Below are 139,883 nucleotides of genomic sequence, written 5' to 3'. Positions count from 1 at the left end.
TAAAGCACAACTCTGTCTCAAACAGACTGATGGGTGGGCAAACAGACAGACAAATAGAATGAAAAACTGTATTTTGAGGCCAGTTCTTCCTCATTTGCTAAGTGGCCCAGCCTAGGCGTAAACTGGGGATCCTCCTGCTTCAGCCTCGCAGAGCGTGGCGAGTAGCAGAGTGTGCCATCATTCCTGGCTCCTTCCAGGCACATCTTGGCAAAGCAGGACTCAGATAAAGAGCAAGCAGCAGCGCCTTGCACCTGCGCATGCGCACACATACGCACAGGCAACCAGCAATCCAGGGGCCGATGCTGAGCTAGGGGGAGCCCCCCACCTCAGCTGCTCAGCCTCCAGTCTTGGCTCTCTTCTACCCGGCTTCCACCCTGTGCCTCATGGAGCTGCCTCTGCCTCTTCCTCCTCTCCTGCAATTCTGTTTCCAGAAGGAGGGTCCAGGTGGCAAGGCAGTAGCTGGGTGTGGCAGCCAGAGCCTGCAGTCCCAGCACTTGGAAGCCTGTGGCAAGAGCATCCCGGAGACCTAGAAGCCAGTCTGGGTTACACATGGACATTTTTACTCTGCTGCTCTCTCCGTTGCAGGACTCCTCCTGCAATGGTACACAGAAATACTGAAATGATACCAAGACTTTGGACACTGGGAATCAATTATTCCTGCAGTGTCAGGCCCCGATACTTCCATAAGTTATGTGAATTCAATGCAATTCCAGACAATTTTCTAATAGCATATCTCAAATAATTAGAGGAAGCAATCCTAAAATTCATCTGGAACGGGAATAGACCTAGAATACCAAAGGTGATCCTGAACAGCATAGACCAGACAGGGGGCATTATAATCCCTGATTTGAGATTATACTATAAAGCTACTGTGATTAAAAAGAAACAGGGTGGTAGTTAAAAAAAAAAAAACAACCAACCAAAAAAAAAAAAAATAAAAAAAATAAACCAAGCAAACTAAACCAGAAAAAAAGGAAGAAAGGAAGAAAGATAAATAGACAGGTAGACACAAACGTGCCGAGACAAAGATGGGAGTGAATTAGACCATTTATTTCTTGAATTGTCTCTCAGGACTGCAGATTGAGGGCAGAGCCCAGGCACAGATGGACATCCCCAATACAGTGTTATTCCATTTCCTGGTTCTAACTTGCAGGTTACATAATCTGCAATGCCAACACACGGTGAGGACCCTCACTGGCAGGTCTTGGTACACATAGAGAACCCCTCAAACATCTTCACCGCTCCACCCCACTGCAGTAAACACTTGGCTCAGTGTGGGGACCAGGTCCCCTGGGCCCTCAGGCAGGCCTCCAGCTTGCTTTAGGGCTCAGGCCGCACCTCAGGGCTCCCAGGCCACAGTCAGTAGCTGGTGTCATGGCGGGCAGCAGGAGGTTCTCCTGCGGGCAGACGTCTCTTAGCACAGTCGGGCCCACAGGTGTGAGGCGGAGGATCTGGGCCCATGCCGCATGGCCAGCTCCCACTGGGTGCCTGTGTCTCGCGGGGCGCCCAGTGGACCCCAGGGCAGTCGGGCCCTGCTCACAGGCGCAAGGAGCCCCAGAAGGCAGAGAGGCTGATCCACAGGAGGGGGAAGAGCACGGGCAGCCTCAGGCTGCAGGGCACCCTGAGGACGATGGGCAGGGCCAGGTGGGCGTGCAGGGGCTGCTCCCAGGCTGCAGCAGTCAGGTCGCCTGGGTGGAGCGGGCGGCTGCGCACCAGCTGCAGCGTGGCAAGGCCGCGGGTTCGGGCCCCCGGCTCCCCGCTGCCCAGGCTGCGCACCAACTCCAGCAGCCAGCGCCGCGCCCCCGCCGGCCCCACCACGCTCACGCGGGTGTGGCCCTCTGGCATGGCCCAGGCCTCCAGCTGGATCAGCGTGTGGCTGTGCTCCTCCAGGCGCCGAAGCTGGCCCTCCCCGTGCGCATCCCTTGGGCCGAACACGAGCTCCTCCTGCTCCACGTCCACGTAGAAGACCAGCGGCTTGCGGAAGTGCTCGGGCCGTGTCCACCAGGCGCGTCCACCTTCGCCCAGGCCAGCGCTGCTCGCCATGGTTTAGCTGGGGAGACAGAGAGCCCGAGGAGGGAGGGCGGCCGGTCAGACAGGCTCAGCCCTCAGGACACTTGAGGGACCAGACAACAAGGCACCCAACTCTGGCTGCTGCTTCTCTCCCTGGGGATCTGCCTCCCCTTCCCATCCCTCCTCCCCCAGCGCCGCTCCCTGTCATTTCCCTGAGCCCAGAGCGGACCCACCTGCCACCCAACTCGACACCTCTACTCACCTCTCAGTTTTGCACTAGGAAATGTCCTTGGACAAGGGGGCTTTGGGCGACCCACTCTTAGGTTCCCTCTCTTTTCTCAAGAGCTCGATCTCTCTTGTCTCCGTCTGTCTGTCTGTCTGTCTGTCTGTCTGTCTCTCTCTCAATACATTTCTCTCACTTTTCACCTCCCTTGTTCCTTAGGATTCCTTTGTCAATTTGAGGGCTCACCTCTGACTACTAGTGGCTTGGTCGCTCTGTTTTGTCCTCTCTAGCACCTAGAACCGCGCCAGAGGGCTCACGGCTCTAGATCCTCCTGCCTCAGCCTTCTGCTCACTGGGCAACACCACCACAGCTTCAGCTCCTTTTGAATGGTTGGCACTGTTGGGCGTGCTGGCTCACGCCTTTTTAATCCCAACAAACTGAGGGGACAGGATTACTGAACTGCACTGCAGCCTCAGCTACGCGCCTTTAATCCCAACACACCGAGGGGACAGGATTCCTGAACTGCACTGCAGCCTGGGCTACAGAGGACCTTCAGGCTGAGCCTGATGTGTAAAGCACAACTCTGTCTCAAACAGACTGATGGGTGGGCAAACAGACAGACAAATAGAATGAAAAACTGTATTTTGAGGCCAGTTCTTCCTCATTTGCTAAGTGGCCCAGCCTAGGCGTAAACTGGGGATCCTCCTGCTTCAGCCTCGCAGAGCGTGGCGAGTAGCAGAGTGTGCCATCATTCCTGGCTCCTTCCAGGCACATCTTGGCAAAGCAGGACTCAGATAAAGAGCAAGCAGCAGCGCCTTGCACCTGCGCATGCGCACACATACGCACAGGCAACCAGCAATCCAGGGGCCGATGCTGAGCTAGGGGGAGCCCCCCACCTCAGCTGCTCAGCCTCCAGTCTTGGCTCTCTTCTACCCGGCTTCCACCCTGTGCCTCATGGAGCTGCCTCTGCCTCTTCCTCCTCTCCTGCAATTCTGTTTCCAGAAGGAGGGTCCAGGTGGCAAGGCAGTAGCTGGGTGTGGCAGCCAGAGCCTGCAGTCCCAGCACTTGGAAGCCTGTGGCAAGAGCATCCCGGAGACCTAGAAGCCAGTCTGGGTTACACATGGACATTTTTACTCTGCTGCTCTCTCCGTTGCAGGACTCCTCCTGCAATGGTACACAGAAATACTGAAATGATACCAAGACTTTGGACACTGGGAATCAATTATTCCTGCAGTGTCAGGCCCCGATACTTCCATAAGTTATGTGAATTCAATGCAATTCCAGACAATTTTCTAATAGCATATCTCAAATAATTAGAGGAAGCAATCCTAAAATTCATCTGGAACGGGAATAGACCTAGAATACCAAAGGTGATCCTGAACAGCATAGACCAGACAGGGGGCATTATAATCCCTGATTTGAGATTATACTATAAAGCTACTGTGATTAAAAAGAAACAGGGTGGTAGTTAAAAAAAAAAAAACAACCAACCAAAAAAAAAAAAAAAAAAAAAAATAAACCAAGCAAACTAAACCAGAAAAAAAGGAAGAAAGGAAGAAAGATAAATAGACAGGTAGACACAAACGTGCCGAGACAAAGATGGGAGTGAATTAGACCATTTATTTCTTGAATTGTCTCTCAGGACTGCAGATTGAGGGCAGAGCCCAGGCACAGATGGACATCCCCAATACAGTGTTATTCCATTTCCTGGTTCTAACTTGCAGGTTACATAATCTGCAATGCCAACACACGGTGAGGACCCTCACTGGCAGGTCTTGGTACACATAGAGAACCCCTCAAACATCTTCACCGCTCCACCCCACTGCAGTAAACACTTGGCTCAGTGTGGGGACCAGGTCCCCTGGGCCCTCAGGCAGGCCTCCAGCTTGCTTTAGGGCTCAGGCCGCACCTCAGGGCTCCCAGGCCACAGTCAGTAGCTGGTGTCATGGCGGGCAGCAGGAGGTTCTCCTGCGGGCAGACGTCTCTTAGCACAGTCGGGCCCACAGGTGTGAGGCGGAGGATCTGGGCCCATGCCGCATGGCCAGCTCCCACTGGGTGCCTGTGTCTCGCGGGGCGCCCAGTGGACCCCAGGGCAGTCGGGCCCTGCTCACAGGCGCAAGGAGCCCCAGAAGGCAGAGAGGCTGATCCACAGGAGGGGGAAGAGCACGGGCAGCCTCAGGCTGCAGGGCACCCTGAGGACGATGGGCAGGGCCAGGTGGGCGTGCAGGGGCTGCTCCCAGGCTGCAGCAGTCAGGTCGCCTGGGTGGAGCGGGCGGCTGCGCACCAGCTGCAGCGTGGCAAGGCCGCGGGTTCGGGCCCCCGGCTCCCCGCTGCCCAGGCTGCGCACCAACTCCAGCAGCCAGCGCCGCGCCCCCGCCGGCCCCACCACGCTCACGCGGGTGTGGCCCTCTGGCATGGCCCAGGCCTCCAGCTGGATCAGCGTGTGGCTGTGCTCCTCCAGGCGCCGAAGCTGGCCCTCCCCGTGCGCATCCCTTGGGCCGAACACGAGCTCCTCCTGCTCCACGTCCACGTAGAAGACCAGCGGCTTGCGGAAGTGCTCGGGCCGTGTCCACCAGGCGCGTCCACCTTCGCCCAGGCCAGCGCTGCTCGCCATGGTTTAGCTGGGGAGACAGAGAGCCCGAGGAGGGAGGGCGGCCGGTCAGACAGGCTCAGCCCTCAGGACACTTGAGGGACCAGACAACAAGGCACCCAACTCTGGCTGCTGCTTCTCTCCCTGGGGATCTGCCTCCCCTTCCCATCCCTCCTCCCCCAGCGCCGCTCCCTGTCATTTCCCTGAGCCCAGAGCGGACCCACCTGCCACCCAACTCGACACCTCTACTCACCTCTCAGTTTTGCACTAGGAAATGTCCTTGGACAAGGGGGCTTTGGGCGACCCACTCTTAGGTTCCCTCTCTTTTCTCAAGAGCTCGATCTCTCTTGTCTCCGTCTGTCTGTCTGTCTGTCTGTCTGTCTGTCTCTCTCTCAATACATTTCTCTCACTTTTCACCTCCCTTGTTCCTTAGGATTCCTTTGTCAATTTGAGGGCTCACCTCTGACTACTAGTGGCTTGGTCGCTCTGTTTTGTCCTCTCTAGCACCTAGAACCGCGCCAGAGGGCTCACGGCTCTAGATCCTCCTGGCTCAGCCTTCTGCTCACTGGGCAACACCACCACAGCTTCAGCTCCTTTTGAATGGTTGGCACTGTTGGGCGTGCTGGCTCACGCCTTTTTAATCCCAACAAACTGAGGGGACAGGATTACTGAACTGCACTGCAGCCTCAGCTACGCGCCTTTAATCCCAACACACCGAGGGGACAGGATTCCTGAACTGCACTGCAGCCTGGGCTACAGAGGACCTTCAGGCTGAGCCTGATGTGTAAAGCACAACTCTGTCTCAAACAGACTGATGGGTGGGCAAACAGACAGACAAATAGAATGAAAAACTGTATTTTGAGGCCAGTTCTTCCTCATTTGCTAAGTGGCCCAGCCTAGGCGTAAACTGGGGATCCTCCTGCTTCAGCCTCGCAGAGCGTGGCGAGTAGCAGAGTGTGCCATCATTCCTGGCTCCTTCCAGGCACATCTTGGCAAAGCAGGACTCAGATAAAGAGCAAGCAGCAGCGCCTTGCACCTGCGCATGCGCACACATACGCACAGGCAACCAGCAATCCAGGGGCCGATGCTGAGCTAGGGGGAGCCCCCCACCTCAGCTGCTCAGCCTCCAGTCTTGGCTCTCTTCTACCCGGCTTCCACCCTGTGCCTCATGGAGCTGCCTCTGCCTCTTCCTCCTCTCCTGCAATTCTGTTTCCAGAAGGAGGGTCCAGGTGGCAAGGCAGTAGCTGGGTGTGGCAGCCAGAGCCTGCAGTCCCAGCACTTGGAAGCCTGTGGCAAGAGCATCCCGGAGACCTAGAAGCCAGTCTGGGTTACACATGGACATTTTTACTCTGCTGCTCTCTCCGTTGCAGGACTCCTCCTGCAATGGTACACAGAAATACTGAAATGATACCAAGACTTTGGACACTGGGAATCAATTATTCCTGCAGTGTCAGGCCCCGATACTTCCATAAGTTATGTGAATTCAATGCAATTCCAGACAATTTTCTAATAGCATATCTCAAATAATTAGAGGAAGCAATCCTAAAATTCATCTGGAACGGGAATAGACCTAGAATACCAAAGGTGATCCTGAACAGCATAGACCAGACAGGGGGCATTATAATCCCTGATTTGAGATTATACTATAAAGCTACTGTGATTAAAAAGAAACAGGGTGGTAGTTAAAAAAAAAAAAACAACCAACCAAAAAAAAAAAAAAAAAAAAAAAATAAACCAAGCAAACTAAACCAGAAAAAAAGGAAGAAAGGAAGAAAGATAAATAGACAGGTAGACACAAACGTGCCGAGACAAAGATGGGAGTGAATTAGACCATTTATTTCTTGAATTGTCTCTCAGGACTGCAGATTGAGGGCAGAGCCCAGGCACAGATGGACATCCCCAATACAGTGTTATTCCATTTCCTGGTTCTAACTTGCAGGTTACATAATCTGCAATGCCAACACACGGTGAGGACCCTCACTGGCAGGTCTTGGTACACATAGAGAACCCCTCAAACATCTTCACCGCTCCACCCCACTGCAGTAAACACTTGGCTCAGTGTGGGGACCAGGTCCCCTGGGCCCTCAGGCAGGCCTCCAGCTTGCTTTAGGGCTCAGGCCGCACCTCAGGGCTCCCAGGCCACAGTCAGTAGCTGGTGTCATGGCGGGCAGCAGGAGGTTCTCCTGCGGGCAGACGTCTCTTAGCACAGTCGGGCCCACAGGTGTGAGGCGGAGGATCTGGGCCCATGCCGCATGGCCAGCTCCCACTGGGTGCCTGTGTCTCGCGGGGCGCCCAGTGGACCCCAGGGCAGTCGGGCCCTGCTCACAGGCGCAAGGAGCCCCAGAAGGCAGAGAGGCTGATCCACAGGAGGGGGAAGAGCACGGGCAGCCTCAGGCTGCAGGGCACCCTGAGGACGATGGGCAGGGCCAGGTGGGCGTGCAGGGGCTGCTCCCAGGCTGCAGCAGTCAGGTCGCCTGGGTGGAGCGGGCGGCTGCGCACCAGCTGCAGCGTGGCAAGGCCGCGGGTTCGGGCCCCCGGCTCCCCGCTGCCCAGGCTGCGCACCAACTCCAGCAGCCAGCGCCGCGCCCCCGCCGGCCCCACCACGCTCACGCGGGTGTGGCCCTCTGGCATGGCCCAGGCCTCCAGCTGGATCAGCGTGTGGCTGTGCTCCTCCAGGCGCCGAAGCTGGCCCTCCCCGTGCGCATCCCTTGGGCCGAACACGAGCTCCTCCTGCTCCACGTCCACGTAGAAGACCAGCGGCTTGCGGAAGTGCTCGGGCCGTGTCCACCAGGCGCGTCCACCTTCGCCCAGGCCAGCGCTGCTCGCCATGGTTTAGCTGGGGAGACAGAGAGCCCGAGGAGGGAGGGCGGCCGGTCAGACAGGCTCAGCCCTCAGGACACTTGAGGGACCAGACAACAAGGCACCCAACTCTGGCTGCTGCTTCTCTCCCTGGGGATCTGCCTCCCCTTCCCATCCCTCCTCCCCCAGCGCCGCTCCCTGTCATTTCCCTGAGCCCAGAGCGGACCCACCTGCCACCCAACTCGACACCTCTACTCACCTCTCAGTTTTGCACTAGGAAATGTCCTTGGACAAGGGGGCTTTGGGCGACCCACTCTTAGGTTCCCTCTCTTTTCTCAAGAGCTCGATCTCTCTTGTCTCCGTCTGTCTGTCTGTCTGTCTGTCTGTCTGTCTCTCTCTCAATACATTTCTCTCACTTTTCACCTCCCTTGTTCCTTAGGATTCCTTTGTCAATTTGAGGGCTCACCTCTGACTACTAGTGGCTTGGTCGCTCTGTTTTGTCCTCTCTAGCACCTAGAACCGCGCCAGAGGGCTCACGGCTCTAGATCCTCCTGCCTCAGCCTTCTGCTCACTGGGCAACACCACCACAGCTTCAGCTCCTTTTGAATGGTTGGCACTGTTGGGCGTGCTGGCTCACGCCTTTTTAATCCCAACAAACTGAGGGGACAGGATTACTGAACTGCACTGCAGCCTCAGCTACGCGCCTTTAATCCCAACACACCGAGGGGACAGGATTCCTGAACTGCACTGCAGCCTGGGCTACAGAGGACCTTCAGGCTGAGCCTGATGTGTAAAGCACAACTCTGTCTCAAACAGACTGATGGGTGGGCAAACAGACAGACAAATAGAATGAAAAACTGTATTTTGAGGCCAGTTCTTCCTCATTTGCTAAGTGGCCCAGCCTAGGCGTAAACTGGGGATCCTCCTGCTTCAGCCTCGCAGAGCGTGGCGAGTAGCAGAGTGTGCCATCATTCCTGGCTCCTTCCAGGCACATCTTGGCAAAGCAGGACTCAGATAAAGAGCAAGCAGCAGCGCCTTGCACCTGCGCATGCGCACACATACGCACAGGCAACCAGCAATCCAGGGGCCGATGCTGAGCTAGGGGGAGCCCCCCACCTCAGCTGCTCAGCCTCCAGTCTTGGCTCTCTTCTACCCGGCTTCCACCCTGTGCCTCATGGAGCTGCCTCTGCCTCTTCCTCCTCTCCTGCAATTCTGTTTCCAGAAGGAGGGTCCAGGTGGCAAGGCAGTAGCTGGGTGTGGCAGCCAGAGCCTGCAGTCCCAGCACTTGGAAGCCTGTGGCAAGAGCATCCCGGAGACCTAGAAGCCAGTCTGGGTTACACATGGACATTTTTACTCTGCTGCTCTCTCCGTTGCAGGACTCCTCCTGCAATGGTACACAGAAATACTGAAATGATACCAAGACTTTGGACACTGGGAATCAATTATTCCTGCAGTGTCAGGCCCCGATACTTCCATAAGTTATGTGAATTCAATGCAATTCCAGACAATTTTCTAATAGCATATCTCAAATAATTAGAGGAAGCAATCCTAAAATTCATCTGGAACGGGAATAGACCTAGAATACCAAAGGTGATCCTGAACAGCATAGACCAGACAGGGGGCATTATAATCCCTGATTTGAGATTATACTATAAAGCTACTGTGATTAAAAAGAAACAGGGTGGTAGTTAAAAAAAAAAAAACAACCAACCAAAAAAAAAAAAAAAAAAAAAAAATAAACCAAGCAAACTAAACCAGAAAAAAAGGAAGAAAGGAAGAAAGATAAATAGACAGGTAGACACAAACGTGCCGAGACAAAGATGGGAGTGAATTAGACCATTTATTTCTTGAATTGTCTCTCAGGACTGCAGATTGAGGGCAGAGCCCAGGCACAGATGGACATCCCCAATACAGTGTTATTCCATTTCCTGGTTCTAACTTGCAGGTTACATAATCTGCAATGCCAACACACGGTGAGGACCCTCACTGGCAGGTCTTGGTACACATAGAGAACCCCTCAAACATCTTCACCGCTCCACCCCACTGCAGTAAACACTTGGCTCAGTGTGGGGACCAGGTCCCCTGGGCCCTCAGGCAGGCCTCCAGCTTGCTTTAGGGCTCAGGCCGCACCTCAGGGCTCCCAGGCCACAGTCAGTAGCTGGTGTCATGGCGGGCAGCAGGAGGTTCTCCTGCGGGCAGACGTCTCTTAGCACAGTCGGGCCCACAGGTGTGAGGCGGAGGATCTGGGCCCATGCCGCATGGCCAGCTCCCACTGGGTGCCTGTGTCTCGCGGGGCGCCCAGTGGACCCCAGGGCAGTCGGGCCCTGCTCACAGGCGCAAGGAGCCCCAGAAGGCAGAGAGGCTGATCCACAGGAGGGGGAAGAGCACGGGCAGCCTCAGGCTGCAGGGCACCCTGAGGACGATGGGCAGGGCCAGGTGGGCGTGCAGGGGCTGCTCCCAGGCTGCAGCAGTCAGGTCGCCTGGGTGGAGCGGGCGGCTGCGCACCAGCTGCAGCGTGGCAAGGCCGCGGGTTCGGGCCCCCGGCTCCCCGCTGCCCAGGCTGCGCACCAACTCCAGCAGCCAGCGCCGCGCCCCCGCCGGCCCCACCACGCTCACGCGGGTGTGGCCCTCTGGCATGGCCCAGGCCTCCAGCTGGATCAGCGTGTGGCTGTGCTCCTCCAGGCGCCGAAGCTGGCCCTCCCCGTGCGCATCCCTTGGGCCGAACACGAGCTCCTCCTGCTCCACGTCCACGTAGAAGACCAGCGGCTTGCGGAAGTGCTCGGGCCGTGTCCACCAGGCGCGTCCACCTTCGCCCAGGCCAGCGCTGCTCGCCATGGTTTAGCTGGGGAGACAGAGAGCCCGAGGAGGGAGGGCGGCCGGTCAGACAGGCTCAGCCCTCAGGACACTTGAGGGACCAGACAACAAGGCACCCAACTCTGGCTGCTGCTTCTCTCCCTGGGGATCTGCCTCCCCTTCCCATCCCTCCTCCCCCAGCGCCGCTCCCTGTCATTTCCCTGAGCCCAGAGCGGACCCACCTGCCACCCAACTCGACACCTCTACTCACCTCTCAGTTTTGCACTAGGAAATGTCCTTGGACAAGGGGGCTTTGGGCGACCCACTCTTAGGTTCCCTCTCTTTTCTCAAGAGCTCGATCTCTCTTGTCTCCGTCTGTCTGTCTGTCTGTCTGTCTGTCTGTCTCTCTCTCAATACATTTCTCTCACTTTTCACCTCCCTTGTTCCTTAGGATTCCTTTGTCAATTTGAGGGCTCACCTCTGACTACTAGTGGCTTGGTCGCTCTGTTTTGTCCTCTCTAGCACCTAGAACCGCGCCAGAGGGCTCACGGCTCTAGATCCTCCTGCCTCAGCCTTCTGCTCACTGGGCAACACCACCACAGCTTCAGCTCCTTTTGAATGGTTGGCACTGTTGGGCGTGCTGGCTCACGCCTTTTTAATCCCAACAAACTGAGGGGACAGGATTACTGAACTGCACTGCAGCCTCAGCTACGCGCCTTTAATCCCAACACACCGAGGGGACAGGATTCCTGAACTGCACTGCAGCCTGGGCTACAGAGGACCTTCAGGCTGAGCCTGATGTGTAAAGCACAACTCTGTCTCAAACAGACTGATGGGTGGGCAAACAGACAGACAAATAGAATGAAAAACTGTATTTTGAGGCCAGTTCTTCCTCATTTGCTAAGTGGCCCAGCCTAGGCGTAAACTGGGGATCCTCCTGCTTCAGCCTCGCAGAGCGTGGCGAGTAGCAGAGTGTGCCATCATTCCTGGCTCCTTCCAGGCACATCTTGGCAAAGCAGGACTCAGATAAAGAGCAAGCAGCAGCGCCTTGCACCTGCGCATGCGCACACATACGCACAGGCAACCAGCAATCCAGGGGCCGATGCTGAGCTAGGGGGAGCCCCCCACCTCAGCTGCTCAGCCTCCAGTCTTGGCTCTCTTCTACCCGGCTTCCACCCTGTGCCTCATGGAGCTGCCTCTGCCTCTTCCTCCTCTCCTGCAATTCTGTTTCCAGAAGGAGGGTCCAGGTGGCAAGGCAGTAGCTGGGTGTGGCAGCCAGAGCCTGCAGTCCCAGCACTTGGAAGCCTGTGGCAAGAGCATCCCGGAGACCTAGAAGCCAGTCTGGGTTACACATGGACATTTTTACTCTGCTGCTCTCTCCGTTGCAGGACTCCTCCTGCAATGGTACACAGAAATACTGAAATGATACCAAGACTTTGGACACTGGGAATCAATTATTCCTGCAGTGTCAGGCCCCGATACTTCCATAAGTTATGTGAATTCAATGCAATTCCAGACAATTTTCTAATAGCATATCTCAAATAATTAGAGGAAGCAATCCTAAAATTCATCTGGAACGGGAATAGACCTAGAATACCAAAGGTGATCCTGAACAGCATAGACCAGACAGGGGGCATTATAATCCCTGATTTGAGATTATACTATAAAGCTACTGTGATTAAAAAGAAACAGGGTGGTAGTTAAAAAAAAAAAAACAACCAACCAAAAAAAAAAAAAATAAAAAAAATAAACCAAGCAAACTAAACCAGAAAAAAAGGAAGAAAGGAAGAAAGATAAATAGACAGGTAGACACAAACGTGCCGAGACAAAGATGGGAGTGAATTAGACCATTTATTTCTTGAATTGTCTCTCAGGACTGCAGATTGAGGGCAGAGCCCAGGCACAGATGGACATCCCCAATACAGTGTTATTCCATTTCCTGGTTCTAACTTGCAGGTTACATAATCTGCAATGCCAACACACGGTGAGGACCCTCACTGGCAGGTATTGGTACACATAGAGAACCCCTCAAACATCTTCACCGCTCCACCCCACTGCAGTAAACACTTGGCTCAGTGTGGGGACCAGGTCCCCTGGGCCCTCAGGCAGGCCTCCAGCTTGCTTTAGGGCTCAGGCCGCACCTCAGGGCTCCCAGGCCACAGTCAGTAGCTGGTGTCATGGCGGGCAGCAGGAGGTTCTCCTGCGGGCAGACGTCTCTTAGCACAGTCGGGCCCACAGGTGTGAGGCGGAGGATCTGGGCCCATGCCGCATGGCCAGCTCCCACTGGGTGCCTGTGTCTCGCGGGGCGCCCAGTGGACCCCAGGGCAGTCGGGCCCTGCTCACAGGCGCAAGGAGCCCCAGAAGGCAGAGAGGCTGATCCACAGGAGGGGGAAGAGCACGGGCAGCCTCAGGCTGCAGGGCACCCTGAGGACGATGGGCAGGGCCAGGTGGGCGTGCAGGGGCTGCTCCCAGGCTGCAGCAGTCAGGTCGCCTGGGTGGAGCGGGCGGCTGCGCACCAGCTGCAGCGTGGCAAGGCCGCGGGTTCGGGCCCCCGGCTCCCCGCTGCCCAGGCTGCGCACCAACTCCAGCAGCCAGCGCCGCGCCCCCGCCGGCCCCACCACGCTCACGCGGGTGTGGCCCTCTGGCATGGCCCAGGCCTCCAGCTGGATCAGCGTGTGGCTGTGCTCCTCCAGGCGCCGAAGCTGGCCCTCCCCGTGCGCATCCCTTGGGCCGAACACGAGCTCCTCCTGCTCCACGTCCACGTAGAAGACCAGCGGCTTGCGGAAGTGCTCGGGCCGTGTCCACCAGGCGCGTCCACCTTCGCCCAGGCCAGCGCTGCTCGCCATGGTTTAGCTGGGGAGACAGAGAGCCCGAGGAGGGAGGGCGGCCGGTCAGACAGGCTCAGCCCTCAGGACACTTGAGGGACCAGACAACAAGGCACCCAACTCTGGCTGCTGCTTCTCTCCCTGGGGATCTGCCTCCCCTTCCCATCCCTCCTCCCCCAGCGCCGCTCCCTGTCATTTCCCTGAGCCCAGAGCGGACCCACCTGCCACCCAACTCGACACCTCTACTCACCTCTCAGTTTTGCACTAGGAAATGTCCTTGGACAAGGGGGCTTTGGGCGACCCACTCTTAGGTTCCCTCTCTTTTCTCAAGAGCTCGATCTCTCTTGTCTCCGTCTGTCTGTCTGTCTGTCTGTCTGTCTGTCTCTCTCTCAATACATTTCTCTCACTTTTCACCTCCCTTGTTCCTTAGGATTCCTTTGTCAATTTGAGGGCTCACCTCTGACTACTAGTGGCTTGGTCGCTCTGTTTTGTCCTCTCTAGCACCTAGAACCGCGCCAGAGGGCTCACGGCTCTAGATCCTCCTGCCTCAGCCTTCTGCTCACTGGGCAACACCACCACAGCTTCAGCTCCTTTTGAATGGTTGGCACTGTTGGGCGTGCTGGCTCACGCCTTTTTAATCCCAACAAACTGAGGGGACAGGATTACTGAACTGCACTGCAGCCTCAGCTACGCGCCTTTAATCCCAACACACCGAGGGGACAGGATTCCTGAACTGCACTGCAGCCTGGGCTACAGAGGACCTTCAGGCTGAGCCTGATGTGTAAAGCACAACTCTGTCTCAAACAGACTGATGGGTGGGCAAACAGACAGACAAATAGAATGAAAAACTGTATTTTGAGGCCAGTTCTTCCTCATTTGCTAAGTGGCCCAGCCTAGGCGTAAACTGGGGATCCTCCTGCTTCAGCCTCGCAGAGCGTGGCGAGTAGCAGAGTGTGCCATCATTCCTGGCTCCTTCCAGGCACATCTTGGCAAAGCAGGACTCAGATAAAGAGCAAGCAGCAGCGCCTTGCACCTGCGCATGCGCACACATACGCACAGGCAACCAGCAATCCAGGGGCCGATGCTGAGCTAGGGGGAGCCCCCCACCTCAGCTGCTCAGCCTCCAGTCTTGGCTCTCTTCTACCCGGCTTCCACCCTGTGCCTCATGGAGCTGCCTCTGCCTCTTCCTCCTCTCCTGCAATTCTGTTTCCAGAAGGAGGGTCCAGGTGGCAAGGCAGTAGCTGGGTGTGGCAGCCAGAGCCTGCAGTCCCAGCACTTGGAAGCCTGTGGCAAGAGCATCCCGGAGACCTAGAAGCCAGTCTGGGTTACACATGGACATTTTTACTCTGCTGCTCTCTCCGTTGCAGGACTCCTCCTGCAATGGTACACAGAAATACTGAAATGATACCAAGACTTTGGACACTGGGAATCAATTATTCCTGCAGTGTCAGGCCCCGATACTTCCATAAGTTATGTGAATTCAATGCAATTCCAGACAATTTTCTAATAGCATATCTCAAATAATTAGAGGAAGCAATCCTAAAATTCATCTGGAACGGGAATAGACCTAGAATACCAAAGGTGATCCTGAACAGCATAGACCAGACAGGGGGCATTATAATCCCTGATTTGAGATTATACTATAAAGCTACTGTGATTAAAAAGAAACAGGGTGGTAGTTAAAAAAAAAAAAACAACCAACCAAAAAAAAAAAAAAAAAAAAAATAAACCAAGCAAACTAAACCAGAAAAAAAGGAAGAAAGGAAGAAAGATAAATAGACAGGTAGACACAAACGTGCCGAGACAAAGATGGGAGTGAATTAGACCATTTATTTCTTGAATTGTCTCTCAGGACTGCAGATTGAGGGCAGAGCCCAGGCACAGATGGACATCCCCAATACAGTGTTATTCCATTTCCTGGTTCTAACTTGCAGGTTACATAATCTGCAATGCCAACACACGGTGAGGACCCTCACTGGCAGGTCTTGGTACACATAGAGAACCCCTCAAACATCTTCACCGCTCCACCCCACTGCAGTAAACACTTGGCTCAGTGTGGGGACCAGGTCCCCTGGGCCCTCAGGCAGGCCTCCAGCTTGCTTTAGGGCTCAGGCCGCACCTCAGGGCTCCCAGGCCACAGTCAGTAGCTGGTGTCATGGCGGGCAGCAGGAGGTTCTCCTGCGGGCAGACGTCTCTTAGCACAGTCGGGCCCACAGGTGTGAGGCGGAGGATCTGGGCCCATGCCGCATGGCCAGCTCCCACTGGGTGCCTGTGTCTCGCGGGGCGCCCAGTGGACCCCAGGGCAGTCGGGCCCTGCTCACAGGCGCAAGGAGCCCCAGAAGGCAGAGAGGCTGATCCACAGGAGGGGGAAGAGCACGGGCAGCCTCAGGCTGCAGGGCACCCTGAGGACGATGGGCAGGGCCAGGTGGGCGTGCAGGGGCTGCTCCCAGGCTGCAGCAGTCAGGTCGCCTGGGTGGAGCGGGCGGCTGCGCACCAGCTGCAGCGTGGCAAGGCCGCGGGTTCGGGCCCCCGGCTCCCCGCTGCCCAGGCTGCGCACCAACTCCAGCAGCCAGCGCCGCGCCCCCGCCGGCCCCACCACGCTCACGCGGGTGTGGCCCTCTGGCATGGCCCAGGCCTCCAGCTGGATCAGCGTGTGGCTGTGCTCCTCCAGGCGCCGAAGCTGGCCCTCCCCGTGCGCATCCCTTGGGCCGAACACGAGCTCCTCCTGCTCCACGTCCACGTAGAAGACCAGCGGCTTGCGGAAGTGCTCGGGCCGTGTCCACCAGGCGCGTCCACCTTCGCCCAGGCCAGCGCTGCTCGCCATGGTTTAGCTGGGGAGACAGAGAGCCCGAGGAGGGAGGGCGGCCGGTCAGACAGGCTCAGCCCTCAGGACACTTGAGGGACCAGACAACAAGGCACCCAACTCTGGCTGCTGCTTCTCTCCCTGGGGATCTGCCTCCCCTTCCCATCCCTCCTCCCCCAGCGCCGCTCCCTGTCATTTCCCTGAGCCCAGAGCGGACCCACCTGCCACCCAACTCGACACCTCTACTCACCTCTCAGTTTTGCACTAGGAAATGTCCTTGGACAAGGGGGCTTTGGGCGACCCACTCTTAGGTTCCCTCTCTTTTCTCAAGAGCTCGATCTCTCTTGTCTCCGTCTGTCTGTCTGTCTGTCTGTCTGTCTGTCTGTCTCTCTCTCAATACATTTCTCTCACTTTTCACCTCCCTTGTTCCTTAGGATTCCTTTGTCAATTTGAGGGCTCACCTCTGACTACTAGTGGCTTGGTCGCTCTGTTTTGTCCTCTCTAGCACCTAGAACCGCGCCAGAGGGCTCACGGCTCTAGATCCTCCTGCCTCAGCCTTCTGCTCACTGGGCAACACCACCACAGCTTCAGCTCCTTTTGAATGGTTGGCACTGTTGGGCGTGCTGGCTCACGCCTTTTTAATCCCAACAAACTGAGGGGACAGGATTACTGAACTGCACTGCAGCCTCAGCTACGCGCCTTTAATCCCAACACACCGAGGGGACAGGATTCCTGAACTGCACTGCAGCCTGGGCTACAGAGGACCTTCAGGCTGAGCCTGATGTGTAAAGCACAACTCTGTCTCAAACAGACTGATGGGTGGGCAAACAGACAGACAAATAGAATGAAAAACTGTATTTTGAGGCCAGTTCTTCCTCATTTGCTAAGTGGCCCAGCCTAGGCGTAAACTGGGGATCCTCCTGCTTCAGCCTCGCAGAGCGTGGCGAGTAGCAGAGTGTGCCATCATTCCTGGCTCCTTCCAGGCACATCTTGGCAAAGCAGGACTCAGATAAAGAGCAAGCAGCAGCGCCTTGCACCTGCGCATGCGCACACATACGCACAGGCAACCAGCAATCCAGGGGCCGATGCTGAGCTAGGGGGAGCCCCCCACCTCAGCTGCTCAGCCTCCAGTCTTGGCTCTCTTCTACCCGGCTTCCACCCTGTGCCTCATGGAGCTGCCTCTGCCTCTTCCTCCTCTCCTGCAATTCTGTTTCCAGAAGGAGGGTCCAGGTGGCAAGGCAGTAGCTGGGTGTGGCAGCCAGAGCCTGCAGTCCCAGCACTTGGAAGCCTGTGGCAAGAGCATCCCGGAGACCTAGAAGCCAGTCTGGGTTACACATGGACATTTTTACTCTGCTGCTCTCTCCGTTGCAGGACTCCTCCTGCAATGGTACACAGAAATACTGAAATGATACCAAGACTTTGGACACTGGGAATCAATTATTCCTGCAGTGTCAGGCCCCGATACTTCCATAAGTTATGTGAATTCAATGCAATTCCAGACAATTTTCTAATAGCATATCTCAAATAATTAGAGGAAGCAATCCTAAAATTCATCTGGAACGGGAATAGACCTAGAATACCAAAGGTGATCCTGAACAGCATAGACCAGACAGGGGGCATTATAATCCCTGATTTGAGATTATACTATAAAGCTACTGTGATTAAAAAGAAACAGGGTGGTAGTTAAAAAAAAAAAAACAACCAACCAAAAAAAAAAAAAAAAAAATAAACCAAGCAAACTAAACCAGAAAAAAAGGAAGAAAGGAAGAAAGATAAATAGACAGGTAGACACAAACGTGCCGAGACAAAGATGGGAGTGAATTAGACCATTTATTTCTTGAATTGTCTCTCAGGACTGCAGATTGAGGGCAGAGCCCAGGCACAGATGGACATCCCCAATACAGTGTTATTCCATTTCCTGGTTCTAACTTGCAGGTTACATAATCTGCAATGCCAACACACGGTGAGGACCCTCACTGGCAGGTCTTGGTACACATAGAGAACCCCTCAAACATCTTCACCGCTCCACCCCACTGCAGTAAACACTTGGCTCAGTGTGGGGACCAGGTCCCCTGGGCCCTCAGGCAGGCCTCCAGCTTGCTTTAGGGCTCAGGCCGCACCTCAGGGCTCCCAGGCCACAGTCAGTAGCTGGTGTCATGGCGGGCAGCAGGAGGTTCTCCTGCGGGCAGACGTCTCTTAGCACAGTCGGGCCCACAGGTGTGAGGCGGAGGATCTGGGCCCATGCCGCATGGCCAGCTCCCACTGGGTGCCTGTGTCTCGCGGGGCGCCCAGTGGACCCCAGGGCAGTCGGGCCCTGCTCACAGGCGCAAGGAGCCCCAGAAGGCAGAGAGGCTGATCCACAGGAGGGGGAAGAGCACGGGCAGCCTCAGGCTGCAGGGCACCCTGAGGACGATGGGCAGGGCCAGGTGGGCGTGCAGGGGCTGCTCCCAGGCTGCAGCAGTCAGGTCGCCTGGGTGGAGCGGGCGGCTGCGCACCAGCTGCAGCGTGGCAAGGCCGCGGGTTCGGGCCCCCGGCTCCCCGCTGCCCAGGCTGCGCACCAACTCCAGCAGCCAGCGCCGCGCCCCCGCCGGCCCCACCACGCTCACGCGGGTGTGGCCCTCTGGCATGGCCCAGGCCTCCAGCTGGATCAGCGTGTGGCTGTGCTCCTCCAGGCGCCGAAGCTGGCCCTCCCCGTGCGCATCCCTTGGGCCGAACACGAGCTCCTCCTGCTCCACGTCCACGTAGAAGACCAGCGGCTTGTGGAAGTGCTCGGGCCGTGTCCACCAGGCGCGTCCACCTTCGCCCAGGCCAGCGCTGCTCGCCATGGTTTAGCTGGGGAGACAGAGAGCCCGAGGAGGGAGGGCGGCCGGTCAGACAGGCTCAGCCCTCAGGACACTTGAGGGACCAGACAACAAGGCACCCAACTCTGGCTGCTGCTTCTCTCCCTGGGGATCTGCCTCCCCTTCCCATCCCTCCTCCCCCAGCGCCGCTCCCTGTCATTTCCCTGAGCCCAGAGCGGACCCACCTGCCACCCAACTCGACACCTCTACTCACCTCTCAGTTTTGCACTAGGAAATGTCCTTGGACAAGGGGGCTTTGGGCGACCCACTCTTAGGTTCCCTCTCTTTTCTCAAGAGCTCGATCTCTCTTGTCTCTGTCTGTCTGTCTCTCTCTCTCAATACATTTCTCTAACTTTTCACCTCCCTTGTTCCTTAGGATTCCTTTGTCAATTTGAGGGCTCACCTCTGACTACTAGTGGCTTGGTCGCTCTGTTTTGTCCTCTCTAGCACCTAGAACCGCGCCAGAGGGCTCACGGCTCTAGATCCTCCTGGCTCAGCCTTCTGCTCACTGGGCAACACCACCACAGCTTCAGCTCCTTTTGAATGGTTGGCACTGTTGGGCGTGCTGGCTCACGCCTTTTTAATCCCAACAAACTGAGGGGACAAGATTACTGAACTGCACTGCAGCCTCAGCTACACGCCTTTAATCCCAACACACCGAGGGGACAGGATTCCTGAACTGCACTGCAGCCTGGGCTACAGAGGACCTTCAGGCTGAGCCTGATGTGTAAAGCACAACTCTGTCTCAAACAGACTGATGGGTGGGCAAACAGACAGACAAATAGAATGAAAAACTGTATTTTGAGGCCAATTCTTCCTCATTTGCTAAGTTGCCCAGCCTAGGCGTAAACTGGGGATCCTCCTGCTTCAGCCTCGCAGAGCGAGGCGAGTACAGAGTGTGCCATCATTCCTGGCTCCTTCCAGGCACATCTTGGCAAAGCAGGACTCAGATAAAGAGCAAGCAGCAGCGCCTTGCACCTGCGCATGCGCACACATGTGCGCAGGCAACCAGCAATCCAGGGGCCAATGCTGAGCTTGGGGGAGCCCCCCACCTCAGCTGCTCAGCCTCCAGTCTTGGCTCTCTTCTACCGGGCTTCCACCCTGTGCCTCATGCAGCTGCCTCTGCCTCTTCCTCCTCTCCTGCAATTCTGTTTCCAGAAGGAGGGTCCAGGTGGCAAGGCAGTAGCTGGGTGTGGCAGCCAGAGCCTGCAGTCCCAGCACTTGGAAGCCTGTGGCAAGAGCATCCCGGAGACCTAGAAGCCAGTCTGGGTTACACATGGACATTTTTACTCTGCTGCTCTCTCCGTTGCAGGACTCCTCCTGCAATGGTACACAGAAATACTGAAATGATACCAAGACTTTGGACACTGGGAATCAATTATTCCTGCAGTGTCAGGCCCCGATACTTCCATAAGTTATGTGAATTCAATGCAATTCCAGTCAATTTTCTAATAGCATATCTCAAATAATTAGAGGAAGCAATCCTAAAATTCATGTGGAACGGGAAGAGACCTAGAATACCAAAGGTGATCCTGAACAGCATAGACCAGACAGGGGGCATTATAATCCCTGATTTGAGATTATACTATAAAGCTACTGTGATTAAAAAGAAACAGGGTGGTAGTTAAAAAAAACACCAACCAAACAAAAAAAAATAAATAAAAAACCAAGCAAACTAGACAGGTAGACACAAACGTGCCGAGACAAAGATGGGAGTGAATTAGACCATTTATTTCTTGAATTGTCTCTCAGGACTGCAGATTGAGGGCAGAGCCCAGGCACAGATGGACATCCCCAATACAGTGTTATTCCATTTCCTGGTTCTAACTTGCAGGTTACATAATCTGCAATGCCAACACACGGTGAGGACCCTCACTGGCAGGTCTTGGTACACATAGAGAACCCCTCAAACATCTTCACCGCTCCACCCCACTGCAGTAAACACTTGGCTCAGTGTGGGGACCAGGTCCCCTGGGCCCTCAGGCAGGCCTCCAGCTTGCTTTAGGGCTCAGGCCGCACCTCAGGGCTCCCAGGCCACAGTCAGTAGCTGGTGTCATGGCGGGCAGCAGGAGGTTCTCCTGCGGGCAGACGTCTCTTAGCACAGTCGGGCCCACAGGTGTGAGGCGGAGGATCTGGGCCCATGCCGCATGGCCAGCTCCCACTGGGTGCCTGTGTCTCGCGGGGCGCCCAGTGGACCCCAGGGCAGTCGGGCCCTGCTCACAGGCGCAAGGAGCCCCAGAAGGCAGAGAGGCTGATCCACAGGAGGGGGAAGAGCACGGGCAGCCTCAGGCTGCAGGGCACCCTGAGGACGATGGGCAGGGCCAGGTGGGCGTGCAGGGGCTGCTCCCAGGCTGCAGCAGTCAGGTCGCCTGGGTGGAGCGGGCGGCTGCGCACCAGCTGCAGCGTGGCAAGGCCGCGGGTTCGGGCCCCCGGCTCCCCGCTGCCCAGGCTGCGCACCAACTCCAGCAGCCAGCGCCGCGCCCCCGCCGGCCCCACCACGCTCACGCGGGTGTGGCCCTCTGGCATGGCCCAGGCCTCCAGCTGGATCAGCGTGTGGCTGTGCTCCTCCAGGCGCCGAAGCTGGCCCTCCCCGTGCGCATCCCTTGGGCCGAACACGAGCTCCTCCTGCTCCACGTCCACGTAGAAGACCAGCGGCTTGCGGAAGTGCTCGGGCCGTGTCCACCAGGCGCGTCCACCTTCGCCCAGGCCAGCGCTGCTCGCCATGGTTTAGCTGGGGAGACAGAGAGCCCGAGGAGGGAGGGCGGCCGGTCAGACAGGCTCAGCCCTCAGGACACTTGAGGGACCAGACAACAAGGCACCCAACTCTGGCTGCTGCTTCTCTCCCTGGGGATCTGCCTCCCCTTCCCATCCCTCCTCCCCCAGCGCCGCTCCCTGTCATTTCCCTGAGCCCAGAGCGGACCCACCTGCCACCCAACTCGACACCTCTACTCACCTCTCAGTTTTGCACTAGGAAATGTCCTTGGACAAGGGGGCTTTGGGCGACCCACTCTTAGGTTCCCTCTCTTTTCTCAAGAGCTCGATCTCTCTTGTCTCCGTCTGTCTGTCTGTCTGTCTGTCTGTCTGTCTGTCTCTCTCTCAATACATTTCTCTCACTTTTCACCTCCCTTGTTCCTTAGGATTCCTTTGTCAATTTGAGGGCTCACCTCTGACTACTAGTGGCTTGGTCGCTCTGTTTTGTCCTCTCTAGCACCTAGAACCGCGCCAGAGGGCTCACGGCTCTAGATCCTCCTGCCTCAGCCTTCTGCTCACTGGGCAACACCACCACAGCTTCAGCTCCTTTTGAATGGTTGGCACTGTTGGGCGTGCTGGCTCACGCCTTTTTAATCCCAACAAACTGAGGGGACAGGATTACTGAACTGCACTGCAGCCTCAGCTACGCGCCTTTAATCCCAACACACCGAGGGGACAGGATTCCTGAACTGCACTGCAGCCTGGGCTACAGAGGACCTTCAGGCTGAGCCTGATGTGTAAAGCACAACTCTGTCTCAAACAGACTGATGGGTGGGCAAACAGACAGACAAATAGAATGAAAAACTGTATTTTGAGGCCAGTTCTTCCTCATTTGCTAAGTGGCCCAGCCTAGGCGTAAACTGGGGATCCTCCTGCTTCAGCCTCGCAGAGCGTGGCGAGTAGCAGAGTGTGCCATCATTCCTGGCTCCTTCCAGGCACATCTTGGCAAAGCAGGACTCAGATAAAGAGCAAGCAGCAGCGCCTTGCACCTGCGCATGCGCACACATACGCACAGGCAACCAGCAATCCAGGGGCCGATGCTGAGCTAGGGGGAGCCCCCCACCTCAGCTGCTCAGCCTCCAGTCTTGGCTCTCTTCTACCCGGCTTCCACCCTGTGCCTCATGGAGCTGCCTCTGCCTCTTCCTCCTCTCCTGCAATTCTGTTTCCAGAAGGAGGGTCCAGGTGGCAAGGCAGTAGCTGGGTGTGGCAGCCAGAGCCTGCAGTCCCAGCACTTGGAAGCCTGTGGCAAGAGCATCCCGGAGACCTAGAAGCCAGTCTGGGTTACACATGGACATTTTTACTCTGCTGCTCTCTCCGTTGCAGGACTCCTCCTGCAATGGTACACAGAAATACTGAAATGATACCAAGACTTTGGACACTGGGAATCAATTATTCCTGCAGTGTCAGGCCCCGATACTTCCATAAGTTATGTGAATTCAATGCAATTCCAGACAATTTTCTAATAGCATATCTCAAATAATTAGAGGAAGCAATCCTAAAATTCATCTGGAACGGGAATAGACCTAGAATACCAAAGGTGATCCTGAACAGCATAGACCAGACAGGGGGCATTATAATCCCTGATTTGAGATTATACTATAAAGCTACTGTGATTAAAAAGAAACAGGGTGGTAGTTAAAAAAAAAAAAACAACCAACCAAAAAAAAAAAAAAAAAAAAAATAAACCAAGCAAACTAAACCAGAAAAAAAGGAAGAAAGGAAGAAAGATAAATAGACAGGTAGACACAAACGTGCCGAGACAAAGATGGGAGTGAATTAGACCATTTATTTCTTGAATTGTCTCTCAGGACTGCAGATTGAGGGCAGAGCCCAGGCACAGATGGACATCCCCAATACAGTGTTATTCCATTTCCTGGTTCTAACTTGCAGGTTACATAATCTGCAATGCCAACACACGGTGAGGACCCTCACTGGCAGGTCTTGGTACACATAGAGAACCCCTCAAACATCTTCACCGCTCCACCCCACTGCAGTAAACACTTGGCTCAGTGTGGGGACCAGGTCCCCTGGGCCCTCAGGCAGGCCTCCAGCTTGCTTTAGGGCTCAGGCCGCACCTCAGGGCTCCCAGGCCACAGTCAGTAGCTGGTGTCATGGCGGGCAGCAGGAGGTTCTCCTGCGGGCAGACGTCTCTTAGCACAGTCGGGCCCACAGGTGTGAGGCGGAGGATCTGGGCCCATGCCGCATGGCCAGCTCCCACTGGGTGCCTGTGTCTCGCGGGGCGCCCAGTGGACCCCAGGGCAGTCGGGCCCTGCTCACAGGCGCAAGGAGCCCCAGAAGGCAGAGAGGCTGATCCACAGGAGGGGGAAGAGCACGGGCAGCCTCAGGCTGCAGGGCACCCTGAGGACGATGGGCAGGGCCAGGTGGGCGTGCAGGGGCTGCTCCCAGGCTGCAGCAGTCAGGTCGCCTGGGTGGAGCGGGCGGCTGCGCACCAGCTGCAGCGTGGCAAGGCCGCGGGTTCGGGCCCCCGGCTCCCCGCTGCCCAGGCTGCGCACCAACTCCAGCAGCCAGCGCCGCGCCCCCGCCGGCCCCACCACGCTCACGCGGGTGTGGCCCTCTGGCATGGCCCAGGCCTCCAGCTGGATCAGCGTGTGGCTGTGCTCCTCCAGGCGCCGAAGCTGGCCCTCCCCGTGCGCATCCCTTGGGCCGAACACGAGCTCCTCCTGCTCCACGTCCACGTAGAAGACCAGCGGCTTGCGGAAGTGCTCGGGCCGTGTCCACCAGGCGCGTCCACCTTCGCCCAGGCCAGCGCTGCTCGCCATGGTTTAGCTGGGGAGACAGAGAGCCCGAGGAGGGAGGGCGGCCGGTCAGACAGGCTCAGCCCTCAGGACACTTGAGGGACCAGACAACAAGGCACCCAACTCTGGCTGCTGCTTCTCTCCCTGGGGATCTGCCTCCCCTTCCCATCCCTCCTCCCCCAGCGCCGCTCCCTGTCATTTCCCTGAGCCCAGAGCGGACCCACCTGCCACCCAACTCGACACCTCTACTCACCTCTCAGTTTTGCACTAGGAAATGTCCTTGGACAAGGGGGCTTTGGGCGACCCACTCTTAGGTTCCCTCTCTTTTCTCAAGAGCTCGATCTCTCTTGTCTCCGTCTGTCTGTCTGTCTGTCTGTCTGTCTCTCTCTCAATACATTTCTCTCACTTTTCACCTCCCTTGTTCCTTAGGATTCCTTTGTCAATTTGAGGGCTCACCTCTGACTACTAGTGGCTTGGTCGCTCTGTTTTGTCCTCTCTAGCACCTAGAACCGCGCCAGAGGGCTCACGGCTCTAGATCCTCCTGCCTCAGCCTTCTGCTCACTGGGCAACACCACCACAGCTTCAGCTCCTTTTGAATGGTTGGCACTGTTGGGCGTGCTGGCTCACGCCTTTTTAATCCCAACAAACTGAGGGGACAGGATTACTGAACTGCACTGCAGCCTCAGCTACGCGCCTTTAATCCCAACACACCGAGGGGACAGGATTCCTGAACTGCACTGCAGCCTGGGCTACAGAGGACCTTCAGGCTGAGCCTGATGTGTAAAGCACAACTCTGTCTCAAACAGACTGATGGGTGGGCAAACAGACAGACAAATAGAATGAAAAACTGTATTTTGAGGCCAGTTCTTCCTCATTTGCTAAGTGGCCCAGCCTAGGCGTAAACTGGGGATCCTCCTGCTTCAGCCTCGCAGAGCGTGGCGAGTAGCAGAGTGTGCCATCATTCCTGGCTCCTTCCAGGCACATCTTGGCAAAGCAGGACTCAGATAAAGAGCAAGCAGCAGCGCCTTGCACCTGCGCATGCGCACACATACGCACAGGCAACCAGCAATCCAGGGGCCGATGCTGAGCTAGGGGGAGCCCCCCACCTCAGCTGCTCAGCCTCCAGTCTTGGCTCTCTTCTACCCGGCTTCCACCCTGTGCCTCATGGAGCTGCCTCTGCCTCTTCCTCCTCTCCTGCAATTCTGTTTCCAGAAGGAGGGTCCAGGTGGCAAGGCAGTAGCTGGGTGTGGCAGCCAGAGCCTGCAGTCCCAGCACTTGGAAGCCTGTGGCAAGAGCATCCCGGAGACCTAGAAGCCAGTCTGGGTTACACATGGACATTTTTACTCTGCTGCTCTCTCCGTTGCAGGACTCCTCCTGCAATGGTACACAGAAATACTGAAATGATACCAAGACTTTGGACACTGGGAATCAATTATTCCTGCAGTGTCAGGCCCCGATACTTCCATAAGTTATGTGAATTCAATGCAATTCCAGACAATTTTCTAATAGCATATCTCAAATAATTAGAGGAAGCAATCCTAAAATTCATCTGGAACGGGAATAGACCTAGAATACCAAAGGTGATCCTGAACAGCATAGACCAGACAGGGGGCATTATAATCCCTGATTTGAGATTATACTATAAAGCTACTGTGATTAAAAAGAAACAGGGTGGTAGTTAAAAAAAAAAAAACAACCAACCAAAAAAAAAAAAAAAAAAAAAAAATAAACCAAGCAAACTAAACCAGAAAAAAAGGAAGAAAGGAAGAAAGATAAATAGACAGGTAGACACAAACGTGCCGAGACAAAGATGGGAGTGAATTAGACCATTTATTTCTTGAATTGTCTCTCAGGACTGCAGATTGAGGGCAGAGCCCAGGCACAGATGGACATCCCCAATACAGTGTTATTCCATTTCCTGGTTCTAACTTGCAGGTTACATAATCTGCAATGCCAACACACGGTGAGGACCCTCACTGGCAGGTCTTGGTACACATAGAGAACCCCTCAAACATCTTCACCGCTCCACCCCACTGCAGTAAACACTTGGCTCAGTGTGGGGACCAGGTCCCCTGGGCCCTCAGGCAGGCCTCCAGCTTGCTTTAGGGCTCAGGCCGCACCTCAGGGCTCCCAGGCCACAGTCAGTAGCTGGTGTCATGGCGGGCAGCAGGAGGTTCTCCTGCGGGCAGACGTCTCTTAGCACAGTCGGGCCCACAGGTGTGAGGCGGAGGATCTGGGCCCATGCCGCATGGCCAGCTCCCACTGGGTGCCTGTGTCTCGCGGGGCGCCCAGTGGACCCCAGGGCAGTCGGGCCCTGCTCACAGGCGCAAGGAGCCCCAGAAGGCAGAGAGGCTGATCCACAGGAGGGGGAAGAGCACGGGCAGCCTCAGGCTGCAGGGCACCCTGAGGACGATGGGCAGGGCCAGGTGGGCGTGCAGGGGCTGCTCCCAGGCTGCAGCAGTCAGGTCGCCTGGGTGGAGCGGGCGGCTGCGCACCAGCTGCAGCGTGGCAAGGCCGCGGGTTCGGGCCCCCGGCTCCCCGCTGCCCAGGCTGCGCACCAACTCCAGCAGCCAGCGCCGCGCCCCCGCCGGCCCCACCACGCTCACGCGGGTGTGGCCCTCTGGCATGGCCCAGGCCTCCAGCTGGATCAGCGTGTGGCTGTGCTCCTCCAGGCGCCGAAGCTGGCCCTCCCCGTGCGCATCCCTTGGGCCGAACACGAGCTCCTCCTGCTCCACGTCCACGTAGAAGACCAGCGGCTTGCGGAAGTGCTCGGGCCGTGTCCACCAGGCGCGTCCACCTTCGCCCAGGCCAGCGCTGCTCGCCATGGTTTAGCTGGGGAGACAGAGAGCCCGAGGAGGGAGGGCGGCCGGTCAGACAGGCTCAGCCCTCAGGACACTTGAGGGACCAGACAACAAGGCACCCAACTCTGGCTGCTGCTTCTCTCCCTGGGGATCTGCCTCCCCTTCCCATCCCTCCTCCCCCAGCGCCGCTCCCTGTCATTTCCCTGAGCCCAGAGCGGACCCACCTGCCACCCAACTCGACACCTCTACTCACCTCTCAGTTTTGCACTAGGAAATGTCCTTGGACAAGGGGGCTTTGGGCGACCCACTCTTAGGTTCCCTCTCTTTTCTCAAGAGCTCGATCTCTCTTGTCTCCGTCTGTCTGTCTGTCTGTCTGTCTGTCTGTCTCTCTCTCAATACATTTCTCTCACTTTTCACCTCCCTTGTTCCTTAGGATTCCTTTGTCAATTTGAGGGCTCACCTCTGACTACTAGTGGCTTGGTCGCTCTGTTTTGTCCTCTCTAGCACCTAGAACCGCGCCAGAGGGCTCACGGCTCTAGATCCTCCTGCCTCAGCCTTCTGCTCACTGGGCAACACCACCACAGCTTCAGCTCCTTTTGAATGGTTGGCACTGTTGGGCGTGCTGGCTCACGCCTTTTTAATCCCAACAAACTGAGGGGACAGGATTACTGAACTGCACTGCAGCCTCAGCTACGCGCCTTTAATCCCAACACACCGAGGGGACAGGATTCCTGAACTGCACTGCAGCCTGGGCTACAGAGGACCTTCAGGCTGAGCCTGATGTGTAAAGCACAACTCTGTCTCAAACAGACTGATGGGTGGGCAAACAGACAGACAAATAGAATGAAAAACTGTATTTTGAGGCCAGTTCTTCCTCATTTGCTAAGTGGCCCAGCCTAGGCGTAAACTGGGGATCCTCCTGCTTCAGCCTCGCAGAGCGTGGCGAGTAGCAGAGTGTGCCATCATTCCTGGCTCCTTCCAGGCACATCTTGGCAAAGCAGGACTCAGATAAAGAGCAAGCAGCAGCGCCTTGCACCTGCGCATGCGCACACATACGCACAGGCAACCAGCAATCCAGGGGCCGATGCTGAGCTAGGGGGAGCCCCCCACCTCAGCTGCTCAGCCTCCAGTCTTGGCTCTCTTCTACCCGGCTTCCACCCTGTGCCTCATGGAGCTGCCTCTGCCTCTTCCTCCTCTCCTGCAATTCTGTTTCCAGAAGGAGGGTCCAGGTGGCAAGGCAGTAGCTGGGTGTGGCAGCCAGAGCCTGCAGTCCCAGCACTTGGAAGCCTGTGGCAAGAGCATCCCGGAGACCTAGAAGCCAGTCTGGGTTACACATGGACATTTTTACTCTGCTGCTCTCTCCGTTGCAGGACTCCTCCTGCAATGGTACACAGAAATACTGAAATGATACCAAGACTTTGGACACTGGGAATCAATTATTCCTGCAGTGTCAGGCCCCGATACTTCCATAAGTTATGTGAATTCAATGCAATTCCAGACAATTTTCTAATAGCATATCTCAAATAATTAGAGGAAGCAATCCTAAAATTCATCTGGAACGGGAATAGACCTAGAATACCAAAGGTGATCCTGAACAGCATAGACCAGACAGGGGGCATTATAATCCCTGATTTGAGATTATACTATAAAGCTACTGTGATTAAAAAGAAACAGGGTGGTAGTTAAAAAAAAAAAAACAACCAACCAAAAAAAAAAAAAAAAAAAAAAAATAAACCAAGCAAACTAAACCAGAAAAAAAGGAAGAAAGGAAGAAAGATAAATAGACAGGTAGACACAAACGTGCCGAGACAAAGATGGGAGTGAATTAGACCATTTATTTCTTGAATTGTCTCTCAGGACTGCAGATTGAGGGCAGAGCCCAGGCACAGATGGACATCCCCAATACAGTGTTATTCCATTTCCTGGTTCTAACTTGCAGGTTACATAATCTGCAATGCCAACACACGGTGAGGACCCTCACTGGCAGGTCTTGGTACACATAGAGAACCCCTCAAACATCTTCACCGCTCCACCCCACTGCAGTAAACACTTGGCTCAGTGTGGGGACCAGGTCCCCTGGGCCCTCAGGCAGGCCTCCAGCTTGCTTTAGGGCTCAGGCCGCACCTCAGGGCTCCCAGGCCACAGTCAGTAGCTGGTGTCATGGCGGGCAGCAGGAGGTTCTCCTGCGGGCAGACGTCTCTTAGCACAGTCGGGCCCACAGGTGTGAGGCGGAGGATCTGGGCCCATGCCGCATGGCCAGCTCCCACTGGGTGCCTGTGTCTCGCGGGGCGCCCAGTGGACCCCAGGGCAGTCGGGCCCTGCTCACAGGCGCAAGGAGCCCCAGAAGGCAGAGAGGCTGATCCACAGGAGGGGGAAGAGCACGGGCAGCCTCAGGCTGCAGGGCACCCTGAGGACGATGGGCAGGGCCAGGTGGGCGTGCAGGGGCTGCTCCCAGGCTGCAGCAGTCAGGTCGCCTGGGTGGAGCGGGCGGCTGCGCACCAGCTGCAGCGTGGCAAGGCCGCGGGTTCGGGCCCCCGGCTCCCCGCTGCCCAGGCTGCGCACCAACTCCAGCAGCCAGCGCCGCGCCCCCGCCGGCCCCACCACGCTCACGCGGGTGTGGCCCTCTGGCATGGCCCAGGCCTCCAGCTGGATCAGCGTGTGGCTGTGCTCCTCCAGGCGCCGAAGCTGGCCCTCCCCGTGCGCATCCCTTGGGCCGAACACGAGCTCCTCCTGCTCCACGTCCACGTAGAAGACCAGCGGCTTGCGGAAGTGCTCGGGCCGTGTCCACCAGGCGCGTCCACCTTCGCCCAGGCCAGCGCTGCTCGCCATGGTTTAGCTGGGGAGACAGAGAGCCCGAGGAGGGAGGGCGGCCGGTCAGACAGGCTCAGCCCTCAGGACACTTGAGGGACCAGACAACAAGGCACCCAACTCTGGCTGCTGCTTCTCTCCCTGGGGATCTGCCTCCCCTTCCCATCCCTCCTCCCCCAGCGCCGCTCCCTGTCATTTCCCTGAGCCCAGAGCGGACCCACCTGCCACCCAACTCGACACCTCTACTCACCTCTCAGTTTTGCACTAGGAAATGTCCTTGGACAAGGGGGCTTTGGGCGACCCACTCTTAGGTTCCCTCTCTTTTCTCAAGAGCTCGATCTCTCTTGTCTCCGTCTGTCTGTCTGTCTGTCTGTCTGTCTGTCTGTCTCTCTCTCAATACATTTCTCTCACTTTTCACCTCCCTTGTTCCTTAGGATTCCTTTGTCAATTTGAGGGCTCACCTCTGACTACTAGTGGCTTGGTCGCTCTGTTTTGTCCTCTCTAGCACCTAGAACCGCGCCAGAGGGCTCACGGCTCTAGATCCTCCTGCCTCAGCCTTCTGCTCACTGGGCAACACCACCACAGCTTCAGCTCCTTTTGAATGGTTGGCACTGTTGGGCGTGCTGGCTCACGCCTTTTTAATCCCAACAAACTGAGGGGACAGGATTACTGAACTGCACTGCAGCCTCAGCTACGCGCCTTTAATCCCAACACACCGAGGGGACAGGATTCCTGAACTGCACTGCAGCCTGGGCTACAGAGGACCTTCAGGCTGAGCCTGATGTGTAAAGCACAACTCTGTCTCAAACAGACTGATGGGTGGGCAAACAGACAGACAAATAGAATGAAAAACTGTATTTTGAGGCCAGTTCTTCCTCATTTGCTAAGTGGCCCAGCCTAGGCGTAAACTGGGGATCCTCCTGCTTCAGCCTCGCAGAGCGTGGCGAGTAGCAGAGTGTGCCATCATTCCTGGCTCCTTCCAGGCACATCTTGGCAAAGCAGGACTCAGATAAAGAGCAAGCAGCAGCGCCTTGCACCTGCGCATGCGCACACATACGCACAGGCAACCAGCAATCCAGGGGCCGATGCTGAGCTAGGGGGAGCCCCCCACCTCAGCTGCTCAGCCTCCAGTCTTGGCTCTCTTCTACCCGGCTTCCACCCTGTGCCTCATGGAGCTGCCTCTGCCTCTTCCTCCTCTCCTGCAATTCTGTTTCCAGAAGGAGGGTCCAGGTGGCAAGGCAGTAGCTGGGTGTGGCAGCCAGAGCCTGCAGTCCCAGCACTTGGAAGCCTGTGGCAAGAGCATCCCGGAGACCTAGAAGCCAGTCTGGGTTACACATGGACATTTTTACTCTGCTGCTCTCTCCGTTGCAGGACTCCTCCTGCAATGGTACACAGAAATACTGAAATGATACCAAGACTTTGGACACTGGGAATCAATTATTCCTGCAGTGTCAGGCCCCGATACTTCCATAAGTTATGTGAATTCAATGCAATTCCAGACAATTTTCTAATAGCATATCTCAAATAATTAGAGGAAGCAATCCTAAAATTCATCTGGAACGGGAATAGACCTAGAATACCAAAGGTGATCCTGAACAGCATAGACCAGACAGGGGGCATTATAATCCCTGATTTGAGATTATACTATAAAGCTACTGTGATTAAAAAGAAACAGGGTGGTAGTTAAAAAAAAAAAAACAACCAACCAAAAAAAAAAAAAAAAAAAAAAAATAAACCAAGCAAACTAAACCAGAAAAAAAGGAAGAAAGGAAGAAAGATAAATAGACAGGTAGACACAAACGTGCCGAGACAAAGATGGGAGTGAATTAGACCATTTATTTCTTGAATTGTCTCTCAGGACTGCAGATTGAGGGCAGAGCCCAGGCACAGATGGACATCCCCAATACAGTGTTATTCCATTTCCTGGTTCTAACTTGCAGGTTACATAATCTGCAATGCCAACACACGGTGAGGACCCTCACTGGCAGGTCTTGGTACACATAGAGAACCCCTCAAACATCTTCACCGCTCCACCCCACTGCAGTAAACACTTGGCTCAGTGTGGGGACCAGGTCCCCTGGGCCCTCAGGCAGGCCTCCAGCTTGCTTTAGGGCTCAGGCCGCACCTCAGGGCTCCCAGGCCACAGTCAGTAGCTGGTGTCATGGCGGGCAGCAGGAGGTTCTCCTGCGGGCAGACGTCTCTTAGCACAGTCGGGCCCACAGGTGTGAGGCGGAGGATCTGGGCCCATGCCGCATGGCCAGCTCCCACTGGGTGCCTGTGTCTCGCGGGGCGCCCAGTGGACCCCAGGGCAGTCGGGCCCTGCTCACAGGCGCAAGGAGCCCCAGAAGGCAGAGAGGCTGATCCACAGGAGGGGGAAGAGCACGGGCAGCCTCAGGCTGCAGGGCACCCTGAGGACGATGGGCAGGGCCAGGTGGGCGTGCAGGGGCTGCTCCCAGGCTGCAGCAGTCAGGTCGCCTGGGTGGAGCGGGCGGCTGCGCACCAGCTGCAGCGTGGCAAGGCCGCGGGTTCGGGCCCCCGGCTCCCCGCTGCCCAGGCTGCGCACCAACTCCAGCAGCCAGCGCCGCGCCCCCGCCGGCCCCACCACGCTCACGCGGGTGTGGCCCTCTGGCATGGCCCAGGCCTCCAGCTGGATCAGCGTGTGGCTGTGCTCCTCCAGGCGCCGAAGCTGGCCCTCCCCGTGCGCATCCCTTGGGCCGAACACGAGCTCCTCCTGCTCCACGTCCACGTAGAAGACCAGCGGCTTGCGGAAGTGCTCGGGCCGTGTCCACCAGGCGCGTCCACCTTCGCCCAGGCCAGCGCTGCTCGCCATGGTTTAGCTGGGGAGACAGAGAGCCCGAGGAGGGAGGGCGGCCGGTCAGACAGGCTCAGCCCTCAGGACACTTGAGGGACCAGACAACAAGGCACCCAACTCTGGCTGCTGCTTCTCTCCCTGGGGATCTGCCTCCCCTTCCCATCCCTCCTCCCCCAGCGCCGCTCCCTGTCATTTCCCTGAGCCCAGAGCGGACCCACCTGCCACCCAACTCGACACCTCTACTCACCTCTCAGTTTTGCACTAGGAAATGTCCTTGGACAAGGGGGCTTTGGGCGACCCACTCTTAGGTTCCCTCTCTTTTCTCAAGAGCTCGATCTCTCTTGTCTCCGTCTGTCTGTCTGTCTGTCTGTCTGTCTGTCTGTCTCTCTCTCAATACATTTCTCTCACTTTTCACCTCCCTTGTTCCTTAGGATTCCTTTGTCAATTTGAGGGCTCACCTCTGACTACTAGTGGCTTGGTCGCTCTGTTTTGTCCTCTCTAGCACCTAGAACCGCGCCAGAGGGCTCACGGCTCTAGATCCTCCTGCCTCAGCCTTCTGCTCACTGGGCAACACCACCACAGCTTCAGCTCCTTTTGAATGGTTGGCACTGTTGGGCGTGCTGGCTCACGCCTTTTTAATCCCAACAAACTGAGGGGACAGGATTACTGAACTGCACTGCAGCCTCAGCTACGCGCCTTTAATCCCAACACACCGAGGGGACAGGATTCCTGAACTGCACTGCAGCCTGGGCTACAGAGGACCTTCAGGCTGAGCCTGATGTGTAAAGCACAACTCTGTCTCAAACAGACTGATGGGTGGGCAAACAGACAGACAAATAGAATGAAAAACTGTATTTTGAGGCCAGTTCTTCCTCATTTGCTAAGTGGCCCAGCCTAGGCGTAAACTGGGGATCCTCCTGCTTCAGCCTCGCAGAGCGTGGCGAGTAGCAGAGTGTGCCATCATTCCTGGCTCCTTCCAGGCACATCTTGGCAAAGCAGGACTCAGATAAAGAGCAAGCAGCAGCGCCTTGCACCTGCGCATGCGCACACATACGCACAGGCAACCAGCAATCCAGGGGCCGATGCTGAGCTAGGGGGAGCCCCCCACCTCAGCTGCTCAGCCTCCAGTCTTGGCTCTCTTCTACCCGGCTTCCACCCTGTGCCTCATGGAGCTGCCTCTGCCTCTTCCTCCTCTCCTGCAATTCTGTTTCCAGAAGGAGGGTCCAGGTGGCAAGGCAGTAGCTGGGTGTGGCAGCCAGAGCCTGCAGTCCCAGCACTTGGAAGCCTGTGGCAAGAGCATCCCGGAGACCTAGAAGCCAGTCTGGGTTACACATGGACATTTTTACTCTGCTGCTCTCTCCGTTGCAGGACTCCTCCTGCAATGGTACACAGAAATACTGAAATGATACCAAGACTTTGGACACTGGGAATCAATTATTCCTGCAGTGTCAGGCCCCGATACTTCCATAAGTTATGTGAATTCAATGCAATTCCAGACAATTTTCTAATAGCATATCTCAAATAATTAGAGGAAGCAATCCTAAAATTCATCTGGAACGGGAATAGACCTAGAATACCAAAGGTGATCCTGAACAGCATAGACCAGACAGGGGGCATTATAATCCCTGATTTGAGATTATACTATAAAGCTACTGTGATTAAAAAGAAACAGGGTGGTAGTTAAAAAAAAAAAAACAACCAACCAAAAAAAAAAAAAAAAAAAAAAATAAACCAAGCAAACTAAACCAGAAAAAAAGGAAGAAAGGAAGAAAGATAAATAGACAGGTAGACACAAACGTGCCGAGACAAAGATGGGAGTGAATTAGACCATTTATTTCTTGAATTGTCTCTCAGGACTGCAGATTGAGGGCAGAGCCCAGGCACAGATGGACATCCCCAATACAGTGTTATTCCATTTCCTGGTTCTAACTTGCAGGTTACATAATCTGCAATGCCAACACACGGTGAGGACCCTCACTGGCAGGTCTTGGTACACATAGAGAACCCCTCAAACATCTTCACCGCTCCACCCCACTGCAGTAAACACTTGGCTCAGTGTGGGGACCAGGTCCCCTGGGCCCTCAGGCAGGCCTCCAGCTTGCTTTAGGGCTCAGGCCGCACCTCAGGGCTCCCAGGCCACAGTCAGTAGCTGGTGTCATGGCGGGCAGCAGGAGGTTCTCCTGCGGGCAGACGTCTCTTAGCACAGTCGGGCCCACAGGTGTGAGGCGGAGGATCTGGGCCCATGCCGCATGGCCAGCTCCCACTGGGTGCCTGTGTCTCGCGGGGCGCCCAGTGGACCCCAGGGCAGTCGGGCCCTGCTCACAGGCGCAAGGAGCCCCAGAAGGCAGAGAGGCTGATCCACAGGAGGGGGAAGAGCACGGGCAGCCTCAGGCTGCAGGGCACCCTGAGGACGATGGGCAGGGCCAGGTGGGCGTGCAGGGGCTGCTCCCAGGCTGCAGCAGTCAGGTCGCCTGGGTGGAGCGGGCGGCTGCGCACCAGCTGCAGCGTGGCAAGGCCGCGGGTTCGGGCCCCCGGCTCCCCGCTGCCCAGGCTGCGCACCAACTCCAGCAGCCAGCGCCGCGCCCCCGCCGGCCCCACCACGCTCACGCGGGTGTGGCCCTCTGGCATGGCCCAGGCCTCCAGCTGGATCAGCGTGTGGCTGTGCTCCTCCAGGCGCCGAAGCTGGCCCTCCCCGTGCGCATCCCTTGGGCCGAACACGAGCTCCTCCTGCTCCACGTCCACGTAGAAGACCAGCGGCTTGCGGAAGTGCTCGGGCCGTGTCCACCAGGCGCGTCCACCTTCGCCCAGGCCAGCGCTGCTCGCCATGGTTTAGCTGGGGAGACAGAGAGCCCGAGGAGGGAGGGCGGCCGGTCAGACAGGCTCAGCCCTCAGGACACTTGAGGGACCAGACAACAAGGCACCCAACTCTGGCTGCTGCTTCTCTCCCTGGGGATCTGCCTCCCCTTCCCATCCCTCCTCCCCCAGCGCCGCTCCCTGTCATTTCCCTGAGCCCAGAGCGGACCCACCTGCCACCCAACTCGACACCTCTACTCACCTCTCAGTTTTGCACTAGGAAATGTCCTTGGACAAGGGGGCTTTGGGCGACCCACTCTTAGGTTCCCTCTCTTTTCTCAAGAGCTCGATCTCTCTTGTCTCCGTCTGTCTGTCTGTCTGTCTGTCTGTCTGTCTGTCTCTCTCTCAATACATTTCTCTCACTTTTCACCTCCCTTGTTCCTTAGGATTCCTTTGTCAATTTGAGGGCTCACCTCTGACTACTAGTGGCTTGGTCGCTCTGTTTTGTCCTCTCTAGCACCTAGAACCGCGCCAGAGGGCTCACGGCTCTAGATCCTCCTGCCTCAGCCTTCTGCTCACTGGGCAACACCACCACAGCTTCAGCTCCTTTTGAATGGTTGGCACTGTTGGGCGTGCTGGCTCACGCCTTTTTAATCCCAACAAACTGAGGGGACAGGATTACTGAACTGCACTGCAGCCTCAGCTACGCGCCTTTAATCCCAACACACCGAGGGGACAGGATTCCTGAACTGCACTGCAGCCTGGGCTACAGAGGACCTTCAGGCTGAGCCTGATGTGTAAAGCACAACTCTGTCTCAAACAGACTGATGGGTGGGCAAACAGACAGACAAATAGAATGAAAAACTGTATTTTGAGGCCAGTTCTTCCTCATTTGCTAAGTGGCCCAGCCTAGGCGTAAACTGGGGATCCTCCTGCTTCAGCCTCGCAGAGCGTGGCGAGTACAGAGTGTGCCATCATTCCTGGCTCCTTCCAGGCACCTCTTGGCAAAGCAGGACTCAGATAAAGAGCAAGCAGCAGCGCCTTGCACCTGCGCATGCGCACACATGCGCGCAGGCAACCAGCAATCCAGGGGCCGATGCTGAGCTAGGGGGAGCCCCCCACCTCAGCTGCTCAGCCTCCAGTCTTGGCTCTCTTCTACCCGGCTTCCACCCTGTGCCTCATGGAGCTGCCTCTGCCTCTTCCTCCTCTCCTGCAATTCTGTTTCCAGAAGGTGGCAAGGCAGTAGCTGGGTGTGGCAGCCAGAGCCTGCAGTCCCAGCACTTGGAAGCCTGTGGCAAGAGCATCCCGGAGACCTAGAAGCCAGTCTGGGTTACACATGGACATTTTTACTCTGCTGCTCTCTCCGTTGCAGGACTCCTCCTGCAATGGTACACAGAAATACTGAAATGATACCCTGGTTTTGGACACAGTTGTACTTACCTTTAGATGAGCTCTGACTGGGAATCAATTATTCCTTTCAGTGTTAGGCCCTGATACTTCCAAAAGTTATGTAAATTCAATGGAATTCCAGTCAATATTCTAATAGCATATCTCAAATAATTAGTGGAAGCAATCCTAAAATTCATCTGGAAGCGGAAGAGACCTGGAATATCAAAGGTGATCCTGAACAGCATAGACCAGACAGGGGGCATTATAATCCCTGATTTGAGATTATACTATAAAGCTACTGCGATTAAAAAAACAACAGGGTGGTAGTTAAAAAAAACCAAACAAACAATTAAAAAAAAAATCCAAGCAAACAAAACCAGACAAACAAAAACAGACCCAAATGTCAATGGACCAGATTTCAAGATACAGAAAGAACTTCAGACACACATTCCAACCTTATGTTTAACAAAGGTGCGAAATACAGTCACTGGAAGAAAGACAGCCTCTTTAATAAATGGTGCTGGAAAAACTGGCTCTACACATGCCAGAGATTAAAACAGGCCACATATCTTTCATCGTGCGCTAAGCTAAAATAGGAATAGTTCACAGATCTTCATAGTAAAACAGAAACATGAGATTTGCTGAAAGATAGAGTAGGTAAAACTCTTAAAAACATTCATGTAGGCAAAGACTTTTTGAACAAATCCCCAATTGCACGGGAACTATCATAAGGAATCAACAACTGGAATCTCATCCTGTTGAAAAGCTTTCCTACAGCAAGAGAAACGGCCAACAGAGTGAAGGGGCAGCACACAATGTGGGAGAAAATATTTGCAGCCATACATCAGACAGAGGCTTACTATTGAGAACATACAAAGAACTAAAAAGAAAAGAAAAAAGTCCTCCCAGATTAAAAAACCCAAGACCCCAAAATGGGCATCTGAGATAAATACACCCTTTTCAGGTAAAGAAATAGAAACAGCAAGTAAATACGTGAAAAAATGTTCAGCATCACTGGTTGCTCGACAGATCCAAATTAAAACAACACTGAAATTGTATTTCACCCTGGTAAGAGTGATTATTACCAAGAAATCAACCAGTAACAAATGCTGGAGGTGCTGTGGGGAAGAGGAGTCCTTCTCCAATGTTGGTGGGAGTGTAGACTGGTATAGCCACTATGGAAATCAGTGTGGAAATTCCTCAGAAAATTAGGACTAGAGATTCCATTGGACCCAGCTATTCCCCTTCTGAATATGTTCCCAAAAGAATTAAAAACATTATACCACAGTGATATATGTTCACCCATGTTTATAGAGCAGAGTTTATAATAGCCAGGTCTTGGAAACAACCTAAATGCCCATCAACTGAGGGATGGATAAAAAAAGATGCAGTACTTTTATACAATTTAGTACTATACAGCCATAAAGAATGATAAACTGGACTACTTTTATAGGTGAATGTATGCACCTTGGAAATGTGCGCATTAGTGAAATAAATAAGACGTGTGTAAACACCATGTTGTTTCATTAGTGTGACAAGCTGAAAGAAAAACATATGTATGTATGTATACATATATAAAAATAGTTAAAATAGGTATACTATGGATTTCTCTGAGTTCACTGATGAGAAAGATCTGCACTGGTATTGTTTGGACAATTGAAGACAGATGTCTTGTGCTCTGGGTGAATGATTGGGGATGACAGTGCACAATTTATGTTCCAGTGTTACCCCTGACTGATGTACTTTAAAATTTTGTTGTAGTTTTTCTCTTCTTTTTATCCAGGAATAAAGTGCTTTCTAAAAAAATCACACAGAAAAATTCTACATTTGTAAAAACTTATTGTAATTCAACTAGGCTAAAAATGTATTTGAGTGCACTCCGATTTTGTAAGATGCTGTCTGCTTGTGTCTGGGGTCCATGTGTCCAATCTGTTAAGCTGTTGTTGGGAGCTGGCTGAACTAGTGATCATTCATCCGCGCAGAGCTGAAAGTACAAGTGCCTGTACAGGAGTGCCCAGTGGCACGGGGCATCTGCGAAATGCCCTGAAGGCATGGGGTGCTGGAGGAAAGCAGGTTCTAGCCTCAAGAACACCGGACATAAAACTGAGCTATTTTGGCAAAGGGGCATGATACAAGGGATACATAGCTCCTGGGAACTTAAAGAGTTCTGTAGACCCTGACAAGCTTTGTGCTTGTTTCTATGTCTGCTCAAATCTCTACAGATTGTCCATGTTTGTTCATTTATCTGTTCTTGAATAGCTGTTACAGGCAGAGGTCTTCTATTTGAGCTCAATAATTTTTTCTCTTTTCTTTCTTTTGCATTTTTCGATCATTTAATCAAAGTTTAATTTGGGTCACAGATTTTTTAAAAAAAATATGCTTTCACTTGGGTTGCCAGATAGTCAAAATGATGATAAAAGTGGTTGTGTAAATGTAATGTATATTGTTTATTATAACTTGAGAGTGTCTCATTGTTCAAAATAATGTTACATGTCGCGACTGGGTTTTTGTAAGTCATCAAAAAATTAATATGTTAAAAATCCCTGGGAGTTGGGAGAGATTCTTGGATAGGATTTCTATCAATAAATAACAAAATGAGCCGAGTGTGGTGGCTCACGCCTGTAATCCCAGCACTCGGGAGGCTGAGGCAGGAGGATCCTTGCCAGTTCGAGACCAGCCTGGGCTATAAAGTGAGTTCAAGGTCAGCCTGAACTCAATAAAAACCCTGTCTCAAAGACAAAAAAAAAAAAAAAAAGAACTCCTGGTAACATTTAAATTTAACCAGTTCTTGTTCATTAATGACAAGCCCCAGTGATCTCCATAGCCTTCTGGGAGACATCCCAACTAAAGTTATGAAAATGTATTGTTGTAATTGTTATATTAAGATGCTAAAAATTAAAATAATTGATCAAAAGATAATTAACAAAATAGTTACTTAAAAAATAGTTATTAGTAATATTGTCATTCTGTACTGAGCTCATTACCCTAGTAACTAAGCACCAACCACAGTTATAAATTAACTGACCGCATCGTTCTGCTGTTCTGTAATGTGTCATCCCCCCCACCTTAGGGAACTGTGTGCTATGTCAACTTTTGTTCCCCTTGTAAGAGACAAATGATGCTGTGTCAACCATTGTTCCCTTCACGAGAGACAAATGTTCCTGGAATTGGCAGACCAAGGGCTATGAATCGGCTAACCATCTACTGTGAAATGCCTCTGACCTCAAGCAAAGGGGAACAAAGGCCCACCTTATTTCTGTTTCTCATCAATATGTACTTAATGATCAATGAGCTAATCATAAATGAACTATAAAAATCAGTCAAAACTCTAACTCAGTTGCACAGCTTTGCAAATTCCATCTGCACTGTGTTGCTGGGCCAGCTAAAATAAAAGCGCTTCTTTTTAAAAAAGACGTCTTGCCCCGTTTTTCATCATGGGGCCCTGTTTTTTGAGTATAGTACAACATTTGGGGCTCTCCGGGATTACATGGGGACCCCTCCCCACATTTTTTAACCGATCGATTGGCTTGAAACATCTGTAAGTATTTGTATCTTCTGTTCTTTGTAATTTGAGTGTGCACCTTTGAAGTTTCAGAGGAGCTTGGCTGGCTCCTTCTGCACCGGAGCGGGACGCCCTCTGGGACAGGGCTTCTAGCCCATTTGTGATTTGGGATTTTTTTATCCATTTGGTTTTGTGCTTGGTATATTTTTACAGTGAAGCCGTTTGTTCATTTGAATCTGTTACCTCAGTACTAACATTTAGATTTCTTTTTTCTCTTAAACTACTGTTGCAGGTTCCATGCGGCTTATTGAACTTAAGGGTCATAATGAAAATTTATTTCCCTTTAGGTCGCCGAACCATAGACAGAAAATCCTTTGTTTGTGTCTTTAATGTTGGTCTTGTCTTTTGTGGTGCCTTGTTTAATGTTTTAGTCCTCAACTGATTATGTACAACCTTGGCATGCCTTTAAAAGTATTTTTCTGGTTAAAATGTAAATATATAACAATACATATATATTTACACACACACACACACACTATATATATATATATATATATATATATATATATATATGTATATATATTTACGGTTTTTAAAATCATGTTGGCTTTACCAAATAAAGCCAGGTCATACTGTTATTGAGCCTGTTTAAAAAGTTGCAGTTTTTAAAGTGTAATATTTTAAGGTGGTAAAAAGACATAAAATAATTTAATATATTTTAGACTACTAAGAAAGTCACTTCAAGGATTTTGTTAAAAGTTTTAATGTTGTCTAAAAAGCTAGAAAAAAGGTAATTCACAGGTAATAAACAGAAACAGAAAAACAGAAAAACAAATGTGTTCAGAATTTGACAATATTGGATCAGTAAACTTTTACTACAAAATGTTTCCATTAAAATAAGATTATATTCTAAAAAGGGGAAGACAAACTGGAGCCCTTTGTCATCCTAAGTTTATATAATGATAAAAAGTCAGTGTTGACCATATATAAAATATATTTGCCTATGAAAATAAAAATTAAAAGGACTGTAATTCTCAGTCCCATCTGGACTAGAAGCCATCAGCGTTCAGAATTGCTGGACTCCTCTTCCTCACCCCCCTTTTTTCTAAGGACCCTCAGGGCCTTATTTCTCTTTTGGAATTTGTCTTCTCCATTCATTACCCCACTTGTGATGACTGCCAGCAGATTTTGCAAGTTTTGTTTACAGTAAAAGAGAAAAAAAAAACCATTCATGTTGTGGGATAAAAAACAGTGTACATTCCAAATAAAAACCTGTCCTCTGATCCCGAATGCCAGAACCATGTTTTCCCTTTGTCCCACCCCGATCAGACAACCAGAGGTAAGAAGGCTCTGGTTCAGTATCGCCATTTGTTCTCAGAAGCCTTTAAGGGCTGCCAGAAAACCCACCAATTTGTCCAAGGTAACAAAGGTGAGACAACTGGGTGATGAGTCTCCCTCGGGGTTTCTGGAGAGATTGCTAGAGGCCTATTACATTTGTACACCTGTAGATCTGGTAACACCTAAAAAGGCAAGGGCCATTAATAATACCTTTGTAACTGTCGACACCTGATATTAAGCAAAAATTGCAAAGGCTTGAGAGATTTTAAAAAATGTGCCTCAGTTAGTTATTGCAGTTTGCTTAGAACTGACTCTTTCCTCCAAGCTGGTGCAAGCCATTCAACAGATTCCAGTTCCTGTGACTAAAAAACAAATATGAGAATTTCTAGGAGCCATAAGATATTGCCTGCTTTAGATTACAGACTCACGAGACCAGGCTTTTCAGCAATTGAAATCAGCCATAACAGAAGCTCCAGTTCTGGCTCTGTCAAAGTTGCAAAAACCTCTTTCCCTCTATGTTGATAAAAAACAAGAGATAGCAAAAGGAGTACTGACCCAGAGTTTAGGACCATGGCAAAGGCCTATTGCCTATCTTTCCAAGAGACTTGATAATGTGGCAGCCCAATGGCTGCCTTGCCTGTAGATGATTGCCTCGGTGGCCCTCCTGGTGAAAATGGCCCAAAAGGTGACATTTGGACAAAAACTTTTAATTATCTCCTCTCATTCACTGGAGACTCTCATCAAAGCTTCACCGGATGGATGGCTGCCTATCAGGCATTACTTCTGGATCTGACTACCATCAGTTTCAAGGGGACAGTGTCTTTAAGCCCAGATACTCAGCTGCCTGACGATGACCTCTCCTTGCCCCTCTGATCATTTCATGGGGCTTCGACCAGACTTGACAGATGAGCCACGGTCCGGAGTTCCATCATATTTCTCTGATGGAAGCAGTCACATCTATCAAGGTAAGGAGGTCATGGGAGCCGCTGTCACAGACTCTCAGATTCTATGGGAACAAACCTTGGAGCCAAAAACATCAGCCCAATGGGCTGAACTCATTGCCCTCACTGAGGCCCTCAAGTTGTCAGACTGATAGCAGATATGCATTTGCTACTGCCCGTGTTCATGGGGCCATTTATCAGGAATGAGGTTCATTGACTTGAGGGGGCCAAAAGATAAAAATGCTCCCCAAGTTTTGGATTTGTTAGCTGCCATTTGGATGCCAAGGAATATGGCTATTAAATAATCTAACAAACGCAGCTATCCAAAAAGCAGCCACAAAATCAGTGGGGATTGAGACAATCCTGGCATTGCTAACTGATTCCACCCACTCTGTTAGAGCCCTTTTGCACTCAAAAAGACTTACATTTGGCAGCTCAACTCCAAGCAAAGTCTGATATCCCTGGGGGCTGGTACCAACTGCCTGATAATTGAGTCCTCTTCTGTTAGGCCTTGAGATGAAAACTCATCAAACAAGCTCATCAGTCCACTCACATGGGAGGATCAAATCTCGCTGCTCTTTCTGAGATCATTTCTTTATCCCTCAGTTATCAAAGCTTACTCAGTCTGTGAGCCTTAGAAGACCTCAGTGCCAGCTGGTAAACCCTAAGCAACCACAACAAATGGAAACCACTTGGTATCATGGGACTGATTTTCGTGCCTGAAAAACATTGAGAAATAGAGTTCACAAAAATAAAAAAGCCTGGACTTTAAGGGAATGAGTACTGGTAGATAGCTTTTCCTACTAAGTCTTGAGTCAGCCCTGATAGCAGTTTCCCCAATTTGGCCTCCCTTTATCCATGGGGTCTGACAATGGCCCGGCTTTTATAGCCTAGATAACTCAAAAAACTAACCCAATCTTTGCAGATTGACTGTAAATTCCATTGTGCTTACCGGCCTTAAAGTTCAGGACAAATAAAAAGGATAAACCAGACTTTAAAAATGGTAATAACTAAGATGACATTAAAAACTGGCGAGAACTGGGTGAGTCTCCTTCCTTTTGCCCTCTTGCGTGCACAATGTACCCCATATGTTACAGTTGTTTCCCCTTTAATGTTCTATGTGGGAGACCTCCTCTTCTTATTCCTAAGATTTCTGAAAAAAAAAATTAGCTCATCTGGCTAATCAAGATCTTGTTAAGTTCCTCCAGGCCCTTCAGCTAGCTCTGACTTCCATCCACCAGTTATTCCGAGAAAAACAAACTCTGCTGCAACTCATCCTGAGGATGAACGTCCTTCAGTGAAACCTAGGACACTACTCATCAAGAGACATCACCGTGAGTCTCTCAAACCGTGGTGAGAAGACCCTTGCACCGTGGTCCTCAGCACTCTGACTGACGTGAAAGTCACAAAAAAGCCTGCCTCGATTCATCATTGCCACCTCAAGCCAGTTCTGGCCTCTGTCAGCAATCAACCTACAGATAAGTGGACTGTTGTTCCCTCCAAGGATTCTTTAAAGCTTAAGATTGCCAAATGTATCTGATAACCTTGTTCTTAAGTGTTATTCTTTGTGGAGATCCCAAGGAGATACCTTGTAACCCACTGTTTAAAACTTAAAATTACTGACTATTTCACTGGTAAATTATTGGTAGCCAATGCTACTATCTATGAGATAATTAAGATAGATTTATGTTCCCTATTAGATAACATCCCAGCAAAAGTTAGACGAAAAAATGCTGTTGGGTTTGCATGTCATGCTGCCTGATTGGTTGCTGATAGAGACTTACAGGGACCTATGTATTCAAAAGAAATTACAGTCCACTGGCTGGTATCTTTGCCCCCAAAACCAACAGCCAGCCTCTGATCATAAGTGTTCACAATCTGTAGAGACGAAATATTTTTGTAGACATTGGGGTTGTAAATTTGTATCTCCTTGACAGAAAAATAAAAGGGGTTGTTACCTTTTTCCTCACTCTGAAGACTCCATCTTCTGTTCTCCTCCACTAGACTTCCTGCTCCTGAGACCTTTTTGCCCTCTGCAATTTCTGTGTCATCTCTAGCCCCTTTTTGCCTCTGGACATTGCTTATGGCAAATCAACTTTTAAATTCCTGTACAGACGACACCTTTTGTTGGTGGGATGCTAAGCTCCTGCTCATACTGGACAATGTACAGTGTGCTCCAGAAACCTGTGTTTACTCTGCCTCCTACTCCTTACACATTTCCCCTTATGCTGCACTCTGTAATCCTACCTCTCCAGCTTTGATTTATACTTTTTCCTATCCTGCTAATCAACACCTTGTTGCTCCCAATGGAGCCTGGTTTGCCTGTACTTCTAATATAACTCCTTGTTCCATGCATCACGTGTTCACCCAGTGCCCTGAGCTTTACATATTAGTCCATATCTTTTCCCAACTATATTGGTACTCTAGAGATAATGGTAAGAGTCACTTGTTTCCTAGCTTTGACTTAAAGAGTCCAGTAAGAACAAAAAAAATCCTGTATTATTACATGTATTACTAAAAATTGAGATAACAAGGTCAATAGGTTTAAGAGTGTCCTGCCTAATAGTCAAAAGACCAAAATTATAGACACTTACATGCACTCATTGACCAAGATTTACCAGCCCTTAGTGACTCTGTCTCCAAATTAGACGATTCTTTAAGTTCACTGACTGAGATGGTTTTACAAAATCAGTGGGGTCTAGATCTCCTGTTCCTAAAGGAAGGAGGCGTTTGTCTGGCATTAGGAAAAAATTGTTGTTTGTATGCCAATCATTCTGGGGTTATCAGACAAAGTATGGCCAGCCTTAAAAGGTGGCTACAGGATAAAAAACAAGCCAGACAAGCTAAACAGAATTGGTTTGAGCGATGGTTTTCTCTATCTCCCTGGTTGGCAACGTTAATCATAGCAGCCTCCAGACCTCTGTTAATCTTACTTACTTGTTAACAATTGGAACTTACATTATAAACAGATTAGTAAATTATGTCAAAGACCAGGTTCAAACAATAAAACTCATGGTTTTGAAGGACACAAGTTTATAAACAAATACCACTGCTTGAAAATTCCATGAGCCAATGATTTGGTTCACTGACAAAAAACAGTGGGGAATGTTATATTAAGATGCTAAAAATTAAAATAATTGATTAAAAGATAATTAACAAAAATAGTTACTTAAAAAATAGTTATTAGTAATATTGTCATTCTGTAGAGCTCATTACCCCAGTAACCAAGCACCAACCACAGTTATAAATTAACTGACCGCATCGTTCTGCTGTTCTGTAATGCGTCACCTCCCCCACCTTAGTGACCTGTATGCTATGTCAACTTTTGTTCCCCTTGTGAGAGACAAATGATGCTGTGTCAACCATTGTTCCCTTCACGAGAGACAAATGTACCTGGAATTGGCAGACCAAGGGCTATGCATTGGCTAACCACCCGCTGTGAAATGACTCTTACCTCAAGCAAAGGGGAACAAAGGCCCACCTTATTTCTGTTTCTCATCAATATGTACTTAATGATCAATGAGCTAATCATAAATGAACTATAAAAATCAGTCAAAACTCTAACTCAGTTGCACAGCTTTGCAAATTCCATCTGCACTGTGTTGCTGGTCCAGCTAAAATAAAAGCACTTCTTTTAAAAAAGATGTCTTGCCCCGTTTGTCATCTTGGGGTCTTGCCCTGTTTTTCATCATGGGGCCCTGTTTTTTGAGTAGAGTACAACAGTAATATGTGTCAAAAGAAATAATACAGTGAGGTTTTTGATTTAAAGATGCTTTAATTCAAGGCTTTCATATGGCTACAGCAAATGATTATGTTAACCCCATGGTGTGTTACATGTATGCTTCCAGATGTACAGGTTTTCTAAAATGTAAAACAGGGATTGTTTATGGTGACCGAATTTTGTTTCAGATTTAGATCTCTGCCTGTAACAAAAACTTAGGAGATGTATGTTCCACTAAGGACCAGCACCTTACGCAAATGCTTTTTATGTATCCCAGTGAGATGTTTGACTATATGGGGATATTTCATCAAAAATGAAAAATCAGATGTGTTACAAAATGTTATCACGATTTTCATGCTATATAATGTTGTATATACTTTTGATTTCTAATTTTCTATGTAAAATATGTAACTATTTGTTAAAACTCTATAGGTGTTCAAATGTTAAAACAGTCATGGTTGCTGAAAAATAATGGCTCTATTTTATGTTCTAAGGTGTCTGATATTTAGATAAGATAGTAATGTTAAGCTTACTGGCTCTACTACACTGTACTGTTACCAGTCTTTTCTTCTGGTTGGTCCACAACGGAGGTTTAGAGACCAAAAGTGAGAGAGATAGACGGGCTAAGAGGATATATAATATTGGCCTTAGCCCTCTGAGATCAATGTGGATATAAGAGAATCTCTGCTATATCATCCAAAGCTCAGTGAATCCCCGGTCTTCTGAGCAAGAAGTCTCACAGGAGACTGATCATTGATGTGTGGTGTGCCTCAGGAAAGTCACCAGGAGAAAAAGTCTCCCAAGCTTTCGTAGAAAGCAGCTTTGTCAGCCAACGGCCATGATGCATCCAGTGTCAGATGGCTGACACTGACAGAAGAGCTAAGAGGTGCTACGCATGGTTGCAAGGCATTTCGTGAGGAAACTTAACTGACCTTGATAGATCACAAAAACTGACTATATTTAGTACAGGTCTCACTTTAACTTGGTCTTGAACATCCTGCAGAAAAGTACAAAGAGGGATAAACAATGTGTGGTAAAATGTTAGTTATAAACTAAACTCAAATCAATAACACCTTCTAACAACTGCTGTCTACTCTGATAGCTGATAGCTGTATACTATTATAGATTAATGAACTGTACAGGGTTAAAATACTGAATGCAGGATAAATTAAATTAAATTAAATTAAATTAAATTAAATTAAATTAAAATTCTTGGAATGCACTTAAAATGAACAGCGTTCAAGAATGCAAAAGTCTTCCACATAGTTCTTCATCCTCCAAGCTTCAACTGACCACCTATCCTGTGTACAATTAAACAAAAAAGAGGGATATGTAGGGAGCTGTTGAAGCTGGAGATTGATCACATGTGTGGGGCTAAAGCAAGGTCAGCTCTGAAAACAGAGAGAGCCCAAAGCAAGTCACATAAACAAGCTGTTCCAGCTCCATAAAGGCAAGTGTGTCAGGCCAGCCACACAAACAAGCAGCCAGACAGTGGGGTTGGAATTGACATCATCCTTCTGAGTAGATAAGTAAAGATATTATAGTGATTTAGCAGCCCCCTTCTCTCCTGTCAGAAGAATGGGCTCCTCCTGACTTAACTCTTATCTTTTTTCTTTATTTTTTCATCCTCTTGCTGGCCTTCCCCCCAGGAACATCTAGAGTTGCAGCTGGTTGCAACAGGTAACCAAAGAGGTCAGCACAGCTGGTCTTCTCAGCCAATGCGCCAGATGCAACAGCAAGCAGAAGCACTGACATGACACCCATGAGTTATAGGCTGATTCATTTAACTTCAGATGGGCATAGACAGGGAGTCAGTTGTCTCTTTAAATGTCAGGTCCCAAAGGCTAAGGGAGGCAAGTGTTTATGGGATTGTAAGCAAGAAGCAGAGTACTTGACTGTCTTTGATTTTTACAATGTGCATCACAGGGACAACCTGTGCATCACAGTGACCAGCTGTTTCTAGGATACAGTGGTAACAAGAACTGGAACGGAAACTTCTACCTGAGCAGCTAACAGACTGGCTGGGGGGTGTTTTCTGCTACACTCAGATCTCATCCACTGAGGACTGCCCTGAACACCAGCTAAACCAGCTCACACATCGATCACACTCGTCATTTTCCCCGTGTGGGGAGTGAAGCCAGGGCTGTCACACCAGACCCCACACCCTCAGCTTTTTTTACTTTTAATTTTGACAGGGGTTCCTGCTAAGTCACTAAGGGACCAGGTTGGGCTTGAATTTTCCATCTTCCTATCATAGGCTGGGTGTGAGAGTACCCAAAGCTGAAATAAGCACCTTAGCCCACCCCTTTCCAAATAAATACGGATTGTTATAGAGGAAAAAGAATTTTCAGGATGTGTCCCCAAAAAAAGAGACAGAGAAGGACTCATTAGAGGGGGATCCCAGGCACACACAAGAGTAAGGTGTGGGTGTTCAAGGAAGCAGGCAGGCTACCGTTGGGAACTGGGAATCCGTTATGGGTTTGGAGAGGTGGATACCTGTAGAAAACCAGTGATCTAGAGTCTGTCTCACTCTCAGTCGTGGAGAGTGAGAGAGGGTGGCCTGACCTGGGTGAGGGATCCCTAGGGCAAATGCCAAAAGCACAGTCCCCTCCTCAGTGGAAGAGGCCCCAGGGGAGAGTTAAAGGGAGCTGGCAGACCCCTTGTGTGCTGAAAGGGAGTTGCCCAGGTTTGCTGTCTGGGGAGAAGTCAGTCTTTCTTGAAAACAGGTTTTGACCTGCTTTCCCTCTGGTCTCATCTCCACCTCTCCTTTTATTTCCCATCCTGCCTCTCCTACCTCAGCCTCCCAGTGTGCCAGTAAGCCCAATGCACACGACCCTCCTGCCTGGCTTCATTTGCTTTATAGACCTCTCCCCTAGTGAGTCCTTAGATGCCCACTGTGTGCTCCCTGCAGAACACAGGCCCCAGGTGGGGCTGTGGACCCTGCGTGCCAACCCCACAAGGCTCAGAGTTATTCCTCAAGGCCCAGTAGCTGAAGGTTGGAGTCAACAGTGGTGTTTCCCAAGCAGAGGCAGGCAGACTCCCAGCAGGGCCCACAGAGGTGCGGGAGTGGGGTGGGGTGGGAGGGAGCAGCTGGTCCAGAAACAGCAGGTGGCAGGGGCCTTGCTGGGGGGAGCCACCTGCATGGTTCCACTTTTACGTGGGTCAAGGGGGCAAAAGTAGCAGCAGGGGAAGGAAGGGAACACCCCTAGAAAGGGGAGAACCAAAGTACAGAGGAGGTTGGGTGTGGAGTGCAGGCCTGCAATCCCAGCCCTAAGAAGCAGAGGCCGGAAGATCACAATTTCCAGGTCAGCGTAAGTACATGGTAATACCCTGTCTCAAAAGAAAGAGCCAGTGACGTGGTGACGCTGACCTGTACTCCCAGCACTCTGGAGGGTTTTGACAAGTCTGAGGCCAGCCTGGTTTACACAGTGAGTTCAGCACCAATCTGAATTATAGAGAAAGACCCTCTCTCAAAAAACGAACAACAAAAAAGATATCTGCAAGAGTGAAGAGAGCACCGGGCGTGGTGGTGCACGCCTATAATCCCAGTACTCAGGAGGGTGAGGCAGGAAGATCATTGAATTTGACGCCAGCCTGGGCTGCATAGCAAGACCCTATCTCAAAAAGACAAAAAAGAGTGAAGAGAGGACTGTGTCTTAATTGGCATTTATTTAATTCACTCCTAATACTGGAGATTGAATACAGAGCCTTGATGGGAACCAACATAGCCAATAGTTTACTACATTTTTTTTGTTTATAAATTCCATATTGGGCTGGGGATGGAGAGGTCGAGTTAAATTCCCAGTATGAAAGAAAATGAATTCTATGTTCAATAATCAGTGAAGCCAACACATGATGATTACCCTCATTGGAGAACGGGAACATGTACTTAACACCCTAACCATGTTCAGCACCCAAATATGTCCCGCACTGAACAGGTCCGGTGCTCAAGCTGGCCTCCAGCTCACTCTAGGGACCCGGCCACAACTCACAGCTTCCAGACCTCAGTCAATAGCTGGTGTCCTCGGTGGTGTTGTTGCAGGGAGCAGGCAGTTCCCCCGCGGACAGTCTCCCCACACACGTGGGCCTGCAGCTGCAAGACGGAGGATCCCGGTCCACTCCGTCCCTGGCTCCCACTCTGTGCCTCTCACTGGGCGCCCACTAGGACTTGGGGGAGTCGGGCCCTGTGCCCAGATGGACACGAAGCTCCCCCAGCAGGCACAGCAGCAAATCCATAAGACCAGGAGAACTGGAGGCAGCTGCAGGGCGATCACTGTGCTCAGGCTGCCCGGGCCAGGTCCCCTGGGGGTGGCTCCCCGCGTCCTGCCGCATCCAGATCTGCCAAGCTCAGCGGGCGGCTGCGCACACGCTGCAGCATCAGGAGGCCCCGGGCCAGGCTGCCTGGCTCCCGGCTGCCCAGGCTGCGCACCAGCTCCTGCAGCCAGCGCTGCGCCCCCAGGGGCCCCACCACGGTCACGCGGGTGTGGCCGTCCGCCGTGGCCCAGGCCTCCAACTGGATCAGCGTGTGGCTGTGCTCCTCCAGGAGCCGAAGGTCGCTGTCCCTGCCGCCAAACAGGCGCTCCTCCAGCTCTGCGTCCATGTAGAAGACCAGCGGTCTGCGGAAGTGCTCGGGCTGGGTCCACCAGGCGGGTCCATGGCCTCCAGCAATTCCCTCCATGATTTCTGGGACTGGAAGAAATGTTCTGCAGCTCTGGAGCCTCCTGCCTCAGCCTTCTGCTCCTTGGCCCACACCCCCACTGCCTCGACTCCTTTTTAAAGGTTGGCACTGCCGGGTGTGGTGGTTCACGCCTTTAATCCCAGCACTCTGGAGACTGAGGGGACAGGATTACTGAGTTGCAGGGCAGCCCGGGCCACAGAGGAGATTCAGGGCTGACCTGAACTACAAAACAAAACACTTCTCAGGGAAACAGACTGATAGACAGATACACATTTTGAGGGGATTCTCCCCATGTTGCCAGATTGCCTACCCTACTTGTGAACTTTCATCTTCCTGCTTCAGCCCCCCACAAGTGTGACTGGATGATGCGGCATCCGCAGAGGCGCCTTCTGCTGCCCCGGACTGACTGGGGTGGAGTGACAGGTGCGAAGCAGATGTGGACTTTAATGTTGGCTGAGTGAGTCCTGAGTCTCTGGACCCCCGCCGGAGTGATCTGCAGAACCGTGGCAGAGCTTACCTGGCTCCAGGCTGTGGCAGCTCTCTGGTTGCTCCAGAAACGTGTCTGTGGTGATCGGGCAGGGGTCCAGCTCACTCATCTCCTGCTGGGTGGCTCCCCAGGTGGCAGATGCTGTAGTCTGTGGTGAGCTCACAGTGGGACAGGCTCAATATCCGAAGTCCAGGACACTATGTGGACAGCTGGAGTAATGTGCCACCATTTATCTGAGTGCAAGTTCATGGCAATTCCCTACCAAACTGATGAGTGAAACCCAAACTTGTCACCTGAGCACATCTTGCAACTTCTAATATTCTAAGCCCAGTACAGTCCTGATCTAGGGCATTCAGGATGGCATCTGTGACACTGAGCACTCAGAGGCACAGAGGGATTGCAGCGACTGGCACCCTCGGCGTGTAGCAGTGAGACCCTCATCTGAGCAAGTCTGCAAGTTCAGAGCCACCACTCAGGACAAGGTGCATGTATGTACTGAGAGCTTCGTCTTCTAGCCATGTGCGGCCTTTTAGGAATATGACCTTGAGCCCCTGCAACCTCTCACTAGTGCTTGAATGCCACCCTTTATTCGTTGGTCACCCTAAGAATTGTTTCGTTGCTGGAGCCATGGACCCCCCTCACTCAGAGATCTGAGAGACATGTTTGTTATCCATGTACAGGAAGCCAAGTCAGATGCTTGAGTTTGGAATGGAATTTACCAAGGCTAGGACACTTTGCATCTCTTCTGTGCATTCCCATTTAGATTCTGTTCCTCAGGGTCTCTACAGTTTTGCGCAAAGGTCCTTAATTCATCATCTCTTACTCCAAAACACCCATGAAAAGTTCCCTTTCATAAAAACTCTCTTCCGCATTGTTTTAAAATATGCTGTACTACCTGGCCCTCAGCAAACCTCTAGACATCAGCTGGGTCAATTTGCTGTCATCCAGAGCAAGGACATTCCAGGCCCTTGAAACCTGAGCACAGCGATACAAGGCAAGGTGATCAAGAAAAGAAAATATCCATAATAGGAGTTCTTTGGGAAGTTTTTTTTTAATTGATTCTAGCTGCCTTGCTATTTGCAAACATGGTCTAATTAAACCCGGAGTGCAGCCGGTGGTCCCTGTTCTGAGCTTTTCCTCCTCTTTCTGGGTGTCTCTGCATGGGAACAGTGCTGCCGCTGACTCTGCCTCTGCCCCTGTGGATTGCATTAAGGGCACTGCAGGGAGGGCTGGGGGCTGCCATGGGGCAGGTGTCTGCATATACATGGCTCAGTGCGTGGAGGGCGCTCCCAGAGCCCAGCCATCTGTGCCCAAACTGGGGCACCCTTCCTGTGGCCCCAGGAATATCTTGTAAAAGTAGAACTCAGATAATGGGCAGCCAGTCACTCACCCCCAAACCAAATGGAATGGGCCAATCAGGACTGCAGTGAATCCCAAATCCCTATAAGATCTTCTACTAGAGTTGTGTCTCTGTTTTCTCCTACTTCCTGCCTCTGCCTGATGCATCTGCTCACGGGTGTCACTGAGGTATCCTGATATGCTTAGTCTATGATTAGGGTCCAAATCCTTTTCAGGAGCCAGGCATAGTGGCTCATGCGGGAACCCCAGCATCAGAGACTGAGGCTGGAGGACTGCTTGGAGCTCAAGTCCAGGCTGGGATACACAGTGAGTTCCAGGCCCGCCTGAACTGCACAGTGAGATGCTATCCCCTTAAAAAGAAAAACCAAACCAACCAAACAATAACAATAACAATAAAACAGGATTCTAGCCTGAGATGTCTAATCATCAATGCCTCAAAATCTCATTTGGGAGAAATAATCTCTTAAAGCTTTGAGGTGTGACTCCATGTTCCTAAGGAAATTCAGGCCCTGCAAGCAATCAAGTTCTTTCCCAGGGGTGCTGGGTGGGACAGGCTGAGGACAGGCTCTGCTGCTACTCCTATAAGATCATTGCCCCAAAATACAATCATAGAAAAGTTCTTTGAGGCGGGTGTGGTGGCTCACTCCTGTAATCCCAGCACTCGGGAGGCTGAGCAGGAGATCTTGCGAGTTGGAGGCCAGACTGGGCTACAAAGTGAGCTCAAGGTCAGCCTGAACTGCAAAGTGAGACCCTGTCTCAAAAAAAAAAAAAAAAAAAGAAAAGAAAAGAAAAGAAAAAAGAAAAAAAGAGTTCTTTGAGTTACATCTTCACAGCCAAGGAATTCAATTAACTGATATCGACCAAGGAATCTTTGGGCAATGAAATTCATGTAGGACTAAGAACATTAACATGGGGCATCACATTAAATTCTAGAAAGGGCATGTAACTTCCATGTTAATTTTTAGGAATATTTCTTTTGGCAAATTAATTTTAATTTTATGAGTCTTAAAACAATTTTATGAATCTTAAACACTATGCACTTAACAGGAAAGTCAGATATGAATATAATAAAATATTACATTTTTACTATGTAATATGTATGTAGAATAAACATCAACATTTTCTGTTCCTCACTTTTTTTTGGTACTGGGAATTGAAGTCAGGACATTGTACTTCCCAGGCAGGTCACCTCTCTTCCTGTTCTGTCTACATCAACTGTTTGTTTGCTTAGTAAGTCTAAAAAATAACAACAGACATATATTCCGACGTGAGCTACAATGAGCATACAAATAAATTTCTACCATAAAAGCCATCTTTCCCTCAGTTAACACAGCTATGATAGTTTCACACAGGAGAACAGCGTGTTCCGCACACAACTGCCGCTTGCACTGATAGCAAGCCACTCATGTGGTTTGTTTTCTTTCTTCTTTGGAGGGACATACTTGACATCTTGCTGGTCTTCCTGTTTTTTTCAGAGGTTCTTGTGATGTTTCATGTATGTTTTCACCACTCTGCACTAGAATTTGCTGAGTTCTTTGGGCAGATACATACTGTTTTTCTGTTATAATTGATCATTTATCAGTTGCAGTCCCATTCCTCTAAGAAAATTTCTTCATGATATTTTGTGGGGTTTTTTTTTGTAAATTATGAAACTATCTATGCCTGACATTTTTAAGATTGAGTAAAACCCAATCATTGGGCAATGCTTTGTGTTTCGAGAGACATCATAGTTGCTGCAACATCTACTTTGCCTTTTGTTTAGTTGTAAAATGTGACCATCTCTGACTTACCATTTGAGTATTCACTAACAATCTTTTTTTCATTTGTCTGTTACTTTGTGACAAGATTTTCCTAGGTAGTCTGGGTTAATCTTGAACTCACTAGGTAGCATTGGCTCACCTTGAACTCCTGGATTCTCCTGTCTCAGCCCTGTGGGTGCTGGGATAACAGGCGTGCACCACCAACAGGCTTTACTATCAGTATTATCATCATGGTGAAATGTTGAAGGCATAAATATTATTTTGTGGTGGTTTATGCCCATAATCCCAGCATGGGAGACACTGAAGAAGGAGGATCACTGTGAGTTCTAGGCCACCCTGGACTTCATGGTGGGTTCAAGGCTGGCCTGAAATGCATGTCAAGTCCTTGTCTCAAGAAAAAAAGTACGACTTTACTTTACTTTGCTATAATGTGTTCCAGGCTAGCTTGGAACTCACTGTGTAGCACAGGCTGACCTTGCACTCACAGGATCCTCCTGCCTCAGTCTCCTAAGTGCTGTGATTTCAGGGACGCGCCACCACACCCAGCTCACTGTCAGTCTTATCACCATGGTGTAAAATTGACAGTATCCATACTGTGGTATTTTTCACCATACTGGAGTCTTTCTGAAATCCAAAGATTGTACTATACATTTCTCTATGGTGAATTTGAAACCTTTTTCCAGAAATCTCTTTGTTCTTGTGAATAGCTCCTGTGTTGGTCAACTGCTGTATTTTAGCAAATGTAACATCAATGAGTAACTCAGAACCAATTCTCAAATGTGACATTTGGGTTACTTTTTAAAATAGATGCAACAAGTTGGCTCACAACGTCACAGGTTATTACTGAATGAATAAAGACCTGGTACCTGAGTTCCAGGATAAACTTCTAAAGTCAACCTGTAAAATGCCTTCACATCAGCCAGGGCATATGGTTTTTATTTTTTCTCTCTTTGAGACAGGGTCTCACTATGCAATTCAGGCTGGCCTTGAGCTCACTTTATGTCCCAAGCTAGTCTCAAACTCCCAATACTCCTGCCTCAGCCTCTCAACTGCTGGGATTACAGGCATTTGCCACCCTGCCGGGTTTAGGGCACATATTTTTATAAGGAAGGTTTATTTGGCATACATTGCAGAAACCTTCAACAACCAAGGAATCATGCAAGTTATTTTGTCAACTGTCATGTATTCAGAAGGTGCGTATAAACTGCTTGACAGTTCAAAACAAAGCTTTCAAAAAATAAGTGAATAGCCAGCCACGGTTGTGCATGCATGTAATTCTAGCACTCATGAGGCTGAGGCAGGAGGATCACAGTAAATTTCAGGCCAGGCTGGGCTGCTTGGTGAGTTCAAGGCCAGCCTGAATGACATAGTGATACCCTGTCTCAAAAAAAAAAAAAAAATCTAAGTGAGGAAAACAAAAAGCATCCGTATTTGTTTCCCCAGCTGTGCTCTCTGTAGTTTTATACTTCGGTGCTGTAAACAGGAGTCCCATCTGTTGGGCTGGGCAGTTTCTGTTTCGCTTCTTGTCTGTTTCTCGTGACTCATGAATGAGGAACAGTATTTCATTCTGGGTTTAGGTCTCCTCAAGGAAGATGTTTTTGAACAAACTCTAACGTGGCAAGGGGGCTGGGGATTTAGCTCAGCGGCATAAGCGCATACCTTGCAAGCAGGCAGTCGTGGGTTCGATCCCCCGGTACCAATGAAAGGAAAAAGAAAAAAAAAAAAAAAAAAAGTTCTAACAGTGGCAAGTGGGGACATGTGTTTGTCAGCTGTCTGGATGGCAACCAGAGAGTAATCAGCAGCGCTGGGCACCACCACCCACCTGCAGGAACCAGCAGCTTCTAGGAAAAGGAAAGAAGCAAGGAGTGGTAACTCCCTGCCTGAGGCAGGCCAGTGGCTGGAGGCCGGAAATCCACACTAAACCTGGTGGGGGGCTGCACAGCCCTGGTAATCCTAGCTCTTGGGAGGCAGAGGCAGGAGAGTTATCCTGAGTTCAAATCTAGCTACAGTGTCAGCACACAAGCCCAGCTTATTTGTCTATTTTCTCTCTTTTCCTGGAACACAATAAGCCTCGGTGGTTCCCTTCCACCTGGAAATGAGTCCTGGCAGTCTCTTTTGGATTGCAAACAGTCCACCCTCTCCTGTGAACAGACCGCTTATCCCATTAGACCACCATTGAAACCATCCAGATGATCTCATGTTACCGGGTTTTGGGGTGCAAAGGTCTCCTTCTGGATGTGATTTCTAGGCTCTTTTGGTCCTGAGCAAAGACTTGGTCAAGACAATCGTAAAGGGCAGCAAAATTGTATTAGAGATAGGAAAAGAAACGGGCTCTGCACAACAAGTTTGGGCCAAAGGAAAAAAGCACACCCTACAGAGTGAAGGTGGGCCACCAGGTAAGAGGGAGCACGCGGCCAAACCTTAGCCTGGACCGTCCTTCCTCTGTCACCCACTCTTCAGGCTGAGGTCAGAATTCCACTCTCTTATAGAGAACCTGCTGGAGTTCTCGCGAGACTTCCATGGTGCAGGTCTTGGGAACTGCTACATGCGCATGTGCTGGGATCTTGTCCCGCCTCCTTTCCTAGATCGCTTTAGCCACGCCCTACTTTCCTGCTTTATTACTAAAGGCCAATACTACAGAGTATTAGATTCCAAGATTACCACTGCCCAAAACACGAAAACATTACCAATTCCAAACTGCAATGCCTCTCCTTTCACTTGGTGTCTACATTTCACTCTTGAGTGCTGCCTACCTCGCTGCCTAGTAAATCCCTTGCTTCTCACTGACAGGTCCCAGTGGGAGTCAGTGAACCTAGAACTACTACAAAAGGGTGGGTTAAAGTTTCAGCATCAGGACCCTCTCAGATTGGGCCCAGTAACAGGTCACATGAACCCGGCAGATTTAAGAAGTAGGGGAAAACAGGTTCTGAGCTCATGGTTCTGTAAACATCAAGAAATTAAATTGAGAACCAAAAGAGGATAGGAGATCTTATCAGAAATAAACAATAGCTCCTAGGGGCCTGGGAGCAGGGCTGAGTGGTGACTCACAAATCAGCAGATCACAGGAATTACTTGGTCTTTTAGTGGCCACCTGGCACAGGGTGCTGTGTGGATTTACAATGGCCAATTACAGCTCAGGCTTCGAACCCAGTTCTTCAACACAGGGTTAAAGGAAACTGGGATTTCACTTATTTATTTACTTTGCGTCTTCTTGAGATAGTCTTGCTATGGTAGTTCTGGTTGGTCTTGAGCTCACTTCATAGCTCAGGCTGGTCTCAAATTACAGTGATCCCCTTGCCTCAGCAGCCCCAAGGGCACCACCACAGAAACTGGGATTTTCAAAAAGAAGGATTAAAAAGCCAAAACATTATTTTTTCATTTTAAATGGCTCAGAACTCAGGAGTTTAGCAAGGGCAGGCTGCATCTCTGATTAGTGAGGAGTGGGCTTCATTCCCTGCTACCCCAGGCAGTTCACTCTTTAACCAAAGTCCTAGTTTACTGTAAATTCTTATTTTAATTCTTACCAACAGGGCTGCTCACCCACTCTTTCTCAAGCCCTTGATTTAGCTACTGTAGCTGCCTTACTCATGAGCTTAACCGAGGAAACAATTTTTTACAAAAGGACTCCAGTTTGAGGAGCTGGGTTATGGGGCTCTAATTCAGACTGGCCCACTGGATTTCCTGGGTGGGTGAGAGGCTGGTGACTGGGTGATTCTGGGAGGGGCAGGTACCCTGGCACAGGCCTATAATCCTAGGGCTCTGGAGGCTGAGGGGGAGAATCACAAGACAAATTCCCATCTAGACAGGGCAAGCAAGGTTGGTAGGGAGACTTTGTCTTAAAAGTTATTTATTTTGAAACAAAGCTTTGGTTTGTAGTTCACGCTAGACTGGAACTCAGTGTGTAGCCCAGGCTGGCCTGCAACTCAAGGGTCCTCTCCCCTCAGTTTCCAGAGTGCTGGGATTGAAGGCATGAGCCACCACACCCAGCTGTCAATCCTTAAAAAGGAGCTGATGCAGTAGTGCTGGTGCTAGGACACTTGAAGGCTGAGGCTGAAGGCTCCAGAGCTCTGGGCCATTTCCCCCAGTCCCAGTGATACAGGGCAAAGCAGAACACCCTGCTAGAAGACAGATAGGTGGAGTTTCTAGTTTCAAAAAACTGAAGACTGAACTCCAAGGAACAACGGAGGTGAAGAGTAGGAACGTTTGATTGAGATCAAACTCCTGAGGACAGGAGGGGACCCAAAAGTGCAGTGCAAAGAGTCCACTTGTCAAAGGAAATTTTATAGAGCAAGATCTAGAGGTGAGTACAGAATCAAGAGGTGGGTACAGTGTGGGGCGAAACTATGGTCAACCAATAAGATCCCAGGTATAGTTTCTTAGGTATTATTGATCCAGTGGCAAAGCAGGACACAAGCAAGGGGTTGGGTTATGCATTTCAGTGACTGATGTTTATCTAGACTTCATGGGACCAGGTGATACCAATTTTAGTATTCTCCTCCATTTACTGTTTTTCTTTGGGGAAGACAGGTAGGCCCAGTCTAGCTGCTATTGAACTGCATGTTCTTCCTCAGTCCCTACTGCCTGCAGGATGAAACCTGTCTGACTGCCTACCCAGCTTCTCTCCCCAGCTCAGCTGTCCGTGACCCCGGCAGCCATGGCTAGCAGCGATGGCCTGGGCAAAGACGGACTCGCTTGGTGGACACGGCCGGAGCACTTCTGCAAGCAGCTGGTCTTCTACGTGGACGTGGAGCAGAGATGTGGAGCGCGTGTTAGGCGCAAGGGACGCGCACGGGGACGGCCAGCTTCGGCGCCTGGAGCAGGACAGCCACACGCTGATCCAGCTGGAGGCCTGGGCCACCTCGGATGGCTACACCAGAGTGAGTATGGTGGGGCCGGCGGGGGCGCGGCGCTGGCTGCTGGAGTTGGTGCGCAGCCTGGGCAGCGGGGAGCCGGGGGCCCGAACCCGCGGCCTGACCATACTGCGGCATGTGCGCAGCAGTCCGCTCCACCCAGGCGACCTGACTGCTGCAGGCTGGGCGCCTCCCCTGCACACCCACCTGGCCCTGCCCATCGTCCTCAGGGTGCCCTGCAGCCTGTGGCTGCCCAACCTCTTCCCCCACCTGTGGATCAGCCGCTCTGCCTTCTGGGGCTCCTTGCGCCTGTAAGTAGGGCCCGACTGCCCTGGGGTCCACTGGGCGCCCCGCGAGACACAGGCACCCAATGGGAGCCGGACAGACACGCAACCTGCACCACCATCTTCCTTCTCGCAGCTGCTGGCCCAGCTGTGCTTAAAGATGTCTGCCCGCCAGGCAAACCCCTGCTTTTTGCGCCAGGGCACCCAGGAATGCCAGCTACTGAGAGGACACCAACTACTGCCCGAGGCCTGGGAACCATGAGGTGTGACCTGGGTCCCAGAGCGAGCTGGAGGCCAGCCTGTGTGCCTGGGAAACCATGTCCCACACTGAGCAAGTGTTCAGTGCTGGATGGCATGGGGTTGGGTGGGGCGGTGAAGATGCTTGAGGGCTTCTATACCTGTACAGAAGTCCTGCCAGGGAGGGTCGTCATCATGTGTTGGGCACTGTTCACTAATCAAAATAAAATTTATAAAAAGGGAAAAAGGTGTTGGCTATGTAGATCCATGCCAAGGTGCTGTGTTCAATCTGCTTAGAGGACAACCCTGGGTCCCCCTACTCCTCTCACACCCCGATGTCACTGCTTTACCCACTGCAATTGGATATTTCTTTTTCTTTTTTGCTTTTTGAGGCAGAGTCTTGCTATGTAGTTCAGGCTGGCTTTGAACTATGTAGCCCGGTTTGTCTTTAAGCTTGTGTTGATTCCCCTGTCTCAGCTTCCCAAGTGCTGGCATTACAGATGGGAGCCGCCCCACCCATTTGAGGATTGGTTTTGCTGGCAGTTTACAGCTCTTTATCCCCCCAGAGCTATTCCTAAATCACACTTCTCTAGGTGGAGTTCTCTGAGGCTTAGCTATTTAATTTAGTGATTTCTCAGATATTGGTGTCTTTAGAATCACCCGGATATTTTAAAATAAAGAGTCTTGGTCTCTGCAAGTTTATAGAATCAACAGATCTTGGGTGGGGTTTGAGAATTCATGCTTCTGGCACGATCTCCTGTGTGACTGCTGCTGGTGGTTAGCAGATCCCACTTAGAGAATACATGGACCAGGAGCACATCTTAGGGGACATCAGCAAACAGGTCCTGGGACTTCCATGTGTCAGTATGGGCATCCTCTGAGGTCTGCAGCAGGTGAAGAAGAGTCTGGCACCCAGGCTTTCTTCCTGGGGTCCCCTCCTCACAGGCTAATGCCCTGAACCCCTTCGGTGCAAGAAACTTCACTCCTGTTTCCCCTTCCTGGTTTGTGCTTCTGCCTCCCTCCCTCTGTGGGCGTGGCTGTCCCCTAACCTGAAGGTGCACAAGTTCTCCAAACTCCAGAGCTCTGCTGTCTCTGCTCCACTTTTCACAGTCTAGAATCCACCCTGCTAAAAATAGCACAGCTGTGGGTTCCTCTTTCTGTGTGTCTCTGTCCTCAGGAACTCACCAGCCTTTGCACACATCTCCAGGACGCTGCTTTTGGTGGCAACCAGCAAGAAAACCCATTTGACCATAGGAGGAAATGGTTTCATTTCCCATCTGTCTCACTGCAGGGTGGTTTGTGGACTGTGGCTGATTATGCAGCAAATGTATTAATTTTGCCCCTGCATCTGCAACGTATGCAGGGCTGGCGGGGACAGCTCACTTCCCCCTTTGCTGTGGGGACTCGAGACTGTGGCTGGAGTTGCCGGGGCCTCTGAGGGGCTGATTATTCTCCCTGCAGCAGGTGGGTTTTCTCTGAGACTCCTCAAGGACGAGTAGCCCAGTGGGACCAGGAGGCAGCTGACATCCCATTAGGATGGCCCTTGGAGGCCCTCTGTGTCACATCAGCTACTTTCTCTTTATTAGAAGCAGCAAACTAGGACCAGCTCATATTCAGAGGCAAATTTAAAGCTGGGGTGGGGTGGGGTGCATGCCTGTAATACCAGAATTTGGGATGCTGAGGCAAGAGCATCTCTGTGAGCTTGAGACTAACCTTGGTTATACAGTGAATTCAAGGTCAACCTACATTACATAGAGAGACCTTTTCTCAAAAACCAAAAACAAAGCAAAACAAAACAAAAACCCAAAACTAAAAGTAAAATATAATAATTTCAGAATGGACAATTTACCTAAACTGCTTTCAATTTTTTTTTTTTGAGACTAATTCTAACTATGTAGACCAGGCTGGCCTCAAACTGCAGTGATTCTCCTGCCTCAGCCTTCCCAGTGCTGGGATTACAGGTGTGTGCTATCATGTCTGGTTAAAATTCTTTATTTATTTGATTTTTTAAATTTTATTTTATTTTGTCTTTTTTGAGATAGGCTTTCCCTAGCAGGTTAGGCTGGCGTTGAACTGAGTTTGCAAGCCGGGTTGACCTGCAACTCATGGTGATCCTTCTGCCTCAGCCTCCTGAGACATGTGCCACCACAACTGGATTTTATTTGATTTCTTGAGACAGGGTTTTGCTCTTGTTGTACCCCAAAAAGGCCTCCAAGATGAAAAACAGTGCGAGACGATGTCTTTTTTAAAAGAAGCACTTTTATTTTAGCTGGCACCAGCGACACAGTGCTGATGGAATTTGCAAAGCTGTACAACTGAGTCAGAATTTTGACAGATTTTTATAGCACATTACCCGAGTGATATGACAGAGCAGGACTTAGGAAGGCCTTTGTTTCCCTTTGCTTGAGGTCAGAGATGTTTTGCAGTTGGTGGTTAGCCCTTCTTTTTTTTCTTAAGTTACAGCCCTTGGTCTGCTAATTCCAGGAACATTTATTTTTCACAAAGTGAACAAAGGTTAGCACAGCATCATTTGTCTCTCACAAAGGGAACCATGGTTGACACAGCAAACAGGTTACTAGGGTGATGACGCATACAGAACAGTATGGTGACACCTCAGTTAGTTTATAACTAATTTATAACAATGTGGTCGGTGCTCCAGGTAGATGGTTATTAGAGCAGTAATATAGAGCATAACAGTTCCGTGGTCTAAACTGGCCTTGAACTCATGGTGATCCTCTTGCCTCTGCCTCCCAAGTGCTAAAATTACAGACCTGTGCTATCAAGTCCAGCTTCTTTTTTTAAATGATTTTTCATTTTTATTTATTGAGGCAGGGCCTCACTATGCAGGCCAGTCTGGCCTTGAGTTTACAGTCATCTTCCAGCCTGGTCATTTTGAGGGCTAGGATTACAGCTGTTCACCACCACGCCTGGCTTTAAGAAACTAATGTTTTTTTAACTGGAAAAAAAAGTCAACTTTTAATAACCCATCAGACTTCATCTAGGAATGCCTGAACAACTGAGGCAAAAAACACAATAAAATTCTCCTACTGAAGAAACCAAGAGTTCTCACAGGTCCCCGTGCTGCTGGGGCAGAGGCCAGGGGCAGGAGGCTCCCAGGGTCAGCTCGGATTCCCTCTCGTCCCTCACCATCCCAAGGAGGCCTGCAGAGGCGACAGCATCAGTGAGGGACCTGCCCCTCCTCCTGTCCCACTGGCCCCTTAGGAAGTCACCGCTTGGGGAACCCCTCCAGCCCCGCTTCCCATCCTAAAGTAAACACAGATCTTCTGGTCAGGGGGAACTGCACCCCGCATCCCCCTGGCCTTCGGCCGAGGTGCTGCTCGTCTGCTCCACTGGCTGCTTCTGGTGCCCAGGCAAGGGGTTAAACAAAACATGGAAAAGAACTGAAATGCCATGAGGCCTCCGCAACGCAGGTCCCACAGCAGAAGAGAAAGTAAAAGGGCACCCCAGGACTGGCGGCCCGGCCATCAGAACACTCGCTGGAACTCTGTCTGGTTGGTGGTGGCCAAGTTGCGGCTCTGGTCTGTGTGATCTAGCTGCCCTTCCAGCATGGCGGTGCCAGGTACTCAAACATGGACGTCAGGTGGGTGGACAGCATGCCCTTGAGGTCCGAGGGCACGGGGTCAGATCAGAAGAAGTCATGGTTGAGGGCGTCGTTGCTATCTATGCACTGTGCAGGATCCAGGACCAGCAGCTTGTCAATGAGGTCCAGCGCGTAGGGGTCACGCATGGAGGCCTTCAGCCTGTCCTTCACCATGCACTTCTGGCCCTTGACCAGCTCCAGCTTCTCAAACAGCTCGTACTTGTCCACATTCGGCCACACCTCCGGCGTGATGGAGCCACAGAGCTGGCTGATGAGGGCGAGCTGGTGCTGCTCCGTGTTGCCCAGCATGATAGGACTGTGGGTTCACATCTTGGCCATGATGCACTCTGCACTCCATAGGTCAATGGGTGGACTGTAGTTCTGCTGCCCGAGCAGCAGCTCTGGGGGCCAGTACCAGAACGTCACCACACGGTTGGTGTAGCCGTTGGGCTGGCTGCTTTTGGCCAGGCTGAAGGCCGGGGCCAGCCCGAAGTCTGCCAGCTTCGGGACCCCATCCTGATGAGCAGCCTTCATGTCCCTGCGCAGAATCTTGTTCCTGTGGATGTAGTAGAGGCCGTTGAGCAGCATCTGCATCACCCTCTTGATCTCAGACAGCGTGAACTTGACTAGGACGTTGCTCAGCAGCCCCGCAAGGTCATGCTCGCAGAAGTTGAACACCAAATATATGCTGCCATGGTAGCGGTTATACAGGGAAGCTTTGGTTTGACAAATCTCAATCAAGTTGACCACATTCTCATGTTTGAGAAGCTGAAGGATCTTGATCTCCTGCAAGGCGGTGATGGGAGCCCTTCCTTCTCGTTCTCCATCAGTACCTTCTTCAATGCCACCGGTCTGGTGGTGCTTGGCTTTAAACACCTCGCCGAAGGTTCCTTAGCTGATCTTGGCAAGCTTCTTGTATCTGGTCACCTCATCACAAAAGGGGCATCACACTGAGTCATACTGCTTTGCCATGGCTGCCTCCAAAGCACCACCACCGCCACCTCCAGCTGCAGCAGTAGCCACAGCCGCACTCCCAGAAACTAAATTTTTAAAGAATTAATTATTTTATTTATTTCTTTTGGCAGTCTTTTGCAGTTCAGGCTGGCCCTGAACTCTTTATGTGTCTAGGCTGGCCTTGAACTCAAAGTGATCCTTTTGCCCCAATGCCCTGAGTGCCAGGGTTATAGGTGTGTACTGCCATGCGCAGCTCAGAAACTAAATTCTTAAAATGTCAAGCCAAATAAATGCTTCTTTAACAAAATAACATTTAGTTTTTAAGACAGTTTTGGTAAATATAGTTAAAGCTGGCGTTAGAGTTCACAGTGATCCTTCTGCCTCAGCGTGCTGAGTGCTGGGATTACAGGTATGTGCTTCCACAGCCAGCTTCTTTTTATCTTTTTCAAAAATTTTTGGAGACAGTGTCTTGCTAGGTAGTCCAGGTTGGGTTTAAACTCTGGATCACCCTGTCCTGAGTCGTTGGAATTTCAGGTGTCTCCCTACACACGCCTTTGATGGGTAGCTTCTTAACTTAGTGCTTCCTCCATACCTCATGTTACAGATGAGGAAACAGGCTCAGGGTGTGGGCCTGTGATCCCAGCACACAGGGGAGCAGCGCACAGCTGCCGGGCCCACATGCACTTTCAACACCTGGCCGTGCAGGGCAGCTTGGTCACTGGCTCGGCACGCAGATCCAGTGGAAGTGACATGTAGCCTCTGAGGTTCCCTGCTGGGCAGTGGGCAGCAAGTTCAGCCCCTGCTCACCCCCCCAAGCCTCTGAGCTGCAGGAGACTCATTGAAAAGTGCACTTCCCAGACTGCAGACTCAGGAAAGAACCAATACCGCGCTATTGTTTTATTTATCTCTGGCTTAGTAGAACTTCTCTTTCCATTGGTGCACGTTTGCAGTATGGGTCTCTGTCCTTGTGTGGTTTGGTTTGCGCACAGAAGACCTTGTTACTCCTTTTAGTCCCTACCTCTTCTTTCCCCTCACCTCCCCCATCACTTGCTCTCTTTTTCATTTAAGAAAGACCTATATGCCTACTTCCTATTACCCTGCTTTTATTCTGTTCTTTATATTTTGGGAATCTCAGAAAGAGAAATGTGGCTCTTACATATTGAATATGTTCAGTAAGACGTGGTGGTACAGGCCTATAATCCTAGCACTTGTGAGGCTGAGGCAGAAGATGGTCGAAAATTCGAGGCCAGCCTCTCAGCTAGGTAGTGAGTTCAAGGCCAGCCGTAATCTCATAATGAGACCTTGTAAAAAAAAAAAAAAAAAAGAAAGAAAGAAAGAAACCATGCCATGTGATATTTAAGCTCATGTCTGATTTATTTTACTTAACATTATGGCTTCAACCTGGCTAGGGTGGTCCGTACCAGTAATCCTAGCACTTGTGAGGCTGACATAGGAGGATCCTCAATAGTTTGAGGCCAGCTTGGACTATATAGAGGTACTCTATCTCAAACAAAAGCAAAAAATTATGGTTCCAAGGTGCATCATTTACCTGCAAATGACCCATGTGTCCTATGTTGGCAGAGTAGTTCTCCTTACCATTCCAGTTTTCTTTATGTAGTCATCTGCTGATGGGCATACGGGCTGCTTCATCAGGTTTAGCTATTATGAATTGTCCTCCTATAAACATGGGTTTGCATAACAAATGCTATTTTCATGCCTATGTTTTCAGGTAGTTTGTGGCACAGCTGTGGGCACTACAGCACACACTGAGTTACACAGCCAGGACCGGAGCTCAGGACCACACACTGGCACTTGGACACCCAGTCTTAGCACCCCCTCCACAATTAGCACAATCAATCCTGAATCCCTGAATGTGCCCAGGCCGGTCCACAGTCCTGTGTCTGAGACCACGCTCACCTGCTGAGCTCAGAGCCCAGCTCCACATGGGCAGTAGTCTCAGGGTTTCTGCTTGTCTGGACCCTGTCAGGATGCCCTGGGATCCTTTGCTGTACAAGGCAGGCAGGGCTGGAAGCAGCTGTGGTGTTTCATGTTTGCCATGCCTGGTGGCTGTCACAGGATGGTGTCTCATGCCCTGAAGGCTCCCCACTCGGGCCACCTCACATCAGGGCACAGGGTCAGCTCCTCAGACCTGGGCCACCCCAGTCACGCTGCAGGCAGCAGGCCTCTTTTGCTTTGTAGGCATCATTTTCAGTGTGTGAGACAAAATCGTGGGACCTGGTACTCCTGGGGTTATGCCTTTTGCTGTCTATAGAAAACTCATAAATTTACTAAAAATATTGTTTTCTGGTACTGGGGATCAAATCTAGGAGTCATACATATAGGCAGGTGCTCTGCCACTGACGCTCATCCTCAGCTGCTAATAATCATCTGCGTTTTACAAAAGCTCCTTCTGACTTTCCTGACTCAGGGTTTGGCCTGGGCTAAGCATGTGTGAGTGAGCTTGACTCCCTATTTCCATTACCCGCAGAGATACTGAGCAAATGCATCCACCCAAGGCTCCAAATCTTGAGAGCCCGTGGAACTCTACCCTCTAGGTGTCCATCTGCATCTCTGCCTGCCAGTCTTCCTCATGAATGGCTCATTTCCACGTCTGTTTCTGCTCTGTTGAACTGGACTTCCTGTGTCTAAGCCCCTGCAGCCTATATCCGAGCTGCTCCTAATGTTTTGTTTTCTGAGACCACAGTCTTGCTGTGTAGTTCAGGGTGGCCTTGAACTCTCCGTGGTTCTCCTGTCTCAGCCTCCCAGAGCTGGGATTGCAAGTGATACATCATTGCGCCGGCTCTTCCTCAAGCAACCCCTTGCTGTGCCACCCTAGCAGTTCTACCTGTGTGTCCCTGTGCCACTTCACAGTCCTGTGTCTAAAACCAAGCTCAGCTGTTGTTCCTCAGAGCCCAGCTGCAAATCTCATTTTATACCCAGCTGCCCGGAGTTCACAGGCTTCAGGCTGACACACATTAGCCCTGAAGACTCAAATTTGCCCGTTCGCTACTTCCCTATTCACTGCCCACGTCAGCCTTGGCTTCACGGTGTCTCGCCACAGTATGACGTTCTTTGAATTTTCCAGGTCGGCATTTCCTTGGAGCACAAGCTCAGTATCACTTTCCTTTTCCCTGAAGTGTTTCTCTGCCACCAGCTCATCCACACCTGGTTACTAAGCTCCCTGTGGGCTTGTGGCTGACTCAGAATAGAAACCAGAGGCAGGTAAACGTAGCCAGCTGGGCGAGTGCAGCACCAGGTGGTACCACCATGCCTGCCATGTCCAGCTAGGACTGGTGTCTTGTGTTCAGTTGTTTTATTTTTTCCCAGTGGTGAGGATGGAGCCCCGAGGGCCTCCTGCTTAGCTCTATCCCCAGCCCTTTATAGTTTGAGATAGGGTCTTGTGAAAATGCCCAGTTGGCCTTGAACTTGAGCTCCTTCTGCCTTACCCCTAGCAGCTGGGTGATGGGTGTGGACCACAGCACTTGGATTACTGATTCTTAATTGTTCGCTCCTGGAGCTGGAGCCAAAGTCCTGTCCTCCAATGCTAAGCTGCCAGCGTGGAGGAGGGGAGAGTGAGGAGGCAGTGATAGCTGTAGCCAACCCCTTACGGGGCAGCTTGTGACCTAACAGAGGCCAGAAAGCCTGGCCTATGCAGAGGATGGAGCATCTCAGAGGGGGAGAAAGGAAGGGAACTACAAACCCATCCGATGCTGGAGCCTCAGGACCGGACTGATGTCCCACCTGTCCAGCACTTGCACGTCATTAACCATTCTCCATCACGGCACATGCACTGGGAAAGCAGAAATTGTGTCTGTGCTGTGTGCACAGTTGGGTCTGTGAGGGGACTGCTTGACGTGAAATCGATTCATTGTCAGATGTTCTATAAACGCCATGCCACCGAGTCCCGGCCATATGGTTCTGTTGGTGTATTCCAGGTGACATGATGTCCTGCTGATCTTGATAATGGGCTCTTCCTGCTCTTATCTCCTGGCCTCTCCCTTGGACTGCACCATGTCCCTCTGCTATTACCTGAGTCCTGGCCTCAAAGCTCAAAGGTGAGCTTTGGCACTGACAGATGATCTGTAGGTAAAGCCGGGTTCCTGCATCGTTTTAGTGAGAACTTCCTCATTAATAAGGAAGGGAAAGTCACTGCAGAGAGGCCTCAGCCCTCTACAGGAAGTGGCCGTGTTTAAGCAGAGCTCAGCTGTGTGTGTTCCAGCACATCTGCAGTCCCTGTTGTGTGGACTGCTGAGGCTGGAGGAGGGCAAAGTCTTGATGCCAGCCTGAGCGACTTGGTGAGACCTCCTCACATAGGATAAAAATGGCTATGGGAAGCTCAGCAGCACAGGACCCCAGAGGTCAATCTCTAGTACTACTGATAAAAAGTTACACTAAAGTAAAAGCACCCAGTGTATCAGCCAAGGGTCCAGTACATGCGTGAAGAAACTTTATTTTTTGAGACATGGTCTCACTGTGTAGTTGAGACTGGCCCACTGTGTAGGCCAGGATGGCCTCAAACTCAAGGCAATCTTCCTGCCTCAGCCTCTTGAGTGCTGGGATCATAGCCACATGCCACCATGTCCAGCATACAATTTGTATAAAAAGTCTGTTTTTTCCCCCTACAAAAACAGTTCTCAGCCAGGCGTGGCAGCTCACGCCTGTAATCCCAGCACTCGGGAGGCTGAGGTGGGAGGATCTTTGCGAGTTCCAGACCAGCCTGGGCTACAATGAGCTCAAGGCCAGCCTGAACTGCATAGTGAGACCCTGTCTCAAAAAAAGGCAAAAAAAAATTTTTTTTAAATCAGCTCTCTAGGTGCTGGACAGTGTCCCCAGGTAGGACAGTCTGGTTTCCAGCCCCACAGCAGCTGCCTGCATCTTTTGGCTCCTGCAGGCTGCTGAGGTTGCATCTCCGGGGGGCACACAGTGCTTTGGTGCAGGACAATTGAGGCACAGGCAGAGCAAGTGACCTGCCCGACGCCTGCCAGTGAGGGCACTGGGGCTTCCCCCTCTTCCCACACCGACTCATTTCACTCCATTTCTGCCCGGCTATGCCAGGCGCCGGGTGCAAGAATGGGACATATGCACACCTGTGCTCCAGGCTAGAAAAGCCACATGATACGAATTTCTCCTCCCCCAAGCACCTAACAGAGAACTTGCCCCACAGTAGGTGTGCACTGCTGTGCACCAAGGACCACTGGGGAAACAACCCGAGCTCTTCGTGTTCTCTCAGAGGGGTCAGAAACAACAGGGCCTTATGCTTTGAGTGCTGCAGTTGCAACTTTATTAAAAACAAGTAAACACCTTCAACATATCGAGGGCTTCGACCCACAGTTCTGTGTACAGGCAGTGACCACAACACAGACCCAGCATGAGGAAAGCGATGGACACGGACGAAGCGGGGCTGCAAGCACAGTGGCCAGCGCTGGAGGCACCAGGAGGCAGCGGCCACTCAGGCGGAGTCGCTGTGTGGTGCAGAGCTCTGGCTGCAGCCTCTGGAGAGCCGCAAGCCTAGGACTGAGTAAGCCATGCTGGGCTCACAGGAAAGGATCCCCAGTCTGGCGCACTGGGACCGCAGTGCTCCTGGGGCGCTCGCGTGTGCAGCCAGAAAGTGAACACGAAACCCAAGGTTCCCAGAAGCCTCTTCCAACTGCGACGATGACAAGTGTCCCGGGACTGGTCTCAGCCACTCTGCTCATCCCTCAGGCTGTCCTCTTGCCTGGACACTGCCCGAGGAGCAAGGAAACCATCTCACTTTCCAGTTGTCCCTTCTCATGATTCTCCAGTCACCAAAAAGTACAGGATGGAAGTCCCTCAGAGAACAGCTCCTTTCCTACTCAGCGCACTCTGCCTTCCACAGAAGCGCCTTCAGGTGGCTGCCAAGCCCTTGGTGCCCACTGGCCTCTGTCCCCAAGGGCAGCATTCAAGTCCCACCAAATTCTGTATTAGTAAAGACTTTCAAAGTCCTCTCCCCAGAATCTTGGAATGTACCTTTATGAGACCTGCAAGCCTCGTTCACTGACTATAGTGTCAGGACTACTGGACTAAATATGTAATTACAAATCAATTAAATACACTAAAATTATAAATAGGAAAAGAGGCTAAGAGTGGTGCTTTAGTCTGCAACAAAATGCCCTTAAAAACTGTGCAGTGGTCAAGTGGCCACATTCCAAGCAGCACTGAGACTTCCTGAGTAGTTTTTTCAACAATAAACATGAGGTGTCTGCAAAGGTAAAATCAACAGAAAATCAAACAGGTGACAAGAGTCATTAAAGTAGTGGCTCCCGAACACGTTCAAAGAAATTGTAGAGGCATCCTGGCAAGGTGGCTCACACCTGTAATCCCAGCACTTGGAAGGCTGAGGCAGGAGGATCCCAGAGTTCTCAGCCAGCCTGAGCTACACTGTGAGTTCAAGGCCAGCCTGGACTATATAGTGAGACGCTGTTTCAGAAACAAAGCAAACAACAACAAACTCAAAAGGAGTAGAGTCACTTTCAAATGGAGGAAGTGTTTTAGCTGCTGCAATCTTGAGCTGCACCTGGCACCCATGGGCTGCAGGGCCAGAGGGAGGCGGGGTAGAGCCTCCCAGCTCACACCCCTTTGTGTGATCCCTTGGGGTCCCCCCTTTGAGCCCTAAAGCAGCTCCTCACCATGAGCAGACTAGACTCCAGTTCCACGCACAAACTGCAGCTACCAGTTTTTGCACAACAGCAAATACATTAATTTGGATGAAAAGACTGAAGGACAGTTCTGGGGGAGACAGCAGCTGGCAGAGAGAGGGAAGACCGACCTGAGCATCCGATTAACTGAATCTCTGTACAAGGCATTCTCCTGGCCACAGCTGCGGTGAACACACCAGGCCCACACCAGCGGCTTTCCCATTTGGATTTCAGTGTCAGCAGAATGGCCTGGGAGCCTATTAACACAAACCAGAACTCCAGTGTCTCCTCTCCAGAGGCAGAGCTGGGCTTTGCCACCAGCCTGCCTGGTGCTTTTTGTTTGGTTGGTTGGTTTTTGGAGACAGAGTCCTGGCTGGGTCAAAGTCTCGGCAGCCTCCGAGTGTGGGGATGACAGGCGAGTGCCCCACCCTGCCCAGCTGGCCGCCTGCTTCCAAAGCTGTGCAGAGGAGACAGTCCCATGGCAGGTATCAGGGAGTCAGAGGCGCACGTTTTAAAAGCAAAACTACACTTTCCCTGACTTGTTGCTGTTCACCTTTGGTTCAATGGGACAGAACAAAACTTTTTTTTTTTTATTTCTAGAGTTTAAAAATAAATCTAGGCAACCCACTCAGGAACCCTTCCATCTTTCTCTCTCACAGACAGAGCCTTTCTCTCAATAAATATTTTTGCTCTTCAAAAGAAAGTCTAACATTTCCACTGCCCTAAATTGGATAAAATTTAAAAACAAAGCAGTATTTCTACTACAAACAGCTGCTTTTTTTCTTCATTATTATCATTTTGAAGGAAAGCTGCCTTAATCCGTCACCTATTCTACTGACTGTTTTGTCCTAATTACGCATTCAGGTGCATTTTAATCTCTAAATTACAATAACCACTAAAGTTTTCTGGTTAGGGAAAATTAAATATTTACACACATTACATACATTAGCTATAATTTCAGTTTACATTACAAATGCAAATTATTTTTCTTTTACATGCTGGTAGTATTCATTTTTACCGTGTAAAAAAGACTGCAATTTTCTGAGTTTATGAGCATAAGTAGACAAATGTGATTCGAAAAGCAAGTGCATGTTTTTCACACACTCAAAAAGATAAAGACAAATAATTTAGACTGCAAAATTTTTACAAACAATAGACACAAAGAATAAGTAGTTGCAAAAAAAACTTCAAATATGCTTATTAGACAGTTTATATTCTAAAACACAAGGCCACTTGACTTCTAGCACTGAAAAAATTTTTTATCACCTAAAATTATTCCCTAACAAGCTGCCAGGTTTTCATTATTTAAGCCACTAAGTTTACAGGAGTTAGGAATATATTAGGGCAGCTAAAGATGAGAGAAATGTAGAAACATAGCAAATAAGATTTACTTCTTATAGTCCTTCGTGAGAATCTGTAGACGTTATTTAATATCAAGACAATTTTTAATGGAAAACTTTTACAATAAATCATCTTATAATGTATAGGATCCCTGGTAATGTAAACAATTATTACCCTAATATATATCTTGAGAACATGAAGTTGTACAAATTGCATTCATTTAAACAAGGCACATGCCTGTATATTTATCAGAAATGCTAGGTAAATAATACCCAAAAAGGTAGATGAATTTTGCTGACACAAGATAATATCACGTTTTATGACACAGAATCTGAAATAACTTTCCTACAGAAAAATTAGGTCTGAGTGAATAAGGCAGCAGAAAAACTTCATGAAAGGTCAGTAGGAAAAGAAAATACCTCACCAAATTACAACTGAAAAATCAATTTGTTTAAATAAATGAAGGCATTGCACACTAACCTGTCCTAAATCCAGTGTAACACTGTGGTTAGAGTAGTTTCAGCAGTTAAAAAAACCTATGTCGTTTTCGGTTGAGTTCCTACTTCCCAAACTACTTACTTTGTTCCTACTACAATTAATTAGCACTACAAGTTTGGGGCATAGTACAGCCCACAGCAAAGCGGATATGATGCTGTATTTATGAAATATGGTATTTGTAACTATTTTGATTATGAATTAAAGGATAAATCTCACTATGCTCAAAACATGATCATCTCATGAAAGAAAATGGACAAAAACTCTTCCACCACTTCTGCGAGCAGGAATGAGCTGAAGACAGAATTGGGAACAAAGCCTGTCAAATCCTGGCTGTTAGCATCTTCTGTGGAGATCTGGAAGGGGATAATCGAGCAAACTAAAAGCATCCTATATGATGCACTGGGCACGGCACACATTTACAGCCTGAGGTGACTCACATTTGGAGTTTATGCCAACTTGTGAGTGACAGCTTCATAACGGACCCTTCAAAGAGGTTCATGGTGTTTTGGAGGTTACACTGTCATCTCCCAGAGATTACAGTAATTTCATCGTGAAAGCACCAAGCTCACAAAGGGCCATCTGTCAGAAAAACTCCAGGGCAGACCCCCTGGGTGTGCCAGGCTGCAGGGACAGGGCTGCCTGCTGACACCGGTAGCAGTGCGCCCTCTAGTGGAAGGCCACGGAACCAGCCTTCTAGAAGCATTCAGCAACCCAGGGTCAAACAGAAGAGAAACAAAGCTTTTAGTCTTCCAAAAGCAGTAGGTGTCAGTACTTTTCATGCCCTCCCTGCACCCTGAGGAGTGAGGACACCTTGGTAATGCATCTGTCAGGGGAACTGAGTTAGGATGTAACTGTCTGGTGGGGAGTAGCAGTTGCACCATTTGTGTGACCAATTTAACTTACTAAATAAAGCTATGTAATACCAGTGTAAACACTGAACACAAGTCCTATACCACAATAAATAATGAATAAATTAAAAATATAGATCTCTTTTTCACTTTAAAATAAATATGATAGAAACATTTTATCAGAGACTTTGGTCCACTTACCTTCCCCAAGGGGATATTTTGTCAAGTACTTCAGACATAAAAGACTACTCTCTGTATTCCAAAGTATGACAAGACTACTGAACCTTGAAAACATGACTCAGCTTTGAGTTGAGAAATATCTGATTGTTTGGAACCAGTAACTTTTTATTCAAAGTGCTCCTAATATTATTTTAGAACAGTTCACCTATCTGGTTCTCTTTTGATATAGAAAAAGATCCTGGGTCTAGGGTACAGCTCAGTGTACAGCCCTTGCCTAAAACTCTCAGGTCTCTGTGTTTAATCTCCAGCACCACGAAAAGAAAACTGGAAGCTTTAAACATTTTAAGTTTCACTTTTTCCTTGCACTCCTCCTCAAGGGGTTTTCTGGAAGTCAGATGTAAGGATCCACTGGTCTGGGGCACAGGAAATCTTCAGTGGCCACTGCTACAGGATGCCCAGCATAAACCACGCTGGTTAACAGGAACCATTTTCTTTCACAATGAACAAACTGGCTTTTAACGTGGCATGGCGCCACCACATTAAAAGTGACAAGAGAAAGGATCTTCCCACCCCCGAGCAAAAGGAACTGGCGACAGCCAGCTGACCTGATCTTCTTGCGTCATGTAACTCATGTTCCCACGTCCTCTCCCACCCACGATGATGGTCTGCTGCAAGTCGTTGGAGTGTACGGGCCTTTCCACTGCGCTCAGATTCCTGTGAAGCTGCAGTGGGCGGGTGGAGTGGGGGGAGTGAAGAATGAACAGCTGGTACAGGATTCCTCTTCCGGATGAGCGTGTAGCTCTGGTTAGCGTGGACGGTACACTAATCTTGCGGGTCTTCAGCTGTGTATTCAGCTTCCCTTCCATCCTCTTGATCCGAGGCACTGGAGATGTCGTCATCCGTCTGCTCTCCAGAGAAATAAAGCATCAAAGCATGTGTCTCGTGCGTTATGGTGACAGTGCACGGCCCCTGGGCCCACGGCTCCCCATCCACCTGCATCCGCATCATGGAGCACTTCAAGATCAGCTGGGGGCAGGAAACGAGTATTAGAAGAAGGGCAGCCCAGGAACGTTCAGAGAGGTTTGCTGGTATCGGCTGTGCGCCCCTAACCCTGCTGCATTTATGTACTTATTGGTTGTTTTTTGAAGGATCTCTCAAGGCCGGGTTTGAATTCACTATGAATCCCAGGTTGGCCTGGAACTCTAATGACAACCCTCTTGCCTCAGCCTTCTGACTGCCGGGATGACAGGAGTGTGCCACCAAGGCCACCATGCATTTTGACTGTACAAAAGCAATCTGAATACATCCTAATTCACGAGTTGTCTAGGGATTCATTTTCAGTGGACACTTTGTTTCTTCAGCTGGACTGAGGACCTCCTCTCCTGTTTCCTCCTCACCCTGTAAGCCCCTGGTGCAGGGTAACCCACAGCAAGGACCACAAACCCCTGTGAGGAAGGGCTTCGCAAGCTACCTACCCGCACTGTGTGTGCCTGTCCTATGCGGAAAGGGTTTGCCAGCTTCATTTGAATCTGAGTGCAGTGGAAAGACCCGTTATACTCCGATGACTTCCAGCAGACCATGATCGTGCCTAGGAGAGGACGCGGGAACATGAGATACATGACGCAAGAAGATCAGGTCAGCTGGCTGATGGCAGTTCCTTTTGTACTTTTTGTTGTTGCTGTGACACAGGGCCTCGTTGTATAGCCCAGGCCAGCCTAGAACTTGCTGTGCACCCCAGACTGACCTTGGACTCACAGCAATCCTGCTTCTACCTCCCAAATGCTGGATATAAAAACTTTCCTCTCCAAATATTAGCTGGTCCTGGTTTCTGGCTTCTAAGAGGAGCATGTAGCTGATGTGACTCAGTGGGCCTAAAGAGTCATCACCATGGGATGACAGTTGCTTCAGTGTCCTACCGGAACTGTTCTTATCCATTCTCAGACACAACCCACCTGCTGCAGGAAGACAAAGCAGCCACTGGGAGGCTCTGCAAACTCCATCCCCAGGCTTGAGTCCCCACAGCAAAAGCAGAAGTGAGCTGTCCCCACCAGCCCTGCACACGTTGCAGATGCAGGGGCAAAATAAATATTTAACTGTCTCCGTGTGCTGCATCAGACACAGCACTACACAGGACTGACAACCATGTCACTCCTCCCTGGAGTAGACAGATGTGAGATGAAACCATTTCCTCCTTGTGTCAAGCTGGTTTTCTTCGTTGTTGCCCCCAAAAGCAGAGTACTTGAAATGTGTGCAAAGCCTGGTGTCTTAGGAGACAGAGAAACAGGAACCCACAGACATGCTTGCTTTTATTAGCAGGGTGGATTCTCAGAGAAGAAAGCAGAGCAGAAGACAGCAGGACTCTGCAGTTTGGAGAGAATGCATCTTCAGGAGAGGGGACAGCCACATCCACAGAGGGAGGAGGCAGAACCAAGAAGCAGGAAAGGGAAACGGGAAGGGACTGAGGGGGTTACCCACCAAGGGTGGACCCCGGGAAGAAAGCTGGGGCAGTAGACTCTCCTTCACCTGCTGGAGACCTCAGAGAGTGCCCAGACTGACACACGGACGTCCCAGAACCTGTTTCCTGATGTCCCCTAAGATGTGCTCCTGGCCCGTGCATACTCCAAGTGCGATCTGCTGACCAGCAGCAGCAGCCACAGGCGATAGCACCAGAAATGTGAATTCTCAAGCCCAATGCGAGACCTGCTGAAACCATAAACTCACAGAGGAGACTAAGACTCTAGATTAAAACATCCAGCTGATTCAAATGACACTGTTATCTGCGAAATCTCCAAATTAAATAGTTAAGCCTCAGAGAACTCCACCTGGAGAAGTGTGATTTAGGATTAGCTCTGGGGGGATGAAGAGAGGTAAATTGCCAGCAAAACCAATCCTTAAATGGGTGGGGCGGCTCCCATCTGTAATGGCAGCACTTGGGAGGCTGAGGCAGGGGATCAACACAAATTTGAAGACAAACTAGGCTCCGTAGATCAAAGCCAGCCTGAACTAAATAGCAAGAAAATGCCTCAGGAAAACGAAACAAAACACAGTACAACAGTTGGGATTTAGGTTGGTTTGAAGCCCGTATTTAATTCCCAGTGCCACAACAGAAAACAGTAAACAGTGACTGTGGGTCCGATCCTTGCTTGGCTCTGCATGAAGGTCTGTAAAGGTGAATCTGCCTTCTCAGGTCTCTTAGCCCTAAAATATCCACCCTCATCCCCTCTCAACAGTGAAAGGAACTGGCACCATTTTCAGGGTCTACAGCTGATTGTCAGCTTTCCGTGTCCAGCTCCAATCCCTTGGGGTTGTGCCTAGAAGTCCTGACCCATTGTCCTGAACCCTCTTGGATTCTAGACAAAGCAAAGTCTGAAAGAACAACCTATGAGGAGCTCAGCCCAAAATGGGAGCACACCCCCACCCACGCCACATCCAGCAATAATGAAGACCAAGAATGCACCACGTGGAAACCAAACTGGCCGTCAGATCATGACAAATCCTCTGGGACTGGCAACCCATACTGAGAGGGACCAAACAAACCCCAGATCCAAAAAGGCTCAGCTCCTCCATTTGGTTGTAGGACTTTCTTTTGTGTTTTGAGACAGGGTCTCACTATGTAGATCAGGCTGTCTGGGAACTCAAAGTGATCCTCTTGCCTCAGCCTCTCAGTGTGCTGGGATCATAGGCAAGGACCACGCTGCCTGTCTTTTTACTTACTGTCTGATTTTGCCTATGCCTCTCACTGATGTGTCCTGAAATGACTTTTCTTTCAGGAAGGGCACCAACAGATTCCATGGGGGTTGTAGGGAGAAGTCTGCATCTCCTCCTGTCCTGTGTGGTGAGAAATCTAGAGAAGAAATGGTAATCCTGGGAGGTACTGAGGCAACCAGAGCCTCATAGAGGGCGTTTCCTGTGCGTGTCGGGAGATTGAAGGAGATGCAGACAAGCTGGAGGAGGGCAGGACACCCAGAGCAGTGGCTCTCCCCACTGCACCCCCCTCCCCACGCCGATGGCGCTCTTCCTTTGAGAGAGGCTCTGGCTATGCAGTTCAGGCTGGCCTGGAAAGTCACTATGGAGTCCATGCTGGCCTGAAACAGCGAATTCCTCCTGCCTCAGCCTCTGAGAGCTGGGTTTCCATGGTTGGATCAGCATGCCCAGTTCCAAGCATGATTTTTCCTTTCACTCAAGCAGGGCAAGGTGTCTGATGGGTGTCACCCCAGCGCTGGGATGCTGAGGCCCAAGGACTGCTGGGAGCTGAAGGCCAGGGCAGGCTGGTGAATTGAAGCCAGTGAGAGCTCTCCCTGCCAGCCTTTCAATCTTTCCCTTTCTTGGCTCTGGGTGTGCTCAAAGAACGGCTTCCCTACTCAGCCTCCTGGGGGAGGGCTGAGCACTGCAGGGCGTGGGGCGGACCTTCATGTTCATGGAAGCAGAGCAAGCTGTGGAAGTCCAAGCAGGTGGCCAACAATTGGGGCTCTACAGAGGGAAAGATGAGCAGCCAGCAGTGACAGAGCTGGCCTCTACTCCCCGCACGCTGGCAGGCTGAGGCCAGAGCATGGCCACAATGTCCAGGCCAGCGCACTGGATGTCGAGAGCCTGTGTGCAAAGGAAGAAAGAGGCGGACATGGCGGTGACGGTGGTGACCTGTAAAGGCAGCAGTGTGGAGGCCGAGGTAGGAGGGTTGTGAGAAGTGGGAGACCCGCTTGGCCTCCAGGGTGAGCCAGTGCCAGCCTGAATTCAAAGGAAACCCTGTCTCCAATGGAAATAGATAAATAAGATAGATACAAAAGTGAAGAGATAACCGTGGAACTAAATTACAGTATTTATTTCTTTAATTTTCTCCCAATAAAGGAGATTGAACACAGAGCCTAGGCACAAATCCACAACCCCAGTACTTGATTACATTTTTTGTTTATAAATTCCATGTTACATAATCCATGACATCAACACGTCACGTTTGTGTTTTGTTTTGTTTAAATCTCCAGCCCTTCCAACCCTTGAGGACCCTCACCAGCAGGACTGTGGACACATACTGAGCCCATCAACATGTTGACCGCCCACTTCACCGTGGGCCACCCTGCCCTGAACAGGTCCTCAGCCAGGGGAGGAGGTCCCCAAGGCACTTGCCCGGCTTCCAGCTCACTGCAGGGCCCAGGCAGCACCTCGCTGCTCCCAGGCCTGGGTCAGTAGCTGGTGTCCTCGGTGGTGTTATCGCGGACCGCAGGCGGTTCTCCCGCAGGCAGACTTCTTGCCACACACTCAGTCCCGCAGCTGTCAGAGGAGGATCCGGGTGCCAGGCTCTCACTCTGTGCCTCTCCCAGGGTGCCCGCTCTGCTGCGGGGGAGTCGGGCCCTGCTCACAGCTGCAGGGAACCTGAGAAGCCAGAACATCCAGCCAATCCACAGCAGCAGAAGGACCCCAGGAATCAGCAGGGACCTGGGCCTGCTTAGGATGATGGCCAGGACCAGGTCGGCGGGCAGTGGCTCCTCCCAGGGTGTGGAGGCCAGGTCTTCACTGTGGAGTGGGCGGCTGCGCACCAGCCGCAGCATGGCCAGGCCGCGCCTTCGGGCCCCCGGCTCCCCACTGCCCAGGCTGCGCACCAACTCCAGCAGCCAGCGCCGTGCCCCCGCTGGCCCCACCACTGTCACGCGGGTGTGGCCATCTGCCGTGGCCCAGGCCTCCAGCTGGATCAGCGTGTGGCTATGCTCCTCCAGGCGCCGAAGCTGGCTGTCCCCGAGCGCGTCCCTTGCGCCAAACACACGATCCTCCTGTTCCGCGTCCACATAGAAGACCAACGGCTTGCAGAAGTGCTGGGGCTGCCTCCACCAGGCGCGTCCACCTTCGCCCAGGCCAGCGTTGCTCGCCATGGCTGAGCTGGGGAGACAGAGACCCAGAGGAGGGAGGTCGGCAGGTCAGACAGGTTGGCCCTCAGGACACTTGAGGGACCAGACAACAAGGCACCCAACCCTGGTTGCTGCTTCTCTCCCTGGGGATCTGCCTCCCCTTCCCATCCCTCCTCCCCCAGCGCCTCTCCCTGCCATCTCCCTGAGCCCAGAGCAGACCCACCTGGCACCCAACTTGCCAGCCTCTACTCACCTCTCAGCTTTGCACTAGGAAATGTCCTTGGACCAGGGGGCTCTTGGCCGACCCACTCTTAGGTTCCCTCTCTTCTCTCAGGAGCTCGATCTCTGTCTCTCAATACACTTTTCTCAGTCTTCACCTCCCTTCTCGCTCAGGATTCCTTCCTCACTTTGCTGGATCACAAACTGGACCGCTTCTCTGACGACTAGCAGCTTGGGTGCTCTATTTCTGTCCCCTCTATCACCCGGAACTGCGCCAGAGGGCCCACAGCTCTGGAGTTTAGATCCTCCTGCCTCAGCTTTCTGCTCACTGGCTGGCACCACCAATGGCTCGGCTTTTTCTTGAAGGTTGAGACTGCAGGGCGGGGACTCACGCCTTTAATCCCAGCACTCTCAATACTGAGGGGCAGGATTACTGAGTTGCTTGGCAGCCTAGAGTACAGAAGACATTCAGGGCGAGCCTAAACTACAAAGCAAAATTGTGTCCCACAGACAGAGGGACACACACACACAAAGACAGAGAGATATATGAAATGAAAAACTGTATTGTAAGGCCACTTCTTCCTCATTTGCTAAATTGCCCAGCCTCAGTGTGAACTTGGGATCCTCCAGCTTCAGCCTCCCAGGGACCCGGCAGTCCGAGTGTGTGCAGTCATACCCAGCTGCTCCTAGGATCATACTGGAAAAGCTGGAACTCAGAGAGTGAGCAAGTAGCACAGCCTCACACCCATGTGTGCATACAAACACTCATACCCACGGACACACACGGAGGCAGAAACTGTGCGGGCCATCTGCAGTATGGTGAGCCTTCTATCTCAGCTGCTCCACCTGGAATCCTGGCCCTGTTCTCCCCAGCGTCCTCCCTCTGCCTGATGCATCTGCCCCTACCCTTCAATCTGTCTCCTTCAATGATTTTCCAGGATGTGAGTTAAGATCCTACTTAGGAGGTGGGTGTCTCACCCCGGGCCTGAGTTCAACTACTTAGAAGCCTGGGGCAGCTGAGACTTAGATGCAAGCCCGGCACACCCAGCAACTCCCTGTCTCCCCTGCCACCTACTTTGAAGGACTTCTCACTTGAAGGCATGCAGAAATACCACAGTGACACCTTTGATTTGTAGACTGGTATTTAAAAGTTTAGATGGATACTGACAGGGAATTAATTTTTCCTTTAAATGTCAGGCACAAAACAAACAAACAAACAAACAAAGAACCAGAGATGAGACCAAGATAGCTGAGCAGTTACCAGCAGAAATAACAGCCTCTCTGAGAGTCACCACCAGACACTGGAATATAGCATCATGAAGAAGACAAGAAGCAGAAAACATCTGAGGTGGTAACTGAAGCCATGGAGAGAGCACAGAGAGACCCTGCAGCAAACACAGTGATGCCCAGCAGCGCCTTCTCCCAGAGATGGGACTTAGTGCATGAGAGGAGCAGTACAAATCTGCAGACCAAGAGTGACTGTGACAGCCGGTGACCCCAGGGGCCTCTGCAGAGAGACACAGCAGTGGAGGGGAGTAGCAGACATTCGGGACTGCACTGGCTCACAATGTTCGTCCTATATTCCATGACTGAGATTGACTAAGGTTCATGGGAAATACTGTGGCACAGTGCCGAAGGACCAGGGACTGGGCCACACAAGCAACAGCTTCTCATCTCCAACAAACTGAAGAGGTGAGGTCTTCCAACAGACTCAAACCCAAAAACCAGCTGTACCTGGAAGATACCTCAGAAAGTAGCCATCATCCAGGGACCTAAACATTAACAATAAAGCAACCCACCATAGGCAACTCACAAGCATCACCTAAGGAATTAAACTTGAAAAAGAAGGAAAAAATGAGAAGACAGTTAAACAGAATTCAACTCCAGACATCAGGTTCACCAAAAGCAAATCCAGGAGGCAATGATGTGGGAAAATCAAAGGCCAAATCCCAAATCCAAAAACCTCAATGAAGTCATAACAGCAAAGCAATTGAATGACATTCTAGAAAAAATGAAATCAGAAATAATCGCTCAGATAAAGACCATACTTTGTTATGGCAGAGCACATACTAACAAAAAAATAGATGGGTTCAAGAACCTAATGAAGAGAAGCAAGTGAAACAAATGGAATCCATAAAGCAGATTTAAGCAGATATCCAGGAGAATAAGAATTGCAATGGAAGTATAAAAGCAGATAGGGCCAATATGAGGACAGGATCTCAGATATTAAAGTCAGGCTACAAGGTAGTGATCAAAAAAAGAAACATTTCTCAAAAAGAGCAAGGGGCCATCAGAAATCAATGCAGTAGCTGCTAGATGAGACAAAGAAGAATAATTTAAGGTTGCTTGGAGTCAATGAAAAAGCCAGAGCTAACACAGATGATGTTAAAAAATGTTCACAGATGCCTGGCTGAAAACTTGCCTGGCAGAGAAAAACAATTTGACATTCAGATAAACAAGACATATAGAACTCCAATTAGCATGATCAAAAAAATTCTATAGCCAGGCATATCATGGTGAACATTCCAAAAATTCACCACAAGAATAGAAGCTTAAAAGCTGTGGGGTAAAAGAAACAAATCACCTGTAAAGGAAAACACATCAGAATTAGAAATGACTCCTCATCACAAACTCTCAAGTCAAGGAGAACTTGCAATGAAGTAATCCAAGCTCTAAAGAAAACAACTGATAACCCAGACTGATGCACCCTACGAAAGTATCTTTTAGATATGATGGAGAAATCAGACACTTTTAAGACATACAATACCTGAGGAAATTTGTAACCACCAGTCTGCACTTCCAAGTGTTCTGAAGGACATGGAGAGAGATAATAAGAGCTACAGATCCATGAGTCATGACAGAAGGAATCCATCAGGGAATCTTAAGAATTAGTGGGACAGAAAATAGGGGGTAGCCAACAATAGGAAAATAACAAGAATGAATACATATAAATACATATCAGCTACAACTATCAATGTTAACAGTCTCAATAGACCAATCAAAAAGCACAGACGGGCATAATGGGTCAAGAAGCCAGATTCAACATTATGCTGCTTGCAAGAAACACATTGAATTCAAAAATAAATCCATAGACCGAAAATCAAAGGATGAAAAACAATACTCCATGTGACGGGAACAGAGAAAAAAGCAGGTGTAGATATTCTATCTGCAGACAAAGTGAATTGCAAGCCAAGAGTGATTAAGAGAGATAAATAAAATTCCTATATCCTCATAAAGGGAACAATCCAATAGGAAGGGATAACAATCATAAGTATACATGCAACTCATACCACTGCACCCAACAGTATAAAACAAATAATTACAGAGACAAGAATTCAAATAAACCCAAATACAACTCTACTGGGAGATATCACTACCCCACTGTCACAAAAAGACACATTAACTAGATAATAAAATTAATAATGAATTATTAGAACTGAGCCAAAATTTTGAACAAATGGATTTCGTAGTTGTCTGTAGAGTGTTCCCCCCCACACAATCAGATTACACCTTCTTCTCAGCTGCACATGGGACATTCTCCAAAACAGACCACATACTGGCTGATACAACATGCTTAAGTAAATGCAAAGGAATTCAGATCATTCCCAGAACTTTATTAGAGCACAGTGCAATGAAATTGGATATCCATGGAAAAAGAAACCACAAGAACTTCATAAACACATAGAAATTAAGTAACACCTTATAAACCAACCAATGAGTCACAGATGAAATTAAAGAAGAAATTAGACAAATTTTTACAGTTGAGTGGTAACATTACAACACAGCTGAATTCATGGGACACAATGAAAACAATCTTAGAGGGAAATTGATAGTGATAGTGGTAAATAACCATATCGTGAAAATAGAGCAAGCACATATACACAGCATAATGATGGACCTCAAACTTCTAGAAAAAGAAAAGCAGGCTAAACCAAAAGCTCGTACTATGGAGTAACATAAAGATCAGAGCAGATAAAGGACAAACCTCAGTGGCATACTACGTACCTTGTTGGGGACCACAAATTCACAGTGACTGGTTTTGCGTATTTTGGTAGGAAATAAAAGCAAGAATTGGGATTATTGGTACCACCCACCTGAGATTTCCCATTGACTCTTCTGAGCATAAGATCATCTATGCCTTTTTAAGTCATTTGAAAATTATACTCAAGGACAAGATAGTTCTAAGCATAAGATCATTCTGCCTTTTTATTATTATTACTTTTTTTTTTTTTTTTGGTCTTTTTTTGAAACGGGGTCTCACTATGTAGTTCAGGCTGGCTTTGAGCTCACTTTGTAGCCCAGGCTGGTCTCGAACTCTGAAGGATCCTCCCACCTCAGTCTCCAGAGTGCTGGGATTACAGGCGTGAGCCACCACGCCTGGCTCATCTCTGTCTTTTTTAATCACCAGAGGATTATGCTGGGATCAAATGCTTTAAACATAAGATTATCTACACCCTCTGGAGTGGAGTCTCTAGATGAATTGTAACCTTTTGCTAGCCCCACCTATCTCTGTATAGAAAAATAAACAGTGGCTGTTTTGGGAGTGGGGAGGTCAGATCCAGGGACACTGGGTTCCCCACCATTGTTGGAACATGATACTTGTCTCTGTTTTTTTTTTTTCATGATATTCTTGAGATTGCCAATTGAGACTCCTGCGTGTGTTCCCAATATATCTTGCCAGAACAAAGTCATAGAGTTCAATTCATGGTTTAAAAAAAAAAAGAAAAGAAAAAATAACAACAACAACAACAATAACAATAATACCCAGCAGAAATCAATATGTTGGAGACTAAAAAATCAATACAAAGAATCAATGAAGCAAAGCATTTGTCCCTTGATAGATTAAATAAAATTGAAAAACATTCAGCCAACTTCATTAAAAGAAAAATAAAAAAATACTCAAATGCAGAATTAGAAATGAAAAGGGTGAAATCACAGCAGACCCTGCCAAATCCAGAAAATCATCTCTACCTACTTGGAGAACTTGTATTCTAATTAAATGGAAAACACAGAAGTAATAGATTCTTAAATACATAGAAATTACTAAAGCTGAATCAAGGAGATGTGAAAATCCTAAATAACCCAATATCAATGCAGGAAATTGAAAATGTAATTAAAAACCTATCAATTGTTATGCTCTATGCTTGTTGCCCTGGTAACCATGTACCTGGAGCACCAACCACATTATTATTAAGTCTGTTATAAATTAACTGACTGCATTGTCATGCTGTTCCGTAATGCATCGTCACCCCCCCCGCCACCTTAGTGACCTGTGTGCTATGTCAAACTTTGTTCCCCCTTGTAAGAGACAAATGATGTTGTGTCAACCGTTGTTCTCTTTATGAGAGACAAATGTTCCTGAAATTGGCAGACCAAGGGCTATGAATTGGCTAACCACTCACTGTGAAATGCCTCTTACCTCAAGCAAAGGGGAACAAAGGCCCACCTTATTTCTGTTTCTCATCACTATGTACTTAATGATCAATGAGCTAATCATAGATGAACTATAAAATTCAGTCAAAACTCTAACTCAGTTGCAGAGCTTTACAAATTCCATCTGCACTGTGTCACTGGGCCAGCTAAAATAAAAGCACTTTTTCCTAAAAATGATGTCATTCTGCCCATCTTTTTCATCTCAGGGGTTTTGCCCCATTTTTCATCTCATGGGGCCTTCTTTTTGGGTGGGTTACAACATCAACAAAGAAAAATTCCGGCCCAGAGGGATTCACTGCTGAATTCTATAAGAAATTTGGAAAACAATTAACACCACTGCTTCTCAGTCTCTTTAATGAAATTGAAAATGAAGCAATACTCCAAAATTCATTCCTGGAAGGAAGCATTACCATGCTACCAGAACCACAGAAAGACCTAACTAAGAAAGAGAATTTCAGGCCAATTTCCCTGATGAGGGTATTAACAGAATCAAAGACAAAAACCATACGATCATCTCAACAGATGCAGAAAAATCTTTTGACAAAGTCCAGCACCCATTCATAATAAAAAAAAATCCTACAGAAAATTAGAATAGATGGTCTTTAAGTCACTCTGATAAGAGTCATCTATGACAAATCAACAGCTAACATCATGCTAAATGGGCAACATCTGAAAGCTATCTCTCTAAAATCATGGACAAGATAAGTATGTGCATTATCTACACTCTTATTCATTCCATCCTGAATACATACGATCTCCTCTGTCATAGCTAGAACTTGGAAATGACCTAAATGCCCATCGACTGAGAAATGGATTTAAAAAAAGATGTGGTAATTTTGTACAATGGAATAGTCTCAGCCATAAAGAAGAACAAACTTGAGACTTTTAAAGGGAAATGGATGCAATTTTAGACCATATTGATAAGTGAAATTAACCAGGCATACATGTGTAAACATCGTATTATCTCATCAATGTGAGAAGATAAAAGAGACAGTATATGTTTATGTGTGTACATAATAAATAAGATACTTATACTAAGAAACTAAAAATAAATGTCAGGTGACAAAGGCTCAGGGAGGGAGGTTTTATGGGGTTGCAAGCAAGAGGCAGAGTATTTTGCTGTATTTAATCAGTTTTTACAGTATGTATCCCAGTGAACTGTCTTTTCTAGGAGACACTAGTGACAGAAGTGTAAAGGAAAATAGTACCTTGGCAACTAATAGAACGGCTAGGGCAGGGCATTTCCTGCTACATTTCTACCCTCTTTTAGTCTCCCTGACAAATTTCTTCTGGGCAGGTTACATGTGATATTTTGAGACAAGGCCCAACTAGAAGCAATAACATTAGAGTTATCAGTGATCCCAGGATGGGCCATAGCCAAGTTCCACAAGATTGGAAAATTTTACTGGTTATTTCTTATTCTCTGAAAATCATAGTGCTAAGGCAAAATTGCAGTCTGCAGTGGAAGCAAGGACTGGGGTTAACAGCCTAAAAAGGCAGAAAAATCAAGGGGACTAATACATGACGTGTGGAGCAATCCTGAGAATGGTGTCCTCATGCTTCAGTTGTGCATGGCCTGGTCAGTGTTTGGAGTGACCAGAGCAGGGATGTGAGTGTGTTGATTCTTTTGGGTACACTTCAGAGTAGCTATCTGGTCCAGGTAAACTCTCCAGAAATTTAGCACGACTCTGCGATAGTGGATTAAGCCTGGGTTTCTGAAAGTTGTAGAGGTAGTTAATAGGTATTGGATTCCATGTGTCTGCAGCTTGTCTCTGGGTATAGCAGGTCTTTTAGCTAAATATTTATGAAGCTATTTCTGTAGGGTTAAGATTCTTGTGTGTGTGTGTGTGTGTGTGTGTGTGTGTGTGTGTGTGTGTGTTTGAGATAGGGTCTCACTAGGCTGGCCTTGAGCTCATTTTGTAGCCCAGGCTGGGCTGGAACTTCCAACTATTCTCCTGCCTCAGTCTCCCAAGTGCTGGGATTACAGGCATGCTTCACCACACCCAGCTAGGGTTATGTTTCTTAACTGTGTTAGAACTTTGTGGACTGTATGCTGTGTGTAGTTTCTATTTAGTTATCTCTGCTACAAATGCTGGGCTATTGTTGCTGCCAGTGATCAAGGCCATATCTAGGGATGATTTTTTTCCAGCAGGACCCTACAAATTTATTGCTCTCTCAGCTGATGAAGGGAATGCCTCAGGTCAGACTGAGGAATGCAGATGGGCACTAAGTCTATCTGCCCATCTGTTGGAGGTCAGGGCTCATGACACAGATGATATAGCTGCCAACATTGTGACTCAAGCTTGTAGAACACGTGGTGGGGGCAGCTCTGGCTCTGATTAAGACAGATCTTCCAGGAGTACTGGGTAAAGTTTTTCTGGCTGGAGCTGATGTTTTAGTCAATCAGATTTCCACAGAGGACTTAGGCCTCTGAACTAAACTATTTTGAGTGAAAGTTTGATGTTGCCAGTGACAGATTTCCAAACAGCAACAATAAACGGTAGCAGGGAAGCTTTGCCCAAAATATCTTTGTCCAAGGCAACCATTGCATGTCTAGCCTCCCAGATTGCATTCCTAACAGAAATATTTCCATCTATGAAGAGAATATACTCAGCATCTGTCAGGGGGTTCATGTTTAAGTTTGGTCCCTTGAGAAGAGGTTCATCAGTCAGTGCTAGTCTGTTGTGGATGGTGGTCCCAGTGCTGTGTGCAGGTACATGGCAGGATCAAGTGGTTCTCAGTTACTCAGGAGGTTCAGTGCAGCATGTGGCACCTGAGCAGTCATGTCTTAGCCTAAGATGAGTTTGTCAGCTTTTTTGATCAGAAGGCTAGTGGCTGCTAGAGTGTGGGCAAAGGTGGGCGTAGCCCTTAGCAATCTGATCCAGGTATTTGCACAGGTAGCCCACGGGGCACTCACAGGGGTGACAGTCTGCATATGCATCATTGTTTCTGTGAAACCCAGGATCCAGATTCTATAGAAACGAGAGCTCCAAGAAATTTGTAGAGGTTCTTTCTTGTAATCAATTTCTGCCAGATATTACAGCAGAGATTTAGTGCCTTTCCCGCAGGCACCTTGGGTGTCATTAATCATAAGTGCACGGATATTTTGTGCTGCGAAACTAGTGAGGTTGGCTGTAAGGGCTTCTCCAAAGAGGCTAAACAAGCTTTTCAACCCCTGGGAGGTTGAGTCCAGATCTGTTAAGATTTGTGTTCAGAACTGGGATCTTGCCATTTAAAGGTGAAGAAGGGTTGGCTGACAGGAGCCAACTGAAGACAGAAGAAAACATTCAATCATGGTAGCATTTGGCAGCTCAGAGGTCCTGAACTGGTTTTACAGGAGGAGGGATTCATTTTAGCAGCTCAACAGTCTAGAAACATGAAGCCTCATTTATTTTTTCATTCTTGGGTAACCATGATGGAGCTGGAAATGACAGAGAACCAGGCCATCTCAAGGAAAAGGTGCTGGTGGCTTGGCTGTTGTGAGAACCTCCCTGAAAATAACGGGAATTTCCCAACCTTTGTAGCAACTGAGTTTAGATGAGCTGGTATGTTTATAAGACATCATTTTTTTCTTTTCATTTTCAAGAAGAATACAATGGGTGCAGCGTTGTGGTGGTGGAGTTGATGTCCAGGTGGGAGGTGAGTCTTTGATCTCTATCTCTGGAAGGAGAGTTTTCAGAATTTCAGGATTATGGTTATCTGCCTCAGGCTGATGCAAGCATCAGCTTCCTCCTGGGGAAGAAAGAGAGAGAGGCTGACTGGCTTGGTGCAAAGAGTTGGTCACTTTTAATTTGAAGAGACAGTCTCTTCTCAAATGATAAGAGGACTCTCTGATATAAGAATTCATGTTTGGTATGGCAGGCTCCAAGGTTGTGCCAGGAATAAAAGACAAGAAGCAAGAGTGTCGTAGCCCTTGGGATGCTGAATTTTTGACAGAAGGGACTTTTGAATGCAGGGAGCTCAGTTCTGTGGACCACCACAAAAGTCATAGATTGATACCAAATACAGACATGGAAGCTTTTGAGAGCCTTTATCTCTTAATCAGAAAAGGGAAATTATTTTTTCGTGTCCATAGTACTTATACCAGGCTCTGGGTAACTCTGGTAACTTTTGACATATTGATGGGCTTCTTGTTCTCTCTATTTGATGTTCTTGAAAAACACTTGACTGATTTATACCTTCTAGATGTGGCAATTTTTGGGAAAGATCATGGAAGCTCATTCATGAGGGCTGACACTCCAGTTTTTCCTTGTCAAAATGTGTAACTCAGAAGGAGTTGCTGACAATCATCTCGAGTGGGCATTAGATGATGTCACGTGACCAGGATGGGCCCGTCTGGAGCAGGGGTTCATGGACAAACGCAGGTAATGACTGATCAAACTGCAACCAGTTTAACTAGCTGGCAGCAGATCTGTGGAAAGTGTTGGCAGGGACTGTGGTAGCAGACAAAGGTGCCGAAGTGGAATTCTCAGGAAGAATGGGCCTTTTTTCCCCTTTTATTTGTTTGAGTTGTTTGGTTTCATTTTAAACTCTGTAGTCTCAGAAAGGCCCTTTTTCCTGCAGTTAGAGACTGTGAGTTTTGACTAATTAGTTCTCATTTCTGGCTCTCTACATGTGTTGTATACCCCTGAACAATTATGTGATGGACAAATGGTGGGTGCCCCTCAAGGAGAGACTATTTGAACACTGACCTGGTGACACTGCTCACATGGAGGGGACAAGGCAGCTGTAATGCCATATGTTGATCATATGTTTTTACAGTATGCATCACAGTAACCAGCTGTTTATAGGAGACAGTAGTAACAGGAACTGGAACAGGAACTTTTACCTGAGCAGCTAACAGACTGGTTGGGGGCATTTCCCTCAGATCTCATCCACTGATGACTTCCCCATCAGAGGTCTTCCCTTGACATCTCAGCTAAACCAGCTCACACATGGATCACACTCCTGCTTTTCCCCGTTTGGGGAGTGAAGCCAGGGCTGTCGCAACAGACCCCACACCCCCAGCTTTTTTTACTTTGAATTTTGACAGGGGTTCCTGCTAAGTCATTAAGGGACCAGGCTAGACTTGAACTTTCCATCTTCCTGTCACAGGCTGTGTGTGAGTGTCCCGGATGCTAAAATAAACACCTTAGCCCACCCCTTTCCAAATATATGCGGAGGGCACTGATCACTGTTGAGGAAAAACGATTTTCAGGATGTGTCCCAAGAAAGAGACAGAGAAGGACTCATTAGAGGGGGATCCTGGGCACACATAAGAGTAGGGTGTGGGTGCTCAAAGAAATAAACAGGCAATGGTTGGAAACTGGGAATCCTTTATGGGTTTGGAGAGGTGGAAACCTGTGGAAAACCAGTGATCTAGAGTCTGTCTCACTCTCAGTCTTGGAGGGTGAGAGAGGGTGGCCTGACCTGGGTGAGGGATCCCTAGGGCAAATGCCAAAAGCATAGTCCCTTCCTTGGTGGAAGAGGCCCCAGGGGAGAGTTAAAGGGAGCTGGCAGACCCCTTGTGTGCTGTAAGGGAGTTGCCCAGGTTTGCTGTCTGGGGAGAAGGCAGTCTTTCTTGAAAACAGGTTTTGAACTGCTTTCCCTTCTGTTCTGGTCTCCACCTCACCTTTTATTTCCTCTGTCTTGCCTCGCTCCTGCCTCAGCCTCCCAGAGTGCCAGTAGGCCCAACGCACACTACACTCCTGCCTGGCTTCATTTGCTTTACGGACCTCTCCCCCAGTGAGTCCTTAGATGCCCACCGTGTGTTCCCTACAGAACAAAGGCCCCAATTTGGGCTCTGGATCCTGCGTCCCAACCCCACAAGGCTCATAGTTGTTCCTCAAGGCCCATTTGCTGAAGGTTGGAGCCAACAGTGGTGTTTCCCAAGCAGAGGCAGGGGGACTCCCAGCAGGGCCCACAGAGGTGCGGGAGTGGGGTGGGGTGGGAGGGAGCAGCTGGTCCAGAAACAGCAGGTGGCAGTGGCCTTGCTGGCGGGAGCCACCTGCATGGCTCCACTTTCTGCCAGGTCAAGGGGGCAGAAGTAGCAGCAGGGGAAGAGAGGGAACACCCCTAGAAAGGGGAGAACCAAAGTACAAAGGAGGCTGGGTGTGGGGTACAGGCCTGCAAACTCAGCCCTCTGAGGCTGAGGCTGAGGCTGGTGGGTTTTGAAAGTTTGAGTCCGCTTGGACTACACAGTGAGTTCAATGCCAGCCTGAATTACAGAGTGAGACCCTGTGTGAAAAATTAAAAACAACAACGTAAAAAGATATATACAAAAGTGAGATGAGTGTGTCTGAATTGGCATTTATTTCTTTAATTCTCTCCCAATACTGGAGACTGAACACAGAGACTGGGCTGAATTGACATTCCCAACACTTTATTACATTTTTTGTTTATAAATTCTCTGTGGGGCCAGGATAGAGAAAGGTCCAGAGTTCAATTCCTGGTACCAAAGAAGATGAATTCTGTGTTCAATCATATGTGATGCCAGCACACGTGATGCCAAGTCCTCACTGGAGGACTTGCTACATGGACATAGCACCTTAGTTATGTTCACCCCTGCTCCCTACACCACAATGAACACTTCCTCATCGAGGGGATGAGTTCCCCCAGGCACCTGAGCGACCTCCAGCTTGCTCCAGGGCCCAGGCCATACCACAGGGGGCCCAGGCCACACCACAGAGCTCCCAGGCCTCAGTCAGTAGCTGGGGCCCTCGGTGTCATGGGCAGCAGGCAGTTCTCCTGTGGGCAGATTTCTCCCTGCACACACAGGCCCAGAGCTATTAGATGGGGTATCCACGCCCCATCCAAGGCCTCCACTCTCTGCTTCTCACTGGGTGCCCACTGGACCTCAGCAGACTCCAGCCCTGCCCACGGGTGCACTAAACTCCCACAGAAGGCAGAGAAAAAAATGCATAAGAGCAGGAGAACAGCAGGCCGCTGCAGGGGCATCACAGTCCTCAGGCTGCCCACGCCAGGTCCCTCGACAGCGGCTCCCTGCCTCCAGCAACAGCCAAGTCTGCTGAGCTCATTGAAGGGCTGTGCACAAGCTGCAGCATCACGTGGCCCTGGGCAAGGTCCCCAGGTTCTCAGCTGCCCAAACGGTGCACTAGGTCTCCAGCTAGATCAGCGTGTTGCTGTGCTCCTCCAGGAGCCAAAGTTTGCTGTCTCCGCCCCCAATCATGTGCTCCTTCTGCTCCATGTAGAAGGTCACTGGGGTGCGGAAGTGCTCAGGCTTTGTCCACCAGGCCCACCCAAGGCCACCAGCCATGATGTCTGGCACTGGGAAAAGAGGTCCAGAGCTCTGGATCCTTTTGCTCGTTGGCCCACACCACCACTGCCTCAGCTCCTTTTGAAAGGTTGGCACTGCTCACGTCTTGAATCCCAACACTCTGGAGACTGAGGGAACAAGATTACAGAGTTGCATGGCCGCCTGGGCTACAGAGCAGATTCAGGGCGAGCCTGAACTACAAAGCACAACTGTCTCAGACAAACAGACCAACAGACACACATTTTGAGGGGAGTTCCCCTCAAAATGGCACATTGCCAGATTGCCTACCCTAGTCGTGAATTTTTGATCTTCCTGCGTCAGCCTCCCACCAGTGTGAGTGGATGATGCAGCACCACAGAGGCAACTTCTGCTGCCCTGGACTGACTGGGGTGGAGTGACAGGTGTAAAGCAGATGTGGACTTTAATGTTGGCTGAGTGAGTCTTGAGTCTCTGGACCCTCGAAGGAGTGATCTGACCGTGGCAGAGCTCACCCGGCTCCAGGCTGTGGCAGCTCTCTGGGTACTCCAGGAACGCATTTGTGATGAGTGGCCAGTGGTCCAGCTCGGTCACCTCCTGCTGGGTGGCTCCTCAGGTGGTGGATGCTGTAGTCTGTGGTGAGCTCACAGTGGGACAGGCTCTATATCTGAAGTCCAGGAAAATGTGTGGAAAGCTGGAGTAATGTGCCACCATTTATCGGGTAGTATGAGTGGCTGTTTCAAAGATATCAAGATATACTATGATAGCCATTTTAGATTTACCATTGTCTTGTTTTGAAGTCCTTTATTGTGTTCATTGTTTTTGTTTTTATTGGCTCTATTTTATTCTTTTCTGTTTGATTTTTACTATGTCTGAAGGTATCTGCAGCTCTTTTGAAGACAATAAGAGGCATTATGGTAAACATTTTCCTATTATTTTGAAGTTCTATATCCTTTTCTCCCATCAGGAGAAAGGGCTGCACCTGACCCCAGCTTTGGTCTCTTCCTTATTTTCTCATCCTCTCCTGGTCCTTCACTCCAGAAACCTCTGGAGCTGCAGCTGGTTGCTACAGTATATGAGGAACAGGATCGGCTAAGATCTCCAGCTGGGCCCAGCAACTGCTTCCTTGCCGACACGCATGGCACAGTAGCACATGAAATCATGCAGAAGTATGGCTTCCCGGAAGGCGAGGGTCTAGGGAAGCATGAGAGGGACTGAGCAGCGTGTTGTCGGTGCAAAAGACCAGCAACATGATGGCAAGATCATGGTGGGTGATGCCACTGAGAAGGGTGAGTCTCAAGATGCATCAAAGAAGTCAGATTCCAATCCACTAACTGAAATACTTAAGTGTCCTATTGCAGTGGTCCTACTGAGGAACATGGGTGGTGCAGGAGAGGTCTATGAAGACTTGGAAACTGAAACCAAGGAGGAATGTGAAAAATATGGCAAAGTGGCAAATGTGTGAATCTGACATTCCTAGTGCCCCTGATGATGAAGCAGTATGAATATTTTTAGAATTTGAGAGCCAAATCAGCAATTAAAGGATTGGTTAAATAGCCTCCAAGCAGACATCAGAATATATCCGTCTGATCAATTTCTACTCTCAATTATTGTGAAATCAATTGTGTGTGTGTTTCCACATCGAGAACCTTTTTTTTGGAACTCTCCAGATACCAGACGGGCGTTCTACAGTCCAATGAATTGTGATACTACCGAGAGTGCCTGGCAGACGTCATAGGTTCAAAGGCTTGGTGTCACATAACCTGAGACAGGCCTGCAAACCCAGTGTACCCACACTCATCTCTGCCTTGACCACTGTATCAGTCAGGGTGTACTAGAGAAACCAATATAGCACAAGATACACAAATGTATAAGAAAATTCAACACTGGCTTACCATAGTCAGCTCCAAAGTTGGATGAGGGTAAGTGCACAGGGTGTCTGTATGCAGGAGCCTGAAGGGTCCAACTCAAGGGCTGGAGCTCACTGCAGTGTCCCGAGGCAGTCTGCATCAGGAGGCCGATGGGTCTTCCATGGAACATTGAAAAGTCTATGACAGAAGGCTGGAGAATCCCAAGGGGGATCTGAGTAGTCTGTGCCAGAAGCCAGGAGACATCCAAGCTGAAGGCAAACACTGAGTTCCTCTGAAGGACCAGCAATCAGGCCCCTCCTCATTTGCCTTTTATTGTAAGCAGGCTGCTCCCCTGGCTGGGCATAGCCCTCACACCATTTGTGCCCCTCTTCTTGCAAAGGCTGAGGATGTTAGACACTAAGGCCTCCTGTGAGTCACTTGGGTAAACTTCTGACCTTCTCAAATTGACACAGTGAACAATATCCTAGGATGGTAATGCCTGTCCTCTGTAACCCCTCTCCCCCAAGTAGAACTGCTGAGTCAATTAGTTAAGCTTCTGGACTTCTCAAATCGACACAATGTATAAAGCATAAAAGCTACAAAGCTGGGGGTTCCCACATTCAGCTTGTTTCATATTCAGTCACATGGTAGAGCAGCTCACAAAACTCAAGGAGCTTACTGTTATGTCTGTTTATTGTAAAGGATATAACTCAGGAATTGACCCCAGGGAAAGATGCATAGGGTGAAGTAAGTGGAGGTGGAGTCAAGCATGTTCTTACCAACATAGAAGCTCTCTAAATTCCTTCTCTATGGTGGACAGGGCGGCTTCATTACATAGCTATGAGCACTGGTGATTAACTTAACTCTAGCAACTCTCTCTTCCGAGGTCAGTGCTTTGGGCTTGAAATTCCAAAGCTCTAATCATTCCTTGGTCTCTTTGGTCTTTGATCACCGGCTCTCCTTCTTAAGGCCTCCCTCTCCACACCATCACATTGGCAAGGAAATGATATTCTTATTGCTCTGGAGAGTTCAAGGTGTTCAAAGCTCCGAGCCAGGAACTGGGATCAAAACCAAAAAGGAATATAGACTTTTTATGGTCTCACAGTCAGGCATCCCTGGAAACACAAGAGTCCCTGAGGGTAAAGGTTCCAACTTGAAGGACTAAGACTCCTCCCCAGAGCACCTGTTCCCAGGCTTTACTGAGACCTCGCCTTTGGGAAGTGTAAAGTGGTGAGTGGTACTCTCTTTATCTGGACCTGCTGCTCTTAGATAAAAGTTGGCTCCCAGGGCAGTTAAAGGCCATGGAGCTAAGTTCACATCTGCTTGACAAGGAAATTAAGGCAGAGAAAAATATAGGGGGAGTTGACTCTGGATCTGCCCAATGAGTCCCACTCCTGGGTCCTCTGGCTCAGGCTGATGCCAACATGCCCAGTGGTGGTGGTTGGAGAGTGCATGACTCAACCTGTACTCTGTGCCCACGCAACAGGGGTGGTTCCCAGAATCCATGTTCCCAAGCCAAGTGACAAGATGTGCTCTGAGACCACAGTCACTTCTTTTCCCCTGGTGTCAGCTCCCTTCAGTATGCAAGACTAAGAAATGATTCTGATTAAGAAAAGAGATGACACGAGAAGGGACATGAAGAGAAGAGAAAGCAAAAGTCCACCACGCCTACTGGCTGCACCTTTTCACCTCACTTGAATGCTTTTTTTACCACATAGAAAGTGGGCTGAGTGTTATTTGCATGTGTGCTTTAAATTTTAGGAGATCAGGAGTTGTTACTGACATTTCTTTCAAGTGCAGAATAAAATGTAGCACTTTTCACAGCAAAGAAAAAAGAAAAAAAATAGAAATGTTTGTGAAGTCAATAAAAAGAAAGCATCAGCATTTGTTTCCCCAGTTGGGGGTCTCTGCAGTTTTGTACTTCCTGATGTTAGCAGGACTCCGATCTGTGGGGCTGGCAGTTTCTGTCTTGCTTCGCTGTCTGGTGGGCAGCCAGACAATAATCATCAGCGCTGGGCACCACCACCCACCTGCAGGAACCAGCAGCTTCTAGGAAAAGGAAAGAAGTAGGAGTGGTAACTCCCTGCCTGCTGCAGGCCAGTGACTGGAGGTCAGAAGTCCACACTAAACCTGGTGGGGGCTGCACAGCCCTGGTAATCCTAGCTCTTGCGAGCCAGAGGCAGGAGGGTTATCTTGAGTTCAAATCTAGCTTCAGTGTCAGCACACAAGCGCAGCTTATTTGTCTATTTTCTCTTTTTCCTGGAACCCAATAAGCCTTGGTGGTTCCCTTCCACCTTGAAATGAGTCCCCGCGGTCCCTTTTGGATTGCAAATACTCCACCCTCTCCTATGAACACATTGATTATCCCGTTACATCACCATTGAAACCATCCAGATGATGTTGTGTTACCGGGTTTTGGGGTGCAGGGGTCTCCTTCATGAGATGATTTCTAGGTCTCTTGGGACTGAGAAAAGGCTTGGTCAAGAAAATCACAAATGGCAGCAAAATTTTATTAGAGATAGGAAAAGAAACAGGCTCTGCACAATGAGTTTGTGCCAAATAAAAGCTGGAAAAGAAGCACACCCTACTGCGTGAGGGTGGGCCACCATGCAGGAGAGCACAGTGCCAAACCTCAGCCTGGACCATCCTTTCGGTGTCGCCCACTCTTCAGATTGAGGTCAGATCTCCGCTTGCATATAGAAAACCTGCAACCTGCTGGAGTTCTCCCGAGATGTCCACAGTGCAGGCCTTGGGATCTGCCCTGTTCATGTGCTGGGATCTTGTCCCGCCTCCTTGCCCAGACACTTTTGGCAGATCTGGCTTTTCTGCTACAGAGTATCAAATGCTGCAGATTTCCACTGCCAAAAACATATTAACACTCCCTGCTGTGCCTGTCCTGTTGGGGCTCCCAGCTATGAACTACAGCTGGTCCCCTTTCTCTCATTATCCACATTTCTCTCCTCAGTGAGCCCTAAATCTAAGCCTAGTAAGTCCATGCTTAACTGACATTTATCGATTGATCAGTGAACCCAGGACTGCTGCGAAAGGGCGGGTTAAATCCTCAATTCAGCACATGGCAGGACTTGGGGGACAAGGAGTCAGGATGCTGAGTTCAGCAGAGTGGATCTGGAATTTCTGCCCTGCTTATAAATATTGTGAGACTTCAAATGTAAAGCTGATGCAATGATACAGTAAGAAATAATATGCATGCCTGGTCTAGCACACAGAAGGTGTTCCTGAAGTAGTAGCTGTCGTACATAATCTAGGACATTTGCTCTGTGCTCCTGTCTGTTAATCACCCTGTGGTGATGTCCTCCAATCCAATTTCCAAGGAACCCACTCCAAAGGCTTTCTCCTTGCAGTTCACAAATCCTGCTCCTAGGTCAGAGCGGGGAAAACAGAACTTACAAAAACAAAATAAATGATATGTCTAAACAATTTTGAGGAAAAAAAGAGTTTAATTTCCAAAGTTGTATGTAAGAGAAAGTGAATATTTGTTCAACTTTAGTGACCCCAAATCCCAGCAAAATAGAAATGTTCTAAACCAGGCTTGGTGGCCAGCAACCCAGGACCTCAGGGAGACTAAGACTGGAGGAAAGCAGGGGCCACAGGAAAGCATTGCCTGCAGGTCTGGGAGTCCAGGGGCCACAGAGCTGAGGGCCACGCCCCACCCCATCTCGCCCCGCCTGGCCTCACCCAGGGGAGCTCAGGGCTGTGCAGGTCACAGTCCTGGTCCCCAGCGCCAGCTAGCAGGTTGTGCAGGTGACCAAGGAGAAGGCCCCTGTGGCTCTGCCCCACGTGACTACCTAAATGCTCCGCCCCCTGGGATTCATTTCCAAGGTGTGGGCTGGGGACAGTCACCAGTCTCTGGCTCTCCACAGCTGCTCTGCGCGTCCCACTGGGGCTCCTAGAGCGAGTCTTGGTCCGCTGTCTGAGGAGCTGTCATGGCCGAGCTGTGTCCGCTGTCCGAGGAGTTGTCATGCTGCATCTGCAAGGAGCTCTTCAAGGACCCAGTCACCATCCCATGCGGCCACAACTTCTGCATGTCCTGTCTGGACGAGACCTGGGCCTTCCAGGGCAAGCCCTACCGGTGTCCCCAGTGCCGCGCCTCCTACACCACGCGCCCGCTGCTGCACAAGAACACTGTGCTGTGCGCCGTGGTGGAGCAGTTCAGGCAGGCCAGTCAGGCGCACGCGCAGGCCTGTGACAGAAAGCCAACTGGCTGCGTCCAGGACCAGGACTGGGTGCCCTGCCACCAGTGCCCCAGGGAGAAGGCCGTGATGACCTGCCTGGAGTGCATGGCCTCCTTCTGCCTTGTGCACCTGCAGCCGCACCTCAACGACCCGGCCTTCCGGGACCACCCTCTACAGACCCCTATGCCTGACCTGCATGTCCACAAATGCCCCCAGCACTACCATCTGCAGGAGTTCTTTTGCCCTGAGCACAGCAAGTGCATTTGCCAGAGCTGCCTGGTGGAGCACAAGGTCTGCTCACCAGTAACCCTGAGCCAGGCCAGCGCTGACCTGGAGGTAAGCCAGGGCTGGTGGGGGGGCTCCAGAACCACTAGGCCAGCTTGGGATCTTCTGGGGAGAAGGGCTCTGCTGGCCTAGATTAGCCTCCTTCCAGGCCTCCTGTGGGCTCTGGGAGACACTGGGAGGATGGGCATCACATTGACAGAGCAGAGGGGAGATTAGGTAGTCTTCCCCACTTCATCCATTGCCTGCTCCCCACATGCCCATTTTGTAGGACTGAGGTAAAGCTGCCTGCCCCAAGCCTGTGCTTGTCTGATGGTGTTTAGGCTTCCATGCCCCCTTAAAACCTGGTGCCACTCAGGAGGTTCCTATTAGTTCCATTTCATAGTTCAGGGCTCCTGAGGTTCAGAGAGGCTAATGTAGCAGAGCTAATGCAGTAAATGGCCAAGGGAACCCTGGGGCCCAGACACTGCAGTTTCCCCCCACGGAGCTGACTCCTAACCAGAGTCTAGAACGTGGGACAGTCTTGAGCAAAAGGCTTTGTGGAGCTGAAGAGTTGTGGTGGCCAGGGAGGGCATGCAGAGCCCAGGAATACCCAGATGGGAACTAAGGAGGGCTGGGCTCTTGTGCCATAGTGCCCTCAGCCTGGTGTGTCCCTTTGAGCATGGGATTCAGCCCCAGGGACCTGGGTAGAGGGAGGATGGGGGCTAGCTGGAGTCCTAACACTCTGGAGGTCTGGGGATACTTGTGGTGCTTCGGGGCATGTACTTTCCAAAGGGTTCAAAGTGGAGGCTGGAGAGAGGTAGCCAGCCCCAAAGCCAGTATAGTAGGGAGACAAAAGTCTGGTCTGGGTATTATCACAACAGACTTAAGCCCAAGGGAGGTCACAGTGTTGGGCGGTGGTACCAGGACCAGGGTGCAGGCCTTGCTCCCTCTGCCTTGGCCTGTCCAATCCTTCCCGGCTCTCTGGGGCTGAGTTGGGCTCCTTGAGATTTTTCTCCGAGGTCTCAACAGCTGGACTTCAGGGCAAGTCCTTTGAGCTCTGTGGTCACTGCAACTTGGGCACACACAGCATGATCCAAAAAGATGGTGAATGGATGAATGTGCAAACATTTTATTATGGCAAAAGACACATTGCCGTTAATCCCCCTCAGAATATTGCCACCACCCACTACCCCCCCTACCCACTTGTCCCATCACCCTTGCCACTTTCTGGAAGTTCTCTTTCACCAGTGTCTTAGTGAGGTGTGATCAGAATACAGTGGATGCTGCTGCTGAGTGCCATCCAACAGAAAGGCAGACTTGTAAAACATGACAGCAGTGCATCTCCGTCCAACTTACTTGCCGGATCTGACACTATGAGACTTCTGGCTTTTCCCCAAAGTCAAAAGAACCGTGAAAGGTAAACACCGGGAATAGATTCGGACAAGGCAGCCAGGACTGCGCACCTGGAGACAGTCATGAAAGAGGACTCAGAACTCCTTCAGAAAGTGGCAAGAATGCGGGGAGACGTGTGTGCAAGGGGAAGGGGTGTATTTTGGGGGATTAATACCAATATGTCTTTTACTGCCCTGATTATCCCTGGCAGAGTGGAGCATTCACTGTATCTTTGCTGCCTGTTCCAGGAGAGAACCCGCCCAGCCTTTGGGACCTGCAGCTCTGCTTTGCCCCATAGAGCTCGGCTTTTGATTGAGTCCCTGCAGTCTCACCCTGCATTTCTTTATTTGGGACCCCACCTCTAGCGGGAGAGATTAGGGGCTCTGGGGAAGCACTTCAAGGGCAGAATACAGGGCTTTACCAGGACTTCAGCCTGAGGGGCCCTGCACCTTCTTTTGGTACTGGGAATGGAACTCAGGTCCTGGCACTTGCCAGGCAGTGTTTATGCAGCTGAGCTGTATCATTGGACCAGGGGCCTGAATCTTAAATTGGCTCCCAAGCTGATAAAAAGGCAACACCTTGGGTGTGTGGGGACATTTCTGTAATTCCAGGCCTTTGGGAGGCTGAGGCAGACTGACTGCAAAATGAAGCCCAGCTGCAGAAATTTAGCCACGTAGTGAGACCCTGTCTCAAATAAAAATTAGAAAGGGCTGGGATGCAGCTCAGTGACAGGGAAAGGCACCTGGGTTCCTGGAGAGACACTCAGGTTCTTCCTCTTGGGCTTCAGTCCCCTTGGGGCGGAAAGACCTGCATGGACCTGAAGGACCTCTGTTCCTTGCAGCCTCTGCAGCAGCTCTGGGTGTCACCATTCCTGATTCCTAATCATTGTACCAGGGTTCCCCCTGTTGGGCTGGAGGGGAGAGGCAGCATCACAGAAGTCCAGTCAGAAACCTCAGCAGTGACTTGGGCTTTCCTGATCAAGGACCTGTGGTCCTGGGCTCTGCTTTCAGCCCTGATACGTGACTTAGTGGCTTCTTCAACTGCAGATTCAAGGTCAGGGTCAGCCCTGATTGTCTCTGGCACGGGAGGAGAAGGAGAGAAGTAGAAGAGAGGGTCAGAACTCGTTAGCCAGTTACTTAGCGGAAATGTCTTTCTTTCTTTTTCTTTTATCCTTAGAAATTTCCAGCATGTTGAGTTTGGTCACATGGCTATAATTTTACTTTTTGAAATGGGATCTCATCTCACTGAGTAGATTCACAGCTGGACTTTGCCTCTGTGTCCTGGCTCATCCTACCTCCAGGGCTTGCAGGTCCCAGCCTTGGGTGGCCAGATGAGTCCAGGGCCCTGATTTCTGCTCCCTGCCCTCCTGAGGCTGATGAAGGGATTCCCAGCTTCCTCTGGATTGGTATGACCCCTGGAGAAGCGTCCCGGATTCAGACGTGTCTAAGAGGGTCCCCTTCTCCTGCGTCTTTTTCTTTTGGGGCTTCTGGCTGGTGCCTTGCTGTGCAGCGGAAAGGTTGTCCCTGTGGCTGGATCTGCCATGGTGGAAATAGCCATCCTGGTGTGGGCAGACACCTCCCTGTCCTCTGTGCCTTGATTTCAGCAGCTGTCACAGGAGAAGTGGTGAGCACAGTCTCCAGCACACCAGCTGGCAATAACTGTGGTTCAGGGCACTGACACCCGTGCTGTTGACTTAGGTTCAGAGTCAGGGCATCAGGAACACCAGAGAGAAAGATTCAAGGGTGGTCTGGGTGGGGCTAGGCCAGCCCAGCAGGGGCATCTCACTGCTGTTTGCTCCTCCACAGAGCAAGCTGAGACAGAAGCTCAGCATCATGGACAGTGAAATCAGCAAGGCATCCCTAGCACTGGAGGACCTGCAAGCCAGGAAGCAAAGAGTTCAGGTGAGTGCCCTCCCTGCCCCACAGCTCCTCAACCTCCAAGCCAGACAGACAAGGCTGAACCTGGAGGGAGCTGAGGCTCTCCAAGCTTCAGCAATGAAGGGGATCCAGCCAAGCATGCGGAAGGCCCTGTGCCCAAGGAAGATGCATTGCAGACCAAACTGAAAGCCGCCTGGAAACCCAACCTTGCCAGGCGTGTAGGTGCATTTGGGAAGCTGAGGTGAGAAGATCACCATGAGTTCAAAGCCATCCTAGGTTACATAGCAAAACTGTGACTCAAAAACACCCAAAACTACAGTAATGTAAAAAGATGGTTATAGTTATGAAGGAGGCAGAATTAGGAGGCCAAAGTTCATGCCTACTGGGGTTGCATCTGTCTGTGCAAAGGACACACAGTTGTTTCCCAAGGCTGCTGTGAGAAGTTGCCGCACACTGTGTGGCTTCTAAGAACAGACCTAGATTCTGTCCCAGGTCTGGAGGCCGGAAGTCCCCAGCCAAGGTGTTGTAGGGCCACATTTCCTCTGGGTCTTCCAGCTTCTGGGCCTTGCATGCTCCTTGGCCTGCAGCTGCCTTGTGCCAGTCCCTGTCTCCATATCTGCGTGGTCACCTCCTCTCCTGCACCTCTTCTTCTGTCCTTGGATTGAGGGCCCACCTGGATAATCAGGATGGCCTTACCTGAAGACTATTTAATTACAAAGGACCTTATTCTTGCTGATCACCTGTAATTCCAGCAATTTGGAAGCTGAGGCAGGAGCATCATCATGAGTTCAAGACCAGCCTGGACTATATAGTGTGTTCAAGGTCAGCCTGGACTACATACTGAGACCTTGTCTCAAAAACAAAACCAAAGCAAACAACCAAAAGACTCTTGTTCTCTCTGACATTAAGATCACAGGCTCTGGATTGTGGACTTGTCTTTGAGAGGTCAGCATTAACCATTCCAGAAAGTGTAGGGAAACACTGGGCAGAAGTCTTCTCGGGTAAGGGTGGAAATGGTTTTCTTGATTTGTTTTTGTATTTGACTTTTTTCCCTTTTGTCTCTCTCTCTCTCTCTCTCTCTCTCTCTCTCTCTCTCTGTCTGTCTGTCTCTCTCTCGCTTTCTCTGTCTGTCTTTTGAGACAGGATCTTGCTATGCAGTGCTCAGTCTGGCCTTGATCTCACAGTGATCTTCCTGCTACAGCCTCTTGAGTTCTGGGATTATACGTATGCACCACCACGCTTGGCTTCAAAATTTTTTATGATACTAAATTCTCTTCAGTTGAAAGAAGCTTAGATTTTTTTTTTAACACGCTGTGGTTTACTCAGGGATGCCCGCTGGTTAAGGCTCTAGTGCTGTGGTCAGCTGGGCAGGTCCGGAGCCTTTGTTTTTCCCTCCGCACAGTGGAATCTCACCTCTTTAGAAGGGGATCTTGAGACTGAATGAGAGGGTGGGATGAACATGTAATTGGTTAAACTGCTGCAAGGATAAGTGCCCCCCAATTCAGAGACTGCAATCTGATAGAAGATGACTGTGCTCATGGAGACAGCACAGCCCCCAAAGGAGTCACTCAGCCTGGTGGGGTGGCTGTGTTCCTCATGATCATTCAGGGACCCAGTTCCCCTTCCTTCTTGTCATCCTCCTGCTCCATGTCACAATATCTTTCACTTTGTGTTCGAAGCTGGGTGTTTTCTAGCTTCACCACAAGGGAAATGGGCCAGCGGATCAAGGAAGCGGCAGATCCATCAGGGTTGTACAATGTGCGGGGTGTCAGGACCTTGGAACAGAGGAGGGTCCTGCGGCCTCGGCCAACTGGCATGCACCTGCCTTTCTTGATACCTATTAATGTGTCTGGGCTTCAGTGGCTCACATAACACACTCGCTGGCTGGCTTAGTGACTCTTTCTCCTGTGGGGTTTGGGGTGTGTGTCAGGGTCACCTGGAAAGTGGACCCTAAGTGATGACCAAGATGGCAGCAGTCATGTCAGGCTGCGTTTCTTTTCTGGCTCAGTGTTACATCCTTGTTCTAGCTGTGAAAAGGAGGTGAGAAGGAAAACAATGATTTCCTTCCTTCCTACCTACCTTCCTGCTCCCATCTTTCCTTCCTTCTATCCTTTCCTCTCCTCTTCCTTCTCTTCCTCTTCTTTCTCCTTCTTCTTTTCCTTGTGGTGCTGGGGATGGGACCCAGGACCTTCTCACTGAGCTACATCCCCAGCGCTTTTAAATTTTATTTTTATCATTTAAAAAATTTTTATTTTTAAGTAAGTTTATGTTTAAAAAATTTTTATTATTTTGAATGTGGTAAAATACAACAGAACAAGATGGAACAAAGCCAATTTAGACTGTGTAGTGAAAATGGTACAGAACCTCACAGCAGGTTACTGGCATAAGAGTAAAAGGTTCCATAGTATATCATGTTATCTTCACAATAGTTGCTCTTCCCATCAGGTATAGCAACAATAAATGAAACACAGAACTGTCATGGATTAAGAACTGGTGGTCAACTTAATGCCAGCTGGATTACATCAGCATGGCATTGAGTCAAGATGCTCCACCTGAGGGAAGTTGCCAGGATAAATAGAGGAAAAGAAGGGAGGTGTTGAGTGTTGAGTGTTGAGGTGTTAAGGAGACATTGTGGGTTTTCCTACAAGTTGCCGTTTGAGCTGTTGGTTCTCCTGGAGAAGCTTCGGTCCTCACATTGAGCATTGCTTCCTTGCTCCGGAGGGGAAGACATGTGCTTCTTGGTCTCCAGGATGAACTCATCATGCTGATTCCTGGCACGTACCTCATTGTGCTTGTCGCCGGAGGAGCTCGGGGCCGCCGTGTTGCTGAGGACAGCTGTGGTGCCTTTCAGGATAGCCCTGGTCTTTGTTGTGAGTGTGACTTCTCAGCACCAGTGTAGAACCCTCATCCCACTAGCACAGCTCCTTCGTCCTGCTGGCATAGACTTTCTTGCTTCCATCGCTGACCCTTGGGTCTTCTTGGCATGGATCCGTAAAACAGACTGGGGTGAGTCCTTCTCGTGGGATCTGGACCTCTAGTTGGACTCGTGGAGGCATTGTCCCGAGCTCTGGATTTTTATCTGGACTCATGTGAGACATGTGCTGTGAGGTTTAGGCTCTTGACTAAATAATCTATGTCTTTGGTGTTGCGGATAGATTTACTGCATTTTCCTGTGTTAACTTCCGGTGACCATTATAAAAATATTATAAACTCCATGTGCTAATCCTAGTGGTTCTCTGTGTACAACTGCTGACTACAACAAGAACATTATAGAATTCATTGAAACAATATTGAACAGAGCAATACTACTAATCAGAACAAAGCAAAACAGCGATAAAAATATTTGCCTTCAAAGAGATGGTAGAAGGAAATTCTCCTTGTTTGCTATATTGCATATGGTCAACCTCCCAAGAGATGCTCAGATCTCTGACTCCCATTTGCTAATGAAAGCGGGGAGGATGGGATGTTTGATGCTCAGCCCACACATTGGTAGGATCAAGGCCATGTACTAGGGGGCGAGCTGTTTGCTTGGTTTCCCCCCTTTCAAATTTTTATTTTGAGTCAGGTTCTCATTAAGTTGTTGAATTGCCCAGGCTGGTCTAGAACTCCTGATCTTCCTGCTCAGCCTCCCAGAAGGCTGAGAGTATAGCATACACCACTCCTGACTAGCAGTTTCCTTTTGCACAAGTGACAGTGTTGCATCTGTCACTCCTGGCTGTGCCTCAACATTGGAATTTGCTTAGTCAGACCCCAGAACCTAGTCACAGAGGATTTGGGAGATGCAATCTTGACATGTTCTGAATCCAGGTGGGGCTGAAGCATAAGAATCTGCTGTGTAAACCAGCCTGGGATCCTTAGGGAGTTCAAGGCCAGCTTAAACTACATATTGAGACCCTGTCTGAAAAACCCAACTCCCGTCCCCTAATAAAATAAAGTAATTACTTAGAAACAGCTTATAGTTTAAAAAATAAAGTGTCTCAGCTGGGTGTGATGGTGCATTCCTATAATCCAGTACCTGGGAGACTGAGACAGAAGGATCTCCGCAAGTCCAAGGCCAGGCTGGGCTATGTAGTGAGATAATCTCAAAAAAACAAAAGTAAAAGAAACAAAGACCACGAAAACAGTAAGAAGAGGTCTGGGGCTGTCCGCAGCCCAGTGCAATCCCTAGTACCACAGGGAAAAGGGCATGGAAAGTTCTGGCACTGCGCCCCCATCCCATCCCCCTCCTCTCCTCCTGAAGCAGCCTCTCCTGAATGCGTCCATTCTGTGCGTTGTTGCATCCTCTTGCTGCCTCCCTGTGCCATCTCTGTTCCGGTCTCCTGTTGATAGATGTCCTGCTCAGTTTTGAAGTTTGTTTTTCAAGCAGTGTTGCTTCTACGGGGTGTGTTAGTCATACCCGTGATCCCAGCACTCAGGAAGGCAAGAAGGCAGGATCACCAAGAGTCCGAAGCCAGCCTGGACTATGTAGTGAGACCCTATCACAGAAAACAAAATAAAATAAATAAAATAAATAAATGAAAGCCAGTGCTGCTTATGAATATTTGAGGTGTGTCTCTAAGGAGGTCTGAGAGGTCTGGGAGAGCATATGCCGAGGTTGGAATCCCTGGGGGGCAGAGGGAGGACCTCCAGTTTCTCTCATTGGGTGTTGCACATGGCTGCCACAGTGACCATGCAGTCCCTGCTGCCACTGAGTTCAGCCGCAGGACCTCGGCCCCCTCTCCTGGACACTCAGGAACCCTCTTGCCTTGGCCTTTAGGATGCTGCAGACCGCAAGATTGAGCAGGTGACACAGGAATACCGGGAAATGAAGGTGCTGATTGACTCCTCCGAATCCAACACTATTCACAAGATAAAGGAAGAGGAGAAGAGGGTCCGCAGTGAGTTCGACAGTGCTTATCAGATTCTGCTCAAGAAGAGGAATGAGATCCAAACCCTAAAGGATGAGCTCGAGCTCAACCTGGCTGAGAAGAACAAGTTCGAGTTTGTGGAGGTGAGTGTTGAGGAGCGCGCTGCTGAGTACTTTCTGTCCTCCCAGAGCTGGGACTGGAGGAGGCATTAGAAGCATCCCTGAAAGCTGGGCGTGGTGGCACAGACTGTAATGTCAGCACTTGAAGGGCTGAGGCAGGAGGATGACTACAAGTTCAAGACCAGCTTAATCTATATAGTGAGTTCAAGATCAGCCTGAACTGCCTAGCAAGATGCACACTGTATTAGTTTTGTGTGCAGTGCAAAAACTGACGCTAGAGGGGCTTAGGAAAACATAACTGTTCTCTGTCTCCCTGGCCCAGGATCTGGGCACAGCTTCTTGGATTGTGTGTCTGGAGTCTTACAAGGCTGTTTCAGAGTTGGGTAGACTGTGCTGGTTTCTGAGCTCAGGCCTGTCCTCTATGCTCAGCTGGTTTTTGGCAGGATTCAGTTCCCTGGGATTGTGGGATCCAGCCCCACCACACACACACACACACACACACACACACACACACACACACACACACACGGTTCCTTGCTGGCCATTGCCTGAGGCGTTCTGTGGACCTGGCTACTTATTTTCTGAGCCATGGGGAGAGTGCTTTTCCATCTCTCTGTGGAAGAAGTTTGACTTGTTTAAGTCTGGCTCCTGTGGGAAAATCATCTGTTGGCTCATTCAGAGTCAGCTGATGTGGAGTCTGGATTTTACCTGCAGTGTTCCTTCCCCTTTGCAGTGTAATGTAAGCCAGTCAGGGGCGATGCCCCCACCCACTGCCATCCTGTGTCCTCACTGGGAGGGATTAGGCCCATGAGGGGCAGGAATAGACTGCCACCTCCCATGAGCCTCCTCCTCCTCCTCCTCCTCCCGTCCTCCCTCTGTGTGACCCTGAAAGTACACTCTGAAGCATTCGAGCTCTGCCCTTTCTGGCTTCCTGCCTGTGAGGACCTTGGTGCCAGGCCTCAGCCTTTACCTTTGCCTCAGGTCCTTTTCTGCAGCCTTGTCTCCTTCCAGGACCTGTAGGTCCCTGCCGTGCCCTAACTGTGGGAGGCACACACCGTCTGTGGGCCTGAGGCAGCCAGGCCCCCTGCCCTCTGCCCAGTGGATCCTGTCCTGTGTCCAGGGCCAGCTACCATCTTCCTAGGGCCCCATTATTGTGCCACTTGTTGATCCAGATCGTGTCCCGCTGCTTTCACTGTGGTGCTAGATGACATTTCAGATTCCCAAAAGCCCATCCATGGCTACTGCTGCTTCCTCCTGCAGTGCCCCATGAGAAGCTCCTACCTGGCTTACAGGGGCTGCTGCCACCCCCAGAGCTCCAATGTCCTTTTTCTGGGAATTCAGGGTGGGGGAACCTCTTTCCTCTCTGCATGCTGCCGCCCATGCCAGGGCTGAGTTCTCTGAGAAGGGATTCCTGGTCCAGCTTCTGCATGAGACTGGACCCCAGTTAGGCTCAAAACTGAGACCTTCTGTGAGACCCTCCCTTCCTGTGTGATGTGCTCGGGTGCTGGCCCAGGGGTAATGGCTCGAGGGAAGCCAGAGAGGGCCCTGTGTTCCTGCACTGTCCTAGCCATCACTGGAGGAGAGCGGGGGCCCATGTCTCAGCTGCTTCTGTGCCACTCACTGGCAGAATTGTTGGAAGGGCACTGTAAGCCCTGGTGCCTCAGGCCTAAAACCTGAGCTGGCTCCTTGACCTGAGCACCCGTGGGTCCCAGGAGTTGCTATGGGTTGGAAAGGACAGAGCCAGGCCCAGACTTACCCAGAGGTGCCTACCTTAACTCCCTGCCTGTTCCAGAAAGCATCCAAACTGCGAGAAATTTCCACAAAGCCAGTCTACATTCCCAGGGTGGGGGACGAGCTGATGAAGGGCATCTGCCAGGCCACCGTGGACCTCAAGAATAAGCTGAGCCGGGCTGTGCAGCGGCTCCAGGACAAGAAGTTCCCACGTAAGTGATCTACATAATTTTTGGCTTTCTGCCCAGCATGTTGGCGGGGACATTCTTTTTTTAAAACACAATCTTGTTTTTTAAATCAGTACCAGGGATCGAACTCACGACTGCACACTTGCAAGGCAGGCATTTATGCCACTGAGCTAAATCCCCAGCCGTGGCTGGGCCATTCTGGTGTCCTTGCTCCTTCTAGCCAGACACAGCCCATCCAGGTCAATGTAGGAGCCACGGACTCCATGATGGGCACCACACAGGGCCTTTGTGGGCTCCCCTTGGTCATAATGGAAGACTTATCCACCTCACAAGCTAAATTCTACACACCCAAGTTTTAGTCCCTGAGCAGTACCCTGCTGGAGGTGTGTGGGTGTCAGTGGCCAGGGTCAACACCTCAGTAGCTGGGTGGATGTGAGTCTTTGCACTTAGAATTTGCTTCTTTTTTGTTGTTTCGTTTTGTTTTGAAACATGGTCTTGCTATGCAATTCAGGCTGGCCTTGAGCTCAGTTTGTAGGCCCTGCTGGTCTTGAAATTGCAATGATCATCCTGCCTCTCAGCCTTACCAAGTACTGGGATCACAGGTGTCCACCCTCATGCCTGACTGGGAATCACTTGTGCTTTCCCCCTGTTTCTTGGATTGTCCTTTTTCAAGATTGTCACTTCCCTTTCCCCTAGGACACTTTAGAAAAATTATTTCCCTGTCCCCCTGTCCTTCCCATGGAGTTTTAATAGAAATGTCCAGTATAGTGGCTTATATATTGTGCTTTTCTACATACAAAGAGTGGAATATTTATAGCCTCCTACACATCACGTTTTGTCCTTTTTGAGTGATGTTACCCACATTCTTACAGGTTGTTGGGTAACTCGGATGCTGCTGATTTGGGGCCTCTACGTGGAAAGCCACGTCTGACTCACACACTCTAGATATTGTTTAGCAACTGCTGTGATAATTGACAATATTTTTTTGCCTGCCTAGTATTTGTTTGTTTTACTTTGTAGAATACAGATTACCTGCAGGAAACGTATGGTTAGATATTTTGTGACAAAGGGTGGGTAGTCTCCATTCCCTGGGAAATCTGCCTGCTCCTTAGCAGTCAGCATCTCAGACAACACTGCTAGGGTTTCTGATACTGTCGATTTCTTCTGCCCACTGAGCCTTTTTGCTTTTTAGCTTCAGACACACTCTGTTTGGTGCCATTGAAGATGGAGATTGACCACATTTGCAAGGTTGGAATATGACCATTCTAAGAACAAAGAGCACCTGGGGTAAACCACGTGAAGAAGCTGCTTCAGCCCAGAGAATACCTAGCCCCAAGTCTCAACAGTGGGTTGCTAGGACAATGGGATGTCATGAAGTTGCCAAAAGGTTTATATAAACACCCCTGCAGGGAGGAGCCAGTACCTTACCTCCCATGTGGAGAGTGGGGCTCCACCTGACTCCAGGTTTGTGTCTTCTTTGTTTTTCTCATCCTCTCACTGTCCTTAACCCTAAGGACCTCAGAAGTCACATTGGTCATGGCAATCCTTGCCATTTACTTTAGTCATATGTGTGCCAGTGAATTATGTGGAATGGCCGAAGCTGAACATGGATCAGGGCTGGAGCAAGGCTGGTCTCAAGAACAGAACACTGGAGGCAAATCACATGGATAAGCTGCTGTAAGAACACTGGTGCCTGAGATGAGCCACGTGGATAAGCTCTTAGGTGTAGAGGTTCCACGCGACACTCAATCTGCCCAGCATAGAACTGAATGTGCTGCAGCCACTGGAGCTCTCTTGCTCCTCCTCTCAGTCCTCTTCTTTCTTCCTCTCCTTCCTTTCTTCCTTCCTTCATTTTCTTCCTTCCCATCAGGAGAGAGGGCTCCACATGGCCTCAATTTTCTGTATACTGACTTTTGTCCTTTTTTCAGATCCTCTTACAGTCCTCACCCTAGAAACATTGAGAGCTGCAAGAAAATAGTGCCTCAACAGGGACCCAGGAACAAGTAAACACATAAGATAATAGATAAGAGATGACTTCTAGCTGTGTGCACAGAAAGAGAAATAGACCAGATAAGCCAAAGAGAGAAACAAGCTTAAGGGAAGCGAGAGAGAGAAATAGGCTTAACGGGGGTCAAAGAGAGCAGCGAGGTATGTTGTTGATTTTATCAGATATTAAGTATGACAAGGGTAGGTTCTCAAAAACAACAGCTCTTTATAGAAATCCTTATTCTACTGTAAATTGCCATACTTTTCTTTTGTGGACCTGGATTAGGTTGTGTCTCAGCAGTTGTGCACCTGTTGAGATGACCACAGAGGATTCTGTTCAGAGCACTGTTTTATTTTATTTTTCTAAGTAGCTAGAGTTTATTTGCTTGTTATTTGGTGTAGGATTTTATCCCACGGCCTAGTGCATTTTAGGTAGGTGCAGTACCAATGAGCTCTGTATTCCCTAGTCCTTTTATTTATTTTTTTTCAAATCCATTTTATTTCAAGCAAAAAGGAAGAAGGATAAACCAAGACAAACTTTCAAAATACTTAATCAGGGGCATCAATGGTACATACATTGCACATTTTCATCCCCAAGTCAGAGTGTCAGATCACCGTCACGAAGAAGACCCCAAGGAACCAGCTCTCATGAAAAATCAAGGTGTTTTATTGTCCACGCATGCTAGGGACTCTCCGACCCCACTCCGGTGGGGAGAGGGGAGAGGGCCCAGGTAAGGGAGTGCAGAGTATACATAGCCGAAAACCGCAAAGCAAGCATTGGTTACAGAAGCAGATGGCATTGGTGTTTTGAAAACTCATGTCCTGTCTGGAAGGGTCGATAGTTCACAGTGCTCTTATTTTTGGGGACGCTGGACCACAACTTCCCTATCAGGCCAGAACATCTGGTTGTTCTGACCATGTGACAAGGCAAGAGGGATTTCCTGAATGTTTTAACTCTTCATTCCCCCCTTTTCTTGTGAGGATCTCTAATCCTAGAGATTATTAGGAGGTATTGGGTCATATTGGTATCTCAAGACCATCATCTTTACCTGGGAGACCTGTGATCGCGCCAGATGTGTGATCTTGTTTAGAACGCAAGGGCCAATGGTAAGGAGTAGGAGCAAAGCAGCTAAAGGGCCGAGGAGGGGGACCACATAAAGAGCTAGCCCTTGCCATAGGGAAGGGAAGGATGTCTCCGAAGAGTATTCTTTTTCTCTAGTTTTGATATTTTCTCTGAGTTTGAACATGGCGTCTTTTACTATGCCTGAATGGTCAACATAAAAACAGCACTCTTCTTTTAGAGCGGCACATAGGCCGCCCTCCTTTAGGAGGAGTAGGTCTAGTCCCCTCCTGTTTTGGAGAACTACTTTAGCCAACAAGTCTATTTGGTCTTGAATGACCTGAATGGTACTAGATAATGTCTGTATATCACTAACAATCTGGTTGGAAGGTTGGACAGAAACCCCTACTCCTATTGCCCCCATACCTAAGGCTCCTGATATCTCTAAGCCTATCAATAAGGAATAAATTGAATTGCCCTCTTTGAGTGGCCTGTGATGTAATCTAAACTAGGAATGGGGAGAGGCTCATCCCCGGGTAGGATCTCTATATCAGGCAACAGGATAGTTGCTACACATATCCCTGTCCAGTTAGTTGGGAGGAAGGTATAGGCCATATTTCCTCCACAAATAAATACTTGTCTTTTGGCAGGATAAAGGAGGTAGTCTGGTTAACTATGGAACTACAATCAGTAAATGTAACGAACTCCACGTCAATGTTGGAGGTATCATTATGAAAACCTCCTTGGAGACAGAGAGAGTCCTTGAAGCCTACTGGTTGTACTCTAAAGGGGGGACCAGCACTACAATTTAAGTAATCTTGTTTCTCTAGTGTAGCCAGAGAAACATTTCTGGGGATGTCAAGGGGGATGGGGGAGCCCTGTGCCATGCATAACCAGCAATTCTTCAGCCAAAGTTGGGTTGAAAGCATTTAAGGCTCTATGAGTGGCCTCTAGAATATCATAAGTTTGAGCATCCAGACCAACTCCCCGTGATTTCGGCAGCTTATTTTTATTAGCAGCTTGACTCATTCCTCAACCACCAGAGTTTTTTGATCTTATCTTGTGGCCCGCCCCTATCAGACACATGTATAGGGGCCACCCTGCTCTAGCACACTGATTTATCAACCATGTTGAGACATGAGGCTTGGGCATACTTTGAACTTCCTATCACTGTCAGATTTGTCGACCAATCACCTTTAATTCTTTCAGCCCTTGTCCTCATAAGCTCAGCAGTGAAGTAAGTTTTGTTATCTATGCCTATACATTCTTGTACAGTGTCATAGCAGGAGGAATGCATTTTTGAATACAAAGAACAATTCTGAGGGCATGGCCCTCACTGGCTGCCTTTGTTAGGTATCACATGGGGCTTTATCATTTACATCCACCTTTTAGTCAAACCCCCTGTAACTGAGGGTATAGCAACAAGGAATGTTAACTTGTCCCCACAATCTGTCCAAAGACTGTATGTATACAATTTATCATTTGTGTGGGAAGGATCTTGATCCTTGTTTCCTATTGTATATATAATTCCCCCCAGTTGGTGTCTTTACCTTTAGTAATATAGCCCCCTCCACAATCACAGGAGCTCCCACATAAAGATCTTAACAATTGTTCTTTGCTTACAGGGGGACCAAAGCCACTGTGCAAGGTCAGCATCAATGTTATTAAAATCAAAGCAAGCAAGCTAAAACAGTTCATGATCAGTATAATCTAACTATGCCTTAGTCAATTTTAACTTTAAGGGGTTACCAGTCTGCTGTGTAGTCCACTGAGTATGTCCGTCATTGTCCGCTGTTTCCAGTGGCTTTTCGTGAGTGTAGGGAATCCACACAGTTTTTCCTGCTACCTTGATGGCAGTGGGGGTACTGAGCACCACGGTGAAAGGTCCTTCCCAGCGGGGTTCAAGGGAGTCACGGTGGTGACATTGCACCAAGACTGGAGTCCCTGGCTTGATCGGCACCTTGAGAGGTATCTCTGAAGGCATATCCGGGTGTTTTTGTCTAAACAGCTGGTGGATTGAAGTCAAGACGGGTTGGAGAGTCTGCCGGGACTTAATGAGATCTTGATTAGTTATTTTAGCTAGTTTATTTTCTGGCAATCTTGGAACCAATGTCAGGGGCCTCCCAATCATGGCTTCAATGGGGGAGATTCCAGAAACATATGGGGTACATCTAGCTCTTAGTGCAAAGGGAAAAAGGCTCACCCAATTATCACCAGTTTTTGAAAACAGCTTAGCTAAAATGTCCTTGAGACTTTGGTTTATACGTTCTACTTGCCCTGAGCTTTGTGGCCGATAGGCACAGTGGAGTTTTAATTAATTTTTAATGCCTGGGCTAACTTTTGGGTGACTTGGGCTATGAAAGCCAGGCCATTATCAGACCCCATTGATAGTGGGAGGCCAAATCAAGGTATGATCTCATGCAATAGCTTTTTAACTACCACTAAGGCTGACTCAGACTTAGTAGGGAAAGCCTCTACCCAGCCAGTAAAAGTGTTTATTAATACCAAGAGATAGCGGTACCCCTGTAAATCAGGCTTTACCATGCCATGAAGTCTACTTTTTAATGTTCTCCTGAAACAAATTTTTAATGTTGGGTGGTCTCCAGCAGAGAGCTCTTGGCTGAGTTGACTAACAATCACTGTGGGCATCTGGAGCTCAAAGAGGGGGTCAGTTTGTAGAGTTTTGGAATAAAAAAACAAGTTCTGAACAATTCCACAAGTTTAGTTTTCTCTAAATGAGTAGTCTGGCAAGCCCGGTGTAACAGCTCCCACCCTAGTGCCTCCAGTAACAGTACTTGTTTATCAGGTAACTGGTATCAGCCCCCGGGGATGGGGGACTTTACTCCAAGTTGAGATGTTAACTGTAGGTCTTTTTTGTGTAGACTGGTTCTGACAGGGTCGGAGGGACTAGCATCAGGGCAGTTACTTTCTTGGTTGGCCCCTCTGATGTGGTTGCTATTTTTCAAGCGGCTTGATCTGCCAAACTGTTCCCTAAGGTGACAGTGTCATCTCCTGTCTGGTGAGCCTTGTAATGAATAATAGCAACTCGTTGAGGCAGCCAGACATCTGCCAGCAAGTCTAGAATCTGTGGAGCATTTTTAATCTTAGTCCCAGCTGAGGTTAAGAGACCTTGCTCTGATAGATGGCTCCATGTACATATACAGTAGCAAAAGCATATCTACTGTCAGTTAAAATGTTTACGCTCCTTCCCATGGCTAGTTTTAGCCTCTCAGTCAAAGCAACAAGATCGCCTTTTGGGCAGAGGTGCCAGGCTATACCCGCTTAACCCAGAGTACCTCCTTTTTGGTGGTCACTGCTGCCCCAGCCACTCGTTTGCCATTCTGGATGAAGCTGCTTCCATCGATGAAATAGTTGTCGGCATTTCCCAAAAGCTGGTCGGTAAGATCAGCCCGTAGATTCTGCTGCAGTTTGTGGATGTCAGCACACTCATGGAGAGGTGTCCTTTGTTCCTCCAGGTCATCATCAGGCATAAGGGTGGCTGGGTTTAAAGCTGAAGAAGTCTTGACTATCACTGACTCTGGGTCTAGAAGCAGGGCTTGACAGTGTAGAATTCTGGCATTCAAAAGCCTCTTTTTTTTTTTTAGGAGGGGTTTTGATAAGAGTCTCTAAACTGTGAGAGGTTACCACAGAAATCACTTGCCCAAAGTGAGTTTCTTCGCCTCCTTAAGTAACATTGTCACAGTAGCTAGTATTCTTAGGCAAGGGGGCCATACTCCTGTCACTGGATCAGGTCTTTTGGAGAGGTAGGCTATAGGCCTCTTCCAAGGGCCAATGTCCTGAGTTAGGACTCCTTTGGCAATGCCCCTGAGTTTATCTATGAACAAGGTGAACGGCTTGGTAACATCAGGGAGTCCCAGGGCTGGAGCCTCTATCAAGGCCCGCTTGAGCTGCTGGAAGGCCTGTTCACATTCATCAGTCCAGTTCAGTGAGTTTTGAGTCTCTCCCTTACAGGAGTCATATAGAGGTGAGCTTTTCAGTAAAATTTAGCCTACAACATATAAATGCCCCCAAAACTCTCATCTGTTTTTTTAAAAATTTTTCTCATAGAGCAATTCTAACACCTTGGTTATCTTTTTGTTGGTAGCTTCTTGTAAATTTTCTAGTTTTCAAAGACCTTTTGTGTTATCTCTATTAACTGGCTGAGGGGCATTCCCTCAAACCTCTCAAACCTTTGGAATTTTTGTCTAACATGTGGAGCCGACTGAGTTGCAAAGAGGACAACTGGCGATGCTGAGGAAACCTCCTTACCTCTGGATGTTCAATCAGAGTGGGACAAAAGGAGAACATGGTTTTGGCATTCCAGATCAGAGAGCCAGCTTCATTTGGATGGCATACTGCTTTTTGTCCAAGGGTGTCACGTGGCAGGCCATCATTTTACTGAAATTATATCCTTAACAAAAAAGAGCTTTTTCATAGGTAACAAAATTGTGCTGTATAATTTCCCAGATGTTTACAGCACATGCAAGAACTTGTATCTTATCTCTAGTATCACCTATAATCTCATTTTAATGGGAACATTTTGCAGCAAAGTACAATCTTATGAATACTTTTACCAAAACTGATCTAATACTGTCAAATTCTGAACACATTTACTTCTTGTCAAACCTGTTATTTGCAGTACTATAAACCAAGACAAATAAAATTCACATCCTCTTGAGCCTTCTACAACTTACAATATACCCCCCAAGTTAAGCTTTTATCTTTTTTACATTCTGGCACAGCCAGACATTTTTACTTGAAGAAAAAAACCACTTTCTTTGTCCCTCTTTTTTATTCTTACCAGTCAATTACCTTTCCTCTCGCTTCTCAGACAACAACAAAACTCTCAACAAAACCCTTGAAGTCACCTTTTAGTAGTCTAAAACATACTTAATTATTTTATGTCTTTTTACCACATAAAAATGCTGTATTTTTAAAAACAAAACTGTAACCTTTTAACTGGCTCAAATATAGTACGACCTGGTTTTTACTTAGTAAAGTTGATATGATTCTTAAAAACCATAAATACACATGTATATGTGCACATATGTTTACATTTTAACCAGAAAGAAAAATACTCCTTTTAAAAGGCATGCCAAGGTTGCAACCATCAATTGAAGACTTACATATTGAACAAGGCGCCACAACATTAAAGACACAAACAAAGGGTGCTTTGTGCATCGTTTGGTGAGCTAAAGGAAATAATTCTTATTATGAACTTTGAATCTAATAAGCCATATGGATCCTGCAACAGAAGTGGGCAACAAGCCCCTAAGTTAGCAACAAATTTAAACAGGCAAACAATTCTAAAGTGCAAAAACTCTGAACATAAGTATCTAAATCCCTTAGTCCATTTTGGGCTCATAGAAGGGGTTCCTAGGAGAGAATGTTCTGTTAGATTTGGGGTAACCAAAAGGAGAACAATTAGAGAGGGGTTGAGACACTTTGTCCCATGACGGGACAAACAAAAGACACCAACAAAAGGACACGATTAGGTAATACGACATACACCACACACTTTGGCTGGTCACACTCACACAGGATCAGTGAATCTACCACCAATGGGGGGGAACGAGAGACCCCTCCTGACAAACTGGGAGTCCGAGGGACAAATGGACTCCCAAGAAAACCCTCTGGGGAGTCCCCCAAAGAAACTGCCCTGTTTTTGGACTGCAAGTTTTAGACCAAATCAATCCGGGGCAGTCAAGGCAAATGATGTATTGGAAAATGAAACTAAACAGAACAGCCATACTTACCCCAAGAGACACGTCGTGGCTCTTGGGGCCTCCGTCGGCGAGGGGGGGACGGATCTCGCTGGGGCCTCCAAATGTAAGGTCACTGTCGTGAAGAAGACCCCAAGGAACCAGCTCTCATGAAAAATCAAGGGGTTTTATTGTCCGCACATGCGAGGGACTCTCCGACCGCACTCCTTTTTTCCTTTCTTCCTCTCTCCCTTCTTCCTTCCTTCCTTCCTTCCCTCCCTCCCTCCCTTCCTTCCTTCCTTTCCATTAGGAGTGAGGGCTCGCTGTGGCCTCAGTTATCTGCATACTGACTCTTGCCCCTTTTTCTAGATCCTCTCAGCAGCGCCACCCTCGGAGCTTCTAGAACTGCGAGGGCTGTGGCAGTGAATGTCATTAATGAAGCCATGTGTGATAGTGATATACTTTAAAATATCTGAATGTAGATAACTTTCTTTCTGAAAAGAAAACAAGCCCAAGGAAATTCAAATGTTTGCATTTTTGTTTCTTTTGGCTTTTGGGACTTCTCCAAACCTAGAACTGAAAGCTGGCACCAAATCAGGTTTGGTGGCACCCAATTAATATCCTGGGGTTCAGGGAAGCTGAAGCAGGAAGATCAAAAGGAATTCCTGCCCATGTGAAGCACTGCCAACCTCAGCATGGCGCCTGCCCACCATGGTACTGGACAGCAGCTCCCTCCAACACTGACTTCAGGATTCTTCTTTCAAACTAGAAAACTGAACTCCCCACGTTTTTCATGTGTGCTAACACTCCCACAATTCTCTGTGAAAACTACACGTTGCCTGCCCCTTCAAACTCCATTGCCTGTCAAACTGAATAAAAGCTTTCAGCTTCTTATCTGCCCCCTTGGGGACCATGCACTGTCCTGCAGCTGTCCCTTGCCCACAATAAAGGCCTTTTCCTTTTGTGCTTTCTTTGCTCTTGCTTTTCTACAGCACCACGGAAAAACCTATCAAGAAGTTGGAGCCAAACCTGGACTACTTTGCAAGTTAGTGAGATCTTGTCTCAAAATAAAAATTAATAAATGGCTGGGGATATAGCTCAGTGCAAATGCTCTGGATCAAATCCACTGTTCACCAAACAAAACAGTAAAAAACTGGCAGCAACTGGTGACTTATTTTATTGAGGTTCTGGGTGGGCAGAATCTTACAACTATTCTGCAAGATTGGGAGCACTGCTCGAGCAGTTTAGTGGTAGAACATTCGTGTAGCACGAGTGAGGCCCTGGCTTTCACCTATGCATCACTAAATGAATAAATAGAGCCCGGCAGGCAGGTTCAAATCTCTAATCCCAGCCCTCAGGAGGCTGAGGCAGGAGGATCACTATGAGTCCAAGACCATTTTAAACTGCATAGGGAGACCTCATCTCAAAAACGAAATGAATGAAAAGAAAGAGAAACATGTGACTTAATCCAGAGGCACTGGTGCACATCTGTATTCTCAGCAGTCACACTAACTTGAGGGAGGAAGATTGCTCTGAGTTCAAGGCCAGGCTGGGTTCCATAGAAAGATCCTGACTCAAAAAAAAAAAAAAAACAGCAGTTGACTGTAGCCAGTTTGCATCTTCACAGCCCCTGCTGTTCACATGTGTGCTTACTAAGTGGCCCTCAACAACCACAAGGGAGCAGGGGCCTCCTCACCCCTCTGGCCCCACCACAAAACCAATACTCCCTTACACAGAGCTACTATCCCATCCCTGGCACAACAGATGCCCATCTTCAGAGCCTCTAGAATATTAGAGCACTTGAAAATGGGAGTGGCCTTGCACCAAACAACATCTCCTCAGGATCCACAATGACACAGAAGACCACTGGGTTGCAGAAGTGCTCCAGCCACGTGCACCAAGCGCATCCGCAATCGCCCAGGCCAGCGCTGCTCGCCATGGCTGAGCTGGGGAGACACAGACCCAGAGGAGGGAGGGCAGCAGGTCAGACAGGCTCGGCCCTCAGGGCACTTGAGGGCCCAGACAACAAGGCACCCAATGGTGCTGCTGCTGCTTCTCTCCCTGAGAATCTGCCTCCCCTTCCCATCCCTCCTCCCCCAGTGCCTCTCCCTGCCATCTCCCTGAGCCCAGAGCAGACCCTCTGGCACCCATCTCACCAGCCTCTACTCACCTCTTAGCTTTGCACTAGGAATTATCCTTGGAGAAGGAGGCTCTTGGGCGACCCACTCTTAGGTTCCCTCTCTTCTCTCAGGACTTGATCTCTCTGTCTCTCTCTCTGTCTGTCTCTCTCTCTTGGAAGCGTTTTCTCACTCTTCACCTGTGTCTTCTTCCTAAGGATTCCTTCATAGCTTTGGGAGATCACAAACTCGGCTGCTTCTCTGAGGACTGGTGGTTTGGGTGCTCTATTTCTGTCTGCTCTAGCACCGGGAACCTCCCAGGAGGGCCCACAGCTGGACGGCTCAGCAGCTCTCTAGCTCTGCAGCTTGGCAGCTTGGTAACTCGGCAGCTCTGCAGCTCCAGCTCCTCCTGCTTCAGCCTTCTGCTGGCTGGCCCACACCACCACTGCTTCAGCTCCTTTTGAAAGGTTGGCCCTACCGGGCGTGGTGGCTCACGCCTTTAACCCCAGCACTGAGGGCACAGGATAACAGAGTTGCAGGGCAGCCAGGGCTCCTGAAGACCTTCAGGCAGAGCCTGAACTACAAAGCACAACACTGTCTCCCACAGACAGGCGAACAGACACAGAGGTGGGGCAAAGCAAAAACTGTATTTGGAGGCCAGTTCCTCCTCATTTGCTACATTGCCCAGCCTAGGCATGAATTGGGGATCCTCCTGCTTCAGCCTCCCAGAGTGCCTTGAGTAGCAGTGTGTGCCATCACAACAGGATCCTCCCAGGCCCATTTTGGGAAAGCCAGTCTCAGAACAAGGGCAAGTAGCAGAGCCTTACACGTGCGCATGCGCGCATGTGTGCACACGCGACTAGAAATCCAGGGGGCGGTGCTGAGCTAGGGGGAGCCCCCTACCTCAGCTGCTCAGCCTCCAGTCCTGGCCTTCTTCTCTTCTCCCCTGCTTTAGCCCTGTGCCTCATGCCCCTGCCTCTGCCTCTTCCTCCTCTCCTGCAATGCTGTTTCCAGAAGGAGGGTCCAGATGGCAAGGCAGTAGTTGGATGTGGCAGCCAGAGCCTGCAGTCCCAGCACTTGGAAGCCTGAGGCAGGAGCATCCCTGAGACATACCAGCCAGCCTGCTTTCCATGCTCAGTGACTTCATGGCCAGCTGAAGTGCATAGCAAAGCTCTGTCTCAAAACATGAAGAAATCAATAAAATAAAATAACATGATGAGGATGCAGGTTGTCTTGAAGCCTGCGTTCAGTCCCCAGGACTACAAAACCCAAAATGAGTGTGAGTCCGATCCCTGCTAGGCTCTGCTTGAAGGCACGTCAGGTAGCTTCTGTCCTCCCAGGTCTCTGAGTCCTAAAATGCCCAGCCCATCTCATTCCCCCTCAAGACCCAAAGGAACTGGCATCATTTTCAGGGTCTGCAGGGACAGCTGACTGTCAGCTTTCACAACTTCCCATTCCCATTCCCTTGGGCCCACGCCTTCAACCCTGAGTCTTTGCCCTAAACACCCTTGGATTCTAGCAAAAGCAAAGGCTCCTAGGCCAGCCCTTGAACAGCTCAACCCCAAGTGTGAGCACCCCTACACACACACACACACACACACACACACACACACACACACACCCCCAGCAAGGATCAGGACCAAGTATGCACCTCCAAGCAAGATTGTTCAGCTCCTGGAAACCCAACTGGCCCTCAGACCATAAGAATTCCTCTGCACGTGGGTGACCAGAACTGAGAGGCACCAAACAGCCCAGATCCTCAAGGCTCAGCTCCTCCATGTGGTTTTTGGCTTTGCTTTTGTGCGTTGGGTGAGCACCACCATGCCTGACCCTTCCTTTCTCCTTTCCGCAGTGGTGCAGTGTGGAACTCTTCAGCAGAGTGCCTGTGCAGAGCCATTTCACACCTGCTTGCTTGCATTCCATTTGCCTTTCTTTGTCCTCTCTTTGTTTTCTTTCTTTCGTTGTGATCAATTCATTTCCTTGCTTACTTGCTTGCTCGGTTGCAGTGCTGAGGAGTGAAGCCAGTGCCTCTGTGCACTGTGCTGTGCTTCATCCCCAAACTGTTTTCCATTGGTTTCTCTTTTGAGACAAGTTCTCATGAAAGGGCTCGCCTAAGCAGGGTGCATGGAAGTTAGATCCTCCTGCCGCAGCCTCCCAGAGCACCAGGGGAGCACCAACCTGCCTGACTTTAGCCGCTATCTTATGACACTGCCTATGCCTCTCACTGAAGCATCCAGAAAGGCTGCTTTGTGGAGGCACAAGGACAGGGACATAGTCCATGCTGGGTGGGATGTCTGCATCTCCTCTTGTCCTGTGTGGTGAGAAATCAAGGCAAGAAATGGTAATCCTGTATGGTACTAAGGCAACCAGAGCCTCATGCAGGGCTTGGTGTGCATGCGGGGAGATTGAAGGAGATGCAGACAAGCTGGAGGAGGGCAGGACACTCAGAATAATGGCTCTCCACATGCCTGCCCACTACCCATGCCCGTACCGCCCTCAAGCTCTAGCAAATGGTGCTCTTTCTTTGAGAGAGGCTCTGGCTATGCAGTTCAGGCTGGCCTGGCAGTCACTATGGAGTCCATGCTGGCCTAAAACTCAGCAAATTCCTCCTGCCTAAGTCTCTGAGATCTGGGTTTCCATGGTTGGATCAGCACGCCCAGCTCCAATCATGATTGTTGTGGCTTGCCGGAAGGAAAGAGTGACTGAGACCTAGTATGGTGGGCTGGAGGTGAGAATGCTGTAGGGGACAGAGAATTTTCAGAAGAGTAAGAGGTTGGAGACTGTGAGGAAGCGCTAACAGAGGAATTAGAGCCTCTGGGAGAGTTATGGGCTCTGGGAGAGGGAGAGGAAGACGATTGCACAGCGGGAGATAACTGTGACACAGAGGGATTAGAGCTGTTGAGAGAATTAGAGGTCGAGGGAGGGGAAGACGATCACACGTGGGAAATAACGATGAGGAACGATTTTGGGGGTAGGTAGGCGGCAGCCAGTAAAAAACAGGGGGTACTTCATCGAGCAGATCATGAGGGCAGGAGGGGAGAGTTTGCGGTGCAGCAGAATTAGCTAAAAATACCTGGGTGGGGGTACAAGATATAATTAGAGATGGACATGTTCTCAGAATAAGGAAAGCCTGTACATAAGGGATCTCTGTTAACTTGTCACCAGCCTGACAGAAATCGTAGAGATTTTTGAGAATACAGGGGTCAAACGTCCCCTCTCTGGGCCAAGGGCTGCCAATAAGTGGGTAGGTTGGCCAAACCTTCTGGCAGTAAAACGTTAATTGTTTAGTTTTTATGGTACTTTTAATCTTAAGAGTATGTAGATTGGAAATTAGGCATTGCAGAGGTGTCTTTTGGGAATTAGAAAAAGCGTTTCCCATGACTAATTTAGGCAAGAAATGAGCCATCATCCAGAGGGTGAGCTGTCACTCATCCTGTGGCACCAAATGGCGGTTAGGGTTCCAAAAACTCGTATTTTCCAGTCGTCATTGAGAGATTTACGAGTGGAGTCCACGTGGGGTCAGTAACAGTTCTGCCCATGAGATCGTGAAGCTCCGAGGGATGTGAGAGTCTTACAGTGTGGGCGGTCCAGAAAAACTCTGCCTTGGGCTATCTGAACCCAAAGGACATGAGAGATATTCGAGTGTGGACACAGGTTGCCTAGAAAGACCCTGCCCTGGGCTGTCTTAAGGACTGAGAGCGTCAGGAACCCACGCAAAAGGGGAGAAAACCTGCCTGGGGCCAAGTTAGCACCAAGAATTCTCCGGAGTTGGCTCACCTGAGATTAATTGGGCCGGTGTTGTGTGCCAGCGGTTGGCGACAAGTCAAGCAAGTCCTGGGAGAGGAAAAGCAGAGAATTAATCCAGGATGGAATCCAGTTCGTGAATCAGCTGGGGACTCAACTGGATGTGTGTCCCAGGAGTTAATCACCTGCCCATCAAGTCACAGCACCAAATAAGATTATATCCAAAAGATGAGAAGTATAAAACAAAAGAGACCTTTATTCTAACAACACAGAGAGAAATAACAAAACCCAAACCCCGGATTGCTAGAGTCTGGCTCCCTCGTTGATGGACATGTGGTGTGGGGGGGGGGGTATGTAAGTAGCCTCAGTTTGGGGTAGAACATAAAGGGGCATCAGGGATACACAGGCAATCTATTGGCCTTTATTTGATACCACAGGTTAATTCCTAGGGGGCAGAAAAGATGGAGTCACAGGTAAGTTTTTAAGAATGGGGGAAACAGGAGCTTCTTGTTTTCACTTCTAAAGCTTCACCAGCTACAATGTCCTGTCTAGACTAAAACTCTCTCACTACACAAATCACTCTTGAAAGCACAGACTTGCCAGTGCAGCTGGCACCTTTGCTTCCTCCCTGAGATGCACACATATTACGCTGATGGTCCCCTCCTGTGGGGACATCGGCTCACATAAATGCACACTTTTAGCTTCCCTCCAGAACGCCTTTCCCTTACCAGGCCTACAAAAAAACCCACTTTCAATGCTCTGCCTTTTGGAAAACTTACTTCACACTGGCAGCTTCATTAACATAGTATCGCCGAACACCCAATCCTGAGCCACTTACTTCTAACCAACCCCGCCCCACTTCCACTCCGCGGTTCCACGTGACACGCTGACGGCCAACCAGCGCGCCACATCGCGGGAAACCCTCCCTCCCCGGCATGCCTCTGTCGGGACCGCTGGGCCCAGCCAGGGAGCCCCTTGAGAAAAAAACCAAATCCCAAAGTGACTAGTAAGAGCTACCGTACAAAGCCAAAGGCTGTGATATCTGCACCAGTCATCCTATCCTTCCTTCCTTCCTTCCTTCCTTCTTTCCTTCCTACCTTCTTTTCTTTCTTTCTTTCTTTCTTTCTTTCTTCATTTTGGTTGTGATACAAGGGCTCACGTATGATAGGATTTTCGGCGCGGTAAAAGAGAGAATATAAAATAAAACTAGCCTTTGTTCTAAGGACTCGCAGAGAAGTCCATCACCGCCGGGGCCTGGCTTTCTCCGCTGGAAACCTGGTGTGTGTGGCATACCTATAGTTTCCCACTGGGGTAGTGCTTAAGGTGGCATTGCTGATGCGCAGGCAGCTGATTGGGACTCTTTTTGTCCCACAGGTAAGTTGTCATATGTGAGGAGAAAGTGGCCTCATGTAAACGTTTCCCAGGTCCCGCCTCCCACTGCCCTAATATCATACCTAGGGCAAAATCCTTTCAATGTACCCTCAACTGGCCTCAAACTCACAGTGATTCTCCTGCCTCAGCTTCCAGGGTGCTGGGATTACAGGCATTCCCACCACCTCTGGCACCTCCTATTTTTAAATAGGACCCTGGGAACAAAACGTCAGGAATATATTCTTTTGTCCCTTCCTCTCAAGAATTTTTGCTTTTACTTTTTCGAACAAGACATTGTCCCCCTGCTTTAGCTTGGGTGGCTTCCCATTGCTTGGGTTAAAGACAACGCTTTCTACATCAGTACTGGGCCCCTGCATGCTGGGGCTCACTCCCCCAACTCCCTTGAGCCCTGCTATGTGCTCCATGCTCACACAGATTCCCTTGTGCCCCAAGTGGCTATTTCCAGCAGGGATTCTCTCCTCAATTTAGTTCCCCGTCATCATTCAGACATCTGTCCAAGTATTTCCATCTCCCTGAAACTTTCTTTAACCTTCTTCACACCATGTGCCTGATCCGATTGTCTCCCTTACACTGCAGCCTAGGAATTTCCCTGGATTCACTGGTAGGTCCACTCTGAAAGGTAAATGAGACCATAACCCACACAAGGACGATGCAGACACTCTGCCACAAAGAAGAAGTTTATTTGGTGCAGGGGCGGGTCGCTAGCAGACAGAGAGCGACCCCCGGGTAAGAAGTCATGGGCTTACATGCCTGAAAGCCACAGCAGAGGGAATGGGCGCACAGGCCAAAATGGCCCCTCAGGAAGGAATAAGGATACATTTAGAGGTGGAGTTGGGAGTCACAGGAACGCCATCAGTCCCCGCGGTTGCTGCAGTTCTCAGAAAAGTACGCGTGTGTCTTTGTGGTCAGTGCTATCCTAGTAAAAATCTGCAGGGGTGGTTGCGTGGCACTCTTTAATTCCCTCCTCCCTGGGTCCTGCAGCTCACACTCACCTGAGCAAGCCCAAGTAGAAAAGAACAGCAAAGAGCAGTGAGAGGTGACCCTTCTCCACGGATCCCTCCTGGTAATGGACTTACGTCAGGACAGGAAGGCACTACACCCAATTACTCTTTATTCTTGGTGAAGGTATTCGTACAATGACAGACATAGGGTCATCCTTACAGTGAATGCATGCATGCTTACTGTGTGTGATGTTAAAGAGAACTGTCTCCCTCTGCAGCAAAAGGTACATGTCCAGACCAAAAGGATTTGTGCTCCCTAAACTCAGGTTTCCTCTAACTGCAAAACAATACACTGCATATTCAAAGCTGTCTGGCTGTCTTTGACTGGCTTTGTGGGAACTGGGGTAAAAGAAACTAAGCACAAAAATGTTGATATCCTGTTCACTGGTCTTGTTAGGAGTTTAAACAATCATTCTCTGACTCAGGAATTTGGTGTCTTCTACCAACATCTACACAGCTGTAGCAGGCAAACTTGGAAAGTCAAGGCCAAAAAGAACATACTGCTTCCCTCACAACCCTCAGCCTTCAAAGAGGACCAATGTAGCCAGGCATGCTGGCACACATCTGTAATCCCAGCACGAGGGAGGCTGAGGCAGGAGGCTCACCCCAAATTCAAGGTCAGCCTGGGCTACATAGTGAGTTCAAGGTCTGTTGGGAGCCGTGGCACTGTCAAGTCATCAGACGCGGTGATTGCGGGGCCTGTGGGAAAGTACAAAGGCCTGGGCTGGATTACCCCTCTCATCGAGCCCGCCTGTGTGGCACCTGTTTCTTATCACCCCACTAAGTTCCCGCCTCACAGGGTAGTCTGCCTAGCTATTAATCCTATGTATAGCCGGTGCCTCCACCCCTGGGAGAGAGAGAGACTGAAGCACAAAAGGAGCCGCGGGGAGCGGACCGGTAGAGGCTTCGGGGCAGACTGAAGCACGGAAGGAGCCGCGGAGAGCGGACCGGTAGAGGCTTCGGGGCAGACTGTATAAGGAGAGAATAAAGAAAAGCCTGACCACCGCCAGACCTTGTCGTGTGTCTTTCCTGCCGGCCGGGAGTGACATCGACATTTGGTGGCCCGTACGGGGATTGATCAACCCCGAGACGCGGCGGTGGACTGCATTCTCCTACACAGTGCTGCAGCTGCAGGACAGGTGAGTAGAGGATAAGCCTGGGCCCTGGGTGGCGCGCACCTACAGGGTTTGTAGACTCCTCTCGACCTCACGCGTAAGTGGCGGGTTTCTTGGGCCTCACGCGGTGAGTATGAAACATAACACCAGAACTTAAGGTAATAAAAGAGTGTAAAACATAAACATAGAAGTAAAAATAACAGAAGATATATTAAAAATGGGAAACATGCCAAGTAAAGATACACAGCCTTGGTGTTGGTCCTTCGGAGACTCCTAAAGTCCAAGGACCTCAAGGTGGGGCGTAAGACTTTAGAAAATTTCCTTGCAGAGATTGACAGCTTTGCTCCCTGGTTTCTGCCTACAGGGCATGTAAACCTGCCCTCCTGGGAAAAGTTGGGCAGAGACCTTTCCCTAGCAGAGCGGGAGGGTAGAGCTTCAGTCTCTGCTCGTCCATTGTGGGAAATGATACACACGTGCCTAAAGAGTGAGGGTAGTTACGGGGGGAGCTCTCAAGAACTTGTAGAAGTACGCGAGGTGTTTGAACAGGCACAGTGAGGAAGCTCCCGAGAAGGGTCCGTCAAGGAGGGCAGAGATACAAAAGAGGAAGCCGAGGCGCGGTTTGTGTCTTTCCGCGGGAATCGGGACGAGAACCAATGTGGGTCCCAGAGAGGTTGACGCGACAAGTCCCTCGACTGAAGATCAGGCCTGTTCCACCAGAGGCCAACCGCAGACCCAACAACAAGATGAGCCCTAAAAGAACTGCAGGACAATCCCTTTTTGGGGGCCTGGAACGGCTTGCTCCCCTATGTGCTACCCTTGTATATGCATGGCTCGCTCGCATGGCCTACGACCGCGTTTAAAAGTGACAGGCTTCCCACATTCTCCTCCCTAGACAACAACATGTAGCGGGGTGGGTGAGTCAATGGCGGGTGGGAGCGTGCCTCCCCAGCACGACTCAACCTAAGCCAGGCCCTACCCCGTTCCGCTCGAAAGCCGCTGGATTGTTAGATAAATTTCTCTCCGAGGGGATTCGTGGAGAGAAATGAGTGCGTGCCTGTGTGCGGCCGGGTTCCGTCCGGTTCATTCCTGGCCCTGGAGGGGAGGACGAGGGCCTCGGGGCCTTGGTGGACCCTGGGGCGGCCGGCCAGGGTCTACGCTAAGGGCCTACGGTGGGCCTCAGTTCGGGGCATAGGCCTCTGCACTCTATCCAGGACGGGCTGCGATGCGCGTAGCCATCATTTAAAATAAAATAGGGGGAGATGTTGGGAGCCGTGGCACTGTCAAGTCATCAGACGCGGTGATTGCGGGGCCTGTGGGAAAGTACAAAGGCCTGGGCTGGATTACCCCTCTCATCGAGCCCGCCTGTGTGGCACCTGTTTCTTATCACCCCACTAAGTTCCCGCCTCACAGGGTAGTCTGCCTAGCTATTAATCCTATGTATAGCCGGTGCCTCCACCCCTGGGAGAGAGAGAGACTGAAGCACAAAAGGAGCCGCGGGGAGCGGACCGGTAGAGGCTTCGGGGCAGACTGAAGCACGGAAGGAGCCGCGGAGAGCGGACCGGTAGAGGCTTCGGGGCAGACTGTATAAGGAGAGAATAAAGAAAAGCCTGACCACCGCCAGACCTTGTCGTGTGTCTTTCCTGCCGGCCGGGAGTGACATCGACAAAGGTCAGTCTGAAACTGTCTCAAAACACAAAGAGGACCAACAGCAAATTTAGGACTCAGAATAAAATCTTGGCCACTGTATACCTAGAAGAAAAAAACCAAAGAAGAATTACATGATACGTGGCTAGAATGGAAGGAGAAGGTAACTGTAATCTGGGAAGGGACAGTGCTTACAAGAAGATAGCTGATTAGATCTCGGGCAAATAAAGTCAAGCAAGTGTTTGTAATCTGTCAAAATCATTACATCCACAGCACATGTGTAAAACACAGAATCTGGGGTAACTACAGTTCCAGAACACTGTATATGGGACCAATCAGAAAAGTGCCATTTTCAATTACTGGTTTACATCTGGAACAAAACCAAGCAAGTCTTCCATAAGACAGTTTAAATATGGCACCAAACCAGGAGGGTTTTTGATAGGACAACTGTCCCAAATGCCTTATTTGCACGAGGAAAGTCCAGACACAAAAAAACACTCCCTTATCCTCAAGGCCACTGTGAACCTGTTCACCAGCCCACCTCTCAGTCTGCAGAGCAGTTCTTTTTCACCTCCAGTAAGTGCACATCCCTGCCACCTTTTAAGTGTCTTGCCTAATACATTGTTCAGGATACCCAAGAACCTGCAAAGAACTTCCCTGGGTCCCAAAAGCCCATGGAAGGAATCCCAAAGCGTTAGTGGCACGGAAGGAGGAACACAAATTCAGGAGTGCCTTCTCATCTGCTCTGTGATGGGATTAGGATTAAGGATTTCATTGGGATTAGGATGGGATTAGGATTAAGGATTTCATTCCTTCTTTACTCATCCCCTGTAAATATCTTGACTCATCCTCAGAACGTGACATGGAAAAATCACCAACTAAAAAAACTCACTGTCTCAACTAACCCACTTTCTTATCTTGGCTAGCTCAGTAAGGTAAACGGTGCTCATTTTCAAATCTTAGTGTTTTCCCATCATTTGCAGTCAGATTAGTTCTCCTGTCCTTATATTAACCTGTCTGGATGCCACATCTCAACCCCACTCTCCACAAGGAAGGCAAATCCAGTCAAGCAAGTGTTCGTAATCTGTCAAAATCATTACACCCACAGCACATGTGTAAAACACAGAATCTGGGATAACTACAGTTCCTGAACCATGTATGTGGGACCAATCACAGTGTTTCCACGAGTGGCCAGGTCTTCACACCCGCTCACTGACCAGTAAGATGTTCACAGAAAAACTGACAAAGAAGGGCAGAAAGAAGACAGCTGAAATACACTACCCTCCTGCTCTCCCACAGGAAGAGAACAATCACCCGTGGCAAACAGCACTTATGATAAAGTAACACGAAGGGCCTGCTTCACACTCAGAACAAGCAGTGTGCCTTCCTCATAATGTCCACATCCTGTAGTTCAAAACCTTCTTTAGTAACAAAGAGATACAAAGGGTCCTTCTTTTTTTTTTTTTTTTTTCCTTTTTTTGGTACCAGGGATAGAACTCATGACCTTGCATTTCCCAGGCAGGTGCTTATGCTGCTGAGCTAAATCCCTGGCCCATACATGGTTCTTAATATTACAGTTCTAGCTGTGAGCTCTCAGCCTCTGATGGGTCTACTGTAGTCATACACTGTGCAGTGATTAAGAGTTTGAGTCATTTTGTTTTGTTTTGTTTTTGTTTAGGGGAAGAAAGAATACCAGATCATTTGCCTCTTTCACAGTTTATATCTGAAAAATGTTGGTCAACTGACAAAATTCAAACAACTTGTTTTCCCTTGTAAACCTTCCAAACTTTAAAGTAACTTAGTTGATTAACATAGAACTTCTCAGCAGCCAGTCACTTGCTTTGTTTTATGCAGGCTTTTGTCTCCTAAAGCTGGGGAGCTGTGATTATTCTGCAGACCTCACAAAACACTGCTTCTGTCTGTGGGGAGCAGCTGAAGCTGAAGATCAATCACATGTGCCGGGCAAGAGTAAGCCCAGCCCCAAGAACATGGGATGCCGAAGGTGAGCTAGACAAATACACTGCTCCAGCCCCTAGACCACAAGGCACCTGAAGCAAGCTAGGTAAATGAGTTGTTAGGCAACGGGGTTTCACTTGACATCAACCTGCTGCGTGTACAAACATGCCTCAATCCCTGAGCGGCTCTTTTCTCTAACTAAGAGAGAACTCCATTTCACCTCAGCTTTCTACACTTTTGCTTTCATTTCTTCAAGGTCTTCTTCCTCCCCAGGAGTTTCCCCAGAGCAGCACTGGACACTGCTCAGTGCTAAGGTCAGCTGCAGGTCACCACAGATGGCCTCTTACCTGAGTAAAGAAATCAGTCAAGTTGAAGAGACCAGGTACCCTCTGCACTGAGAGACAGAGCAGGGCATAGTGGTATACACCTGTAATCCCAGCACTTGGGACACGGGCAGGAAGTTATAGGCCAGCCTCAAGTGCTTTGGCAAGACCACCAACTGAAAAAATTATGTACTTCATAGCAAACAAACACTAGATTGTCTCAAAAAAAAAATCTAGAGCTCTGCTTCCAAGAAGTGTCAGTTACCATCTATGAGATCAAGTCCTACAGATAACAACTGTAGTTTCTGAATAAAATGCACAGAGTAATGTAAAACCACTGAAGAGCAATAAAAACAACCAAAAGACTGCTATGCAGGACTTGGAAGAAAAGAATAGCTCTGATTAAGTTTTCAATTTTTTTGGCTTTTGACTTACAACTATGGCCAAAACTAAGATAGAAAACACTAAAAGCCATAATTCAGGGAAAATACAGTAGCTGAAAAGTAATGGAGGAAAACCCCAGAAGGAAGACAGCCACAGATAAACCCCAATCCACACAGAAACTCTGCCCAAATATCTGGTCAAAACTGGGCAAAACTTTCTACATGCACAGAGCTGATACTTAAAGATACAAGTTTCTTAGCTACTGCCCACTGCAAGGGAGTTTACAACTTGAATTCGGCCATATAGGTACCCTCACCAGATGTATATAACACCACCCAGAGTACCTCCATCACGTCATGTATAATACACATGATGTATCCCCAAAATACCCAGTTTATAAGTACACAGTATGACAAACCCCTGCTTTTTCTCCATTGAGCTCAATGCTTTACTGTTGACCCCAACCACACTGAACTTTCAAAACCCAAGAGAAAACCACACCCTCAAGTTACTGAGTTCACTACATTAAGTATAGCACTTTCATCACTTTACTACAACAAAGAACTCTCAATCACCTGATGTGCACAAACACCACTAACTGTACATACTGAGCATAATATAAACCTGTGATCCTTCCTTAGGACTGTAAGCCCTGGGAAAGTGCTAATACAGTAGTAGTCCCCCACTACCACAAGTTATGCACTCAAATTTCCCACATTTGGGGAAACAACAGAGATCAGCACATTCAGAGTAAAATGGATAAGCCTCACTCTAGGAAAACTACCTACATGATCTCAATACCTCCCCAGCCACATAAATACGAGCACTTCTGTGCAGTTTTCTGAAGGTTATCAACTATGGTGATAACTTCCATATGTCAAAAAAAGAAAAGTGTCTGCTTGCGTGGATTGACTATGTTTCATAGTTTGTTAACCTGTCTTTTGCAGTGCTCACGATGTGCAGGGTGCAAGGAAGGCTTTGCTGTAGTGAGTCCTTTCCAGCATAGCCACTTTACTGTTTTACTGTATTGGTTGTAAAGATGTAATCTTTATTTTTTTTTTCCTGGCACCGGGGATTGAACTGGCAACCACATATGCTTGGAAAGCAGGCTTATGGCTGCTGAGCTAAATCCCAACCCTAAAGATACAATCTTTAAAAAAAAAAAAAAGAAAAGAAAAGAAAAGAAAAAGCCCCCTGCATCTGCAACTGAACCACCAACCCTTTCTTACCACAGGAATAGACTCCACTGCCTTAGTATCTTTTCTCTATATGAAAATGATTTCTTCAATTTGTTTTCAATTCTACTACTGATAGAAAGTTAGCTGTCTCCATGACTTTTATCTAATGGCCACTTAACACCTATTAGGCTAAACCAAAGCGCAACTGACCCCTAGCAGCACAAAGTTTTCAATTGTGGAACAACTGGCATAAACTAAAAGTGAGTGAGTGACTGAACAATAGAGAAAACGACAAATATAACACTGTCCTGTGGTTTCCTCTTGCATTATGTGACAAAACTTTCGGAACTCTTCTTAAACACCACACCAGTTTACCAGAAAGCAACCTCCCCCCCTACCTTCTCAGCTTCTTAAGCCAGACACCTAAAGCCATCTTCCTTGACCAATATGGAAACATGCTGCAGGATGAGTTCAACTGGAGTACAGTGAATAAACCTCAACCTTGTGATCATACCATTCTTCTAGCCAAGTATGACCCAAGTTCCCACCCGCCCCACTACCCCAACTCACACGCCTCACTCTTACCTTCCGGTCGCTCCTCACTCCGCTACAACTCACCCGTGCCCACACACTCACAGCCAAAACACAGCAAGAGGGCCCGCGGCTCACCACCTACTGGCGTGCTTCACCTGCTACACACCCCGATCCTTGCCAGGGAACGCGCTTCCACAACGCACCGAGACCGTTCATCTGCATAACGCCGCCCGCTCTCCCGCCTTGCGCCGCCCGCGCGCCGGCCGCCCTCCGCGCCAGCCGGGCTTCCCACCCCGGGCTCCTCAGGCTCGCGCTCTCCCCAGCCGCACCTACCGGGCTGTTTTCCTCCCCCACACCCGTCCGGCTTCCAGTCCTGGGCGTGCGTGCCCCGAGACCTTCTCTCCAGAGACAAGAGACAGCCCCCCTCCGCAGAAATGGCCGTGAGGAGTTTTCGGTCGCCAGGAGACCTACCTCCTCTCGCACTCCCGCCACGCCGACCGACCTTCCGCGGCCGCCCCGCACCATCCCTGTCTGTTGCGAGGAGGAGGGCGGCCGGGCCGTGCAAGCTGGACAGCTGCTGAAGAGCGGGACCCGCGGAGGCGCGCGGGGAGAGGAGCTGCTTTCCACCTTCAGGATCCCATGCCCCTAAGCCAGACAGTTCCAGACCCCGAGATCCGCTCTGCAATTCACTGTTCACAGCGCACCCAGACAAGCTTGCAGCTTTTGAACCTATTAATCCGTTTGTGACCTTGCAGGAGTTCTGAAAAGGAGGCTTAAGACCTAAAGGAGCAAAGCAACAGCTTACACATTAGGTGTAACCTGAGAGTCAGGCAACCCAGGTAAAAGTCCTAAAGCAGACCAAGAAAAACAGTTCATACCTACTGAGTCCTTATGTGCACCTGGATTTTACAGTTCATCCTGTTAGGTCTGTGAGAAGGGAGAGGAGGAGAGAGAGGGAGAGAGGTCAAAGTCCGTGGAAGGAATGGAGTGGACGGCCGTGAAGGTAGTGGGCAGCAGTGGCTTTATTCCGGGAATGCAGGGAGGGGGCCCCCGCTCCGCCGGCCCTGGGCACAGCCTCTCCACTGCGCCCGGGGCCGGGCCGTGGTTAACACGGGGAGAGGAGACTGGCGCGCTGGCTGCTGGAATCCGGTGATCTCTCTCTGGCGAACTCTGACACGTGGCGTGGGGGAATCTAAATAGCCTAAGCTTAGGGCAGTGCCCTAAGGCCATTAGAGATGCACAGGTATCTCATTGGCGCACAGGTTCTTAAGGATGGGGATATAGGGTTACAGTCAAGTCCATAGGGGGCACGGGGGGGGGGGAGGAGTTTAGCTGCAGCCTTTCCTGGTTACAGTGTTCGGTCTGAGGCAGCAACTCTTTCATATCCCGTCTTATGGTTATTAGGAAAAGGGGCGAAGATCTCTCTCTGTAACTACTTCCTGCTGGCTGAGGGCGCTGTATTGGGGGTCTAGGGGAATTTGACGGGATGAAGGTTGATGCCCAGGTAGACACTGATGCCAGGTGTTTTAGCCAGGACAACTTCACTGGTGAATGTACATGTGTCAGACTGGAAAAACAAAGAGACATAATGTTATTAGGAGACATGGCACTATTATATTTAAGGACCCAGGTGAGGTAGATAGGAAGGTGACTTTGGTTTTGAGATGGTATTTTATCAGGGTGATGTTGAAGTGGCAAGGCAGAATTCTGAAAAATAAACGTGGGATTACGAGGAGTGAAGTTATGAGAGGTGTTTACTCCCCCCCATGAAAGCATAAAAGTTAAAAGGTAGGTAGGTAAGGCTTGTCTCTGGTATATATGATGTTGGAGTCTGTAGGCAATCGTGTTAGGGACTCCTACTATAGAAATGATCATTAATAGAATGTGAGAAATTAAGAATCAAACTGGACAACAAAACATGACAACCTGTGAGTCATAAGGCAGAGATGAGCATCAAAAGGATGGTTAGATCTAGGGCCTGAGTGATGTGAAACCAGAATGGCAGTTTAAAAGGGAATAAAAGCATTTTATGATTTAGGACTGGGACCTGTATAAAAATGGGCCTGTTTGTAAATGGCATAGGTTGACCATCAAATACCATGTCATAGAGATTGATTTAATATAGCAACCTAAATACTCAGGAAGAACCCTGTATATATGGCCTCTATGTCCTGGCTAAAACACCTGGCATCAGTGTCTACCTGGGCATCAACCTTCATCCCGTCAAACTCCCCTAGACCCCCAATACAGCACCCTCAGCCAGCAGGAAGTAGTTACAGAGAGAGATCTTCGCCCCTTTTCCTAATAACCATAAGACGGGATATGAAAGAGTTGCTGGCTCAGACCGAACACTGTAACCAGGAAAGGCTGCAGCTAAACTCCTCCCCCCCCCGTGCCCCCTATGGACTTGACTGTAACCCTATATCCCCATCCTTAAGAACCTGTGCGCCAATGAGATACCTGTGTATCTCTAATGGCCTTAGGGCACTGCCCTAAGTTTAGGCTATTTAGATTCCCCCACGCCACATGTCAGAGAGAGTTCGCCAGAGAGAGTTCACCAGAGAGAGATCGCCGGACTCCAGCAGCCAGCGCGCCAGTCTCCTCTCCCCGTGTTAACCACGGCCCGGCCCCGGGCGCAGTGGAGAGGCTGTGCCCAGGGCCGGCAGAGGGGGGGCCCCCTCCCCGCATTCCCGGAATAAAGCCACTGCTGCCCACTACTTTCACGGCCGTCCGCTCCATACCTCCCACAGACTCTCTTCCTCTCTCCTCCCATCCTCTCCCTTCTCTCAGACCTAACAATCCTCACTACTGAGAAGAATCATCCCCATTGCATAGGTAAACCTGAGGCTTGGCCACATCTTGAGTAAGGCCAGGCACAGTGGCAAAGGCCTGTAATACCAGCACTCCGGATGCTCAGGCAGGAAGGTCGTGGTTAGCTGGAGCCTGGGTTACATAGTAAATTCAAGACCAGCCTAAATTATATAGCAAGACCCTGGCTGGGAGGAGGGGAGACCAGAAATCTTCAAAAGGAAAATTCAAACAGCCAAACGGTGAATTGTTCATCTACAGGTTTAGGTTCCATTAAGTGTGACTAGCAGTGTAGAACTACACCAGGACAGGGTGTAGGGTGTGGCTGTGGCTCACTGTGGTAGAGTTCTTGCCTTGTTTGCGAGCACAAGGCCCAGGGTTCAAACCCCAGGGCCTCCCACTCAGAAGCCAGGACATAAAGCATAATGAGAAACTCAGCAAGATCTATCTGACCATTTTGTTTTTGGCCTCTTTCCAGCTTTCCTTTCTTCCTGTTATGAGATAAGACACTTTCTTGAATGGGGCTTTTTAACATACAATCAAAGCAACTAGAAGATTTCTTTATGGCTAGATGATTTTTATGGGTTCTGATGAGTTTCTAAGGGCTCTGATTTCTCTGGTAAGTCTATTTTCCATGATTTGCTTCAGGGTTATTGAGGAAGTGAAAGGAAGTCAGAAGGTGAGACACAAACTTGGCCTCTGCTGTAGCTTCTGAGGCTTTCACTTTGGAGTATCATTTTCTTTTTTCTTTTTTTTTTTAATTTTATTTAAGGAGAAAAAAAAGCAGAGAAAGGGTACAAGTTATACAGATTTACAGAAAAAAATAAACAGTAGGAAATCACTAGTCAATGGATTACATAGTGTCATCTTAGAAATAATTGTTCAAGTTACAAAATTAAAGCTTGTAAAGTAGACATTCCAACAGTGAGACTGCAAGCAGTTCTGTTCAATGATCCAACAAAACTTAGTGATATCATTATCTATCTTATACACTTAAATATACATGCAGTTATATCATTTAGAGCACTTTCTTTTCCTCTCTTTTGTACAATGACAATTACACATTTTGGGTTTTGTTGCTCCCACAGTTCGTATTACTTTTTTGGAAGGGAGTAGAACCAAATGTGACATAACGGAACAGAGTCAATCATTTTCAGAGCTCCAACAGGAGCAAAAGAATCCTGCTCAAGGGGCTGCTGAGTCTGGCAAGTGCTAGATCGTGAGTTCGATCCCCAGTACCTAAAAAAAAATTCCTACTCAACAAGATGGCAGGGCTCGTACAATAGCTCATTATTACAGTGCTTGCTGAGCATGTGTGAGATTCTGGGTTCTATTCCTAGCCCCACAAAAAAGCAAAACCTGAACAAGCTGACAATGTCAAACGCTGCCAAATCTTTGAGATGAAAGAATCTGAACTGTTCTTGGTAAGAATGTAAAAAGGCAACACCACTGTAGAAAACAGTTTGACAGCTTGAAAAAGATAAGCATACGCTTACTGTGTGGCGTAAGCATTCCACTCCTATGTATTTATCCAAGAGAAACCACCACATTTACTTAATGCATTTATGCAAATGTCCACTGCAGCATTAGTCACTGTAGCCCAAAAGTAGAATAACCCAGGACTCCACATAGAGAAGGATAAACAACATATGATATTCCCATTCAGCAATATTATTCAGCAATAAAACAGAACTAGCAATAAATGTAACAATATTCATGAGCCTCAAAAACATGCTACATGAAAGAAACTAGTCAAGCACAGTGGCACACACCTGTAATCCCAGCACTCAGGAGGCTGAGGGAAGAGGATCACTGCCAAGATTGAGGCCAGTCTGGCCTCCACAGTGACTTCAAGAGCAGCCTGAACTGCATAGTGAGACGTTATCTCAAAAAAAAAAAATCTAAAACTGAGACAGTCACAGTGGCACACATCTGTAACACCAGCACTCTAGAGGCTGAAGCAGGAGCTTTCCTGGAAGTTTGAGGACAATTTGGGCTATACAGGGAGTTTAAGGGCAGCCTGAACTACACAAGATCTTGTCTCAAAAAGCAAAACAAACAAATGCCAAAATGTAAAGTGCTCTAACATCTGAAACTTAACACCTGACATAACACATTGCATTTCAGATTTTAGGCTTTCAGACTAGAAATCTTCAACCACAAAAGTCAATGCAAGTATTTAAAACAAACAAACAAAAAAACACTTAAAAATCTAAAAATACTTCCTTTTCTACTCACGATCATTTTAGATGAGGAGCCATGCATTGTGGTGACTTCCTATAATCCTAGCCCTCAAGAAGCTGAGCTAGAAGAATTGCTATGAGTTGGAGGCCAGTTGGAACTACATAGCAAGACCTTGTCTCAAAAAAGAAAAGAAAAATCAGATGAGGAATACTCAACCTGTACTATGAAATATGGAATCTGCTTCAAAACAACAATGATTTAGGGAATAAAGGAAAACAAGTTCAGATTTAAATTGTATAACTGCTCTGTGATGACTATGACCATATATATATATGGGCCGGGATTTAGCTCAGCGGCATAAGTGCTTGCCTAGCAAGTGTAAGGTAGAGAGTTTGATCCCTGGTACCAAAAAATGTACCAATAAAATCTGATTAAAAAATAAATTGATCATTAAAGTTAGTATGTTAAATGAGTATACATAAACTTATTCTATTTTAGTTTACATTAGAAGCTTTAGTTTTTCTCTCTCCTTTCTTGCTTCCTTCCTTTCTTTGAATTCAGGGCCTTAACACTGAGTTACACTCCCCTGGCCCTTTTTGTTTTTTCCTAGCCCTTTTAAAAATATTTTCATTTGAGACAGGGTCTCCCTAAATTGCTAATTTGCCCAGCCAGGGTTCAAAGTTAGGATCATTCTCTTTCTCACAGACTCCTGAGATTACAAATGTGTGTTACCAAGTCTGGCTAAGAAACTTTCCATAATGTAACTTTAAGAAGAAAAATTCAAAATGAAAACCACTTCTGTTCTCCTGATTCTAGGTGCCTTTATAGGTTGATACCCTAACCTCCCTGGGTGTGAACACGAGTCAATAGAGAAGAGGAATAAAGAACGGTCACTTGGATTCTATTTTGCAATAGATTAACCAAAAAAAAGCATTGAAGAGAAAAACAGATCAGATTTAAAGATCATCCTTTTCTGCTTTCTTTTTTCTTAGACCCTCCATCTAATCCACCAGCAAACTGTCTTGTTATTCCCTAAAAATTGTATTTAGACTCTGCAAAACTGAGACAAGCAGGAAGACAGGTTCAAGCCCAGCCCGAGTAACATTGACTCAGCAAGAACTTCACTTAAAATAAACAAATCTGTAAGAGAGACTAAATGCTATACATTTGTTTAGAACCTGCTCGCTCCCCTCTTGCCACTGCCCGTGCTACCGCTTTGAGCAAACCTTTCTTGCCTCCTCCCAAGATTGCCAAAGCCCCCCTATCTTCCTTCTTTGGCCCTTGCTCCCTCAGTCTACTAACACAACAGTCAGAGACAGCCTGTTAAAGCTGACTTCAGTCAGGCA

The 139,883-nt window shown here is 49.4% G+C and overlaps 3 protein-coding genes, 1 long non-coding RNA gene, 1 other non-coding gene and 2 pseudogenes across 6 annotated transcripts; 1 reads left to right on the top strand and 6 right to left on the bottom strand.

The window, feature by feature from the left end:
• Positions 1–17,865: 17,865 nt before the first annotated feature.
• Positions 17,866–18,868, bottom strand: LOC134476329 (putative KHDC1-like protein). The gene has a single exon (XM_063249761.1). It carries the CDS (start codon positions 18,866–18,868, stop codon positions 18,362–18,364), a length of 507 nt encoding a protein of 168 aa, XP_063105831.1. The 3' UTR covers positions 17,866–18,361.
• A 31,906-nt stretch (positions 18,869–50,774) lies between these two features.
• On the bottom strand, positions 50,775–51,173 carry LOC100731371 (KH homology domain-containing protein 1-like). Its single transcript, XM_003467024.1, has one exon. It carries the CDS (start codon positions 51,171–51,173, stop codon positions 50,775–50,777), a length of 399 nt encoding a protein of 132 aa, XP_003467072.1.
• A 325-nt stretch (positions 51,174–51,498) lies between these two features.
• LOC111755932 (F-box/LRR-repeat protein 20-like) lies at positions 51,499–52,822 on the bottom strand (annotated as a pseudogene).
• A 10,813-nt stretch (positions 52,823–63,635) lies between these two features.
• LOC100723629 (cyclin-dependent kinase 9-like) lies at positions 63,636–64,932 on the bottom strand (annotated as a pseudogene).
• A 33,810-nt stretch (positions 64,933–98,742) lies between these two features.
• On the top strand, positions 98,743–110,872 carry LOC100730538 (E3 ubiquitin/ISG15 ligase TRIM25-like). Its single transcript, XM_063251278.1, has 5 exons — positions 98,743–99,327; positions 102,453–102,548; positions 107,281–107,514; positions 109,283–109,433; positions 110,602–110,872. The coding sequence occupies exons 1-5, from the start codon at positions 98,743–98,745 to the stop codon at positions 110,667–110,669; spliced, it is 1,134 nt and encodes a 377-aa protein (XP_063107348.1). The 3' UTR covers positions 110,670–110,872.
• Positions 104,720–133,535, bottom strand: LOC106027054 (uncharacterized). 2 transcript variants are annotated; one of them, XR_010048258.1, is made up of 4 exons: positions 133,410–133,535; positions 124,052–124,108; positions 109,261–122,585; positions 104,723–106,999 (listed from the first exon to the last, which is right to left on the bottom strand). It is a non-coding gene; the product is annotated as an uncharacterized LOC106027054 (long non-coding RNA). The 2 variants fall into 2 exon arrangements; XR_010048257.1 differs by having other exon boundaries at positions 104,720–106,999; positions 109,261–124,108.
• On the bottom strand, positions 132,491–132,654 carry LOC111755974 (U1 spliceosomal RNA). Its single transcript, XR_002790504.2, has one exon. It is a non-coding gene; the product is annotated as a U1 spliceosomal RNA (small nuclear RNA).
• Positions 133,536–139,883: the final 6,348 nt, after the last annotated feature.

This window comes from Cavia porcellus, unplaced genomic scaffold (genome assembly GCF_034190915.1).
Source record: "Cavia porcellus strain 051 isolate PalLab524CR breed Dunkin Hartley unplaced genomic scaffold, mCavPor4.1 scaffold_6, whole genome shotgun sequence".
Lineage (NCBI taxonomy): Eukaryota > Metazoa > Chordata > Mammalia > Rodentia > Caviidae > Cavia > Cavia porcellus.
Note: the sequence above shows the minus strand (reverse complement) of the source record. Positions and strands in the feature narration are given on the sequence as shown.

Bases quoted from the DNA above. Each gene is read 5' to 3' on its own strand.
- LOC134476329 (XM_063249761.1), bottom strand. From the start codon at position 18,868: ATGGCGAGCAGCGCTGGCCTGGGCGAAGGTGGACGCGCCTGGTGGACA.
- LOC100731371 (XM_003467024.1), bottom strand. From the start codon at position 51,173: ATGGAGGGAATTGCTGGAGGCCATGGACCCGCCTGGTGGACCCAGCCC.
- LOC100730538 (XM_063251278.1), top strand. From the start codon at position 98,743: ATGGCCGAGCTGTGTCCGCTGTCCGAGGAGTTGTCATGCTGCATCTGC. The intron at 107,515-109,282 runs GTGAGTGTTGAG...TGCCTGTTCCAG, and splicing joins ACAAGTTCGAGTTTGTGGAG to AAAGCATCCAAACTGCGAGA. The intron at 109,434-110,601 runs GTAAGTGATCTA...TTTGCTTTTTAG, and splicing joins CCAGGACAAGAAGTTCCCAC to CTTCAGACACACTCTGTTTG.